Here is a 121,896-nt window from a genome sequence, read left to right on the forward strand (position 1 = left end):
ACATCTATTAAATATTTCCTAATCATTAAGTCTGAATGTATTCATGCTCAGGGTTTGTATCAGGAGTCAGCAAACTCTTCCTGGCTATACCATTGTGTGTTTCTATGAAAAGTAACCCCTCCACTCTCATGCTTCAGCCTTCCTCACCTACAAAATGAGGAGGAAAAACAAATCCTATCTATCTTGGATGGATGTAATGAAGAGGATTCCAGCTTAATAATTCATAAGACTTTCTGGGTGAATGATTCTATGTAAATGCAAGCATGAGTGGAGAAGACAGTAATAAACTACGGGTTATTTGACACTCTGTTTAGTATTCGATCCACGACAATACCATTGTTTAAAAACATACCTGACAGTAGTCTCTCAGAGTTCTCTTTTTTGCCTCTCGTCTTCTCAGTCACAACCTGCATGACTTTGTATTTCCCTATTTTGGATGAAGGATAGTCTTTTCCACTACAAAATAGATACAAGTGTTGTCAACAAAATAGATAAGAGTGTTTTCTTTTTTCTTTTTATAACTTTTAAGAGATTTGTTCACCGGATGATTAAACATTTGCTCAGCATTTAGGAGTAGCAGTTAGGTTTCTAAGTAAATGCAGCATCTTTAGCTTTCTGATTCTACATGACCATGAATGGAATCCAGCTTAGGAGTTTATATTAAGTAAATAACCTAGTGGGTGATAGTTTGCAGCTGTTAGCTGAATTATAAACTCTTGTTTGCTTATTAAACTAGTGTCCTTCATAATTTAAAAGTGGAGCAAAAAAATTATAAACCATGAAAAGTCAAAACATATTACACACTGCCTTTATACTTATATGTGCTAGGAATAGTTTTTACTTAAAGGAAATTAGTATCATGCATTTTCCATTTTTTGAGAGTTGAGTTGCTGATAAAAAAACATTTTCTAAATACCATAATCGCTAGTAATAATATACAATGAAGCCACTTTGCTAGCATAAAGGAAATAATTCTGCTCACTATTTAGAGCATATTGGGCACACAGGTAACAAGAGAGTGGCTGAGTGACTCTTATCTGATGACAACATGAAAGAGTACAGCAGAAAGGGCAGGAAAGAGTGGCAAGAACACACCGAATCAAAACTTCAAAATAGGAGACTTAACTACTAAGAGAGGTTCCTAAAACACCTTCAGCAGGCAGACAAGCTTTCCACACAAAAATCAATGGAACTGGGTTCCATTTGAACAGAGAAAGATTTCTATCAACAAGGCATGGAATATGCAGCTGAGTACCTGGTTGAAAAGAGATTCTTAAAATAGTGACCATCTCCACAAATCAATAGTCTTCATGGGTACAATTAGAAAAATCCTAACACTTTCATTGGTCTACGCAAGCACGATCAAGCATGGATAACAACATAATATTGATTTTTTAAAACTGCATGCAAATAGAAACAAAGTCATTAGAAAGAAGGGAGCAACTGTCTGGTTCTTCAAGTCAAGCCATGCCCAATAACAGCAAGTCTCTAAGTTCTACAATAAAATCGAGAGAAATGTATTCAATAATTTTAACTGAAACAGCAGGTCTTTTAAATTCCAAAATGATGTGAGTGCATCCTGATAAACATAGAGAACAACTAAATGTCATTTAAAGATTTGAAAATAATAACAACTCTTTAATAGCAAAATAATTTGTGGAGTCTGTCATTTTGGAGAAGACAAAAGCTCATGCAAGTAACAATCATTGAGACATAAACAGCAGATTTAAATTGCAGCAATCATTAGTGCTATTGTCTGGTTATCTATGGCTATTCAACATATTACATCACCGTAAATTTAGTGGCTCAAAACAGCAATTTTTATTGTATCTAGTGGTTTCATAAGTTGTACATGCTTAGATAGGCAGTTCTTCCTGGATTTCTCCTGTGGTTGCAGTCACCTAGTGTCAGACTAAGAGCTCAGCTGCACTAGATGTTCCATATGACTCTTTCACTCAGATGTCTGCACACCAGGTAATTAATATGCCTGGAACATCTGGGGACTAACCAGACACAGACATTCCTCTTCCTCTCCCCTCTAACCCCATCCCTCTCTATTCCTCCCACATTTCCTCCTTCCCTCTCTTTCTCCTTCCTTCCCTTCCTCCCAGCCTCTCTCCATATAACTTCTTACATGGCAGCTGGAGAATTTTCATATATAATGGTCTCAAGTAGTGGATTTCTTATATGTTGGATGACTTTCCTCAAATGCGTGTTCCAAGAAAATGTGAAAGATGAACATACACTTATGTTCCAGTCTCAAACTTCATGTAGTGTAGTGTTACTTCCACTGCATTATATTGTCATGCATGGAAAACCCATATGCTACAGGAGACAGACTTAGTTCATTTGGAGGTCATCTGTAAAGACCAGTCACCTCGGTAACTAACAATAGACAATAATGTCAATGAAACTTTTTGTTGTTTTGTTATCAATAGCAGTATGACTATTAATCTGTCCATCAGAAAATGTTAATTATTATAGAAAAAAAAAGACTGATTTCCAGATTAAGGATTTTACATTCTCATAATCAGTAGCTAGGGGAAAAAAGGGGGCGGGGAATGAAAATGGTTAATTCTGAAAGCACAGATATGCCAATTTTGCTATTGATTTGCATTGTGATCTTAAATAACTGGAAGTTCCTAACCCTTGGTTCTGTGATTGGTATCATCACCAAATGCAATGTACAAAGAAATACTCTTGGAATGGTAAAATTAACTAATGTTGTATTTAAGCAAAATTTAATTTAAAAATATTTAGATTTTTTTTTAAAGGTAGCATGCAAAGGCTCTTGCAATTCAATGGGGAAGGATCATCTTTAAATAAATTGACATGACACCGGGTTGACTGTATATCTATAAGGGAAAACAAAGTTTATCTATCTCACATCATACAAAAATTAAATTACAATACTAAAATGAAAGTTAAATCAAATAGGACCTCCACCTCCAGTCATGATGGATTTACTTAGGCAAGAGTAGCACAGTCACTATAAGTAACACCAACAATGAATAATATGAGTTGATATGTCTTGATTATCAAACAAAGGATAGTATAGGACTGTGATCCTTGAGAGAAGGACAACATGTGAGGTAAGACACAAGGTCAACCCAACTTTCTATCTGAGAGTACTTTCTAGATCACAGCTTGGAGAAGTAGAGTTCAATCAGGAAAAATACACTCCTGAGGAAGAACATAAGTTTTGGGTTGCTATGGTGGCTAAACTTTGCAGAAGAAGATACTAGAGAAAAGAGAACTAGACAGTCACTCTAGAAATCTGCATGGGTTTCTTTCAGTCTTCAACTAATTATTAAGTTGTCAGGGTGATACTCTAAGATACATTGGGGCACTATTAGCTCAGTGGAGATCCTGTCTCCCAGGGTTAGGATACATAGGGTAGAGAATGAGTTGCCTTAGGAGCAGGGTTACTCTACTGCATGTTGAAACTGCTTTAAAGTTGTCAGAACTGAGCTTAAAAACAACCACAAGAGTTGAGCACAGTGATACTTGCCTATATGGTCCCAGCTACACGGGAAACTGAAATAGTAGGATCACTTGAGTCCAGGAGTTCTCAGCACTGTCTCTTTAAAAAAATAAATAAGTAACTAAAGTTTTTTTAAAACTCTCAAAAGGAGGAGTCTGCTCCACTAGTAAATGTAATACATGCCCAAATAAAAAGCAACAATGCTTAAATAAAGAACAAAACAACAAAAAACTCACGCTCTAAACAAATGTAGTAAACACCATGTCCATTACATAACAAAAAATTACTGAGATATGAAAAGGTCACAAATTTTGACACTTCACCTGAAAAAAAAAAAAAGAAGAATCAATATAAATCAAATCTGAGATGACCCAGATGTCATATTTCCAAATAAGAACTTTAAATTTCCTAGAGTAAATATGGCTGATGACTTCAACCAAAAGATGGTCATAATTAATGCTCAAATGGAGAATGTCTAAAAAGATATAGGAATTATTTTTTAAAAAACAATGAGAACCCTAGAATCAAAAATAACAATACATGAAATAAAATATGCACTAGATAAGACCAACATTAAATTAGAGCTAAGAGAAAAAAAACTCTTTAAATTTTAATATAGATCAATATAATTGTCCAAACAGGAAAGAGATAGAGAGAGAGAGAGAAACAATATACACAGGGTCTCAGAGGTCCGCAAGACAATAGAGAATGGTCTAACTGCATAATCAAAGTTCCAGGATGATAAAAGAGAGAAAAGAGGGAAGAAAAATCATTGAAAAATAATGCCCACAAATATCCCAAATTTGAAGACTTCACACATACACAGAACTCAGTTAATTCCCAGAAAGATAAGTACAAGGAAAACCAGGTGTAAATCAAACCTCTGAAACCAAAGATTTTTTCACTGGTTACAGAACTGTACTTTAATCTCTTTTTTTGTTTTTCAATATTTTAAAGATGTGGCTCCACTGTTTTCTCAGTCAAATTGTTTCTGATGATAAATCTGCTGCCCACTTATCTTTATTCTACTGTATGTAACATCTGGGTTTTTTGTTGTTGTTATTGTTTATTTGTTTTGTTTCTCCTCCTGAATCCTATTAAGATTTCCTCCTTATCACTGGTATTGAGTAATCATTATTGGAATTAGTAGAGTTTGTTTTCATGTCTCTTGAACTTGGTTTCTTGGTTGTTGGCTTCTTGAATCTCTGGGCACATATTTTTCATTAGCTTTTCCAAACTTACATGGTCATTAGTACTTCAAATATTTTGGTCATTGTTTCCACAAATACTTTTCTCTCCTTTGGAAATTCCAATTACACATACATTAGGCCACTTGAAATTGTTGCACAGCTTACTAATGTTTTCAAGTTTGGGGGAATGGGGGTTGTTTTGTTTTGTTTTGTCCCTTTCCTCTGCTCTTCACTTTGAATAGTTTTCATCTGGTATCATATTCACTGATTTTTTTTCTGAAATGTCTAATTTTCCATTAATCCTATCCAGTGTACATTATTTTACATTTCATACATTGTAGTCTCCACCTATAAAATTTCAACTTAGGTCACCTTATATCTTCCATTCCTCAATTTAACATTTTTAATAAATAAAATAGATTTATAACAGCCACTTTAAAGTTCTCTGTTAAGTGTAATATTTGTGTTAGTCCCAGGTTTGTTGTTTATTTCTTTACTTTTGATTGTGTTATCTCTTCATTACAGTTCATATTTTCTTGCTTCTTTACATAACTGGTAATTTTTTTATTGGATACTCAACATTATAAATTTTACCTTTTTTAGGTCCTGAATATTTGTGTATTCCTGTACATATTCTTGAATTTTGCTCTGGGACAAAGATGTAAATTGTTGTCAGAACTGTTGATCCCTTCATGTCTTGCTTTTGGATTTTGCTAGGCAAGACAGCTCAGTCTGGGTTGATTATCCCTAATTACAAAGTTCCCTCTTGGTTGTCTGCCCACTATCCCATAAATCACGAGGGTTTCCATTCTGCCTAATGGTAAAAAGGCACATGTGAGCCCTGGGCACTCTTTCCTCTAGCACTTTGAGGGAAGTTCTTTCCTGTGACTCAGCTAATCTCCTAACACACATGTACTATAACTCAGGGAGTCTGGCAAGCTCAGCCTTACACCACAGTTTGAAAACTGAAGGTAAAAATCTGGAGCAATCAGGACCCATCTCATTTATCTCTCATGGATCACTATGCTTCATTTTGTTGTGTCTAATATAATGAATTTTGTGATTCCTTATAATTTGCCCACTTTTTGGTTGTTTCAGGAAAGAGGAAAAATCTAGTCCTATTACTCTATTTTTAACTGGAGTCATAAGTTTTCTATTATATGTAAAGCTAATTAAAATTCTGTCTGCATAATACTTGGGTACAAACTTTGAAATGGAAAATTAATAAATGTTGTAGTTAACATTAATTTTAGAAGAATTGATCAATTAGCTTGAAAAGTTAAAGAAAATATTGTAATACAGACTGAGTCAGTGTGGAGACCTATAAACTTTGATGAAAAATTTTTTTAAAAACATAGCTCTCACTAGCCATAGTGGTACATGTCTGTATTCCCAGCAGCTTGGAAGGCTGAGGCAGGAGGATCGTGAGTTCAAAGCCAGCCTCAGCCTTAGTGAGGTCCTAAGCAATTCAGTGAGACCCTTTTTCTAAAAAAAATATTGAAAAGGGCTGGAGATGTGGCTCAGTGATTAAGCACCCCTGGGTTCAATCCCGGGGACAAAAAAAAAAAAAGGCTCTTATGGAGAGCCTAAAAAAACATTGTTAGAAAATACTTAAGAGAGCAAAACAAGATACTAAAGAAACAAAATATTCCTAAGAAAATACTTAGGAGAATCCATGTAAAGTTTCAGCTCATAAGAATAATGCTTATTGTTGCAAAGGTATAAATAGAGATAGGTTAAGACTGCTCAGAGTTTTGAACTCCAGGAAAAGGTGTTGAAATTTGATTGCCATTCAAAGGTGCTAGGAGGTGGGGCCTTTAAGAAGTGATTAGGTCATTAGGAAAGATAATGCTTTTCTCTTGGGAGTAATTTTCCTTCTTGTATTTTGTGTCTTTTGCATGGACTTGCTTCCCTTGGTACTTTCTGTCATGAGTTGAAGCAGCATGAGGTCTTCACCAGAAACCAAAAAGATGTCAGCACCATGTTCTTGTATTTATTAGCCTTTAGACAGCAGAGCCATAATAAATCTCTATTGTCTATAAGTCATCCAGCCTTAGGTATTCTGTTATGGCAATAGAAAACAAACTAAGATATATCCCAAACTGCCTGGCTTTCAAAATATTATTGTGTATGTTTGTTTATTTATTTATTTGCATATTGAGGATTGAACCCTTTGGTGCTCTACCACTGAACTACATCCCCAGCCCATTTTTATTTTTTATTTTAAGACAGGGTCTCACTAAGTTGTCCAGGCTGGCCTCAAACTTGCAATACTCTGTCCTCAGCCTCCTGATTCCATTGGATTATAGATGTGCACCACTGAGCCCAACTCTCACTTTATTATACAACTCATGTTTTCTTCTTTCTCTCCTTTCACAAAAGAAACAGCTTTCATTTTATTTTCATTTTTTTTCTTTTGCTTTCATCCTCATCCCCTTGTCCAAGGCATTGCCCATTAATTCCTCTCACCTTTTGTATTTCAACACACCCCTCCTCAGCCGCCAGGTGTTTCAGTTCTTTGCCAACCATACACAAATTCTCCATCAACCCTCTTTCTCTTCAAGTTTTAACCTCATTTCTCCCTTTCTTTTTCAGCACCAAATTTTTATTCCCATTCTCTCTTAAATTGAAATCTCTCTCCAGAAGGTTATACTTGATCTTCTAGTTTAAAACAAGTAAAAAAAAAAAAAAATTCTTCACAGTACACCTTTTCCTTGAACCCTGTACTATTACCTTGGTGAGTTCCCTCCTTCCTACATTTCTGAAATTTTATATTATTTGGTTTTTCGCTGCCACAGGGTAAATATGAATCATCAGACCCATGGTTTCAGAACGATACTCTCACAGGTTAAGCAGTCTTAACCTGCAAAGTTCTGCTCCCTTACAGACGCGAGCAAAACAGCTCAGGCTAACTCCACGCCTGCTGGAATTAACCCTCACAGAACAAACTACACTAAAATGTGGCAAAGTCTGATGCATGGCACCTATCTGTCTTCAAGAAATAGATGCCTTAAAAATAACAACTATATTATACTCATTGTGATCACAAATATCCAGGTCAGTACCATGTATTCATTAAATGAATTTTCCTTCCTTAAATATATTAAAGACTGAATTACCTAAAGGACCAAATAAGTGACATGTATTAACAAGTAGAAATACAAAGAAAAGTGTGTGCCCACCCAGAAATTTCATAAAAGTTGTGTTTAAAATTCAAAATTTGAATTTGTAGCATCATGCATATTAGATATTGAAAACCTACTTATAATACATACTTTCAAAAATATTAACAGAAAAAATTAAACATTCATAAAAGTAGAAAAAGTAGAAAAATGAGCCCTTCAAACTGTCATAATGAACAACTCATAGCTACTTTTGGAAAATTCACTTTTAAACTTACTGAATTAAATTGGAGAAAATTGAAAAGAAAATCATAAATTTACTGTGGCTAAAATCAAATTTAAAAAAAAAAAACAATTTCATACGCATCAGCTATGTTAAGAGTTGTGTGCTCTTTGCCAGTCTCTGAAAATATAGTGTCTGTCCATCACACTCAGTGACATGTTCCCCTTGATAAAAGAAAATACTTTAAGGAATAGATTGCTGTCTTGATTGTTTTACTGGCAATTGCATATACAGGAATACTCACCTCAGCTACACAACAAACTGACAATGCAAACGTATTGCCTAAGGGACTTGATTTCACTAACCTACCAAGCACTGCCCAAATTACAAAGAGTAGAGTTAAACGTTCCTGAGTTACCACAAACATTAGCTGAAGCTACAGTTACAGGAATCCTCCGTCTTGCTGATACAGTAGAAGGAGATTGGTGTGCAATATCTCAAGGGCAGTCTCTGCAGGAAGGATGGGGCAGAAACCTTGCCCTAGGTAAGGAACAGACTTCTGGCTACATCAGGATTATACATGGTGCTGCATAAGTGCTTTATTTGGGTGACGACATTTTTGTCCTCTGAGAGCTAACTCGCTGAACCTCCCAAGTTTGGTATAGCATTAACCTATTATGTGGGAATCAGAACTTTGTGAGCTGTCTTTCTGGAACAGTGACTAGAACAGGAGAAATAAATCTGTTGTGAGACACAACTGTATCACTTGACTTCCTAAACTTTATAAGATGGTGAGAAAAAAAAAAAAGACCGTAAATAGCAGTTAGCAACATATTAATGTAGAAGAATCTAAGACTACATAAGAATCTATCTCTGATGTTTTTATGTATGTATGTATGTATTTACTTATTCATTTATTGCTGTTGTTTATACAACAGTAGAGTTGGGAGTCATGGTAAAATAAAAGACTCCGAGCGTGGTCTGCAAGTTTTTCAATTTTTGTTTTAATCCCCTGTATCACGGTATTAGCTTATTATACTATAATTAGATACCTCACATTGGCTAATTATGAAGAAAAAGATTTATTTAGTTCACAGTTTGGGAGGCAAATCCAAATTGTGTAGTGCAAGCTTGGCAAGAGTCACCCCATGGCTGCATCACCTCATGGCACAGAGAGCAAGGGCAGGGAGACAGGAGGAGCAAGCAATGACCACATCTCAAACCAGGAGATGGAGAGGACCAAAGGGGCAAGGCTTGCTTCTTTTATAACAACCTTCTCAGGAGAACTCAAGGGGTTCCACATGAACTCACTTCCCAGAGACCCAAGGACTTCCCACCAGGGCTCACCTCTTAAAGATTCCACAGCACCTCCCTATACCACCATGATTGGGGTGGGGGCCTTCAATCATTTGAGCCTTTGAGGGGAAGCAATTAAAACATCCAAATCATAGCAGTTGCCCTATTTAACTTTTGCTTTGCAGATACAAGTATTTCTTACTGCCCCAATTATCACAAAACTTCAGGCTTTGAAATGTTGGTTTTATGTTATTTTTTTATTATACCATGAGCTGTAATTTGATATTTGTCTCTTCTTTAGAAGGAATACTCTAAAGAAATAACATATGGCTTCATTTCTCAACTCTTTGCTCTAGCAAGTGTGTTTCTCTTGAATTCATTTCCCCCAAATTTATTCCTGATAAAAGTCAAAATATCAAAAGGAAAAAAAAAGAAAGAAAGAAAGAAAGAAAAGAAAAAGAAAAAAAAAAATCGAAAGTTGCCCAGAGCAAATAGCATGATGAGTAGTGTTGTGGATAATGATTTACTTGAAGCTCTTTATCTATGGTCTCCTCAAGAAACAGATCTGAAGCCTCATTAAGAGCATTAAGACATTTTTAAATACCATTTATTGATTGAGTGATTGATTGATGTGGTGCTGAGGACTGAACCCAGTGCCTCACACGTGCTAGGCAAGCACTCTACCATTCAGTCACAACCCCAGCCTGCATTAAGACTTTTGATTGGAAGAAAAGAGCACCAGTTTAGTAGTTGTTGGACAACTGTTGGACAATGAATGATTGAAGTTCGTTTTGCAGGTTTGTAACACATCATGATGCCATCATTCTGATAGGAACTACCAACTTGACTCCCAGTTAAGTCAGGGGCTATTGTTATTCCGAATAATAATAATAATACTCAGTGATAGCATCACTAAAATGGAACTACTATTGTCTATTTTCTGGAAGAGTTTGCAGTTGTAGTCTGTGCCTTAAAACCCAACTTTTATTTGATTACATATCAAATTTGTCCTAGAAGATTATTTAAAGATTATTTAGCACAATTTATTGATGTAGGTTAATTTCTTTTTCATTTGAGTTACTGAGGAAGATTCATGCAGGTCATTTTTCACAAGGTTTATAGTGCAATGGTGACTTCTAGCATTCTGGTAAAAGTTGCTCTTATTGTTATGAACAATCAGTCTTTCCTTCAAGGTCAAGACAGAAATATGTGCAAAAATTTCAATCCCTAAGCAAGTATTGCTTATTTAGGGATCATAAGTTATTGAACATTGGGTAAGAGTATAAAAGGTATCAGGCGATGCATACATCACATATCCTCATATTTGGCATAGACTTGTCTTTCAATAAACATTTGCTATCTGAATTATTTTGTTCCTCACCCGTAATGAGCTACAAATCATTTTGTAGAATATGCACACAATTATGGAAAGAACAGCCTAGAAATAACTAATGGTATATTCAATCAACAGAATTTACTCAGAAATAATAGAAATGCAGAAGATTTTACATGTCCTCATGTAAACATGAACAGAGGTGACAATGTTATTGTCTTGGTGGCTGACACCCAATTTGTCTTTAAGAGAATTGATAAGTCAACACAAGAGGTCTTAGTTCCAGGAATATCTGACTACTTTTGAAACCCATGCTCTTTCCCATTAGCCTATGTCAGGGCCCATCTGCCCATCTGGTACTATGAAAGTTGTTCCAAAAGTACTTTATATCATCATGTTAAACTGAATTTCTGGAAGACCCAAGCATATAACATATCAACCTGCTTTATGGTCCTCCTAGGGGATGAAGTTCTTTTCACACCTGGAAATTTGTATCAAAGGATCTGAAAAATATACTCAAATGATAGTTTGTTTCATTTACCCCTGAAATAATATCTCAACACATATTTATTGAGTACCTACTACATGCCAGGCACTCTACTGAGTGTGTAGAATATATTAGTTAATATTTTCTTTTAAAAATATGCTGTCTTTGTGCAGTTTATAATCTAATAAAAAATATTATAAATGCTATCATTAAACATGACCCTTAAGTACAATAACCTTTGACGAATATAGGAGACAGCATCATGATAATATTAAGGACATAATTATTTGCATATGAATTTTTTTCTGAGACACAACTGTAATACATTTATGTTAGCTAGGAATATTATTTATATTATTTATAAATATGATTTATTTATATCTGATTCAAATCTTGATTCACATCAAAAAAAATCACAGCATTTTAAAAGGAACACCAACAATTTTAGCAATTCTAAGAAAAAGTGAATGAAGAAGTAAGCAGTCACTATCCAACCAAAGGTCTTTGTCATGGCAAATACAATAATCAGGCTGTACCCGTCCAGAGAAGTCAATCATCATCCACTTCCCATTCTTATTTTAAAGGCTTTTAAAGGGGAAAGCCAGATTTTTTTCTTGTCACTAAGACAAATACTGAGTCAAGGGTCTCAAATTCAAATGCCTGTGGTTCAGAAAGATAATAAAAGTATAAGTAAACCAGGTGTTAAAACAATAAACTGCTTAAAATATAATCATTTTTCATTTGTACTAAATTATGGCTCAAATACATTATAATGAAAACATGTATTATAGTGAAGACTACCCTTTAAATCACCCATTGATTTAAATTATTTTCTCAATTCTTTGCTTATTTGATTTAGAAGTGGAAAATTCACTCCTTTTCTTCCACACCAGGATGGCTGTGTGCAGCTATGTGTTTTACCTTGTTATATAGCACAGAATTCAGCCTTAAGTTCTTGAGGGGGAGTTTTATTTCATCTTATTCAGAAAAGAAAACAGATAATCACAAATATAAATATATCTGGACACATAAAATCTTTGCATGTTTTTACCGTTAAGAAAACTACCGCACAGAGATACTTGTAAAATTCGAGTATTCTATTTAATGTTCAGCAACATATTTCCACAATTCAGAAACTTCCATTTAAGTTCTTTGTTCACATGATTTAAATTAATTGATAGAACTTACTTTTCTTAAAAACCGAATTGTGGCTCACTTTTATAAACCTTAAAATCAGAGAACTCTGTCTCAACTTGAGTCTTGGGGGAGTGTAGTTCAAGCCATACCTGTCACTTCTGGAAACTATTTCCATCAGGGGAATGTAAACCAATATTTTTTTGTCAGATGACTTTTCCAAAGATATCATTTTGCTTAAAATAGTACATTTAATTGTTTGTAACCATTTGTGAATGTCCTTTCACAATAGGTAGATGAATTTTAACAGCAACAAAAAGGCCAAGATTTAATATCCCTCTGGTGAGCTGAAGCAAAGATTTTTTTTTTTTTCAAAATGGCATAAGTAAGTCTATTTCTTAGAACTCATAAAAAAATCAACAAGCTAAAGTGACACAACTAAGTCACCTTGTCTCTGCATAGTACAACACTAAATTATGCTTCTAGCACCTCAAGGAAAGCCCTGAGGTCTTTACATCTCAAGCCAGTGAGCATTTACAGCTAGCAGTGTTGCTTACTTCAATTCAGAATCATTTTTTTTTAATCATTTGATACAAAGTAATTCCAAACAAGTTGCAATGTGTTCATCCAAATTATAACACCTGAGATGTGAACATACATTTCGAAGGAGGACCCACTTATAATCATTTCCTATTGTTTTTAGGCAGGTCTTAATTAAGCATTTAAAGACTCCTCAACACAGATAGTTTATTTTCTAAAGCCTTTCATGGGCTTTAGGTCCAAAATTTCTTCAGTCTCACTTATATTCTCATTTATAATACATATAAATATAGTTAACCTACTGAGAATTCTTACTTATGGGATTTCATCAGCTGAAATTGAATTCAACTCAAATATTTTAACTTTCTCCAATTTATTCATTAGGTTCTCAGCTGTTTCTTCAATATTCTAGGTGAATATCTCTGGTTGGAATTAAATTTGCCAATTTAAATGATTGTCTTACATAATTTCTTGTGTCTATAGTGCATTTTATTTGTACACTTTAATCTATAAAAAAGTTTCTGATGCCAAGGCAAATTTTTGAGGTAATACTTACCTGGATTTTACTGTAATATTGGATTTTTTTTTTTAAATTCAAAACCAGGTCCAGTTTTTTAAAAAATTGTATTCTTTTCTCAGATCATGAAGTTTCTCATCAAATAAGTTTTCCATTTATCAATCATACTTCTTAATGTGATTTCTTACATAATGGTATTTTCAGTTGAATTTTTGGACAAAGGCATATTTTACATATTAAGCACAAGAATAGTCTTCACTTTTGGAAGGAAATATGCTCTCTCCCATATGCTACCCTTTCAGCTTATCATTTCTTTTCTCTCTTTTGATAAGATATAAAAGCACAAGAAATCATCTTTTTCTCTACAGAAGAAAATAATAGACATGCAGCGATCCATGGCAGCTGAAATTCAGGTTCCTTATTAGGGAGGCAAAAAGGAAACCATGTTTCACCTTTATGCTAAATTTGGACCAAGTGATCCCAGATCTTCTGATTTTTCAATGGAAGGCAAAAACGGATTTTCTGCAAAACTGCCCAATTTGTACTTGTTGAAAACTAATTCAAAACATAGTTAAAGCATTGTTCAGTTCAAACAAAACTAATCTGGAAGGCATTTATCCTGTGACTGGTTTGTAGTGTGTCAAGTTGTATATCATATGAACTGAGACCCTTGTCCAACTGCCCAACATCTTACTGACCTGAGATTTGGCTACAGAGCCTGATCTCATAAATTCTCAAGCAAATCAATTATGCATGACCACTGTCTAGCAAAAGCACTGTTTGGAATTCAAAGAAATCATGAAACAATGGATTATTCCAGTAACTTATCAACATTGCATCAGCAACCACTGAAATATTTCAATATATTAAAGAAATTTTAATAAGAAGCAGTATTTCAACATAGCCTATATAATCTACCTCACAAATGGATATAATAATGATCACGTATTATTATTATTATTCCGTTAAAACCAATAATTTTTTCATCACGCATTGCCAAAATAACCTGAAGAAAATTTTCATTATTAAGTCCAACCCAATAAATTTTAGATAGGCAAATATGTACATAAAGAACATCAGACTTTTCCATCCTATGAGAAATCAGTATACAAGGACTTGGGTCCCTGACATTCTCCAGGGATTCAAACTAACAAATAAAATATTGAGTCACAATGAACTGTGAAATCATCAAACTCAACTGTAATTTAACATGCAAACACACCTGAGACCAGTATGTACAGGGAGATAAACCTTAAGGCCAGGCAATTCAGCTTTGAAAACAGAATAAGGAGTGAAAACTACAGTTCACAAAATATATTAAGTATATACTAACTGTCTCAGAAAGAGCAAATTAGGTGGTACATTTTTTAAAAAGTCAGACTTGGAAAGGCATATTTCCTGTTAGCTACCAGGATCCAAGAATATCTTCTCTTACAACCAGAAAGAGCCTTATGCATCACTAAAAATTTTACTCTCAAGAAAAGCATGGCATCATACAAAAAGTATTGATCAAATGTGATAATCTTTAATGCAAGACTTTATCCTGGGGTCTGTTGACAGACATCTGAATGATTCATGAAGTCCCTGAAATTATATATAAAAATTTGTTTGTAGGTAACTTTTTCCAAGGACAGAGCTTATAATTCCATAAAAAATTGTTTAAATAATTGATACTACCCAATGAATTTAAAATTCTTATGCTGGAGATGGAATCAAAGAAAGAATTTTATTAGTATTTCTGATTAAGAATCTTAAAATAACCAAACCTTATTTTTAAAATGTTGAAGTAAGTCATTAATAATTATTTGGCCAGGTCTTCATTAAATATGCAGTAAAGAATTATGACTGTTCAATAAATTCATTAGAAAAGGTAGTGGAGTATTGAAAAAAAAAAAACTTATTCCTGAAGGAAACAGAAAGATCTACATTCTATCCAAGTTCTGTTACTAATTAGTTACATGACAAAGAACAAGGTATTTGAATATTCTGATCCCCCCTATTTCTTCCTCTGCCAATGGTAATCAATAATTCTTACCTTGCAATGAGTTTTAGAGGAATTCAAGTAACCTAGCCATTCTTGGCACTTCATAGGGACTCAGTAAGTTTCCTCCCTCCTTTCATTCCTATTGAACAAACGTTCCCTGTAATGGCCTAAAACATCCTTACCATTCATTCATGGAAACTGTGGTGAAGACCAAAGCTAGGTAATTTGTAAAAGAGGCCACAAGGATAGAAAAACATCTCAATAACATTTATCAACATAAAAACAACCTAACATTCTTTTAACCCTCCTAAAGTCAAGAAAGGCCCAATTCATATGACAATTGTAAAAAATGTTTACAAATAATGATAAAAATTTGACCAAGCCTAGAGAGTAAACTCCAGCTCACAAGCACAGGGCTCAGTCATGAGCAGTAAATGGAGAACATTTGGAAGGGTAGTACTAATCCGCTGGATGGTAAGTGAGGCTGGGAAACACTCACAAAGTCACAAGAGTGTCATTTTCAACTGAAATCAACCTGGAAATCAACTGCAGAGAGTAAACTGAAGGACTTCCTTGAACCCTCCATAGCCCCTCAGCTAGTACATGTGGTTACAGTATTTGCACCCAGGGCTCACAAAGTAGGGGCAACACAGGAAGTGAAGCTTTGTCCCCTGAAAACATCCACAACTACCACAACTACTTGTGAAGTGGGCAAGTATCAGGAGAAGCTTGAGGGTCAAAGTACAACCATATTGGCTTCCACCACCTACCAGAGGGGAAGCTTCCATTAATTTGTGGGAGGTGAAAAAATAAAGATCAATGTGCTAAGTATGTATAGTGCCAAATTTCTACTATATAAGAACACTACTTTATATGTGTCTCATATAGAAAGATTAATATGTTCTTTCTTCTATAAATCTATGATTAATTCTTCTTTGAAGGTCTTGTAGAACTCGACTGAGAATCCATCTGGTCCTGGGTTTTTCTTAGTTGGTAGGCTTTTTTAATGGTGTCTTCTATTTGATTGCTTGAGATTGATGGGTTCAAATTGTGTATGTCCTCCATATTCAGTTTGGACAGGTCATATATCTCTAGAAATTTGTCAATGTCTTCAAGAGTTTCTGTTTTATTGGTGTATAAATTTTCAAAATGGTTTCTAGTTATCCTCTGTATTTCAGTAGTGTCCAACGTGATAGTTCCATTTTCATTATGAATTTTATTAATTTGAATTCTCTCTCTTCTTTAGCGTGGCTAAGGGTTTATCAATTTTATTTATTTTTTCAAAGCACCAACTTTCTGTTTTGTCAATTTTTTAATTGTTTCTTTTGTTCCAATTGCACTAATTTCAGCTCTGATTTTAATTATTTCCTGTCTTCTACTGCTTTTGGTGTTTATTTGTTCTTTTTCTAGGGTTTTGAGATGTAAAGATAGTTCTTTGATTTGCTGACTTTCTATCCTCTTAATGAATGAGCTCAATGCAATGAACTTTCCTCTTACCACTGACTTTATGGTGTCCCAGAGATTTTGATATGTTCTAATACTATTCTCCTTTACCTCTAAGTATTTTTTTATTTCATTCATGATTTCTTCTGTCATCCAATCATCATTCAATAACATATTCTTGAGTCTCCAGGTGTTAGTTTCTGTTTTTTATTCTATCATTGATTTCTTTAAAAAAAATACTTATTTTTTAGTTGTTGATGGACCTTATTTTATCTATTTATTTCTATGTGGTGCTGAGAATCAAACCCAGTGCCTTACACCTGCCAGGTAAGTGCTCTACCACTGAACCACAACCCCAGCCCTATCATTGATTTCTAATTTCATTCCATTATGATCTGAAAGGATGCAGGATATTATCTCTATTTTTTTAACATTTGCTAAGAGTTGCTTTATGGCATAAGATATGGTCTATTTTAGAGAAGTAGCCGTGTTCTGCTGAGAAGAAAGTGCGTTTGCTCATTGATGGATGAAATACTCTATATATGTCTGTTAAATCTAAAGTATAGTTCTATAGTTTCTTTGTTTAGTTTTTGTTTGGAATATCTATCCAGTAGTGAGAGAGGTGTGTTAAAGTTACCCAGTATTATAGTGTTATGGTCTCTTTTATTCTTGAAATTGGGAAGGGTTTTTTTGATGTACATAGATGCTCCATTTTTAGGGGCATAAATATTAATGATTGTTATGTCTTATTGATGTAAAATTCTCTTAAGCAGTTTCTCAAATTATACCATGAAATAGAAAAGGAGAGAAACTTTCCATTCTATGAAGCTAGTATCACTCTGAAACAAAACCAAATGAAGACATATCAAGGAAAGAAAACTTCAGACCAATATCCCTGAGGAACCTAGATGCAAAAATTCTGGCAATCACATACAAAAACATTAAAAAGATAGTGCACCATGATCAAGTGGGGTTTATCCCAGGGATGCAAGGTTGGTTCAACATTCAGAAATCAATAAATGTAATTCATCACATCAATAGACCTAAAGACAAGAATCATATGAGCATCTTGATAGATGTAGAAAAAGCATTTGATAAAATACAGTACCCCCTTCACATTCAAAACGCTAGAAAAACTGGGAATAGTAGGAACACACCTCAACATTGTAAAAGCTATCTAATCTAAACCCAAGGCCAACATCATTCCAAATACAGAAAAATTGAAAGCATCCCCTCTTCTAAGAACTGGAACAAAACAAGGATGCCCTCTTTCACCACTTTTATTCAACACTGTCCTTGAAACTCTAGCCAGAGCAATTAGACTGAAGAAAGAAATTAAAGGGATACAAATAGGAAAAAAAGAACTCCAACTATCACTATTTGCAAATGACATGATTCTATATTTAGAAGATCCAAAAAATTCCACCAGAAATGTTGTAAAACTAATAAATGAATTCAGCAAAGAAGCAGGATATAAAATTAACACCAATAAATCAAATGTGTTCCTATACGTCAGTGATGAATCCACTGAAAGAGAAATTAGGGAAACTACCTCATTCACGATAGCCTCAAAAAAAAAATAAAATACTTGGGAATCAATCTAACAAAAGAGGTGAAAGACCTCTACAATGAAAACTACAGAACACTAAAGAAAGAAATTGAAGAAGTCCTTAGAAGATGGAAAGATCTCCCATGCTATTGGATAGGCAGAACTAATATTGTCAAAATGGCCAGCTACCAAAAGTGTTATATAGATTTAATGCAATTCCTATTAAAATTCCAATGACATTCTTCATAGAACTAGAAAAAGCAATCATGAAACTCATTTGGAAAAATAAGAGACCCAGAATACCAAAGCAATCATTAGCAAGAAGAGTGAAGCAGGAAGCATCACAATACCAGAACTTAAACTATACTACAGAGCTATAGTTACAAAAACAGCATGGTATTGGCATCAAAACAGATACACAGACCAATGGTACAGAATAGGAGACACAGACACAAACCCACATAAACAGTTATCTCATACTAGACAAAGGCACCAAAAATATACATTGGAGAAAAGATAGCCTCTTCAACAAATGGGTGCTTGGAAAACTGGAAATTCATATGTAACAAAGTGAATTTAAACCCCTATCTCTCACCCTCAAAGCAACTCAAAGTGGATCAAGGAGTTTGGCACTAGAACAGAGACCCTGAGCCTAATAGAAAAAAAAGTAGGCCCAAATTTCCACCATGTTGGTTTAGGAACTGATTTCCATAACAAGACTCCTAAAATGCAGAAGTAAAAACAAGAATCAATAAATGGGATGGAATCAAACTAAAAAGCTTCTTCACAGCAAAGGAAGCAATAATGTAAAGGAATAGCCTACAGAATGGGAGAAAACCTTTACCACATGCACCTCAAATAGAGCTTTAATCTCTAGGACATAAAGAACTCAAAAACTTAAAACAGGGGCTGGGGAGATAGCTCAGTCGGTAGAGTGCTTGCCTTGTAAGCACAAGGCCCTGGGTTTGATCCCCAGCACCCAAAAAAAAAAAAAAAAAAAAAAACTTAAAACAAAACAAAACAAAAAAAACAGAAAACAAGTAACCCAATAAATAAATGGGCTAAGGAACTGAACAGACACTTCAAAGAAGAAGAACTACAATCACTCAACAAATATACGAAAAAATGTTCAACATCTCTAGCAATTAGAGAAATGCAAATCAAAACTGCACCAAGATTCCACATCATTCCAGTCAGAATGGCAATTATCAAGAATACATCCAAGAATGAATGTGGGGGAGGATGTGGGGCAAAATGTGCATTCAAACATTGCCGGTGGTACTGCAAATTGGTGCAACCACTTTGGAAAGCAGTATGGAGATTCCTCAGAAAACTTGAAATGGAACCACCATTTGACCCATTATTCCACTCTTTGGTTTATACCCAAATGATTTAAAATCAGCATACTGCAGTGACACAGTCACATCAATGTTTATAGCAGCTCAATTCACAATAGCTGAAGTATGGAACCAACCTAGGTGCCCTTCAACAGATGAATGGGTAAAGAAATTGGGGTATATATACACAATGGAATATTACCCAGCCTTAAAGAAGAATGAAATTATGGCATTTGCTGTTAAATAAATGGAACTGGAGAACATCATGCTTAGTGGAATTAGTCAAACCAAAGAACCAAAGTCTAATGTTTTCTCTGATATTAGTGGATGCTAATTCACAATGGGGGGGTGGTGGCAGGAAGAATATAGGTATTTTGGACTAGATAGGGGAGTGAAAGAAGGGGAGGGGTATGGGGTAGGAATGATAGTAGAATAAATAGGACATTATTACTCTATGTGCATATATGACAACATGATCTGTATAACTCTACATCACATACAACCAGAAAAATGAGAAGTTATACTTCATTTATGTATGCTGCATCAAAATGCATTCTGCTATTAAGTGTAACTAATTAGAAAAAATAAGTAAATGAATTAATTAATAAAAATATTTTTAAAAAGATCTATGATTAAGTATAGGTAGTAACTTCCCAATTAACTTATTATAAGTTTTTAAGTTGAATTATCATGTCTTTTCTCAATTTTTTTTGTACTGAGGATTGAACCCAAGAGTGCTTTACCACTGAGCTACAATCTCAGTCCTTTTTATTTTTTATTTTACTATAGAGTCTCACTGAGTTGGTGAGACTGGTCTCAAAATTGCGATGTTCCTGCCTCAGCCTCCTAAGTCACTGTGATTATAGGTGTGTGCCATTACGCTTGGCTCTTTTCTCAATTTTTAAAATGTTCATTCCTGTGAAAATAGACAGTCTACAACTACTAGTCTACATAGTTGCCACAGGAAATCATACATGCTAAATTTATCGATTAATCTAAATTAATCATTTTTATCATTATTAATATTATAGGCAATAGAGGATCCCCAGGAATGAAAAAACAACAGAATGCAATAAAGATGACCCAGATGGGTAATCTGAACAATGACTACCAGTGAATATATTAATTTGAAAATAGGAGAGGACGTTTTAAAAATTCTAATTAGAATTCTCAAGTGAATTTGAAAAATAATTATTGCATTTTAAAGTAAACTGCTTATTTGGAAAGCACAATAGATGAACAAATACTTTTTAGTAATTAGAAAAATGATCAACCAAATTGATAAATCAATAGAAACAAAGATTAGCAGAAAGAGTATTGCCCTGACAACCAAGTCTATGAATCAGAACGTGACAAATTCTTCCAGAAAATGATCATGACCCCGTATCTCTGAATGATAGGTCAAACTCTCATTCCTGTGTGAAAGCAAATATTTGTTCAATAAATGCATTTTTTAATTATAAGTACAAAACATCACAAGTCTGTAAGAGTTGTGAACAGTAATGGAATATGTGGGGGGTTTTCAAGATGGTGGACTAGAGGGTGGCTGCATTTCATGTTGCTCCAGGACTCAGGATTCAAAAGAGGAGATAGTGAGAGACTTGGGACCAACTCAAAGCCAGCGGGTGAGTCTCTCCTGTTGGGGAGGCGTCCCGGATGGGGCGGTAGTCCCGGAACGCAGGGAACTTTGTGAAGTAGAGTCACCCAGCAAGACACCCCTTCCTCCGCTGGAGCAGTGAACTCAGACAACTGGGAACATCGTAGAGGTGGCTGCTCAGCACAACGCTTGGACTCAGAGCAACCACTGGGGCTCCGGGCAGCTGCCTAGAGGAGGAACTGTGTGGCGAGCTGTTTGGATTTAGAGCGATCGCTTCTGAACACCAGGGGGCTGCCCGTAGGAAGAGGAGGAAGAGGAGCGCGGCAGGTCGCTTGGACTCTTGACCGCTTCTGAACACCGGGGGGCTTCCCAGAGGAAGAGGAGGAGCGCGGTGGGTTGCTTGGTCTAGGAGTAACTGCATCAGAGCTCTGGGTGGCTGCTCAAGGGAGGAGGAGAGTGGTGAGTTGTTTGGACTTAAAGCGACTGCTCCTGAACACCGGTGGCCGGCCCGGAGGAGGAGCACAGTGGGTCACTTGGTCTCAGAGCGACCGCTCCTGAACACCCGGGGAGCTACCCCAAGGAGGAGGAGGACTGGGGCAGGTCATTTGGACTCGGAGTGACTGCCTAGGGCTACAGGTGGTTGGCGGGAGGAGGAGACGCGAAGTGAGTTCTTGGACTCCTAGTGACCGCATCGGAACACTGGGCAGCTGTCCGGAGGAAGAGGCGTGTGGCGGGTCGCTGGGTCTTGGAGCGACTGTACGGGGTTCCAGGTGGCTGCTCAGAGGAGGGACCACATAGCCAGGTGATTAGGTGCAGAGCAGGATCCCAGGACCTAGGCGGCTTCTTGGTAGAAGAGCCGCACAGAGACACGCTTAGGGCGGAGTGAAGTTTCCAGGACTGCGGGCAGATTCTCTGAGGAGAGACAGCCTATGGAGACTTGTCTGCGAAGGGAGAGGCTCCCAGGCAAAGGAGGTAGGTCCGGGCCCCTGGGAACGTTGCAGAGGAAGTCAGCTAAGCCCAGGCGGTAGTTGTAGATTGAGGGGAACCTCTAGGAGGGGAACTGACCAGTGAGACCTCTCCACCAGGTGAGTCTTCCCTGCTGGGTGAGGTTTTCCCACAAGGACGGTAAAACCAGAAACACAGGCCCAAACAGGCCTTGCCTCAGACCGCAGCCTAGTTCCCCTTTGGATGACCATTGGTCAACAAGTGGAGGCACCTCTGCCCACAATCAGGAAATATACCCCACCTGAAGGTCACGACCTTTAGAGAGGCAGCTTCCTTGTGGAGCACTGCATTATCAACTTCCTCCAAGATTTCAGGCTACTGAAGGATAAGAGGGGATATACTAGCAATCTTCAGGGACATTATAAGACAATAGAGGAAATCTGCAATATCTTAATGGTCCACTTATTCCTGGACAATATGAGAAAAAAAGGGAAGAAAATGCCCCAAACAAATCTAGATGTTACATCAATAAAATCCAACGACAGCATGGCAGAAGAAATGACAGAAAGGGAGTTAAGAATGTACATAATTAAAATGATCAGGGAAGCAAATGATGAGATGAAAGAGCAAATGCAGGCATTGAATGATGAAATGAAAGAGCAAATGTAGGCATTGAATGATCACACCAATTGACAGTTAAAAGAGCAAATACAGGAAGCAAAAGACCATTTCAATAAAGAGTTAGAGATATAGAAAAAAAACCAAACAGAAATCCTTGAAATGAAGGAAACAATAAACCAAATTAAGAACTCCATAGAAAGCACAACCAATAGGATAGAACACCTGGAAGACAGAACCTCAGACATTGAAGACAAAATATTTAACCTTGAAAACAAAGTTGAACAAACAGAGAAGATGGTAAGAAATCATGAACAGAATCTCCAAGAACTATGGGATATCATGAAAAGGCCAAATTTGAGAATTATTGGGATTGAGGAAGGCTTAGAGATACAAAACAAAGGAATGAACAATCTATTTGAAGAAATAATATCAGAAAATTTCCCAAATCAGAAGAATGAAATGTAAAATCAAGTTCAAGAGGCTTATAGGACTCCAAATACACAAAATTACAACAGACCCACACCAAGGCACATTATAATGAAAATACCTAACATACAAAATAAAGACAGAATTTTAAAGGCTGTGAGAGAAAAGAACCAAATTACATTCAGGAAGAAACCAATACCGGTATCAGCAGATTTTTCAATCCAGACCCTAAAAGCTAGAAGGGCCTGGAACAACATTTTTCAAGCTCTGAAAGAAAATGGATGCCAACCAAGAATCTTATACCCAGCAAAACTTACCTTCAAATTTGACGATGAAATAAAATTATTCCATGATAAACAAAAGCTAAAAGAATTTACAAAAAGAAAGCCAGCATTACAGAATATTCTCAGCAAAATATTCCATGAGGAAGAGATAAAAAACAAAGAAGCAAATCAGCAAAGGGAGGAACTATCCTAAAGGAACTGTCAAATAAAGGAGGAACCAAGTTGTGTCAAATAAATAAATAAATAAATAAATAAAATTTAAAAAATGAACCAAATGACCGGGAATACAAATCATATCTCAATAATAACCCTGAATGTTAACGGCCTAAATTCATCAATCAAAAGACATAGACTGGAAGATTGGATTAAAAAGAAAGATCCAACAATATGTTGCCTGCAAGAGACTCACCTCAGAGAAAGAGATATCCATAGACTAAAGGTGAAAGGAGGGGGGAAAAACATACCATGCACAGGGACTCAGCAAAAAAGCTGGAGTATCCATCCTCATTTCATATAATGTGGACTTCAAGCCAAAGTTAGTCAGAAGGGATAAAGAAGGACATTTCATACTGCTTAAGGGAAGCATAAATCAACAAGATATAACAATCATAAACATCTATGCCCCAAACAGTGGCTCATCCATGTATGTCAAACAAATCCTTCTCAATTTTAGAAACCAAATAGACCATAACACAATAATACTAGGTGATTTTAACACGCCTCTCTCACCACTGGACAGATCTTCCAAACAAAAATTGAACAAAGAAACCATAGATCTCAATAACACAATCAATAATTTAGACTTAACAGACATTTATAGAATATACCATCCAACCAAGATCGAATATACTTTCTTCTCAGCAACACATGGATCCTTCTCTAAAATAGACCATATATTATGCCACAAAGCTAATGTTAGCAAATACAAGAAGATAGAGACACTACCTTGTATTCTATCAGATCATAATGGATTGAAGTTAGAAATAAATGAAAGAGTAAAAAACAGAAACTACTCCAACACCTGGAGATTAAACAATATGTTATTCTACGATGAATGGATAACAGAAGATATTAGGAAGGAAATTAAAAAATTCTTAGAGGTAAATGAGAACAAAGAAAAATCATATCAAAATCTCTGGGACACTATGAAAGCAGTACTTAGAGGAAAATTTATTTCATGGAGCGCATTTAATAAAAGAAGTAAAACAAAACAAATAAACAACCTAACACTACAGCTCAAAGCCCTAGAAAAAGAAGAACAGACCAACACCAAAAGTACTAGAAGACAGGAAACAGTTACTCGGAGCTGAAATCAACAAAACTGAAACAAAAGAAACAATACAAAAAATTGATAAAATAAATAGTTGGTTCTTCGAAAAAATAAACAAAATTGATATACCTTTAGCCACACTAACAAAGAGAAGACGAGAGAAAACCCAAATCACTAAAATTCGAAATGAACAAGGAAATATCACAACAGACACGACTGAAATACAAAACACAATTAGAAGCTATTTTGAAAATCTATACTCCAACAAAATAGAAAATTTCAAAGACATCAACAGGTTTCTAGAGACATATGAATTGCCTAAACTGAACGAGGAGGACATACACAATTTAAATAGACCAATTTCAAGTAATGAAATAGAAGAAGTCATCAAAAGCCTACCACCAAAGAAAAGTCCAGGACCAGATGGGTTCTCAGCCAAGTTCTACAAAACCTTTAAAGAAGAGCTCATTCCAATACTTCTCAAAGTATTCCATAAAATAGAAGAGGAGGGAACCCTCCCAAACTCATTCTATGAAGCCTATATTACCCTGATTCCTAAACCAGACAGAGACACATCGAGGAAAGAAAATTTCAGACCAATATCCTTAATGAACATAGACTCAAAAATTCTCGACAAAATTTTAGCAAATCGCATACAAAAACATATTAAAAAGATAGTGCACCATGATCAAGTGGGTTTCATCCCAGGGATGCAAGGTTGGTTCAACATCTGGAAATCAATAAATGTCATTCACCATATCAATAGACTTAAAGTCAAGAATCACATGATTATTTCAATAGATGCAGAGAAAGCATTTGATAAAATACAGCATCCCTTCATGCTCAAAACACTAGAAAAAATAGGGATAGTGGGAACATTCCTTAACATTGTAAAGGCCATCTATGCTAAGCCCATGGCTAATATCAATCTAAATGGTGAAAAACTGAAAGCATTCCCCCTAAAAACTGGAACAAGGCAGGGATGCCCTCTTTCACCACTTCTTTTCAATATCGTCCTTGAAACTCTAGCCAGAGCAATTAGACAGACCAAAGAAATTAAAGGGATACGAATAAGAAAAGAAGAACTCAAACTATCCCTATTTGCTGATGAGATGATTGTATACTTAGAGGAACCAGGAAATTCCACCAGAAAACTTTTAGATCTCATAAGTGAATTCAGTAAAGTAGCGGGATATAAGATCAATGCACATAAATCTAAGACATTTTTATACATAAGCGATGAATCTTCAGAAAGAGAAATTAGAAAAACTACCCCATTCACAATAGCTTCGAAAAAAATAAAATACTTGGGAATCAATCTCACAAAAGAGGTGAAAGACCTATACAATGAGAACTACAGAACACTAAAGAAAGAAATTAAAGAAAACCTTAGAAGATGGAAAGATCTCCCATGTTCTTGGATAGGAAGAATTAATATTGTCAAAATGACCATACTACCAAAAGTGCTATACAGATTCAATGCAATTTCAATCAAAATCCCAATGATGTACCTTACAGAAATAGAGCAAGAAATTATGAAATTCATCTAGAAGAATAAGAAACCCAGAAAAGCTAAAGCAATCCTTGGCAGAAAGAGTGAAGCAAGGGGTATCGCAATACCAGATCTTCAACTCTACTACAAAGCAATAGTAACAAAAATGGCATGGTATTGGTACCAAAATAGAAAGGTGGATCAATGGTACAGAATAGAGGACACGGATACAAACCCAAATAAATACAATTTTCTCATACTAGACAAAGGGGCCAAAAATATGCAATGGAGAAAAGATAGCCTCTTCAACAAATGGTGCTGGGAGAATTGGAAATCCATATGCAACAGAATGAAACTAAACCCATATCTCTCACCATGCACAAAACTAAACTCAAAATGGATTAAGGACCTCGGAATCAGACCAGAGATCTTGCATGTTATAGAAGAAAAAGTAGGTCCAGAGCTTCAACATGTCGGCTTAGGACCAGACTTCCTCAACAGGACTCCCATAGCACAAGAAATAAAAGCAAGAATTAATAACTGGGTTAGATTCAAACTAAAAAGCTTTCTCTCAGCAAAGGAAACTATCAGCAATGCGAAGAAAGAGCCTACAGAGTGGGAGAAAATCTTTGCCAATCATACTTCAGATAGAGCACTAATCTCCAGAATCTATAAAGAACTCAAAAAACTCTACACCAAGAATGCAAATAATCCAATCAACAAATGGTCTAAGGAAATGAATAGACACTTCACAGAAGATCTACAAGCAATCAACAAACATATGGAAAAATGTTCAACATCTCTAGTAATAAGAGAAATGCAAATCAAAACCACCCTAAGATTCCATCTCACCCCAACTAAAATGGCGATTATCAAGAATACAAGCAACAATAGGTGTTGGCGAGGATGTGGGGAGAAAGGTACACTCATACATTGCTGGTGGGGCTGCAAATTAGTGCAGCCACTCTGGAAAGCAGTGTGGAGATTCCTTAGAAAACTTGGAATGGAACCACCATTTGACCCAGCTATCCCACTCTTTGGCCTATACCCAAAAGACTTAAAATCAGCATATTACAGAGATACAGCCACATTAATGTTCATAGCTGCTCAATTCACCATAGCCATATTGTGGAACCAACCTAGATGCCCTTCAGTTGATGAATGGATAAAGAAACTGTGGCATATATATACAATGGAATATTACTCAGCCATAAATAATGATAAAATTATGGCATTTGCAGGCAAATGGACGAAATTGGAGAATATCATGCTAAGTGAGATAAGCCAATCTCAAAAAACCAAAGGAAGAATGATCTCGCTAATAAGTGGATGATGACACATAATGGGGGGTGGAGGGGTTAGTGTTAGAGTTAGATTTAGGATTAGGGAGTGGGGCAAGAATGGGGGAAGGAAGGACTGTATAGAGGGAAAAGAGGGATGGGAGGGGTGGGGGGAAGGGAAAAAATAACAGAATGAATCAAACAACATTACCCTATGTAAATTTATGATTACACAAATGGTATGCCTTTACACCATGTACAAACAGAGAAACAACATGTATCCCATTTGTTTACAATAGAAAAAATTTAAAAAAAAAAGTAATGGAATATGTGACTTCCCCTCTTATTCAGGCCTGACTTCTAGCTGCCAGCATTTGAATTGGGGGGAAAAAAAAAAAAAACATTGTCATCTTCTGCTAAAGCCCATGTTGATTGCAGATGAAGCTATTCAGAAATACAGAATTAATGCCTCTTACTTCTGGAGCAGTCGTGAAACAATAACTAATGAGGGGGAAGGGCAATCAATCCACTAACTCCCTAAGTCCTTTATCAGGATAATTCTGCAGCATGCTTTCTTTATTTTTTTAGCAGTGCTGGGGACTGAACCCAGGGCCTTGTGCATGCAAGGCAAATACTCTACCAACTGAGCCATACTCCCAGCACTGTAGCAAGCTTTCTACACCAACTCCCAAGAGTTTCCCAGAGGGACTAAGCTCCAGTACCTCACAATGGTAAGTTGCTCGCTAACACATCCTCTCACTGTGCCAATTCTCTACTCTGCACCTATATTTCCCTTTTTTATTTGTTTTTTTGTTTTAGTTATACACGACAGTATATTTTCACATATTTATACAAACATGGAGTACATCTTATTCTAATTAGGATCCCAGTCTTGTGGTTGTACATGATGTGAAGATTCTGTGGTGTATTTATATATGTACAAAGGGAACTTAGGTCAGATTCATTCCACTGTCTTTCCTATTCCTGTTCCCCTCCCTTCCCTTAATTCCCCTTTGAACCTACACTTCTTACGCAGTATTTGCCCTCCAATCCTGGAACACAAGCCAAGATAACCCTCCTGCTCCAAAGAGTCAAAATTTATAAAGAGAAACTATTGCATAATAAGACATAGTAGCACACTTACCTCAGAATTTGATACAAGTGGACATTACATAACAAAAGAGGGGACTTGAGTGGCAAATAGCAAGCTTGATATAATAACATGTAGAAGAGAAAACTTTCAGAAATCTACCTTTCCTATATGGCACCAGAACAAGATGACTTCAAGATAGATTCGAAGAAAAGAAAATTTCCATATTATTTAAACCATTACAGAGGATGAGAAGGAGGTGTTCACTGTTGATTTTATGCACCTAGTATTACCTTAATTTTCAAAATGAATTGCATTTGTATGCTGTAAGCATGAACCTACCCACATGCTCACTAACTATAAAACATCTCATTTGGGAGTACAATGAAAAAAATCTTAATTAAAACACTAGAAAATCAAGTCCAGCATTATATCAAAAGCATATAACAACATAATCAAGTTGAATTTATTCCAGGAAAATAAGAATAACTCATGAAATTTGATACTGAACTCTATTTCATTATATACATAGATCAATGGGTTAGACCTATATGTTTATATCTATAAATAATAAAAAGGCATTAGGTGTAACTTATCTAGCCCATATTGTGAATAGAACTTTCTTAATGTAATTCAGTGTTACAGAAAAACTTAGCATCACCATTACTAGTGGTGAAAAAGTTGGAAGCATTTCTATTAGTCAAAGATTAAAAACAAGATATTTGCTGTCACTTCCCTTGGTTGACATTGCTCTGAAGTTTCTAGTCAATACAATAAGTCAAGAAAAAGAAAGAACAGGGGTAAACACAGGAAAGAAAGAAAGCAAATTAAGCTGATTTGCAAATTATATAATTATCTACACAAAAAGACAATAGATTCTCAAATAAAGAACTTTGAGAAAAATAAAGTGTAGTAGGTGACTAAATTATAACACTAACAAAAAAAATCAGTAAATATGAAACATTGGCAAAAATCACTTAGATGTTTGAATGGAACAGTCCAATTAGCAATCCTATTGAACTACATTATTCCTAGAGATAAATCTAAAAAGAGCTTGCCTGGTAGGTACAAGGCCCTGGGTTCAATCCCCAGCACTGAAAATAAATAAATAAATAAGGAGAAAAAAAGAAAATAGCAAACACTTACTGAAGAGCATAAAAAGACTCTAAATAAAGTCCATGATATGGCAGATTCTTTGCAGCTGTAATGATGTCCATTTTCTCCAACATGATTTGTAAATTTAATACACTTCTAATTAAATTTCTTGTAGAACTAATGTGATGCATGGAATTTGCCAAACTGATTGTTAATTTCATGAGGAGACATAAATTTATGAGAATGACCCAGGAATTTTAGAAAAAGAAAAATAAGGGGGATAGTTGTTCTACTGAACAGCAAGATTTAAAAAAAAAAAATAAAGCTACAGTGATTTTAACAATATGTCACTGGAACAGGAAAAGATTGATAATAAAAGGCAAAAAAGACACAAATTCATAAAAATATGTGTGTGTGTGTGTGTATGTGTTTATACAAACTTTTGTGTTACAAATGTGGCATTCCAAATCAGTGGGTAAAAAAGAATATATTAAATGTGACAAATAATTTTGACACAGTTGGCTGACCATTTGGAAAGAAATGTCTTTCTGTAACTCAAACAAAATCAAGATATATTAACATTCAAATGTTTTGGCATAGAATTATTATAATAAAACAAAGGAGACTATTATAATACTGAAGAAGAAAGGCAAAGAAATATATCTTAGGTGACAAGAAATCTAAAAACTATAAAGTGGTATGACTATATATTAAAGTAAAATTTTATAAGACTTGAACATGACAAAATGAAACAAAACATCAAAATATGTACAACAAACAATATTCATAGTATTTAATATCCTGTTATGTTCCTTAGTACTATGTTATATTTACCTATATTATAGTTATAATATATAATACCCTAATAGAAAAATAGGCATATATGAAGAATAAACAATTTACAGAAAAAAATAAGAAAAATTGCTTATTAACTTCTAATTCTAAAAATTCAAATAGAAGTATTAAAGATTCTATTGTCTTTCTACCTAGCAGAATAGTTTTCAAAAAAATTTAAGATGCAAGGTTCTAGCAAGAACGTAAGAAAATAGATTTTTTACAAAATATAGTTAGAAAGCTTTAAGAAGAACCACCCCAATATCTTTCAAATGTACATACTACTTGATTCAGTGATTTATTTCTGAAAATATACTTGAAATAATAAGACAAAGATATACATACAAAGATATTAATTGAAACATAAACAGCAAAGAACATTAAATGGATGGTCTTTGTGGAAAAACATTAACTTTAGATAAATTCTCAAAAAGATGAAACTCTTTTATTAGCATGGTAAATGGTCCACAAAATACCTTTAAAACAAATACATATTCCTATGTATTATTTTGATTATATGCACACTTACACATATATGTATAATTTTGGAGGCAAATATGCTAAAACATTAACAGTAAATTTATAGCTTTACAAAGTGGGATGACAGAGAAGTTTAAGTTTTTCTGTTTTCTAATTTTTACCATGATTTGTATTGCCAGAAAGATAGTTTCCATTTTGAAACAAAAGACAGTAGGAAATACCAAACCTTACCATTTTTTCAAGAATCAGTTTGATTCACACTTTTTTCCAACTCTTCTTCCAATGAAATCACTAGTCTGAATAAATGTTTACAGCATTCATGAGCAGCTGTAAAATAAGGGATTACTTTCCAGTGCTGATGAACACACTTGTGACTTGAAGCAAATAACATTTTTTAAATATTGAATCCACAATACAGCTGAGTTATGGTTTTGAGCAAGAGTATCTACCAACAGAACTATAGTTCCAATATATTTGAGATTCTTAGCAAAAAGACTGTATACACAATAGGGAAAAAAAACAAGTGTTTTTTCTTTCATTTTTGAAAGTTAATGCTGTACAAAAATCAGAACATAAAATGGGTGACAATATTTTGTAGATAAGAGAATAACTGATTTCAGTGTTAGGCATTTCAACTCGTTTGAGCACAGCAACTCATTTGCTCATTTATATTTCCTAGCTACCCAAGGAGGTCACTTACAAGATCAAAGGAATATGAGTTTTTGTTAGATTGATCAAAAGATGCCATGTGTGTTCTTTCTTTTAAAGATACCCATTAGCTTGAATAAAAAGGAAAAGCTTATGACAACTGAATATATTTTCCTGGTTGGTTTGCTCAGACTATCATGAAAGCACTGAAATGTTTTCCTTGACATGAATGTTACTAGTATCACAAAAAAGGACATAAAGAAAAATTTTCACACAAAAAATATCTCTAACGTAGTGTATGTTACCCTAGAAGCACTTTAATTCTATGAAATCAAATCAACCATCCAATCAAATAAATCTGTTAAATGTTTTATGCCTAGCAGTGGAAAAAAATTTTGTTTTGAACATGTATTTGCTCCCTAAAATGCAATAATAGTTCATGAAACAGTACTTTCAGTTGTGTAATATGTACATACAGTCTTTGAAAATTCGTAGTTATGTAATTATCCTTTAAATCAACTTCAAGTTTCATTATGACAGGTTGACAAAAAGGATTTTGTGTGAAAATATAAGAAATGTTTGTTTAAAACAGTTTTTCTGTGACTGGTTTCTAAGAACAGAAATGTAGAGTGGAATATTTTTATTTGGAAGATATGGAATTCTGTGCTTGAAGTCATTTTGCATGATAAACAATTTAGTTACATAAACAAATTCTTTGTTGATGGTTTCCCTCTATTTAGTAAATGAATTTGTGTATGCAAACCAAAGTTACAATATAACTTTTATAGGCAATATTCTTTTTTTTTTGGCAATATTCTTAACACCTAAGCCTACTGGAAAACCAAAGTGCCCATTTACCATTCTGATTAAATAGTAGAAACGGCAGCCAATTTGATGAAAATATAAGCTAAGTAGTCACTTTTTTTAAAAAGCAAAAGCAGTAGAGGGCTTGAGTGAATTTTCACTGTCAAACTTTCTCTAGCACTGTCTGATCATTTCTGGGTACAGTCATTCATTAGTCTGGGTGCTGTGGAGGGGCACAGGTACCCAATAAGCATTAAATTAGTTAATTTTGATGAAGACGATTAGAAGAGAAGCAAAAGAACACCAAAAAAAACTCATGCACCTTCCATTTAAATCTTCCAAAAGCTTTCATAGTCTTGCTATCTCCATACTACTTTGAGAAAACAGGTATAAGGCAAATGAAATAACTTTTCCAAATCACAAAGATAATAAATATCAGAGTCAAGCATTAAGTCCAATTTCTGACCCCAAACAGGGGCTTTCCCTCTTCAGCCTCCTCAGAGCCCAAACTGGTGAACAGAGTTTGAATTTATTTCATCTTTAGACCCATTTGGGTATTAGGTATGAATAATTCTAAGCAAAAAAGTAGAAACTGTAACTAAATAGTAGAAAGTAGAAAGTGTAACTAGTTGGAGCCCCAGACTCCTTGGTTAGCAAGCAATAAAACTCAAACAGAATCTAAATTATAAAAACACGAATCTGTTTTCTTTCATGCATTTGGCTAATAATCTTAATTGTCTACAGTGACAAAATAAAATAAAATATTAAGAGAATGAAACCCTATTTCCAGTGTTAGGCAGTTGATTCAAATTCAGAATAGCCTTGGGAGAATTCTTTGTCTGTCTTAGACTCAGTTTCCTCAGCAGGAAAGTTTGGTAGATAATGAGCATTCAACTGCTATCTCCATTTTTGCTAAGGAGATAAGAAGAAAATTGAACTAATTTAGACACTTGAAAGAAATTATGGTACTCTTATAAAATCTCTCCCTCCCAAGAATTTTAAAAAAATAGATAACTGTTATCTTGCTTCAGTCGCCATAGCTTGAAGGGGAAAGGGGAGAATTTACAATGTTTAATCACCTGATTCTCTTCTGGGATTCCAACCAGTCAGTTCTTTCAGGGCACCGTTAATACCCCACTGGCAGAAAGGAATGCTGTGTCTTGTTATAGGAAAAATTTTTCCATCACTCTGAACACTCCCAGCACACGGGGTGGTCTTGAACTCTGTGACTAAAAGCATGCTATCCTATAGTATTCTAGCTTCTCATTGACTGCAATACTCTGCCTAATTTTTTAAATGCATTTTTTAGCTGTACGTGGACACAATACATTTATTTTATTTTTACGTGGTGCTGAAGATAGAACCCAGTGCCTCACGAGTTCTAGGAGGGCACTCTACCACCGAGCAACAACCCCAGCCCCAATACTCTGCCTAATTTTCACTAAGCAAAATAATCTTGACTTCCTCCACCTATATGAAATCACAGAATGAAAAAATTCACTAGCTAACTTCCACTAATAATGATGAGGAACATTAAAAATTACCACAATTTGTAGATTAGAAGGCATATAAACAAAGGTGATTAAAAATCAAAGATATGGTGCTCAACAATTGTTTATTCTGAACTCTTTTCATAAACATGCTTTGCTCTAAACTATTATGATCCTGAAATATCATCAAATATTAATAACACATTCAACCATTTAATCTTTTCTAAGCAATGAGGTAAGACACTCCAATTTTTCTGAGAAAAAAGTAAAACAAAATCTGTGTGTTTCTTTTCTCCAGGAGAGCAAGAACAGGAGAGAAGAGGCTTAAGTTCTATTTACAAGGAAAAATTCATTTAAATGAAGGTCATTAAATGCTGGAATAAGACTAAAGGTCAAAAGAGAACAAAGATGGACTTTAAGTAGAGACTAGATTTTCTATCTCCTGGAAGATTCAGTCACTGCTAAAGGACAAATCTAAAAAGATCTTAGTCTACATTAACACTTTAAAAGATAGACCATTCCTTGTCTCTTCAATTTATAAGTAAGAAAAACAAGACATAGTAGAGTAAAATGCTTGAAACCATTCCACAGACTTGAGTATCACCAAAATTAGAATTCATGGGCCATACCTAAACTTTTCTGCATTAGAAACACATTCTTCCAATTGTAATTGGCAAAAATACAAAACAGATATGCAAACAAAACAACATGGCACTTGTAGTTTTGGGAACATGGGTAGAAGAATTGATGAAAACTCAAATCACAATACTGTATTATTCTAGAAAATACTGACGCTATCTTATTTTTCACTCTTATCTCTTCACATATATATTACTCCTTTTGTATCACTCTAAGAGTCATTCTTTTTCAGAGGCCTGGTTTTCTAGCTATTGACACAGTGTGCTTGGATTTGGGAGTTTATACTAAAGAAAAAGGAATTTGAGCTTCGAATTTAAAGATATGTGGAAGAAGAAGTTTCAAATTTGTACACCAAAAAGTTTGAAATGAACTTTTAAAGTTAAGCCAAAGAAGTTAATTTTGTCTCTAATTTGATGGAGATTAAATAGGTAGATAAATTCTTTTCATTCTAATTCTTATCACATGTCAATCAATCTTCTACTATGTTTTTTTGGACTGTTTTATTATCAACAAAGTTCCTAACCAGGATATGACTTTTGGTCACTTAATTTTTGACTGCATAAATGTTACTAATAAGAATTATGTAAGATTCACAGTTTGAATATAAAAGAAAAATTTTTAAGTCTAGTCTTCTGACCATGAAGTAGCAAACAAAAACAAAATCCTCTAAGAATATTTTTTTCTGGAAATCTTTAAAAGAAAGAAACATATTGTAATTTTACAATTGCTTTCATTTTTTCACTTTATGGAAACTGCTAAGGAAAATGATTTCTCCTTTATGTTCACACTTCACACCCAGTAATGTCAATGAAAATGACACTTGGGAACAAATCACAAACTGATCATCAGTGCTGCTGGAGTCTCCGGTGTGACTAGCTGAAAACATGCCTGGATGATGGCAGGGTGAATAAATTTCTTTGAGGTAATTCCAGGACTGAGTAAGGAGTTTGAAATAACAAATTCTAATTACACTAGTTTCCTTATCATCCCCTATGGCAGTATAGACCCGTTTGAAGTTCATAGGGGTTAAGTGATGAACTAGTTAACCTTTTCTGGCTGTGTACTTTAGTGTTTTTTTCCACATAAAACTTTATTGAGATGCCCATCCTATGATATATTGGCTTTGAATCACATGCAATTGACTTATCTCCACAATAAAAGCAATTGGAATTACACAGTTCATAATTTCCAGTATTCATTTAGGGCTGCTACCCCTTATGAAGGATCCCCCTACATCCAAACAGCTTGCTAGAATGAATATTTTTTCAAGGAAAATTATGACCTCTCATATACTTACAAGGGCATAATAAAATTACATTAAACACATGGCGAATTTTACATTTCATTAGTTGAATTCCAAATGATCTTAAAGAACTCTAAAAACTTTTCTTTCAAATTAACAAATACATTTATTTTACACAGAAGCAATGCCTTATTTTTTCCTAAGGATTTCCCAGGATGTAAAAATTATTTGGGCTAAATATTAGAAAAAAATTATTTATAACTAATCATGGAATATACCAGGTGAACATAGTATAAACATGTTGAAATCACAGCCCAATCTCTCAAGCTCTTATAAACTACTTAAATATATATGTTCTGTGTATATGGTGAATGATCTTCTCACATTCCTTTCCAGCCCACATTCTCTCCCTGTTATTTTTTATATTATTTTATTTTACTTTTTGTCCTTTTTTATTTAATTTTTTTATTTTTACAGACTGCATTTTGATTCATTGTACACAAATGGGGTACCACTTTCATTTCTATGGTTGTACACAATGTAGAATCACACCATTCATGTAATCATACATATACATAGGGTAATACTGTCTGTCTCATTCTACTATCTTTTCTTGCCCCAGTCTCTCCTGCCTCATTTTCCTCTACACCATCCAAAGTTCCTTCATTCTTCTCTCCCCCACCTGCCACCCATCCCCCTTGTTATGTGTCGTCATCCACTTATCAGAGAAAACATTCAGCATTTGGTTTTTTAGATTTGGCCTATTTCACTTAGCATGATATTTTCCAGCTTCATCCATTCACCAGCAAATGCCATAATTTTATTCTTCTTTATGGCTGAATAATATTCCATTGTGTATATATACCACAGTCTCTTTATACATTCATCTCTTGAAGGGTATCTAGGTTGGTTCCACAATCTAGCTATTGTGAATTAAGCGGCTATAAGCATTGATGTGACTGCATTACTCTAGTATGCTAATTTTAAGTCTTTTGGGTATCAACCAAGCAGTGGGATAGCTGGGTCAAAACTGGGTCTGTTACAAGTTTTCTGAGGAATCTCCATACTGCTTTCCAGAGTGGCTGCACCAATTTGCAACTCCACCAGCCATGTATGCATGTGCCTTTTTTCCCCACATCCATGCCAACACTTATTATTGCTTGTGTTCTTGATAATAGCCATTCCAATTGAAGTTAGATGAAATCTTAGGGTGGTTTTAATTTGCATTTCTCTAATTACTAGAGATGATGAGTACTTTTTCATATATTTGTTCATCACCTGTATATCATCTTCGTGAAGTGTCTGCCCAGTCCCTTGGCCCATTTCTTGATTGGGTTCTTTGGATTTCTTACAGGGACTAGTAGACCAAAAAAAAAAAAAAAAAAAAAATCACACTATGTGATGGAAGAATCATGGAACATTTCAGACAATCTGTCTTTTTCTACAATTTTGTATAAAAATCTCTAAGTTTTTTAACCATTGGCCAAATTTGAGCCCAAATTACAGTGTCAGAAAAGGCCTACCACATCATAAGATTTTAAAAAGATCAGTAGTCTCATTACATTATACTCAAGAGCCAATTGTTCAATATTCATGGATTTTTTTCAAGATTATTGTTAAATTATTAGTAGCATGAAATCAGCCATGGCAGGAGTGTTTACACCACAGAAATGGGCAAGCAATACAAAACAGAGCATTTTATTCAGAGAGTTCTTTGCCAGCACACCAAAAACAGCAATTTTCCTTCCACAGGCTATAGACTAATTCATATTTTGGTCCCTAATTCTCCAGTCTCAAGTTGCCATCAACATCTCTCCAGGCCCACATTATCCTCAGCAGTACCTACAATGTGCAGGTAGATCCATGAGCTCACTATATTCCCTCTTGCTTCTTTTGTACATGTTGTTCCCTTTACTACCACCATCATCAATATATGCACCACCATTACTAGCCTCTCAAATTCACCTTCAACTCACTTTTGCCCAGATAATTCCTACTGTGCTTAGACATTATTTCATCCAGGAACCTTGCTCTGTTCCAGTTGACTTGGTTAGATGCCAATATTCTCTGTGGTTTTTTACACATATCACATTGTGTTGAAATTCCTTGTATATTCAGTGTCTCAAACTAAAGGATAAAACCCATGAAAACAGAGAGCAATTGAATTAGCATTGTTTACCCAGTTTATATACAATGGAGAACATGTGGAAATTGTTGAGAAGTTGTTAAATAGAAACTTCATTTTCAAATTCCAGACTGATCCTAGCTTCTTGGTTTCATTATCTTCCATGGGAAAAATACTTCCAATTATATTAATAGGATGGGCTGGAAAATGTGATTTGCTTTATTAAAAAATCAATTTAAATTAAACTTTATTAACATAAACATATTTCATAAAGTAAAAATTACTCTATATATGCTTGGAAATATACATATGTAGTTAGTATACATTATCTACTTATTTAAAAAATCTCTGCCTACTTATGTTAAAACAATTTTTAAATAATGCTCATCATTATTAACACAATGATTAACTGATATTTTAGTTAATTTGCATTTCCATGGCATCAAATGCTACCATGTAATACCTCTAAGCACATTCTGATTGCTTCCCATCTATATAACAAGAGATTTATTTAGTCCTCATCACTGTTCTCCCTGGGCACATACAAGATGTTTCAAATGGAGAAAAAGAAAGATAATTTAAAAACAGGATTTTCCTAGAGGAATTAAAGATATAATGTAAAATATTTCAACCAGTTGCAGCCGTAAGTATATAAAAGTATCATTATTCTGAGAAACAAACTAGAGAAGAATCCAACTTTCACATTTCCCCTGATGACCAGAGAACATTCTTAATGTTTTGTTTCCGGAAGACACACTCACAAAGGTTCTACGATAAAATTTGATATTTGGAAGGTAGATTTTCTTTGTTTTTGTTTTGTTTTATTTGTTACTGATTATCTTCTTTGACCCTCATTTTTGTGGGTAACAAAAAATTCCTTTCTACGTCTCATTTTTCCCAGGGAATTTCTTGACTCTTGTCATGGCTAATTAGAAGGCAGCTGTGTTCACCACTATACCACCAGTGCCTCTTCGTGTCCTGGTCAATTGGAAAAGAATACCCTCTGTTCACTGAGATTGCACGAGTGTTCTTATCCACTAAGCATAGTCATGTGTCACAGCAATAGTTCAGTCAAGAATGGACCACATGTGATTTGTTGCAGTGATCATGTTGCATGGTGCCATCTTAGTTTGTGTAAGTGTACTCTAAGATGTTGACACAAAGACAAAATTCACTAAGGTACGTTTCTCAGAACTTGTGCCTATGAGTAAGCAATGCATGATTGTACCTCAAAAATGCAAATGATTCTTATGGTGATCAATATTCTTGACTTTACTTCATGCTGGCATTGTTTGCAAAGTAGAAATCAAAAGGTGATTCAAAACAGCACCTCTAGCTAGTGAATTGTGACCTATGAATGAAAATTAACCATCCAATAACCATGCACCAATAAAATCATCCTGGAATTCTGCTATCATGGGAAAGGTTTCCCAGTAAGTTATAATGGAATAGGATTAAATACATCTGAAAATACTGAATCTAAAACCTAAATTGAGCTTTAATATGCTAACATTAATACATGCTTATTATAACTACCTTAATCACTAACTACTTGAACTGGCTATTACAAAATGTTTTGCATATGGGTGTTTCCTTTGTTGATCCTTACAAAATCATGAGGTAGGTATCACCATTTTACAGATTTTAAGACTCCTCTTGACCTAGAGCAGTCCATAAAACTAGCAAGTAGCAAAATGGAGATGTTTAATAGATCTCCATATCTACAAAGCCTGTATTTTTCCTACTTTCCTGTGATTCCAATTCAGGGATATCTGTTATCATTTAATGCATGATAGGAAGCATTAAAACATGTTGATTTTTTTTATACTCACCAGACCCAAAAGAAGATGTCTATTTTTTAAGTTTTCATGAATCCTACCCATGGATTCCTTCTTTGCTACTAGATAGACAGAAATAAACACATTTATAATCTACTCTTTTCTTTCCCTCTATAGAGCATCAGACAAAAGGAAATCAAAACTAGAAAAAAATACAAAATATTTTTTGGATTTTGATGTCTTTTTCATGTATAGGAAATGTCAGTTGGCATAGCAGCCTGCTTCATGCCAGTATTTCCAGACTGATATCCTTAGTTGAGAATTTAAAAATATGAAGTCAGGTAAATTTTTTGTTAGCATAACAAATGACAATAACATGTCACCACTTTCTTTTCCTCTTTCTCTTCTGTTAACATACATATAAACTCCTTTTCCTTACAGGGAATCCAGGGTTGGATACACATTAACATGTAAACAAAAGCATCCTTATATATAGAAAAGTATGCATTGACAGCATCAAATTTCTATATAGGAAAATCTGACTGAAAGGGTCATTAGGGGACTTACTTGCCCTAAAACTTTACTTGAAAAGCAAATACATTGTTTGAGAATTATACAGCGAGGGTGGTTGAAGCCCCAGGAACTTTGTTAGAACTTATAAAGAAAATCTAGGAGAAAGAGAAAGAGGAGAAGGAAGAAGAAAAACAAGGCAGTGGCAAAAAATTTTCCCCCAAATTCTAATCTCAAAATCCTTATAGTGGGTGTTCTGGTTCTGCATGTAAGGAGGTTAGAAGTTGCCACTCTATCCTAACAAGAAGTAAATCGCTGATTTGCCTAAAAAAGTCAAGAGCTCTTTTTGAGTGATAAAAGAAGTAAGGTCAAAAGGCAAACCATGGCCTTTAGATTGGAGTGACAGGCAGCTGAATAGAGTCACAAGTTTATCTGAGCAGAGAATCACAAGCAGAAACTTCTATGGGAACCTGCACCAGAGTAGAAAATCCTGAATTATAATTAGCAAACTGCTGGAGGCTCAGTGCAGACAAGTGTAAGTTAAGAACTCCAGAAATCAAAAAACAAAACAAAGCAAATGTTGGCAAAGATGAGGGGAAAGGGAACACTTACACACTGTTGATCAGAATGTAAAATTAACAGCAAGGGCAATAATTAATAAAATAAAAAAATAAAAGCACACAAATGCCAAAAAAATCTAAATCAGAAAAAAGTAAAATTATCCCCGTTGGCTGACAACACCCTATGTATAAAACCCAGAAGGCTCTTCTTCAAAAAGCAAAATCAAAACTCTGTAGAACTAATAAACAAATGCGGTAAACTGCAGGATATAAAATCAATTGTTTCTTTACAAAATGACCTACCAAAAAGGAAATGAAGAAGACAGTTCTATTTACACAGATAGCATCAAAATAAATAAAATACTTAGGAAAAAACAAATCAAGGAGGTGAAAGATCTGTACTTTGAAAACAAACAAACAAAAAAAAAAAAATTGAGAGAGCCACAAATAAATGGAAGATATTCCAGGCTCATCAACTAGAAAAATGAACATTGCTAAAATGTCCTTACAGTCAAAAATATTATACTGATTCAACACAATCCTTATCAAGTCCAATGGAATTTTTCACAGGAATAGAAAAAAACAATACTTAGCATCATATGGGACCACAAAAGATCCAGATTAGCCAGAGTTTGATAAAGAACAGCAAAACTGGAAGCATCACATTTCTTACTTTTCAGTAAGGAAGAAAATATTGATACATGGTACAACATGAATGAAGTTTAACATTAGAAGTCAGATGCAAAAGACTACATACTACTTGATTTCATTTATATAAAACATCCAGAAAAGTGAAATTTATAGATACAAAAGCAAGTCAGTATATGCCCAGATGGGAGGAGTATAAGTAAAAATTTACAAGTGAGGCTAAATTCAGGAAGTGAAGAAAAAGTTCTTAGCTGGTGAATTCACACTCTATAAAGTTATTAAAAATCAACAAATTAGCCAAACCAGTGGCACACAACCATAATCTAAGCTACTCTGGAGGCTAGGACAGGAGGATTGCAAGTTCTAGGCCAGCCCAGGGAAGTTTAGCAAGATCCTGTCTCAAAATAAAATATAAAAAAGACTGAAACTGTAGCTCAGTGGTAAAGTGCCTATGTGTTCAACTCCAGCACCAAATAAATAAATAAAACGAATTATGTATTTAAAATGGTTGGACTCTATTTTATTTTATACTTCAATAAAGTAACATTAAGCTATAGTCAACCTTATTACACATGTAAGGACATTTTAGCAATGTTCATTTTTCTAGTTGATGAGTCTGGAATATCTTCCATTTATTTGTGGCTTTCTCAATTTTTTTTTGTTTGTGTAAACAAGCAGATGAACTGCTTTTCAATTCCTGCTATATTTTTACACATTTGGATCTCCTGGGTAAGTTCCAAAATATATTCATGACTGAGGCCCATTGTCAAGATTCTGAGTTAATATTAGAATTTGGGCATCAAGATTTTTTTTAAGCTTTCTGTATATTTCTAACATGCAGTCATGATTAGGAACCACTGCAATAAGGCTCCTTCTTTAAAGCCCTAAATGGTATGCTAAACTCACCATTCCAACTCTGCTAATTTGTTCAGCAATTTATTGAACTTTCATCATGTACCAGGCATGATGTCTAAAACTGAGAAACCAAAAATTAGGAAGACCTCATCTCTGTCTCCATAGACTAACAAACAAGGAGAAATACATTCTAAGAAATAGAACAGTGTAATAAATTTTATAATAGAAGTAAGTATAAGGTTAGTGTAAGAACAAATAAAGGAATGATCAGTTCTGAGCAACAAAAGAAAAGGTCAAGAAAAGCTTAAGACATAGTGATCCTTAATCCTGGTAGATTAGGGGGAGAGGAAATGGCAGACAAAAATAGTCAAAGCATAAAATATTTGGGGAAAAGCAAATAACTCAGTACAGCCAAAAAATTGGGGAAAGGAAAAAGAAAAAAACATTGGAAGAACTGAAGGAAGTCAGAGTGAAATCACAGAGAATTTCATATGTCATGGATGGTGAGCCATTGAATGTGAAGGATATAGTCATATTTGTTCTTTAAAAAGAGTACTGGTAGCATTTTAAATAATGAATTAGGAGATTTCCTCCTCTGATTAAGAAGAAAGCATAAGAGAAGATCTTTATGACCTTGCATTAGGTAAAGATTTCTTAGATACAACATCAAAAACATAATTCCTTAAATTTAACTACATCTTTACCTATATTTAGTAATGTCTTTTAAAATACTAATTTGCCACATTGCTATGTGCCAATCTCTTTGAAAAGAGAAAGGAAAAGAGATTTGATTTCTGTCCTCACTGAACATAGAATCTGGTGGGGAAAAGACAGAAAAAACTAGAGTGATGGACGTTATGATAGGAGAATTGCAGGGTGCTGTGGGCATATGGCAGGTAGAAAATTTTTTAAAGGATTTCTTTAAAAAGTAATGTTTAACTCTAGTCCCAATTCCTGATGGTGATCAGTAATGAACCCAACTAACAAAGTGCACAAAGATGCTCCAGTAAGAGGAAAGACCATATGCAACTGCCTTATAGACAAGAGAGTCTTGCAGAACTGAAAAGGATTGAGTACAGATGGGCTAAAGATTACAAGAGGATGAGTGGCTGGAAAGATTTGGGTAATCTAAAAGGAAGGCACATCAGACCTTATGAAAGACTTTGAAGATCTAGAATAACACATATTTATCCCTTTGATGAACTGCTTTTCAATTCCTGCTATATTTTTTAAAAGGATAATTTTTAATTCACTACCAAGTATTGAGGGCCTTCCACCAGGCATGTCTCTTTTCATACTTTTAAAAAAAAAATGTTACAAAAATCTGTTGGGGAAAAAGTACAATAAAGAAAATTCAAAGATATTAACATGTAATGGCTTTCTTCTACTCAGGTATTCATTTAGATTGAAATCAAGATGTGATAAATTTCTCATCATTGTTATTAGCTGGATATAGTTCCTGAACATAGTTCCTTTTAGTTTGGACTTTAAAACCCCTTTATAAATAACTGCCCAGTCCAGTTGAGACACCAGGCAGGGAAGATAGAGAACAACAAACTACTAAAATTTATCCAAAGGGCAGAAGCATTATCTCTTGATGAGAGATCAAGAGAGAACAACCTGCTGAAAGCTGCAACTGTCCAAGGTTGCTGATGGGGTATTATTCCAACAAGGAAAAGTTGAAGGAAGGAGAAAAACAAATTTTCCCAAACGAGAAAATATGAACATAGACATGTCCAAAATATGTAGATTTGTGTGTGTGTGTGTGACTGGAGAGTAGGATATTATAAGAACAGTGTTGGAAATAGGGTGAAAAACATATGTTTTTGAATTCTGAGTTGAAGGACTTAAATTTTATTCTTCATGCAAATGGGTACCCACTGAAATTTTTTGAAGGAAATTAACAAATTTTCTCAAGTTTAAAACATGATTGATTTGAGAAACATGATTATCACATATCGACCTGCTAATTATAGAACAGTAACTGTAAGATGCATCACATTTCAGAATAGTAAAATGTTAAAAAAAATGCAGAGTTTAGAATTGATGAAAATTCTTATCCCAATTTTCAGCCCAATGACTTTAGATATCACTATTAAAATACTTGATAAAGTCTGCCTCCCATTTTTATGTCCTTTTCTCTTTATAGATCAAGGGATTCTATGTCTTTAAAAAATGAACATATGATTAAGGGAAACTAAAATGTTTTTAACAGTATTTACTATTTTTTGTAATTTTCAAGGTTAGTCACCAAATTTAATGAGGTCAAAGGTTTGAGAAGTATACCAAGTGATCAAGTTTGTCATCAAGAAAATCCTGTTTATTCAAATGCATGCTACTGTTCACAAAACTACCCAGAGCACTGTCACAAAACTATAAAATTAAAGAGATCAGAGGGATCACAGAAGTTATAAAACAACGCCCCCCAAGATATATATCCTTTCTACAATCTTCCTCCTGCCAGCCATTCAACCTCCACTTCTATAGTCTTTCCTGCTAGACTGTAAGCCCATGAGTACAGAGATTCTCTGCCTTTCTCATCATTATAGCCCCCTGAATAATATACTATGACCAATAACCATGCTTGATGAATGAATGGATCTTCAGGAGTGTCAATCTTAGCAGGGCTGGATTCTAGAAGTTAAACAGTAAGAACCAACTCTTTCGCCTTCTGATGAAGTCTGCTTCTTCTTCTTGAGTCCACCCTGTAAATGCTTGCAGGCAGCTTCTCCAAACCAAACTTTCCAATTTCCTTCCACAATCTGTCATACCTTATTGTTTCCAAGACTTTCTACTATTCCCTATATAAGCCATATTTGGTCAGTTCTTCTTTTAAAATGTGTGACTCCAAGAATGAAATATAATTCCCATGTTAGTTGGCCAGCCCAGAGGACAGAGTTCTCCTACTAAATATATGTAAATTCTTCAATCCTCAGGAAAAATTACATAGACAAGATGATGTTGATCAGGGATCCTTTAGAGAACACTAATAGGTAAAACCATGAACTACCCATCTATTAAGAATTCGTCTGTGAGAGAGAAGATGCTACAGGAGAGTGGACCCCTATATTCCCCAAGCAACTGAATCCAGAGTAAAATATTTTTGAGAGTTTTCATTTCTGAATGGAAGTTAAATAAGCATTCATCAAATCTGGAAAGTTCTGAGTCTTTCAATTTGCATAGTGAACTGGAATGGCCTGTGGTAGCCTGAATATGAATGGAGATATAGTAATTCAGTAACATAAAATGGGAAATGCAATTTAATTACCCTGAATTTTTTTTCACATAGATTGCTTCTACTTTTATGACAATATGGGATCATGAACCCATTCACCTTAATGTTGGGTAATGAAGCCTATAAAACAAGTCATAAAAATGCTGTGTTTGCAATGCTGTTTTTAGAAACTCCAATCTTATGGAAAAATCTTCTCATTATTAAAAGTATTTGTAGTTCTCCCAGAATTGTAGACATAAAAGGATTTCTAAGCACTTAAGAAGGAAGGTCCTTCCTACCTTGGTTAATGAACTAAAGAATTAAAGAACCAGGTGAGAGAAGAATTTCTCAAGTTACTTCAGACCAATGATATGGAACATATACTTCCTTACTGGCACCCTAAAGTAGAATTTAATCTAGAAATGACCCAAATACAAGTTTGAAAAGGGATATTGATTAGCGATGACAGTATGGAATCAGTAGCAATTTCAAGGAAAAAAATGTTTCTTATAAATTACATTTCTGCTGTTAAAATTTAAGCAATAAAATTCCCACCTTACAAAAAGACAAATTTTAAGAATTACTAATGAATGCAAATTAAAGCAAGAATAACAAACTATTTTTGCCCATTACATTAATACAAAAAATTTCAAGGCAACAACAGCGATAGCCGTGAAGGTAAGCTATCCTCACACTTTGTTCATTTGAGTTGAGTTGCTACAAGTTGGAAAAAAAATCTAGAAATGTGCATTAAAATTTAAAGTGTGTAATTTTGAACTAACAATACAACTCTTGGGAGTTTTTCCTGTTGTAATCAGAAACGTGTCTGTGATAAATATATAAAGATGTTTGCTGAAGCATTTTTTGCCACAGCAAAACACTAGAAAAAGCTGATATCTATAATTATGGTTAGTCAATAATATAGCATTCAACTCTAAAAAAAAGTACAAATTAGATGTTAATGTTAATACTGGAGGTATGTTCTTTAATTAATAAATAACAGATGGTAATATGCATCACATAGTCCCTTTTCTGTAAAACCAAATAAAAATAACACACAAAAAAAAGTATATGCCTATTTGCATGTTGGTATTAGCCTGGTGCTTTCAATACTGATTACCTCAGGGTAGCAATAGCAGTAAGAAGTGATTTTAAGGTGACTTTGTTTTTTATTGTTTGTTTTTTGGTGTTGGGGCTTTGAACCCAGGGCCTAGGGTTTGTGAGGCAAGCACTTTACCAACTGAGCTATCTCTCCAGCCCTGAAGGTGACTTTAGATCTCCACAATTCACATTAGTTTCCTCAAAAATCACTCCACATAAACATAAAAAGAAGCAGAAAGAATGTGCTTGGTATTTGTACACAGCTCCAAGAAAAAGCTCGTTTCCTTTCCACCACCCTCCCCACCAAGTCCGAACACCTCAACTTTCCTATACGGAAAGTCTGAAATGTCATAGTTTCAGGAAAGTGAAATCGAAGTGCTTTTCATATAAGAAAAGTTTGGGAAAGTGCTTTTGTTTTCTTTTTCCAGAAGGAAATTCATTATAATTAGAAAAAGGAGTAGAAAAGCTAGTTCTCTTGGCATCAGTTTGTTCAGTCCTTATCCCTTTATTAATTTTTCCCTGGCATTTTTGTCTCAAAATTGTTCCCAAAGTCCAGACATTGTCAAATCTGTCAGGACTAGAAGGGTCAGGGTGTGTCTTCCAATCATTCCATAGTCCCTGGATTTTTTTTGCCCTCGCTTCCAAGTTTATGTTCTAGCATTGGCCTCCACATTACCTACCACAAGTTTCATACAAAGATCCTGGACACAGAATGACAAACAGGACTTTCTCAGGATTAGTCTTCCAGGAATTAGGATAAATTTGCACAAGCTGTTGGTCTTTCATTACTATGAGCACTTCTCTTTTTACCAAAAGCACCTACCATAAAATAAAAGTTTTCTTTGTGAGAAAACTTATGATGTGACTTAAGCTTCACCTCTCACACATGCAGAAAACTGAGGTTAATGCACATAAAGTTGCCTGCGCAACATACTGTCATTTATGCCTATGTGGCTACTCCTCGTACGTCTAAGCTTCAAAATGGCAGGAGCCCTGTCTCTTATCTCATTACTTCCAGAGTCTAGTAGAATACTTGACATAATAATTGTTCATTGAAGGAATAAAAGTGCAAATAAATGACATTAAATGAATCATTTTAAGTTAAAAAATATTAGGTTATTAACATCTCAAATTCTTGTTTATCTCTTGTGTAGCATCAACCTCAGAGACTATATGTGAGAATCAGATAAGGTAACTGAAGTGAAAATAATTATGAACTGCAAAGTATGATGGCATTGAGGACTCCATTGAGAAGATGATTGAACTAGGCCAGCTTTGATAGGATGGGTCTCTACAAATGAGACTCATAAAAAATCTTGCAAATCTACCACTGGATAGATCTGCAGTCTCAGAAACATAAATTACACAAGGTTAAAAATATAAAACTTAGCCAGTTCACTTTAGTTTTAAGTTGGCTATGTTTGAATTTTCTTTTGTCTCTTTATTTTGTTTTGTATTGTTATAATAAAACACTTGGAACACACTTTTAGCAGACCCAAAAGATTGAAAAACATATACTTTAGAAGTATTTCTATAAATAAATAATTTAAATTAGCATTTGTTATATTATATTTGTTACATCATAACAAATATACAAATATACATAATGTAACACATGTTTAGTTAGGTAGTTTTTCTCAACTCTAGTGACTTCTGGTTTCTGAAAAACTCTCCACCTGGGATAGAAATAAGGAGGAGTAGATGTATAAAGGTCACTGAATGCGGCTGTGTCTGGGTCACAGCTTACCTAATGACCAGATACTTCCCTTACTTTACTTTAGTTTACTCTTTATAAACTTCACAGCATTAAGTTATAGTATCTCTAAGAACACTTCCTTTTCTAACATCTTAAAATTCTATAATTCAATTCATTTGCTTTTCAATTATAATTCTACTTCAAGCTGAAAAAACAAACTAGCCATAATCCTGCTTTCTCATTTTGGTAAGGTTAGTTCATATAAACCATTTGAAGAAACATTCACATGAAAATCTTCACAAGCACAAAAGGGAATAATTATTGGTATCAGTCAATTCATTGTACACATTAATCAAATTAATTTAGGACTTGTCAAGTTTTCACCTGACTTTGTTCAAACAAATACCAAAAAACCTTGGAGAAACCGCATGCAAATAAAATAATTTCTGTGGTTTTACCCTTCAACGTTTTCCCCTTCCATCTGAAAATCAGACCCTTTCCAAGTGTGTTGTTTTGCTATAATATTCAGAGATAAGTTTCTCCCTAGGCTAGGAAAATGTGAGGGAAAACGAGCCTGTTTTCAACATCCACTATTTAAGCAAAAGATCTCCCACCACCTGCTGCTCTCTGGACTCCAAAACTCCTGCTCTAGCTAGCCTTCCTGGGAAGAGAGGAGAAAACTGGGAGGGAGGGGAAGACGTTGGTGAGAGCAAGAGGCGGGGAGTGTGAGGCAAGGGAGGCAGGAGGAGGCGTGGCCCAGCTTGGGGCGGTCGGGATAAATACTGAGAACTGGGTGCGGGGTGCAGAGAGAACTCGGGAGGAACGCCTGCGCTGAGCAGCACCGAGGACAGCGCCCGGCAGCGCCCACTCCCAGGTCCTGCTCCGCCGCAGCCCTAACTGGCACATTGAGGTTCTTGCTCGCCCCACTCTCACTCTCTCACCGACCCTCACACGCACAGACACATACCCCGCTGTACAATGGCAGAATCCCACCTGCAATCATCCCTGATCACAGCCTCACAGTTTTTCGAGATCTGGCTTCATTTCGACACTGACGGTAATTATCATCTTTTTAACCGTTTCAGGGTCCCTTTCCTTACCCCTACCCACCCACCCTTTCTCTGCACTTCCCTGAGCCTCCTGATCCCGTCACCCTTCTATTCTTTACTTCTTCCCCCACTCTCTTTAATTTTATCTCCCTTCCGGCTGCTGATCCTTCAACGTGAAAGTTTATATTGCTTGTGTGTAATGCTCAAACCATAAACTTTTCCTCTTTCTAAGAACGAAAACGGTAGGAGAAAGAGAGAGCAGGGATTGGGGAACCCTGCCCCCCGCACCAAAGTTTTCTGTGGCTGCGTTCAGCAGCACCCCACTACCCACCTTTGTCCTCAGTGTAGCTAAAGTTTGACACCCCAGAAGCGGGGAGCTGCCGCGGCTGTACCCCTTAGCTGGTTAATCAATGTGGAGGCCAGAGAGCCTCTTAGTTTGCCAGAAGGATAGCTGTCGTGGAACGAGGACTCAGGAGAAAACTTGGAGTGAGGTATCTGACACCTGGGCGCCTCTTTCTCTTCGCAGGAAGTGGTTACCTGGAAGGAACGGAGCTGCAGAACTTGATCCAGGAGCTCCAGCAGGCGCGGAAGAAGGCTGGATTGGTAGGTTTAAGTTTGTGAAAGAGGAAAACGACGTTCAACCCTAAAACATGAAAATTCTTGTGTTTTCTTAAATCGTCAGGGGGGTCAAGGGTTTTCCTAGGGAATGTAAACATTTATTGACTGAGAAAGGAGAGAACAGCTTTCGAATTGCATAGAGAGAAAAAGAGGGTATTAGGGAGAGACGGAAGGGGGGAATCCTAAGAGAGGGGGAGAGGGAGGAAAAACCTTACAGTCTTAAATCATAGCTTTCAATATATATTCTGTACTTGTAACTGCTTCAACAGGTCTGAAAAAGAAAGCTGGTTATGTGAGACCCTTTAGCAGACCACCACCTCTATCATTGAATTCTATTAGATAATTTTTAACTTCTCTCTTACTTGCTGTGAGAAGGGGGTAGAAATACATTTCTGCCCCTTGGTGGTCAGGAAACAGATCTGCAGATTACGAATCTCTTCTAATGCCAGTTATTGTTGTGATGGTAAAGTAGTTGGGGAGATGAGAAAGCATCCTGTCCTGACCCCTTTAGTGGGGAAAGTTGGTCAATTTGTAATATAATAGCGCACAATAGTTTAGCAAGAAAATGTCTTCATTTTTGTGGGAGGGGAGAATCCCAAAAGTTAGAGAAGTAAAAAGTAAAACAATTTTAATAATTCGATGTATCGTTAAAAAAAAACAGAGATATTCTAATGGGAAGCAATTAATGATGTTTTGAAAATAGCTGTTTGTAGTTTAAGCCATTAGTTAATTAAACAAATGACAAATCTTATCAATTATAAATTTCATTTGGACATAAATCAACCTGTTAAGAAAAGATATTGTCAATGTAAAAATAAAATGTACCCAACTTTTAACCATGAGATGGTCATACAGAGAAAAATGTGTTAAGAATTTTACCAATATATTTGGGTTTATGTAAAACTGTCATTCAGAAAGAAGTGTTGGGTATCTAATTTGTTATTAATGGTCTTTGGCCTTTGGACTATGATTAGAAATAAATTTTTATATTACAAATGATATACATGTCATATATATATATATAAAAAACATGTAAGATCACCACCTCCAGTATTGTGTGGTATGTATATATGCACATATATATAATTTACTAATAGAATTATCTTTTGTTCTATCTAAAATCTATAGTACACTTGTCTGTAAAACAGATTTAAAAGAATCCCAGAAGGTTCTAAAATGTATTATAGAGTATCTCGGAACTTTAGGTTACTAAAATCATTGACCAAATTGATTTTAAACCAGATCTTGTTCTAGGGATTGTTTTATACAGATTTAATATAATACAAATCTAAAATAAATAGAATGAGATCAAATTAAAAATGTCTTACACACCCTCTCCCTCCTCCCATCTTATTCATTACTATGTAAATAAATTAATAGAATCCGATCATTTTAGCTCTATGAATCTTTGGCCAATAAAAGCCCAATCTTCCTAATTTAATAGTATATATTTAAAATACCCAGTTGAAAAAATTTACTTTCCATAAAATTTTGAATTAAAACTTTGAAAATGCTTCCAACAGCTAAATGACTATATTTTTTCTGGAAGTAATTTTAATATTGAAATTTATTTTCACCTTAGAAATTCAAATATTCATGAGCTCTATACAGTTTTCCAATGTTTACTTTCCTTCTCCCATTTTAAAATTTGAACCTTTTTGTAAACAATTTGTTCATATTGGAGTTTTAGAGTTTACAGCTTCCTTATTTTTTTCTACTGCCTAGACTCTAATTCTGGAATGTATGAAGCTCCAATTATTAAATTTTATTTCAATAATACCAAACTTGAGCACAGATTATATCAATTTATTTAATACCTTGGTTCTTAAGTATTTTTCTAGGAATTTCAAAAATGTTACCAAGTGAATATAACATAAATGAATGATGACAGTCCAACGTATTTCTGAAACTACTACCCTTTTACACCAAATATAATGTTTTGTCTTTAAATTTGTACTCCTCTTTATCAATCTTTAATGATAATTATATGTTTTACACTGTTTACAAAATAGATTTTGACACAATTGTCACCAGAGACTTCACAACTAAATATTAAGTCTGCTAGTTAAACTAATAGTTTTCTGTAGTTGTAAGATTTAAGAATGAATGCTTTGGTTTTATTTTACTTTTAAGATTTGTGTGAAAATATAAGGACTGATACTCCTCTGTTGCCATAGGAATATCATTTCATTTTCTTGTAATTGTTCTTCTAACAAAATTTAATAAATGCAAATGGTAATTTACCCCAGTAGAAGAGTTCTTGTAAGACTACAATATAATTAAATTGCTTTGTTACTATTTATTACTTTAGTTCAACTAAAGATATTTGCACTGATATCAAAAGGATTTTGTAAATATAACCAGTAATATTTAGTCTCAATATAGCTTTTAAATTACATTAACCTATCTCTAGAACAAACCTGTGTGGTAGGTAACCTTTGTGTTGTCAGTTATGATGAAAACTGAATCCTTAATTTGCTTTCAGAAGGATGTAGAATATTAGTAAGGGCTGACCTATTTCAAATAGGCTCCAGTTAATGCAACAGGGCTATTTTAAATGGGCTTTGTAGAAACCCAAGGGTAAAAAATTAAACTTCCTGAATAATAGCTCTAGGTTCAGATCACAGCTTTTAGTTCATAACTCTCTAATCTCTCAGTATTTAAAGAGATTATAAAAGCAACAGAATATATTGAAAAAAGCTACAAGATAGCATTGACTTCTGTCACTCTTAAGCATGTTTTATTGTACTAAATTATATGGGGAAGAAAATATCTTGGACGAAGTGGAAACTCTTAAAACTTCTACCTAAATTACTGTTGGAGGCAAAAAAGTATACAATCTATAGTCTAAAATAAGGTCACCAAAATAAGCTCATCAATATTGTCTGTCTCTTAGTGAAAGTACAAATTGATAAAAGCATTTTTTTCATCTCATATTTTTATCCCAATACCAATTTTTAAATTTATTTAATCAATGAATGCCTGTTTCATGCTAGGAACATTCCTTGCTTATCAAGTAAATTACTCTTCAACATTCACTTTTTTTTTTTTTTTTTGCTTATCCAAATCAAAAACACATACTACTACCTTCTATGGATCATACATTATGCTACTAGCATAAGGAAAATGGTATAGGACAAGATAGTGCAGAATATAAAATAATCTTTAATGAAGCTAATAATATTTAAAGTGTATTAACAGCTATCATTCTATTTAAATTCACTAAAGTAAATAATGATGAGTAATTCTAACTATATTTTCAAAGGATAACATCTTCTCAAAACTAATAATAAAAGATAAATTATAGTGATACAAAAATGATCATAATTATAAATATTTCATTTGAAACTAATAAATACTATATTAATTACATCTAATTTTCATGACAATCATGTATCAACATGCATAACTCTAAATGGTTCCCACTTTGGTTTTTTTCATAACAGATTAACACCATCAAAAGCATAATTATCTTGTTTTGTTTTGTTTTACAAACTTCATACCTGCTTTTATATAATTTTAGGAGTTATCGCCTGAGATGAAAACCTTTGTGGATCAGTATGGGCAGAGAGATGATGGAAAAATAGGCATTGTAGAGGTAAGGAACATATGCATTTTTTTTCTGATTTAATAAATGAGCTTCATTTTTTTAAAGTTGTATTCAAGTCAAATATGATACGGCAAGACTTATTCAGAGAGTCCTATTTTACCTAAGTAATACATAATCTTCTGTTCAGAAATATGAAATTTAAAAAATACTTAGAAATGAAAAGAAACCTAAGAGTTACCTAATCCAGAACCTAAGTATAATATATTGCAAAGTTTAGACCCTTTGAGAAATGAAATGGTTTCAGTGTGGTCATGTAGCTGTTTGCTGGCACCAGCATAGTTAGAGGAAGGAGTCCCCAACTTCTGGGTGAGTGCCCATCACATAACACCACTCACCCTCACTTCAGTCATGTATTCAAATACCTGCTTCATTGGTACGTATGATCATTTAACCATGTAGACTCTTCTGTTGAAATTTAAAATTAAATGTTTGTGGTTGCCATAAAGATATGGCAAAAAGCTGTATCCTGGTTTCTGAAATTCTATTTTTGATTGGATTATGGCCTTAGTAAAACCACAAGAACCCAGTGAAATGAGTGAATATTGGTTATGTTACAGGTAAATATTTCTTTTGAGTCTCTAAAAGTTTAAACCATAGGTGTCAAATTCTGTCATTTCCCATTGAGGACAACTTACTTTGTCAGTGAATCAAGGAAGCAAAAACTGATGATGCATTCATTTTGCATTCTCAGATTTATTTAAAAAAAATAAAAGCCTATTGCTTCCTTTATTTCTACTTTTCCAAACTGGTGGTGTAATGGCTTCTATCTCTGTAACTTACAGCAATTGAATGGAAATTTTTGTCCAGAAAAAGTAATAAGGTCATATTTTAAACTACACCAATTCACAAGTATAATAATACTTTCATAGAATGTTCTCAGTGCATTAGATTGACAGGTGTTCTGGCTCTCAACAACTTTTAGTCATAACTTACCTTTGATTCAGAGAACTAACCTGGTTTTCAAATAATTGATCTTATTAGGACACTTGTGGTACTGGCGTGAAATACACTTAATTTTAAACAGCTGCTACAAATAGAGTTAAGGGAGGGCATACTATTATTATCTTTGCAATTAAAATTTTTCCCTGGAGTATGCCCTTTTCCCTTTGCCTAGGTATAACTCATTAATATATAAATAGATATTAGTAATGGGAGTTACAGATTGAGATAGAGGCCAATTAATCAAGATATAAAATCATCAAGAATAATAAAATAACTTTAAAATGAACACAGGTAAATGAGATGCGGTAAATCTAATTATTCAAAACTAGTTTGAGAAAGTCTAGATGGGTTATTTCAGAGTTTGGTGTACTCTATAATTGTAGTAGAGGAAAGACTGTCATCTTATATTCTACATATTATACCTTGAAGGACTCCAGTGGATCTACCTATTTATTCTCTCACTTCTTCAGTGATGCTAGGCTGTACAGTTAAAAACCATGATTCTTATTCATATGAATTTTATACTTTCAAAAGAAAAAAATGGATGGATATGTTTTGAATCCAGCTTTTACTATACATGATGTAATCTATCATTTATGACATAATTATTATCTCATTCTAATGTGAATGAGAAGCAAGAGGTCACTCAGCAGATGCAGATTGTCCTGGACATTTGATGATACAGTTCCCCAAAAACTTAAGAAACTGTTCAGGTTCAGGTTCCCCAACTAAAAAGTAGATCCTCCTTTTATATTTAGACTTTATTTTATTGTTATGAGGATCAAATAAGATAACTTATTTGAAAACTTTACAAATTGCATAATGTTACACAAATTAAAATTCCTTTTCTTCACAATGGGGTTACATCTTGATTGAACCCATTGGAAGCTTAAAGCAGCATAAGTGAAAATGTATTATTAATACACTATGCCTACGGGACATCACAGCTTAGCAACACAGAACATCGTAGAGTTGCAGACTCTCGTGATTGCATAGCTGACAGGGAGCTTCAGCTTGCTGCTACTGCCCAGTTTTACAAGAGAATATCCTACTGTATATTACTATCCCAGGAAAATATCAAAGTTCACATTTGATGTGTAATTTTTACCAAATGTATACTGCTTTCATACCATTGTAAAGTTGAAAAATCTAAGTTGAACCATCCTAAATTGGGGATTATACAGAGAGGCTATTTGGCCCAAGAACTTGAAACTTGATTTGGGTAGAACTTTTCAGATCAGTTCAAGCAGAAAGAGTTTGAAGGGAGAGAAGTGAGACATGTAAGAATTGGTTACAAGATTTTAGTGTTCTGGGACATGGCATTTTTTGCTAGATGGGACCCTCGAGAAGCACTAGCCAACATTCCTCATTTTCAGAATGAAGGAACAGAAGCCCAGAAAGGTTAAATGATATGCTCAAGAGCCCACTAACAGGTAGTGTAAAAACCTGCATCTAGACCTAGATCTGACTTTGATCCCTGAACTCTTTGCATTAACCTGAGTTATCAAAAATATAGGAAGAATATGGACGTGGGAACAGGAGGGGTGGGATTCATCGGAGAGAAGAGAATGAAAGAATGGGAGAACAGGGAGATGGCCACAGTAGTTCATATGCATGTTACTTAGGGTGATTAACTAGGAGTAAAGAGCTGTTCTGAAAAATAGCTGGAAAAAAGAAATTTAAAGTTACAGATAACATGTAGGAAATGGGGAAAAGAGAGCAGAGAATGCCTGAACTTACAGTGTGATCTCTGGTATTAACCAGAAAGTTGTATTAAATGAAGCTCATCCTTTCTTTATTCAACTCCAAATATGATATTACTTGCTTAGAAATCCTCCATGAAATATGGAACGCAAAGAAATAAATCCTAACCAATTTTAAAGGAACATGAATCCCCATCTTTCCAAATGTAATGTGTAATGTGCACAAATGACTTTTTTCTGAATATGAATACATGAATAATTTCATGCATTTACATGGATTTTAAAATTCATGCAAATTCAGTTCAGTAATAACAGATTTTTAATATAAACTTAAAACAGAAGTATTAAAATTCTAAAATAATTTAACAAATAGTATGACAATCAAAAAATGGTAAAAGTGTATGCAAACTAATAGCTCTTTGCAAAGAAGTCCAATTAAAACAATTAAATAAGGGACTCAGTGATTTCACAGGGAATGGAATTTTCTTCTCTGGGACTCACAGAAAGTATACATATTTCCTTTAGCTGGATGTCATATCTGTAAGCTTTTCCCGATCCCTTGGGCAATGTGTGGGACCCTACCATCCTCTCCAGTCTTAGTATTTTTATCTGTTCAGGTCAGTGCATCCACTGAAAAAAAAAATAGATCTAAGAGCTATTTTAATCCTGAAAGTGTAACAACCCTCCCAGGAAAACAGGCACTTCTCTAACCAATTTTTTTTCTTTCCTTCTACAGTGTGATTTGTACATGTAAGTTTAGCCAGGGTGAACATAGTATTTCATGGCAGACTATTTATCCATTCACCTTATAATTTTGGGAAATGACTGACAATAAAATCTGACTCAAATTTTTTTATTTTTTAAAATAATTTTTTAGGAAAACATTTTTTAATTGAAGATTTAAATGGAGGGTGAGGAAGGTAAGGGACAAGGATCTCAAAAATCAAAGAAGTCAGACTGACTGACTTCAAATCTGGCTCAAACTACAAGCTAAGTAAGAATAGGCTATTTACCCTCTCTGAGCCTCTATTTACTCAGCTCTAAACAGAAAGACCTATGTATTAACTTCATAAAGTTGTTATAAGTATTAACATAAAATGTGATAATACACATCAAACAAATAGATGCTGGCCCACTGTAAAAACTCAATAAATGTGTTTGCTATTATTATTAAATAGAAGAGTAACATTAAAAAATCTACACTATTCTGAATACTAATTCTTTTCCCCCCACTTCTTATGTAACTTATCAAATTCAAATCATTAAACTCAAGTAGCTTGAAATGTATGAGATCATTTGCCTTGCAAGTTTCCTAAACTCCCTTCTTATTGGCTAGGATAAAATGTTACTCTGAATCTCAAATGAAAAAGTGAATGTTTGGCTAATACGCTCAAGAAGGTGAACATACACCAGGATTGTCTTTGAAAGTTAGGAATTGTGCCTCATACACTTTATGTATCTCAGTCATGTATACCTCTAATGAAATCACCCTTCATGTGTACTCTGCTCACACCTAGTATTTAACTTTATCACTGGGTCTATCACCTGCTTGAAACTGTCAAGAAAAATATTTGGTTGAAATCATCTGTCTCCCTGTAAGATTCTTACTAGTGGTGACTATGAATTACCAGTTACTAACAGAGTGACCTTGTATTTAGTAGCCAAATGAACCCTAGAATGGGAATTACATCAACTCCAAAACCTAAGACAAGGGCTCTATACTGTGCCAGAAAAAGAACAAAGATGAAAAGTTGTTGAATTCCCTGGGAAGCAAATCTGAGTGGGAGACTAGTAATGAGAGGGTGATTAGAAAGTGCTTTAAGGTCACTTCCTGCAAAAAGATGTAAAGAGAACGGGACTGGACAAAAGGAGATGCTGGGATATGACAGTCTTAACAGAGGCTTTGGTTGACCCTACAGTCGAGCTCTGAAGCAGGGGTGACCCTGCAGAGATTTCCCAAGTTTTGAATGAGAGGTTCAGGCATTTATATTCCCACACGGTTTGTCACGGGAAGCCACCTCTTGGAGTCACAGCTCTCTTCAGCCCAGGCAGTTCCTCAAAGGGGCCTGACAGTTGAGGCCACAGCATACTCCAAAACCTGGAGCTCTTGGCAGCATATCATAACTCCCACTCCAACCCTTACCCATAGCTCAGTAATATGTTATTTGAATTATCTCCAGTGGAATTTTATTTCATTTATTTACAGCCTATGCTGACCCTACACAAAGTCAATTGCCTTCATTCATTGCATCAATAAATATTTACTGAAATTTGTGCAGTTGCTGTGTAAAAAAACACAGTAAGTAAACAGACGAATAGAAAGTTTTGCTTCCCTGTTCTCAGGGGCAGAAAATCAACCCTCATAAGTGAAGATCTGAGGGATTCCGTTTGTGGCTACAGGGATCCTCTTTCCATTCATCCCCTTGATATTCTCCACTATCTTCTGTGACCAATAAAAAAAAGTTTTGGGATGGCTGGTAGGTAGCCCAAGGATTAATAAATTACCAGCATCTTGGTATAGGCAACACTGGGTACTTCTATGGACAGCAGTGACTTAGCAAATCTAAGAATAATGCAGCTCTATTTAACACATTCTATGAAGATCCATTAGCACATTATAGATGTGGTCTTAGATGCTACAGCTGGAAAATTACCGTGCCCCACTCTGAAGGATCAATTGACAACACAGGACCACCACAATGCCAAACACACCTTAAAAAGGACTTATGTTCACTACAGTCACATCCTTCCTCTCTATATATAGTCATTGATTTTTAATGGCTGGTTTATCTTATAATGATAATTTACATGTTCAAGATTCATTTCCAATGTTTATAAAATAGGGCAGTACTGTGTTGAGAATATCATTAATAGTTCAGTAAAATGAAAAAGAATGAATATGTTGCATATAGATAAACACAGCAATAATTTTTAATCATTAAAGAACAAAACATCATGGATCAGGAAATACACATTGACCTCAGACATGAAGAACAATTTGACCCTCTTTATTTTTGACATTTTAGAAAACCCTGAACTTTTTATGAGTTACGTGAGCTTCAAATTTTGAAACAGACATGGTTCAATTTCCACTAGCAACCCACTCACAGATGAAGAGGAAAGGGGATGTTATAAGGAAAATAGTGTCCTAATTTTCAATGAATAGAAACATAATCTATCATATCCAGACTATCTTGTCACATGTAAAAATCAGTCATCAAGTATATTATTTGTATCCTAAGATTGAAGAAGCAACCTATCCTTTCTATTTCTGTCTTTAAGAAGCATTCTGCTAACAACTTTCTAATAAGCAGTGAATTAAACTGATTTTCAAAGGTTGTCAGTCATCAAATTATTCAATCTCTTTGGATTTTTAGCATCCTCAACTCAAAAATCGGGACTTTAAATTAAACTCAACAGCATTATTTCTGAGGTATATAATTCCATGATTTAAGAATTCAAAGAAATCAAAGTCCATAGAAGAGACCTGAATTTATTAAGATCTAGATCTCTCTCATATCTCTTTCTCAATCTCTCTCTCGCTCTCTCGCTCTCTCTCTCTCACACACACGCACACACTGTTGTGATATGTGTGTTTGGGGACTAAAAGCTGACTCGTTTTTTTTAAAATTACTGGTAAATCTGAAACCCCTATTTCCACCTTTTAGATTTATTAGCATCTGCCCACACTCGTGATCTTTGCTTTAAAATAAGATGTTTTCTGGCAGGGTCCTGCTAAACATCAAGTTATTTGGCCCTTTCCCTTAGTCTCATCCCCATGTGTATGGCCTAAAACTAAACAGTTTTTACTTGAGCTATTATTTCAAAGATCTAGAACAAAATAATTTATAGGACATATTATGCAGGCCTAAGGAAGATGAGATTGCTGGCATTTAAGTTAAAATGTTATTTTGTATTAAAATTTAAATTTCTAATGAAACTAAAATGATCAAATTTTTAAAAATAGGTGTGATAATCTAATTTGATAGCACTTTTAGGATTTATATTAATTCTTTCTTTAAACTGCAGGAATGAGGGTTCATATCTGCACCCCAGGGAATCCATCAAGTTCTAGAAATGAGATGAAGTATAGTGCATGTAGGTTCATTCTTCAATGTTGAAGGCACAATGGGTCCAACAGAAGGTGTTTTGAACCTAGCACATTTAAGAGACATTGATTTCTCCTTCAACTTATTTTAGCGATGAGGGAGGGTACTGAGGTCCAGAAATGGCTGAGGGAGTTGCTGGGACCACAGCTCATTAGCAGCTGATCCAGAAATAGAATTCACATCTGCAGTGGGGCCATCAATCCAGCTCCCTCCTCCTCTGCATGCAATAGATGGATTATATTAGTCTTAAAATGGGATCCGGAGTCCTCTCCCCCAACCAAAAGAAAGAGGAAGTATTGAAGCTATGAATAGAAATCTAGGGGAAATGTCATAGAGTCAGACAGTAAAGATCAAAAATTAACCTATGCCTTGGGTTTAAGCAGTCCTTTTAGCAGAACCCAACAATTCGACTTTTCTGAGGACAGTTCAGTTTCCCACTATTCATTGTGAATTGTCTCCCAGCCTATCTTCCCACAGCTTTATAACTTCCCTTGCATCTCATAAGTAGACTTTTTCCTCTGACTTGGAAACGCGCTTTTTTAATTCCCTCCTTTCCCCTACATTCTTGTTTCCTCCATTTCACATGAAATTCATGGCCAAGTGTGCCATCTGTGAACCCTGAGAGAGACCTGGTTCGTAGCACTGAATACTGAAGGGTTCAAGCCGCCAGGGTGAAGCTGCTTCTTTGTGGTCCTGTAACGACCATTTCACTGACGGGAGAACCAAGTACTCAAGAGCACATGAGCAATGGAAAACCTGATAGAGTTTGTAGGAGCCGAATACCAGAAAGAGAATACCAGCTCATGTTTTTCCTCTCCTGCTTTTCTAAGCAATAAAATTGCTTCTTAGGAACATGTTGAAACAAAACTAAGCAGCAGGTGATAGCAGAGATTTGTTTTCAAGTTCTTTATCACAGTGTTTTTGTTCTTTTAAATCTTTTCCAGTTGGCTCATGTATTACCCACAGAAGAGAATTTCCTGCTACTCTTCCGATGCCAGCAGCTGAAGTCCTGCGAGGAATTCATGAAGGTAGAAGAAAGATATCACTTTAAGAAAGCTGCTAAATGTGCAAAAATTGTCAACTTTCTTTTTAAATTTTGTTTTCCTTATCCCAAATTACTTACAGACATGGAGAAAATATGATACTGATCACAGTGGCTTCATAGAAACTGAGGAGCTTAAGGTAAGCAAATACAAACTTAGGCTAAGCTTTTTCCGTTCAAATGCAATTATGAACTGCTAAGGACTTCATAGCTTTTTAAAAAACCTCCCACAAAAGAAACCGATGTTGAGCAATGGCACATTTTCACCCACTCTTCCATATATTAATGAAATACCAGATCAAAAACGAGACTACAAGTGCTTCTTGAAATTCTGTTCAGCAATGTGAGAAATTAGCATTTTCTGTGGTGTACATAAATTATTATATAAGGCAGGCAAACATATACATAGACAGACAGAACTATATACAAGCCCAATAAGACACCCCATTTCCATTGAAATTGGAAATTTTATCTTATAAAATAAACACATACAAATAGACTTTCATTTCAAAAGAAAGACAAAGACAAATTATGGGATAACTATCTATTTCATGTCAACTGGTTTACACACACTTACTTAAGTTTTGCATAGTTTCAAGATTAGTATTACCCCAGTAACAAAAGGTTTCTGAAAAGTTAAGTGATCTACTGAAGACCAAACAGAAAAAAAGACATAAGTCTGCAGTGTTTATACCCAGACTTGTCCGCCTCCAGGGCCCCTAGATATTCCATACAACCTACTGCCTCTCAACAACATCAACAAAATCCTAATAGAATTGAACTTGTGAAATTGCAACTTTGAAAGTGAATTTATCAATTCATATCCCACGGAGGGATTGAGGAGGTGGTGTGGGAGGAAGATATAATGGAAAAGAGATCTGAAATCAAGTCTTACCTTGGGGCAAATCACTCCCTGGTTCTATCTAATGTTTTTCATCTTTAAAATTGGGGTAATAATACCTTCCTCTCAGATATATTGCAAAGCTCAAATAAGATGTCATACGTGAAAGATTTTGTGAAATGCAAGGCATAATAAATCGTATTATACGTTAATTCAATTTACTAGCCTTTCAGAAATGTGGACAAATCTTTCATCACATTTCCTCAAATCAACCTTAAAGTGTCACAATCTGAAAGATTCTGTTTCCTTAACTGCAGAGTGACTGAAAGGGAAGCAAGTTAATATTTACTGAGCACTTGAATACGTACCTACTATGTGGTAGTCATGGTACTATGTGCTTGAAATGTATTTTAACATTCCTGATGTATAGAGATTGAAGTTCAGAGCAGCTGAATAATTTTTCAAGATTGCACAGCTACCTAGGAAGGGAACCCAGGTTTGGACCTAGAATATCTGCTGATGTTAATAGTGCTTTTTTCCTATAACACCACATGCCTTAAAGCTTCATTCATTGAACTATTTCTGATGCTGCTACGTGGGGAAATACAAGCATCAAACAGTTTCCTAGTCATAGTTCAACATGGATTTAAAGAACATATAATTTTAGAGATGTAACTGGAACTTTTGTACCATAGCAAAATTGCTAAAACACATTCAACAGTAACCTCTAGAAATATGAAGTTGCTGAAAAACCATGTCATTTACATACTTAGGGCTCTGCATCTAGAGCCCACAAGGTGACAGTGAAGCTATTGTGTCTTTTTTCCATTAGATTAAAAAAAATTCTTTGAAAAATCATCTCGGTTCATAATGAAAAGCTTAGCACATTTCCAATACTGACCTCAAAATATTCTGAAAGTCTCCTTCTTTGTTCTGAATTTTATTCTCAGAAAGAGATTCTAAATAGAAGTCCTGCTCCCTGGGGAATTTTGAAGATAAGTTGGCATTCTTTTTTAATGGATCTTTCAAGAAAGCTAATTTTAAGATCCATAATAGAGTAAAACATCACTTGCTCTCAGACATGACTTTGAATCTTAGCGTTCCAAGGTTTCTCCCAGGCTATTTTTGTGACCACCATTTTAGACTCTGATGAGGCTTTTTAACCCAATTAATCTCTGACAAAAGGCTCAGAAGTCTCAAAAATAAAATTCACCCCCACCAGATAACTGCGAATTTTCCATGCCTCACTTTGGATGTGAAACAGAATGTTTGAAGTGAAAATAAATTTATCAAGCCAAGAAAAAGTCTCCTTCCAGAAGAGATTGAAGTCAAATCAGCCCAGTAGAACTGGTTCATTTTGGAGGAAGATAAACCACTGCTAAATCAAAGAAACCCAGTTCTCCAATAGTATCTCTGCACAGGATCCACTCAGTTTCCATAATTGCATTAATTTATTTTCTGAGCAAATAAAAAGTTGCTAATGATTAACACAGGATAAGATGAAAGGTTATTATATGTTTAAGGACTTACATTGTGATTTATATGGCAAGGTTTTATAAAGCTTTTATTTGATTTGTATCTCTGTTAAAAAAAATAATAAATTTACTCCTAAGATTCAACTTGATTATTAATCATCTTTATTCATCCTTCCCACATTAATCTCTATCTTAATATGATTCATGTATCCTTCAAGGATTAGATGTCATCATCTGTGACCAACTGTTTTAGTTTGTACATTCAGTTGAAGCATCTTGACTAAAAGTTCTTTGCATTACATAAAGACTGAAAGCTAACCAGTAAGCTCTCTGGAGAAACAGACTTCATAATGGCTATAAACTGCTCTGAAATATAGCCTGTGAGGGCAGAACATGAATTTGAAATTAGAGGTAGAACTCCATCTGGTTTGCTGGTAATTTTTCACATGTTACAGAAGTATAAAGGCCCTCAGGTTTCTTACAGAAAAGTCTCATGAATACTTGTGAAGATATCATTAAGTAGAAAGGTATCCATTGGGTTGACTGGTTTTTATTTTAATTCAGATTCCTAACAGTGCACAATCCAGTTCCTCCTTTAATTGGAATCCTGAACACATGATATAGCTAAGAACTGCAACAGATCTTGTCTCAACAAAAAGCAGATACTGTATCTGTCAAAGGCAGGCTCATCAATGGAATGCTATGAGGACCATGTGGTTCAGTTTGGTTTCTAAGGTCCTCTCTTCACCTGCCTCTCCCCTCACAGAGAGGCTTTGTTTGCATTCCTAATACATTCCATTTCAAGGCATGCTGAAAAAGAGACAGTATATTATTGATGAAATTTACCTGGGTATGCTTTGTCTTAACAGAACTTTCTAAAGGACCTGCTAGAAAAAGCAAACAAGACAGTTGATGACACAAAATTAGCTGAGTATACGGACCTAATGGTAAGACTGATCTGGAAAAGACGGTAGCCAAGAGCTCATGAAATGCAACTGTGTTCTTGCTAATTCTCCAGGCTACACAGAATGAAATAAACAAACCACCACATGCACATCATTTCCTTTGAAAACTGAAATACTTAAGGATTTAAGTATTTAAATTTAACCATCTTAGGTTAAGTACTGCAGGCATTGACTTTAAGTATCAACATATGAACATTTCTTTTCTTGTAAGGCTATGTCATTTTTCTCTCTCAAAAGATGATTTGTTTTTCTTACAAAGTTCACATGACTTTATCACCAAATTATATAACATGTGTATATGTTATATTATATATATAAATTATAAATCATATCACCCCAAACTCACTTATTATAGAGGTTCTGAATCCATTTTTATTACAGCTTATGAAATCATAGACTTTTTAGAGTTTTAATAGAACTTCTGGTTACTTAATTCATTAAGCTACTTAAAATGGATCTCTTTTCTTTTGATTATGATTTTTGGGGTATTGTATCAATGCTATGGATAAATAAATCCAAATCCACCCTGAGTTCATTGCTTTGGTAAGCGGTTTAAGTGAGATCTATTACAGAATATGAATAATGGAACCAAGAAAACCTCTTATACATAGACTCCAAATGTTTGAGGAAAAAAATAATTAATGAGATTCTATACCAAAAAACAAAAACAACAACAAAAAACACCAGTGTCCATGAAGTTACTTTGTCTCATATAGGTGAAATTTGGTCCTTTTAACTTGTGACAGAATTGGGACTTCCAGGAGATACATATATTTACAGATATTCTAAGTACTGTGAAGGTACCTTGAATTCTTATTCCATGATTTAAATAAATAACCCATAAAATATACTGTATACTATTAAAGTTGCCATGCTAAATTAGATTGATGAGCAACTTAAGACTCTTGGTTACTCTGAGAAACAACCTTATAAAACAGGTTTGATATATTCGATGAGCAGCTGAGGTTTACTTTCAGCCTACTTTATCTAGAAAAAAAAAGTACTAAAACATTACTATTGCCTTATTCACTAAACTGATATTTACTATAAAGTGGGACTAATCTTTAGTTTTAAAATAACCAAAAAACTTTGTGTGTGGTTCTCTTTAATTCCTCCTTACATTTCCATTTACAATAGCAAATTAGCAAACAAATGGGATTTCTTGCCATATGCCACAGTGGGCAGATCTAAGGCCTCACTCAATTCTTGTGAAATGGACAATAACCTACATTTATTAATTTTCTGTGCTGTTCCAATATTAAAGGATGTCTATTTAAAGTAAAATCTTTCCAGGTGGAAATTTGAAACAGCCTTTCAAAAAACACTCTGATGGGAGTTTCCCCCTGTTGGATTGGCCTGGCATATCTGATTAAATGTCATAAACCAGTTCAAATCCAGGAAGCAAATTAATCAAGAACTAATTAAAATTTGAATATATAGGTGGGGAAATATTTCCCTATGGGTTCTAAACTGTGTGATCTAGTTGTCCAGTATCTTGGTAGACAGTGTGACAATATTAGAATTTATGGTCAATATTATAGGTCAGGATAGGACAATGAAAATCCTGCTTCCTACAAAGAATTTTTAGAATGTCTCAAACCATAGAATGCCCTTCCTTTCTCCTTAAAAAGATCTCACTAGACCTAGATCCATTATAACTCGATCATGTCTCTTTTTTGAAAGCAAAAATAAGGCTACTTGTTTACATATTTAGCATTCACTTAGTACACATGTTCCATGTATTTTATTTCACATGTACTATTTCAATATAACATTATAATAGTTTCTACTTTCTAAAAATGCAAATGCTTCCCAAATATAGGAATAAGTGTATTTATGTCAGGACATGTCTCAGTGTGTGGCATGGGCATAAGTACTGTAGAGAGCTAGGGAGATTATTGAACATCTAGTACCCAGTGGAAAGTAAAATGATTCAAAATTGTTCAAGATTTCTGTTCTCTAAGAATTCCCTCATGTTATCTGCCTATTGCTTGTGTTTGTACTATATTGTGCTCTAAAAGGGTGAAGCGTATTAAACATTTATTTTCCTACCATCGTCTGGAAGATTTAGGAAGTGCCACTTATTTCCAGGCACCACCCCTCTGCCTTCTTGATATACATACAAACATATATGCAAGCAAAATGAATTTACAGTATTTTAGAAACCCAGCTAAGACCACGGTTACTCTGACTATTCTACATAGTTCCAATGAACTTTGGCAATTGATACAATTGAAAGTCTTAGGAGGCTGAGGCAGGAGGATCAAGAGTTTGAAGCCAATCTCAGCAACAACGAGGTGCTAAGCAACTCAGTGAGACCCTGTCTCTAAATAAAATACAAAAAGGGCTCAGTGGTTGAGTGCCCCTGAGTTCAATCCTCAGTACCCACCCCAAAAAAATAAAAGACAAAATACAAGAGTTTAAAAAATGCTAGTTTCTGAAATTTTGCTTTATGGATAACGCAAGTTGCTTGACTTTGAATGTTCATCTTCATTCGGTAAATCATTCCTCAATATTTTGTTTTGTCTTTGGAAACAAAAAAAAATTTTGTCTTTCAGCTGAAATTATTTGACTCCAATAATGATGGGAAGCTGGAATTGACTGAGATGGCCAGGTGAGTTTAGGGACTATGGAAATGTTCTTAGAATAAACTGGTCCTTATCCAAAAGTCTAATCTATTAATATAATGTTTTTCTTTCAAAAGGTTACTACCAGTGCAGGAGAATTTTCTTCTAAAATTTCAGGTATTGAGCTTTTCCTCTATGGTGCATAATACTTTCCTTGACTAGTTAGAATATGGGAGATTCATCAAGAGAAATGTACTGAAATATAATGACTGCATCTTAACCTTTGCTCTCTGTCTTCTAGGGAGTCAAAATGTGTGGGAAAGAGTTCAATAAGGCTTTTGAGTTATATGATCAGGTAAAAGCTTGTTCTTTTTTTTATTGTGATAAAAAAACACTTAGGATAAGATCTAACCTCTTAAAATTTAAAGTAGGAAATACAGTATTACTATGGAAACAATGTTGTACAGTAGATCTTTAAAATTTATTTGTTGCATAATTGAGAATTTATGCCCAATGTTGACTCTCCATTTCCCTTTTTCCCACCACTGAAAACAACCATTTTACTCTGTTTTCATGAGTTTGACTATTTTAGATATATCATGCAGTGTTTACCTTCCTGGGACTGGCTTGTTTCGCTTAGCATAATGTTCTCAAGTTTCATCTATGTTGCAATTTATCGCAGGATATCCTCTTTAAAGGCTGAATAATATTCCATTATATATCTATACCTATCTACACACACACACACACACACACAAATTTTTCCTTTCGTGTATCAATGGACTTTCTGGTTGTCTCCATATCTTAATTATTGTGAACATTATTCCAAGAATATTGAGTACTAACTAGTATCCTGATCTTTTGGATAAATACCCAGAACTGGCATTGCTCATCACGTGGTTGTTCTACTTTTAATTTTTGAGACATCTGTGTACTCTTTTCCATAGTAGCTACACTATTTTGCATTCCAACCAACAATGTACAAGAGTTCCAAATTATTCACATCCTTAGCAATAATTTTTTTCCTTTTGCTTGTTTGATCATAGCTGAATTCTAATAGGTATAAGGTGGTTTTAATTTGTATTTATTAATGATCAGTGATATTGACTGTCTTTCCATAAACTGGTTGGCCATTTATGTCTTCTTCAGACAAATGTCTATAGAAATCTTTAGTCAATGTCTTAATCAGATTATTAGGTTTTGGGCTATTGAGTTATAGGAGCTCCTTATATATTTAAATATTTTATTCTTTACATGTAAGAAAATTAACACTGTATCTGACAGTTTGCAGATATTTTCTCCCATTCTGTAGGTTTCTTTTTCACTCTGCTGACGTTTCCTTTGCTGTGCAGTCTTTGATTTGATATAGTTCCATTATTTTTGCCCTTGCTGTCTGTGCTGATGGTCTCAGATCCATGAAATTCCAGTGAAGGACAATGTCATAAAGATTTTACCTGTTTTCTTCTTGGAGTTTTGCAGCTTCAAGTCTTAAGTCTTTATTAATTTTGGGTTGATTTTTGTATTTAGTGTGAGCTAAGAGCCCATTTTATTCCTTTCATATGGAAATAGTTTCCCCAACATTTGTTGAAGAAACTATCCTTGCCCCATTGTGTACTCTCAGCATCCTTATCAAAGATCACTTGACTACATATGGACAGATTTTTGAATTCTCTATTCTATTCCCTTGTGGTCTGTTTGTCTTTATTACTGTTATTCCTGTCTTTATTACTATTATTACTGATTATGATGGTCTTTTATATCATTTTAATTACTATAGCTTGGTCACATACTTTGATATTAGGAAGTGTGATGCCTCTTGTTTCATTCTTTTAAAAAACTGCTTTGGCTTTGGAGTTTTTGTAATTCCATGTAAATTTTAGTATCATTTCACAGTTTGGTAAAAAAAATGCCATTGGAGTTTGGAAGGCGATTGCATTCAATCTATGGACTTCTTCGAATAGCATGAACATTTTAACAGTAAGCCTTCCAGCTCACAGCACAGGGTCTTTCCATTTGCCTGCATTTCTTCATTCTTTCATTAATGTTTTATAGTTTTCAGTATGTAAGTCTTTCACTCCTTAGTTTATTCCTAAGTAATTTCTTCTTTTTTTGGTACTATTGTTAAGTATGATTTTTCTAATCCTTTTCAGATTTTTTTGGTTAGTATGTGGAAATAGAACTGATTTTTGAATGTGGATTTTTATATTCTATAACTTTACTAAATTTTTAAATACCTATAGCTTTTATTGGAGTCTTTAGAGTTTTCTAAATGTAAAATTCATATTATCTGAAAACAGGGAATTTTACTTCTTCCTTTTTTGATTTGGATGCCATAAGAGTTTGCTTTTATCTGTAATTTGATTCTTGAGAATTTGGAAAATGTTCACTAAGAGAAAGTAAAAACTTCAACTCAAGGTTCATATTAAAAGAAAAACAGACTGTGAAAATTCTACAAGCAAAGCATTCTTCTCATAGAAACGTATGATGGCATGTCCCATATTGCACAAACCTTGATTCTGATCCCACCTTAGGACCATGGGGCTTTAAACAAGGGATCCAAATCCTGAGCTTCCACTTCCTCATTCATAAACAAGTGAATGAGGATGAAGCTAGGGACCACATCCTTCAGAAGCCTCCCATATAGTCCATGGTAACACCCTGTGTGTGCAGAAAGGCTCTTTGTGATGTCATCAGTTCTTGTCTTTAGCTTATTACTCTAGTTTCTCTGTTCCTGGGCCTGGGTTCTAGAACAAACGCCTTCTCCTGGTGTAAAAGACCAGTGACATAGCTTCCCCAGGCCTCAGTATCCTCACTTGTCACATGGATATATTTATGACTACTTATATTTACGATGGTATTGTTGACATCAAGTGAAATAGTAAATGGGAAAGCACTCTGAATAGTTCAAGGTATCTTACAAAGTATTGAATGAAAGGCAACTCACCCATTTTGCAATGTCAGAGTGGTTAAAAATATTGAAGGTCTGATGTAACAGGTTAGAATATCTGCCAAGTATGCAACTGACAGACTTTCTGAGAATTCCAATTATTTCCATTGTACTTCACTTCATTCCCTACTACCAGAGATGGAGTTAGTTGTATACTGTTTTTATTTCTCCTCCCCCAGGATGGCAATGGATATATAGATGAAAATGAACTGGATGCTTTACTGAAAGATCTCTGTGAGAAAAATAAACAGGTAATTTAGTTACTATCATACCACTTATTTCTTTAATCATCTCTCATGGATCCATCCAAAAGCAACCACACTTCCATTTTGGAAATGTGCTTTAAAAATTTAATAGATAAGCAGCAGTAGATTTCACTTCTTAACTCAATTTGATTCTGGCCTAAATCAGTGTAACTGTGATAAATACATTTTTTAAACAATCTTGTGATTGTTCACATTTGTATGGGAATTTAATATAGCTCTTTTCTTAATGGATTGATGTAACAAGCAGTTTTCATCTCACATTTTCTCACTCAACAGTGGTTAATTAACTCTCATATTTTCTGGATTATAATGCCATCTATGTTCTATACAGGATCTGGACATTAATAATATTCCAACCTACAAGAAAAGCATAATGGCTTTGTCGGATGGAGGGAAGCTGTACCGAACAGATCTTGCCCTTATTCTCTCTGCTGGGGACAACTAGAGTTGGTGGCCACAACCACTTGCTAGCGATACATTGTATCTAAAAAATAACTGTGCACTATAAAGGAGTAGGCTGTATTTTCTTTTATATCTGTAAATTTCATTGCATATAGATAACTATCCAGGATGTGTGGCACATTCTTTTCTGCTTGTTTCTATACTGTTTGTAATGTACAGTTTTTGTAACTCTATGATTGAAAAGAAGAAAGCCTATGCTTCAATCAGTAACCCAATTAAAAAAAATAGTCTAACATATCCTTGCTTTCATAAATACAGCTGGATGTTAAGATTTCTCTAAATATTCCACCAAGATTAAGCTTTAAAATTCTAGTCTCTGATGTGTAAATGAACATTTGGCTCTGAATATGAAAATTATACATGCAAGTCAAGCATTTTTATTTTAGACAATCACAGGACTGTCCCACAAAATATTTCTAAGCTGTATTTCCAACTATTAAGAGGAATGTTCTTTGACATAGTAAAATTCTCACCAAATTACCAATAAACAGATAATTATGTCTTTATGAAGTTAACAGTCTCACTAGAGATTTAGTTTATTAATCAACAAAATGTTTACTGCTTGAATCCATTCAAACTATCGGCTCAAGTTGATTTGGTGACAAGGGAAGGTAGTACCAGATAACATAAATCTGATTCTGCACCTGTTTCCAACAAGTCTACTGTTTGAGAATATGACCTTAATCCATTTTCTAAACTATTTTCATGTGTTTCAGATATAATTATTCTAGTAAACTGCTCTTTATGTCATATTGTGTGTAAACTGATTAAATTTAATATACTGAGTATCCTGGTGTCAGTTTGCATACTTCCTGGATTTCTTTCTATGTAGAACTGTTCATTTCCACCAAGGGTATCTGCTGCCTCTGAAAATATTTTTTTCTAGCTATAACAACTCTATTTTTTACTACATAATTGAATTTTAATGTAAAATTCATAGCATCCTGATTATTGAATGTTATATCATCAATACTTTTGTGTATTCTGTGGATTCTATATTTCATATTGAGATTAAGCATTCAAAATAGTTCTATTTCTATCTGCAAATAGTTTCAAATGAGTTGAAAGTAGTATCAAAGAGAAATGCTAATGTAATCATTTATCTTATCTAGCAAGGGGGATTCAGAAACCTTCTTTGACCCACATCTCAGTCACAGTTTCACATTATTTGTAGCTAGAATATTCTATACTGTTTATAGTTGACATGTAACGGTTGGTGATTTCAGATTCTATGATTGTGAAGCCAGGAGCGATGAGAGAAGTATCTGAGTGGAGTTTATAAAGTTACTGCCAAAGAATTAAAGATGGTTCTGGGTCAACTTCAATGTTCCCTTTCAACACTTCCTTTTTCAATTCATAAAAAATAACAACAAAAAAATGTGAGTTATCTCTTTCCCTCAAGACTGAACAGAAGAGATCTGCCAAAAAATAAAATTTATCCAATGATGTAAGTGAGTGATAGATTGGCTTTGCGTGTAGTGAGTAAATGGAAACACTGACATTAGACTGAATTTAACTACTAAGAATAAATAAAGATAAAAATGACTTTAATCTCTTGTATTTGCTTCTTCTCCAAAATGTTAGTTGACATATAATCCATAAACAATCCAGGTGGGAAATACAGGATGCTCAAATTATTACAGCCTATGGAATCCAAATAAAGGCAAACTTCACTTAATGAATTATGAGATGACCTGTTAAATTAAGAGGTTTCTCTGACACTATACCTGACAAATTTCAACAAATCCAAATATTTGGAGTTTTTTGGTCAAATGATATAACCAGATAGTTCTTCATGCAGTATCTTCCAAGGAACAGGAGGAACATAAAGAATTTTCCTATATTTCATCTATAGAAAAATAGCTACTCACTATAATATACACACCAAAATTATATCAGGTTTAGCACTCTACCCATAATGGCACAGAAAAAGAAAAAGAAAAACTAAAGACAAAATAGTACAATGGTAGTATTTCTGAAAAGATTTCTTGGAAAGCTGATGGTAATAATGACTGTCATGTTGGCCTTGGCTCCTAAAAACTATCAGACAAAGAAATTCACATACCTCATCTAATCAGTCGCATTTACTTATATGTGACAGGTCTGCTTTCTAGAACAGAAAGTAGGATGAAAAATGCAAAAAAAAAAAAAGAACCTGAAAGGATAAATAAATGTAAGACTGTGAGCACAATGTCTATCTCACACCACAAAAAAAAAAAAAAAAAAAAAAAAAAAAAATGCATTCCTAGTTCCAATCTAAGTGTAAAAGGTATGCAGACAATAACACTGAAGAGCATTTTCAAAATCCCAGGTATGAAAATGTATCTTAACCAATTAGGAAGAAACAGACTGAATGGTACTACATTAAAATTAAGAAATTACATTCACAAAAGTTTTTCTCATATTTAAGTCACTTTTCAACATACTAGAGTACCTAAAGGCAATGGGGACACTGGAAAAAATATTTTTATTTAATATCAATTTAAAATAATTGTAGGGACTTGCTTGTCTCCCAAACAATGAGCATCTCTATTAAAACAAACCATGAAGTGGAGAGGGGTAGACTGCTTGTCTAGGGCCATCCAACCAGATGTCTACATGAGCCCTCAGGACTTCAGACTCTACACCAGTACTCTGGATCTCAGGGGTGCACCAGGATAAAGGTTAAAGAACTCTCAGGGTAGCACAGAGCAGCAGTCATCCATACTGTCATCCCCAGTTCCAAACACTGAGTCCCTGCAAGTAGAAGGTTCAAAGTCCTCAGTTCTCTTAGGTTACTGAGAACAGTCTAGAAGTAATGTGTGTCCCAACTGCTCCATCAGAGGTAGGATGGAATTCATATACATTCCTAAGTTCAGGCAACCCTAGGCTTAGGACAGTTGAAAGGCCATAGAGCTGGATAGCCTCCCCTACCTCACCCCAGACCTGACACCTAATGTCTTAAGTGTCTGCTACAACTCCCAGAAAGGAGATTTTGATGAGACCCATCTGCTCAAGAGACTGAACTAGCCATCAGTAATACTGTGGTCCTCCCTGATCCCCAGCTTAGGCCTCTGATATTCATTGGAGCTCGGATTCATCTTGAATGCTACTATTTAGGATGTTATGGTTTGGACCAGCAGTCTCTTCCTCTGGGAACACTCCCACAACAAGTGGGTCCATCAGACCCTTTCCACCATGTCGTGGCTTCCCCCTGGTCTCCACTCCCACAGGCTCCCAACAGTGTGTGACCATGATAGGTCCTTTCCTATGAAGTCAGAAGGTTTCACAGCCTTTCCCTGAAGTAATTTACTATACAGTAAAAATGGCCACTATTTTTAAATGGAGCTTGTTCACTAAAGACACTGTTAAGAGAGAAAAAAAAAATTCAGACTGGGAAAAGATGTTTGCAACAATAAAACTGACAAAAGCACATGTCAAAAATACATAAATAATACTCATAAAAATAAATTTTTAAAAATATAGCACAACAGAAATGTGTAAGAAAGTTTAATAGGCATTTCACAAATAAGAGAATATGTAAATTTCCAATAAACATATAAAAAGTAATCAATCAGCTGTATCACTACCCAGGAGAAATGCAAATTTTAAAAAACAGGATCCCACCATATGCTTATCAAGAAGGCCAAACGTAAAGAGACTTTGCTAAGTATTGATGAGGATGTGGTACAGTGGAAATTCTCACATACTGCTTGGTGAGAGGTTAAACTGTAAATACTTGAAAAAACCATTTACCAATATCTACTAAATTTGGAATATGCACACGTTATCGCATTATAACCCAGAAATTTCACTTCTAGGTATTATCAAAATAATGGTGAAAGGTATGTACATATGTATGTGTGTATAAACATATATACATATATACTTTTCCTCCATCCAAAGGACAAGCATGTTCATAGCAGCACTGTATCTGGCAAGCCTTCAAACAAGAGACAACCCAAATATCCACTAACAACAGAACTAATAAATTATGTATATTCATATGTAGTATACAAAGGAATGATCTAGGACAATAAGAATGTGTGAGCAATTTCTACACAGAAAAAGGCCAGAAAAAGAATATATGTTGCATAATTTTATTTATACAATTTCTGAAGCAGATTAACTATGGTAGTGTTAGATGTCAAGACAGTAGTCTTAAAAGGAGGTGGGGAGTCTTGATGGAGGACAGATAAAAGATTTCTAGATTTCTGGTAATATTCTGTTTCTTGACCTGGGTAAAGGTTACAAGTGTGTGTTAATTTTGTGATAATTCATGATTGGTACACTTTTTAAATTAAAATGTTAAAAAACTAATGGACTTTTTCAATATTATTGTCTCTCATAAAACCTTGTTATTATCTTGATTTAAGTTATGAACTCAAGAAACAAGCAGTTGGGCCTACCTGAGCTTGACTTACTATGTGTTCTAGAACAAGTCACACAACTTGCTTGGACTTTGGGTAGTTTCAATTGTAAAAAGGAAAGGATTGAGAATGAGTGTCTTCTAAGGCTTCTCCAGTTGTAAGATTCTACTATTCAGCCGGGCGCAATGGAGCATACCAGTAATCCCAGTGGCTCAGGAGCCTGAGGCAAGAGGATCTCAAGTTCAAAGTCAGCCTCAGCAAAAGCAAGGTGCTAAGCAACTCAGTGAGACCCTGTCTCTAAATAAAATACAAAACAGGGCTGGGGATGTGGCTCAGTGGTTGAGTGCCTCTGAGTTCAATCCCAGGTACTCACTACTCCCCACAAAAAAGATTCTACTATTCAGTCACATTCCTCCTGCTTTAGTTTCCACAAGAACAATAAGGAAGAAATGACTGTCCTTCTATAATGGAAATATTTCCTGGTGGTTTCCACAAGTCAGTTTTAAGATGAACTACATTGTTAACAATAGTCTTCACTTTAAATGGCTGCATATTAATTCTTCCATTAGTACAAAAGGAGCAGGACTCTAAGTGTCTAAGTGGAGTGACAGTAATAACTCTTCAGGTGACACACTGATGTGACTATGGCCCAAAGGCAGTCTGTCATCAGGATAGTGACTATCCACAAGTAATATCTGTTTCTTTTTCAGACTCAGGAAGAATGTATGGTAGGGGAATCTCCATGACCTCTATCTTTTATGGTCCTCTCTGCCATGCTCACAAGCTTAGCTCCCTCATAAACCTCTTGTGATATAATGAGAAAAACTTCCAAGAGATAACTAATAGAAGGAAAAAAATTACATACAAACTCATAACAAATCAAAAATTTAAATACATTATTAAGGTTCCAACAGGTAAATGACAAACTCAAAATTCTCAAGTATAGAAAGTGTTCAAACTCACTAGTAATTAGACACATAAGTAAAAAAGCTATCCTTTGTTTCTTATAAAACTGGTAAATAGTTTTTTGTTGGCAGGTATTTGTTGAAATTGGAATCATCACACATTGCTCAGTGGGGTTTAAACCCATACATATTTTTGGAATAAAAATTTGGATATGTATATCAAGGGCATTTAAAAGCTTCAGAACCTTTGATTAATAATACTATTTCTAAGAATCTGTCATGAGGAAGCTTGGCATGGTACTTCATGCCTGTAATCCCAGCAGCTTTAGAGGCTGAGGCAGGAGGATCACAAGTTCAAAGTCAGCCTCAACAAAAGCAAGGCACTAAGCAACTCAGTGAGACCCTGTCTCTAAATAAACTATAACATAGGGCCAAAGATGTGGCTCAGTGGTCAAGTACCCCTGAGTTCAATCTCTGGTACCCCCCAAAAAAAGAATCTGTTATGAAAAAAATCTGAATTATAAAAATGTTTTATGCACACAAAGATGTTCATATAGTTTTATTTACAAGCCTGAAAAAATAACCTTATATCATTTGCATGTAGAATCTAGGATTATTAAACTCAGAAGTAGGAAGTAGAATAGTGGTTTCCAAAAGTTGGGGGTGGGTGGGGAGTGTTGATCAAAGGAATTTTAGACAGAAGGAACAGGTTTTTGAGATCTATTGCACAGCATGGGAACTACAGTTAATAGTAACTATTAACTAAAGTTAATAGTTAATAGTTAATAGTAATAGTATTTTAAATTCCAAAATGTTAAAAAGAGTAAATTTCAGATATGTCACCATTAAAATGATATAGATCAGCCAAGTGATGGATATGCTAATTATCTTAATCATTTCACATTGTATACATATATCAAAACATCAGACTGTCCTCTGTAAATGTACCCGCTTATAATATATGAATCAAATAATTTTAAAATGCATTGCCAAAGGACAAACCAGTAAGTATACTTGAATGAAAAAAATTTAACTAAAAATATGAATTTTAAGAACAAAGAATTAAACTATGATACATATAAACCACAGAACACTAAAAATCATACTTTTATAAAAGTAAGATCTGATTGGTCATATAATCTGAACTGTGAAAAGAAACGGAAGTGGCTGAGAAAACACTAGAGAAAAAAATTTTTTGCAGGGGGAGGGATTGAATTCAGGGGCACTCAACCACTGAGCCACATCCCCAGCCCTATTTTGTAGTTTATTTAGAGACAGGGTCTCACTGAGTTGCTTAGCGCCTTGTTTTTTACTGAGGCTGGCTTTGAACTTGCAATCTTCCTGCCTTAGCCTCCTGAGCCACTGGGATTACAGGCATGTACCATGGTGCACAGTGAGAAAATATTTTTTAAAGTTATAAAAATAAATATAATATTAATTTAACCAAAAGTAGTTATATGGATATATTGGTAGAAGTAGTGAAGGGAGTGTGTCTGAGTCCATGTAGTTTTGCTGACAGGTGGTGGGTTGAAGATGGGTATGGAAATGGAGTAAGAGTGCTAAACCATCATTCATGGAAGAAACAAACTTCTAAAACTGGAAATTCAAGAAATTTTAAATCAGTATGTTTCTTTAAAAAACCAGAAGTGTATTCTAGAAAGAAAAAAAAGAAAAAAGAAAGAAACAGTCAAAAGAGCTGAACATAGTTACTATGGGAAATGAGGGGTGGAGTGGGGAATATGGTAGACTATAAATTATATAGAGATCACTTTCATAAAAATAATTAAGTAAAAGAGCAAAAGACTGAAAAAATTATTCCAAAATATAAAAATAAGTTTTCCTTAGGAAATTGATGAGCATGTCCTTTTCTATTCTCTTGCATTCTCACTTTTTCTATGATGATAACCAGGTCTTAAAAATGAAAGAGTACAAAAACTAGAAAGGCCATCTTTCATTTGTTTGTTTGATATTTTATAGTGTTTTTACTTATTTATTCTCACTTAATTCTCATAACAACCCATGAAGCAGATATTCTAATCTTGTATTAGATGAAGAAATAAAAAATAAGACACAACTGCTAACACTTTTCTTTTTAAGAAATTGTCAGTACAATTGTCAGTACAAGATGAGTGAGAAGAAAACAAGGATTAATGTTTAAGGTAAAATAGAGATGGGGTATTTGTACTGAAGAGCATGCAGAAGTACTAACATCCTAAAAAGCCAGTGAAAACCAAGGTCATTTATTCCAAATCTATAACATTATCCTGAATATATCCAATAAAACAAAATAAATGTAATTGATACATAACTGTCATAGTAAAAAGGTTGTCATGAGGGCATATAGCATATAATTCAAATAGGAAAACTGAATTCTTCCATGGACCTAGTCAGATAAGGTAAGATAGAAGCTAGTCACCTATCTTGGCAATTTGGGCAACAGGAATACTCAGTCTAGTGAACATGTTATCAGTGATTTCCATGAAAGCAAATGGCCTTTTTAAAAATATAGGCTCAAAATTGTAACTGTAGACTTGAGTCTTTGGTTTTCTTATTATTTGATTCTCAGAATTATAAATTAGTCAACACAACTATGAAATTATGCACAAACAATATTTTTTAAGCTTTATTTATCCTCTCTATCCCCAAAAATCTAGATTCTTTAAGGCTGAGATGGAATGCTGTCTCATGGGAGCCACTTTCTTTGAACTTCAGAAACATAAAGAATAACTTTTTCCTCCACACTTTAATACTACTGGAATAATGTATCATGCCTAATTGTTTATATGTCTGTCTATCCTGCTAGATAATAAAGTTTCAAGAGGGCAAGGGCTGGGGATAGGAAAGACAGTAGAATGAATTGGACATAACTTCTACGTTTATATGTGAATACAGGACCAGTGTAACTCCACATCATGTACAACCACATGAATGGAAAGTTACACTCCATGGATGGATAATATGTCAAAATATATTCTATTGTCATGTATAACCAAAAAGAACAAATTTTTAAAAAGATATTCACAAGTCTAATGAAAAAGAAATTATCGGAAAGGCAGAATCCATTGAATTTTGTGTAGATTTCTTTCTTTTAGGCCCCAGCACAATAAGCATAGTGTAATATGCACTTACATACTACTCTCACCATCAGGTTTCCCCTGACTTCCCAGATCACAACTATTGATGCCTCACTCTTCACTTTTAAGCACTTTTTACCTGTAAGCCTTTCTCTACTCTCATTCCTATTAAAAAAAAAGAAAAGAAAAGAAAGAAAATTGAACAGGTGATATCCTATCTTATTCATCTTCAAATATATAATAGTGTCCAATCGCCAGGTACTATCATGATATACTCTCAGCAAATGCTTATTAATTAACAATTTATTAGACTTGAAAATATTTGAAAGATGACAGTCAATTTATATCATTTGTAGTCTAAATTTTACTGCACCCAAGATGAAGGCCAGAGTGGTTTTAGGAGCCCTTAGTCTTCCGGATGAGTCCCTCTATCATGTCCCACTCCTCCTTGGTGACCTGACAGAAGAAAAAAAAAATATCAGCTTACAGGGGTTCTTGCATGTTTACAAAGTTTAGCATCCTAGCTGATAATATTGATATATACAAAATGGCATTACCTTCCTTAGGTTGTTGAATTCACCCGACATAAATACTTCTTCTCCACCATCAAATCTAATAGTCTGAAAAAAAATATTAAAAACTCTGAAATTACCTTCTTTTTAAAAGCTTCTAAACCATTACCCATTCTCATATCCTAATTGGATGGAATATCTCCTTGGCATTTTCAAAGCCCAAATTTTAGAGAATAAAACTGATGATTAAACCTAAACTGATTTATTACTTTTAGAATCCTCTTTCCAACATCTCTACAATTTCAAAATTCTACCCAATCTAAAAGATTATCTTAAAGCTGTGTCTACCAGGGTAACCTGCAATTAATAAAATAATTTACTGAATAAATTTTATGGGCTAAAAAGTATATAGCAGTTTTATATTATTTACAGTAAGTATATAATTTAAATCAGATGATATGCAGCACTGTCAGAATTGCTTCCAAATTAAGGTTCCCCAACTCCCCAAAAGTCAAAAGATACAATGCTTACTGCTCCATTAATCCAAGAAGCATAATCACTACAAAGAAAAACAGCAAGGTTTGCAAGTTCTTCCATGGTCCCTAGCCGTCCACAGGGAATTCTGTCAATCATATGTTTCTCAAATGTCCCAGTTGGGTCCAAACGGCTAAAGGCACCCTTAAAAATTAACAAAATAGTTAGGTTTTGTGTGTGTGTGTTTAATGCAACCATTCTCCTATGTAAACAAATTTGCATAAAATGGAATGTTACTATGGCATCCTATTCATATCTTAGGCCTTGTAATAGAATTTCACTCAATTCTTTAACATTCACTTTAAGCCAAAAAAGGTTATTTTACCTAAATTTGAAATTAAAAAAAAAAAAAAATCAATGGAGAACTCTTGCTCACACCCCGCATAGGTGAGAGAAAGGGTTCCCGTTGGAGGGATGAGCTGGGTGCAAAATAAAAGCTATGAAATTTATATATCAGAAATAAAGACAAAAGACAAGAATATCTTAAGAGCAAGGGCATGACTGCTTGAGTGTCCAGAGAGGTCTGGCTTTAACAAAGGAAGGAGCCTGTACTTGCTTTATTTATATAGGTAGAGATCAAAAGGGACTGGTAGAAACTTCTTCAAGAAAAAGATAGGGGTGGGGGTAAGCAGGCTATTTGGCTCTAGCAGGTCACTCCCATCTCTGCTGCTTGTACTTGAACCTAAGCAGTGAGCTAGTGCATGATACCATGTGACTCAGGCTTTCTCGAACAGATTTCCAACTGTGAGACCAGGTACTCCTGTCTCTTGGCTCAAACTTCACATGGATCTTACAACATTCATGGACGGTTTCCCACAGAGAACATAACTATTTTTACCTTAGTTTCTTTTTGGTAAAATGAGACTATGTACTTTAGCCACCTCACCAAGTTTTAAGCACCAAATTAGCAAATATATACAAAAGTCCTCTGACATCCATAATTGATGGAAAGTGAAAAGGCACAGTGTGGGAAGGGGCACTACTGGTCATTTCATTTAATGAACGGAGAAAGGTGATTCAAGTAGGAGATACATAAGAGGAAGTTCCTTATATTCTCTTTTTTTCCCAAAATAATAGGAAAGGATTAAAAGAAGCATGTTGGGATATTAAATTCATGTAGATCTTAAAGAAAAGCCATAACTAACTTAGCCAATTTGTTTTTGTGTTAATGATGTGTAGGAATAGACCAAGATGAGGTACAGATGTGCACTAATTAATAAAAATGACTGGAGTTTTCTGTTTTAGAGCCTTGAGTTCTAGCTGATGGTTTTTCTCAACACAGTTCTGAGATAGAACACACATTTAAGGCTCCTCATAAGCACTCTAGTTCTCCTAGGCAGACAGAGCACAGGGACTGGTCCAAACTCTTGGTTCTAGCTGCACCTGCTAGAGAGCTTCTACCTTTCAGCTTTCTTTAATCTCTTTAAAACTATATACCTAATATTGGATACATGTCATATTTCTACTGCTAGACTGTAAGTTCCTTGATAGCAAGAATTTTGTCACAAATGTTGTTGTATCATTCTCAGAACCTTTGTGCACAGTGGCCACTCAATAAATGTATGTTAAATAAATAGTAAAATGCAAGTGATCTTTCCTAAATATTAGGGTCCAAGGAGTAAGTTTCTGTGACTGCAGAATCCTTTTCAGATAATTCTGAGCACAGGCCACCCTAAGCAATGTGTTTTAATAAATGTTTTTGAGTTATTTTTTTCCCTGATTTTATTAGATTTGTAGAAGATATTAAAATAAGCTTTACTCTGGTAATTTTTCATTCCATTTCCACACATTACACTGCTAAATAAATTGTTATTGCCATTTCCATGTTAAAATTTAATACTCCGGAGCTACCTTGACACCAAATGTTGTTTAGTATTATTTATTATATTCTTATGCATTTTGACTGGGGTTTCAAGCTATAACCTAGCTGAGATTATAAATTCTTGCTTTACATGCCAACAAAAAATTGTGAAAGTGAAATTATCTGGGGGTAATGGTAGTGAACAGAGAACCCATGGATATTCTGAGCAACATCTGTAGCAGCATTAGTGATAATTATGAGTTGCATTGAGTATCTGTAAGGATTATTAATTATAGGTGAAATGCATGCCTTCAGGAGGATTTTTAATCAGAGAATCGTAGGAGTTGGATGACATCCATAATTGATGGAAAATGAAAAGGCACAGGAATGAGTCAAAGAAAATGCTACCTATAGCAAGACCGAGTCTTCCTGATAAAATTTTAGGGCAACTCTTATACTAAAAATATAGTTACATTTCCATGATAAAAAAAAAAAAAAAAAGATGTCAAAGTAACAAGTCTTTAAAATTTGGCAAAAATAAAAAAATACCAGACGATAACAAATTACAATAACAGAAGCAAATTGGAAAAACATGCCAATGCTGATGTTGTAAAAGATCCTAGAAGACAATGAAATAGATCTCATCATGATGTTGCACAGCTGCTATATTCCTTCCCACCCCTTTATTTCTCATACTGAACAATGACAAAAGTTCTCTTCCGTATGACCAAGGCTTCAAAACCAGGCCTCCCTGGACAGTCCTTCCCGTGACACTCAGAATGCATCCATCACTGCTTCATTCTTTAATCATTCACAATATTAAAATACGGCAATTAAAACTTACTTTGGTTTTTATAGGCCCAGGCTGAATTACATTGAATCGCATTCCATAATTACCCCATTCAGCTGCAAGGGATCTAAAAATTTTAAAACACACATTAGAAAATATTACATCATATGTTGAAAACACAAATAACCAAGATTCACTGCATTCTTACTCCACACAAAGATTCTACCCCAGCAGGTACATACTAGTATTATCCTATGTTATAGATAAGGTAATAAAGGTGAAGACAGGTGAAATAATTTTCCCTAGGTCATATGGCTAATCTGTCAACCTCAAATGACTAGCACCAGAGTTTGTGCCCTTAATCACTCTGCAGTATCACTACCATTTGTTTTAATGTCCTTACTCACTATGCCATTAATCATTTACATTGTAGAACAAGAAATTTAGTATCAATACAGATTTTTAGAGTAGGTATTCACTAAACATATAAAAATATGAGAGCTTCATGCCCTTCCTTCACATTTTCTGGAGTTCAATACTACATTTACAAAGTTCATTATAAATTTACTTACAGCCCTGGGCATTGGATTCCAATGTCTGTGGCATCACAAGTACTTTAATTGAATAAGTGAATTACACAGATTTAAAATAACCACATCCATGTTTAACTAGGCTTTAATATAATTGTTGAACTGAGTTTTAAAGGATATAAAAATCTAATGGAATCGTACTAAATGTCCTGAAGCAAAATATAACATTAATAGCAAACATGGAAACTTAAAGCAAACTGAAAAACAGACTTGCCAGTTCTTTTTTTAAAATCTAAACTCATTTTATGAATTTATACTGATAATGTATGTTTGTGTGTATATAGAAACTTAGTCTAGTTTCAGTTAATGAGTTAGGGTATATATAGATAATACAAATGAGAAGATAAGACAGGAAAGGCAAAGAAAAAAAAGAATAAAGAAATACAAAGGGACTAAGAATAAAGTTAACATCTAAATATATTCTATGTTGTATATGACTGTAACAGGCAGGTCACAAATTTCTACCCACTCTTTCTATAACCCTATTTAAAAAAAGGCAAGCCTAATCAGTTACCCAGCTCACATTGCCCAAAAGGAAGAAGCAAGCTAATACACAGGAAAAGCACAATTGTTTCTGATACAAAAATCAGAATATTTCTTCCTTGAAGATTTATAAAAGGAAAATTGTATAACAATAATGTCTTTAAGACATGTGTCTGCAATGGATAAAAAAGGGGTAAGTTTTATGAGACTATAAGATATATCTTACTACAGTCAGACTTCAAAGGTCAATTCAGTAAAACCAGTTCAGTGGGATAGGGGACGTGTGATCCAGTACAAACTGTTAATCTAACTTAGTCCATAGATGCATTTTGTTTGTTTATTTTTTTAAATTTTAATGAATAATAACCAAGCGTAATAGTAGTTTTCACCGTGATACACTTTTACCCTAGATGCATTTTAGAAAAATGGGTGGGCAGCATTTCTTCCAGGCAAATCATACATAAAATAAATATTGCTTTTCTGAGTAGTGCTCTTGATAATATTTATGACCATGCCTATCGTAGGCCTGTACTTACAGGACACCTACTCCAAATTGCTGGAGAAGTAGTAACTTTGTGTTTTAACAGAATTAGTCAAGCAGAATCTGTCATCCTGTGAAACACTGAGCAACTTTTTAAGGAAATCTGCCTAGAGGAAAAGTCATCCTATCTCTGCTAAGAGGTATGCCAGATAAATCTGTTTCATGCTAGCACAATCTATCTGCTCTCATTAAGCTAGGTTACATACTGAATCTACAGGTTACATACTGAATCTACCTCTTTGGTCAACTCTGCATGTTAAGTTGAGGTACAATATATTCAACATATGTTAGCCATCATTGTTCATGCAACAAATGTTTATCATGAACACCATGGGCCCACATTCCATAAGTACTGTATAGTTCCCGGTAAGGAAGTCAGTGTCTGCTCTCAAGAGCATCTGAAGAGATGCCAATTTGGTTGTATACTAGTTACTATACTTGGAATAGTGTAGTGTGTCACGGCTGTTTGAAGGACAAGGCACCTGTGTAAACTGAGAGGGCAGGGACGGCAGCCCTAAGGAGGTGGTATGGAAGTTGGCATTTGAAAAAAGATTAGGAGTTCACTGCAGGAGATGATGGCAGGGAGGCAGGGATTGGTGTCTCTCCAGGAGAGGCTGGAGAAAGGCAGTCCAGGCATATGGGTATGAGAAAAGGGCAAAGATGCAGACAACATGTAGTATATGGGAATCTACAGGCCTTTATCCAGTTGACTGTGTACTATAAAGAAGGAAAGAGGGTTAGTTCAGGCTGCAAAGGAAAGCACATATTTATTGAGCATCTAGTAAGTTCAATTCACTACGTAGGAACACAACAAGAAGCAGCATGGAATCCAAGTCCTGAAAGGATATGAAATTGAAACCTCTAAGTCAGAGGTCCCAATGAAAAAACACTAACATTACACAAATACTATTATGTTCTTGTCCTTTATTTCCAATTCTTTCTGACATTAAAAAAGGGTAATTATTCGGACTAAGATTCAACTTCTGAATAAAGTTTCTATGGTTTGACTGTGACCCTAAAGGTCATGTGTTAGAAATTTCATACTCAAACAATAGTTTTGGGCGGTGAGACCTAATAAGAGGTGATTAAGCCATGAGGGCAGAGTGAATTAATGTTAAATTAGGAACAGGTTAGTTGTAGTGAGAGCGGTTTCTCACAGATCAAAGTTGGGCCCCTTTGCTCTCTCTTCATTTTGTGCCATGGAAGGATGTTGGAAAAAGGCCTTTGCCAGATGCCGGCAACTTGATATTGAATTTCCCAGTCTCCAGAATTATGAATAAATAAATCTCTTCTTTATAAATTACCTGATATAAATTACCCAGTTTCAGGGTTTTTTTGTTCCTATTTTTGTTTTTTGGGGTGCTGGGGATTGAACCCGTGTTCTATCCCTGAGCTACCTTCCCAGAGCTTCTTTTATTTTTTTTTTTTAATTTTTAATTTTTTTGGTAGTTGTAGATGGGACAGCATGCCTTTATTTTGTTTATTGTTATGCAATGCTATGAATCAAACACAGTGCCTCACACACGCTAGGCAAGTGCTCTGCCACTGAGCTATAGTCCCAGCCCCCCTTCTTTTATTTTTGAGACAGGGTCTCACTAAACCTCCAAGGTTGACCAAGCTTGTGATCCCCCTGACTCAGTTTCCCTAGTTGCTGGGATTACAGGTGTGCACCACCACACCCAATTTAGGTATTCTTTTATAGCAGCACAAAATGGACTAAGATACAAAATAATATTCCTTTCTATCTCAAACAAATGTGTACTGCAGATCTAAATGTTGAGTATTTTGGAACTTGGGAAGAAGAGAACAGCAATGCAGTTCAACAAGCACTGAACACCAGCGATGTACCAGATCCTGCTGGGTAATGAGGACACAAGGACACAGTCCCTCCTCACAAAGATCTCACACCTCAGTGGGGAAGTCAGCTTTAATGTTATGTTTAAAAGTCTACTGTTCCCTTTTCTGTGTCCCTGCTACATCAACATATTAAGTTCATCTTAGAATCTATTTTTCAGTGTTGTCTTCTCACTAGACTGAATTAAACAAAGATTTAAGGCATAGAGAATAAGTAATGATAAATTCTGTGTAATGAGAGGAAACACTGCTACAGAGGTGATATGACAAGAACCATAAAAGTAGACAATATATCACAGCAAATTACAACAACAGCATAACCCGGTTACAGACATATAACAATATCTAGCACAAGCCAGGCCTCGTGGTACACATCTATAATCCCAGCAACAAGGGAAGCTGAGGCAGAAAGACCACAAGTTTGAGGACAGGCTCAGCAACTTAGTGAAACCCTGTCTCAAAATAAAAAATAAAAGGGCTAGGGATGTGATTCAGGGGTAAAGCACCCCTGGGTTCAATCCCCAGTAACAAAGAAAAGAAAAATAAAGTGTCTAGCATGTTTTAAAAAATGTGAAACAATTCAATGGAAATTAAAACACAGGAATAATGGATGAAATGGTGTAAGAATATAAACAGGTGAGGACCAGGACTGTTCTATTTCCATAACAACCACATCCTTGGTATCTGCACAAAGGCATGCACACGAAAACACTTAATTAAAAACACAAAGGCCAGGGACAAGTCTGTTTAGAATGCTATACTGAGCTACAGCTTTTATTCCAAATACTAACGGAAAATGAGTTAGGGTTTTTATCTAGGGAATATCATAAAAATATATTTTTTTCATAAGAATGATACTTCTGGTGAGAATGTGAACAAAAATAAAAGAGGAAGAGGAAGAAGCTGAAAGCAGTATATTGCAGGATTATTACAGGAAGCCAGACAAGCAATGACAAGAGACCCCATAACAACAAAGACAATGAGAAAGGCCAATTGAAAACAAATTCAAAAAGCCATCACAATCTTCCAAAGAAAGGTCACTAGACTTGGCAAGTGCTCATAGTATGTATTAGCCCCATTAATCTTACACAGTAAGTACAATAAAAGGATGAAGATGTATTCACAAATTTAGGGATGGCATTAGTAAAGACACATGAGAGAGTGAAAAAGACTGTAGTCCTGTGAAATCTAAATAGTAGACACTGTGTCCCAAGTGACTATTAAATTTTTTTCCAAAATTTAGTTTCTCAGTCACAGTAGCTGCATTTCAAGGTTCAGTGGCTACATATGGCTATTGTATATTGGAGATTATAGGATGTTTCCATCACTGTAAAAAGTTCTATTGGATAATGCTGCTACAGAAAAATAGGACTCAACCAGGAGAATGTGTCTTTTAGTGAATCCAATTTGTCTTTGTTATACTTTTCTCTGGATGGAGACCAGAAAGTATGAATTTTAGTTCCATGAGCTATCTTCAGCAACAGGATTAACATATAGTGCTCACTTGTTCATGGCTTCCACACCTGCTTTGGAAGAAGCACTTGGTACTACAAAACCTGATCCAGACTCAGCATAAATGGTTGTAATGGCAAGAAATGCTGCTCCTGAAATATTAAAGGATACAGTCAATTAATAATACAGCTACATCAATTTCCATCAGGAAGGCAGTATTTACATGAACAGGATCTGATTCAAGGGAATATCATAAAAACTCAAGTATTTTTAATTTTTTCTAAGAAAATTGCTGTCTTGCTACCAATCTTACAGATGGCCCAGTCTGTACATACTTAGAATTATATACCTAGTAAGTCAACACAAAGCCCTATCCTCAGAGAAATGTTCCTATAACAGCCTATGTAATCAGCTGCTTGGCATTCCCATTAACTAAGCATCACTTAAATAAAAATAAATAATAATTAAAATAAAATTATGAACTTCTGCCTTCAGTTACAAAAGACTTATCCTCCTTTTGTAAACATAGAAAAACTACACAAGAAACATGATACAGCTATTTTCAGACACTACAGGGGCAGAGAAGGACAGTGATCCCTGAGAGTAGGAAAAAGAATGAAATGAACCCTAAAATCATCTTGGGTTTTAGCCTAAAGGTACAACATAGACTGTGGCATAAAGAAAAAGAATCCAAGCAGAAAATGGCATTCAGCTAAGGAGATAGTGATCAGAGTTCGGGGAAGCTGAGGAAACTAAGCAGGGTGGCGTTCTATCATCCTTCATAGTCTCCTTCATAGTCTCTGGCCAAATACTGAGCTGTGGATGTGAGAGTGATATTCCACAAGGACAGGCAAAGAACAATTTCCAGGAAGCTGTAAGTTGAACAATTTCACTTCTATGAACAACTATGTAAGTTTCTGAGCTCACATAGGGTAGGAGACACAGGAGTTCTAAGCAGCTTCATTGAACATTCAGGGTTTTATGGAGAGAAATCAAAAAAGAGAGCTTAATGGAAGGGCTCAATTAGCCTGAGAGTAAAGGCTTCTCTATGCCTTAAAATTGAGCCAATCCACAAGTAATTTATCTGCTTGCCAAAATAAAATTCAACATATCTCAAAAGGAAACTCAAAATGATAAACACATATACAACAACAACATCTTTCACAGCATGCAATCAAGAATTGCTACACATAGAAAGACTTAGAAATATAACCAGGGCAAAAATCAATTAACAGAATCTCAGAAATGACAGAGAATACAGCATGAGCAAAGACCTTTAAAATGCTATTATAGGCCAAACACAGTGGTGCACATCTATAATCCCAGTGACTTGGGAGGCTAAGGCAAGAGGATTGCAAGTTTGAGGCCAGCCAGAAATTTAGGAAGACACTAACTCAACATAAAATAAAAAGGATTAGAGATGTGCCCCTGAGTTGAATTCTCAGTACTGAAAAAAAAAAAAGTTATCATTAACATGCTAAAAGATATTAAAGAAAAGAATATAATGAAAAAATAGAAAATGAAAAAAATAGAAATAAACCAAATTTCTATAGCAGAAAAAATATCTGGAATAAAAAAAATTAAATGAATGAGTTTAGCTACAGAAGAAAATATCTTCAAAATTGAGCAAAAAAACTATTCAAAACAAAGAATAAAAGGGGAAAAAGGTGAACAAACTTTTTTTTAAAGGACAGAGCATCAGTGACCTATGGAACAATCTCTAAGCTTCTAACATATATAGAATTGGAGTCTAAGAAGGAAGAAAAAAATATTTGAGAAACAAAAACTGAAAAAAGCTCCAAATTTGATAAAAAACTGCAACTTATCCAGAACTGAACAAATCCCAAGCAGAATAAATAGGGGAGGTAAAACACCCCTCTAACACATATTACAATCAACCACTTAAACCAGGAATAAAGAGAAAGGCTCAATAGCAGCTGTGGGTGGGGTGGGATGGTTTGGTAATCAAGGAACACCTAACATTTTTCATGACTTCTCATCAAAATATAAACTAGAAGACCACAGAATGACATCTTTGAGGTGTGTGTGGGTAGGGAGTCAACCTTGAATTCTATATCTAGAAAAAATATACTTCAAAAACAAAGGTGATATTTTCTGATACACAAATGCTGGGAGAATTCATTGCCACAAGACCTACACTACAACACATTTTGAAAAAAGCTTTTAGGTTAAGTGAAAATGAAAGAATAGATCATCAGAAAAAATGATCAATATTAGAAATAGTAAATACATAGATGTTATAGTCCAGATAGGGAATGTCCACCTATGTCTCAGGTATTAAAGGTTTGGTCCACAGTTGGTAGCACTATTGGAAGGTGGCAGAAATGTTAAAAGGCAGGAGCTAGTTAGAAGTTGGTCACTGGGGTTGTGCATCTGAATGGTATATCTCGTCCCTGGCTTTTCCCTCCCTCTCTCTCTCTCTCTCTCTCTCTCTCTTGCTCTCGCTCTCTCGCTCTCTTTCTTCTCTGCTTCCCAGCCACCATGAGGTAAGCAGATGTACAACAACATGTCTTTCCACCATGATTATGGTTTCACCACAGGCTCAGACAATGAAAGAGGACAACCATGGATTGAAATCTCTAAAATCATGAGTCAAAAGAGATCTTTCACTGGGCATGGTGGCACACACTTATAATTCCACAGGTTTGGGAGGCCAAGGCAGGAGGATCGGAAGTTTAAAGTCAGCCTCATCAACAGGGAGGCACTAATCAACTGACTGAGACCCTGTCTCTAAATAAAATGCAAAACAAAGGGCTGGGAATGTGGCTCAGTGGTTAAGTGTCTCTGAGTTCAATCCCCAGTACACAACCCCCCAAGAAAAGAGATCTGTCATCATTTAAGTTGATTTTCTCAGGTATTTTGTCACAGTGATGAAAAGCTAAGAAACCCAGTATGTAAATGTATGACATTTTCTCTTTTTTTAAATTTCTTTTAAAAGTAATTGACTGTATAAAGAAAAAAAGTAAAACACACACAAAAAAAGGAAAGTAAGTACAAAGGGAAAAAACAGATGGTGTAAAGGTATGCTACAAATAATACTACATATCGACTTCAATAGTACCTGCAGTATTGCAGGTTCTCCATAAATAAAAGAGATTAATGAAAGATGAAAAGACTTATCTTTATTTCCAAAGAAATCAGTAATTTTCTATATCTTTAGTTACAGCACTAGAAAAGAAAGTATTCTAGTATTCACAAAGAATCAAAATACATTTACATATTTTATAAAACATGCTTTAAGAAATTTAAATTTGAAAGACTATAAGAAGTATTTTGAAAAACATTTAGGTAAGTTTTTGTTTTTTTATTTTCTGTTTTTTGTTTTTTTTTAATCTTCCACATATTTGGTTTCTTTTTCCTTTAACATTTCTTTGGAATAGAAACAAAACTCAGCACATGCTAGAGAACATGGAGGTGGAGGAGGGGGCAGGAGTACCATTTTGAGGATATGAGAAATAAGATCAGTGATGTGAGTCATTCTGGTGACTCCTTTTATATATCAAACTCAGCTTTTCAGATCTCTGAAAACTCCTTTGCTTCCAAAATCTTACTCTGAGAAAGGAGAGATGCGGAACACCAGTGTGCTTCATTACAGTGTCCTGACAACAGATGCTAACTGCATCATTCGTACACTGAAATTTAAAAACTACCTCAAGAGTGACAGTTACTCACGCAAAACAAATGCTCCAACAGAAAGTGCACTATCTCCCAACTAAGATTAAAAGGATGTTTCTCCAAATGTAATTTAGAGGCCAAAATGAAAGTTACTGCATCTTCTCCTTCTCCCTGTAGGTTTTATTTCTCGGTCTAGAAAATCTAGATAGTCCACTACCTAGAATTAAGTACTGCTCTTTTTAAAATTTTCCCTGAGCATAAACAGGAAGAAAACTTGGGAACTGCACTGTTCCAGGACTGGGTTTGTGGCTCAGTGGTAGAGCACTTGCCTGGCATGTGTGAGGCACTGGGTTCGATTCTCAACACCACATATAAATGAAAAATAAAGATCCATTGATCACCAAAAAAAATAATAATAATAATAATAATGTGTGTATATATATATACTTTTTTTTTTTTAATAAAAAGAAACTGCACTGTTCCAACAGGAATGAATGCTGCATGGTGAGACAATTAGCAGTTGGACTTCAAAAAACAAACAGTGGTACCAGAAGTTCAAAGTAAATAATTGCCAAATTCCCAGGGATAGTCACCAATACACTTTATTTTTGTATGAAAGCCAGCCATTTCAATGAAAGTAACTACTATGGAAGAGATTTGTAAGTAGCAAGTTTCTAACAGCCCAATATAGATGACAAAAATGAATTTATGTTATTTACTGAGGTCAAGAAAATGGAAAAAGGGAGCAGTGAATGAAACAAAAATTAGGCTATACAAACCAACACAGAGCAGGGCACAGTGGCACATGCCTATAATCCCAATGACTCAGGAGACTGAGGCAGGAAGATTGCAAGTTCAAAGCTAGCCTCAGCAAATAATCAAGGCCATAAGCAACTTAGTGAGACCCTCTGTCCAAATAAATACAAAAAGGGCTGGGATGTGGCTCAGTGGTTAAATGCCCCTGGGTTCAGTTCCTGGTACTAAAAGAAAAACAAACAAAAAAAAACAAACAAACACAGAGACCAATGGAACAGAATAGAGAACCCAGAAATAAATCCATGTACTACATTACAGTCAACTAATTTTTGACAAAAGAGCCAAGAATATACAATGGAGAAAGGATACTTTTGTCAATAAATGGTGCTGGGGAAACTGAATATTCATATGCAGAAGAAAGAAATGAAATCCCTATCTTTCATCAGTTATAAAACTTAAATGCAAAATGGATAAAGACCTAAATTTTAAGACCTGAAACTATAAAACACAGGGGCAACAATTCAGGATATTGGAATGGGCAAGGATTTTTTGGATAAGTCCCCAAAAGCACAGGCAACAAAAACAAAAATAGATGAAGGAAATTACATCAAACCATAAAGTTTCTAAATAACAAAAGAAATAACAGAGTGAAGATAAAACCAGCAGAATGAGAGAAAATGTTTATAAACTATTTATCCAAAAAGAGATTAACGTCCAGAATATGCAAAGAACTTGAAAAGCTCAAGAGCAAAAACACAATCCAATTTAAAATGGGCAAATTATCTGAATAGACATTTCCCAAAAGAAAACATACAAATGAGTATATGAAAAAAAGAATGCTGACTATCACTAATCATCAGCGAAATGTAAATTAAAACTAAAAGGAGATACCATTTCGCCCCAGTTAAAATGGCTATTATCAAAAGACAAAAAACATTATAAATGCTGGCAAGGAAACAGAGAAAGGAGAACTAAGCATGAACTGTGCAACTCCAGTGGAAGAGGATTCCAAAAGCTGGTCTCCCGGACTTGGTCTGGTGTGCCTTTTCCTTTCATTGCTTCTGCTTTGTATTCTTTGACTGTATAGAACCAAGCCATGAATAATAACTAAAAAAATATATAAAATTAAAAATTACTACAGTGAATCAAAATGCAGTCTATAAAAATAAATTTAGAAAAAATAAAAATTAAAAAAAATTTTGCTAGCCTGTCCTCATTATTTCGAAATGGAAAAATTTATAATACAGAAGTATTAAAAATCACACTGCATATTAAAATAATAAAATGTATATACGACTAGGTCCAAATTTCAGAAGAAGACCCAAAAGTTCTAAAAATCTTGTTTCAGTATAAAGAATGAAAATCAAAAAAGTCAATGAACAATTTTGGTGCCAACAGAGATAGCCCAGTATAGTATAAAGATACCTGGACTCAGATTTGAGCCACTATTCCTCTACCTCAAGGAAAATGCCCCGTTTTGAAACTAATAATATCCTACTTTTTAATCATCCGTAACTTTAATAGATCCTACATTTGACTTCCTGGCTACTCTGCTGCTTTCATTAAAATTTGACTCCTGGCCTCAAGGTTACAAATACATCTGTACCCACATCTCAAACCCAATTTCTGCCATCACCCTGGTACCAACATTTGGGTGGATAAAATCATAAATCCTATAGTTTCTATGACATCCCCACCCCCACGGACCTTTAGTACTTCCCCAATTTAGCCATTACCTAATCATTGTTATCATTACAAAATAGTGAATATAATGCTTCATTCTCAAGATTCAGTCATCCCAGTTCTCTCACACCTTCATACAACATGTATTCTTTTAAGACTCTGTTATAAATTCTGGGTGTTTCTTCTCCTTCTTTAGCCTTATAATTTCCTCCTACTCTAATTTTCGGATGTTCAGTCTGGACTATGATGTGAATTAATCACTCAGTTCCCTGCCATCTCTTAATCCATTCACCCACAACCTCAACACAACTGCCTCTTCACTCTTACCTAGAGGGAGTTTGATACTGTTACAAATGTGGGTGAATGTCATTGGAAAGATTTGTCAACACATTTCATCTGGGTTCTCGACATAACTCATTAACTTTCAACATACATAGTAAGCGCCTCCACCTGTGTTTCAGATTCACAGCTCTGAAAACTAGAACATACTTTCATTGACTGTCTCTTCTTTCTGCATCATCTTTAATACCTCTTTTCTTTGGGCCCTCCCCTGAGCCATCAGCCATGGTCCTATCTCCACTCTGAATGTAACTCTTCCTAAGACCCTCCAGTTTAACTTTACCCATCTCCAGAGGATAAAATCCACGTCCCCTAGCCTCATCCCCTGCCTCTCCAGGGGTATGGGTACCCCTTGTACCTTCTGAACACACAGGTAAGTGTTGTTTGCAGCTTTACCTCTTCTATTACTATTGCTGGCAATTAATCTTACCACAATCCTAAGAAGAGAAATTTCATCTTTTGATGAGGGTTATAGGGAAATTTGTTTCTCAGCCATTTTTCAATAAAGCCCAGACTAAGCTAAAAAGCATCAATGCTCTTAAAAGTTAGCCAAATGCCCACATATCTTTTTAAGAAACTTGAGTAACACTATATAATAGAATATTATCTATCAAGTAACAACTCTACTCATTTAAATCTTTATCACATTCTCATGTAGATTGCAACTTGCAAGTTAAATTACAATAAGTGATAACTAGGGTTCTGGCTTTTCTAATTCATTTTAATTATGGGTCATAGGCTAAAGTTCAGGTACTTGACAGTCCCATTATAAAAGAAGCATTAAAAATACACTTGTGGAGGAAATCAACATTTTCTTTAATAGCTAACCTGCATTAGCTTGGGCTAGGCATTATTATTAACAGAAGAGGCAGAGACAGAGAAGTAACTTGCCCCAGTACATAGGACTAATAAGTGATGTACTCAGGCTAGATCATTTGGTTTTAGAACCAATAATCTTTATTACTATGGGTTTTGGTTTGGCTATGAAGTGTCCTCCAAAAGTTCACTTGGGAGACAAAGCAAGAAGGTTCACAGGAGAAATGACTGGGTTATAAGAGCCTTAACCCAATCAGTGATTTAATCCCCTGATAGGAATTAAATGAGTGGTAACTGAAGTAGTAGGGTGTGGCTGGAGGAGGTGGGAATTGGGGCATGGCTATGGGGTATATATTTTGTATCTGGAAAGTGGAGTCTCTTTCTCTCTCTCTCTCTCTCTCTCTCTCTCTCTCTCTCTTTCTCTCTCTTTCTCTCTCTCTCTGTCTGCTTCCTGATGATGTGAGCTGCTTCCCTCTGTCACATTCTTTTGCCATGATGTTAGCCTCACCTCAAGCCCTGAGGAATGGAGCAGGTCTTCTATGGACTAAGACCTCTGAAACCATGAGCCCTCAAATAAATTTTTCCTCCTCTATATTTGTACTGATCAGATCATTTAGTCACAGCAACAAAACAGCTGACTTGTAAATCAGTCTCTTTATGACTATGTAGTCATAAAGACTACATAGTTTAAACTTTTTAACTACAAAGTTACTACATAGTTAAAAAGAAAAAAGATTTCTTTTCAAAATTCCAAAGTCACCTTATCTTCACATTCTCCACAAAACAGCAAAGGCACATAGTTACTCCACGCTGGTTTAACAAATGTGAGTGAGATCTTCTACTCATCTAGCAAGGAGACTCTAGCAAAAAGGGATTTTAAAAGGATACTAACGCTGCCATAAAAATTTCAATTGGTTACTAAAAGTACTCTTTCAAATAGTCTTTAAATGCAGTTAAAAAAGGCTTGGACATGAGCCAAACAAATGTACCCACATGGTTCTTATATACTTAAAATCTCAACAGCACACACCGCACACTCATGCTGCTGACAAATACTCAAAGCCTATTCTGCTCTCCTCCTATTCTGAAATAGGACACAATTGCCTCTATTCTATTGTGAGTTATGTGGTCATCTTTGCCCTCTAAAGGTAAAGCTGAAGGACATAATTGAAAGAAGGGTTAAATATGTCCTCAACTGGGGCTGGGGAGATAGCTCAGTCAGTAGAGTGCTTGCCTTATAAGCACAAGGCTCTGGGTTCGATCCCCAGCACCCCCCCCCAAAAAAAAAAATATATATATATATGACCTCAACTACCTTTGTGTAGGTCTCTACAAGGTTTCACTGAATGAACAAAGCACCATCTTTGTGTTTCAAAATAAGAATAGTGAATAGCCGAGCCAGGAGGCTAGGGCAGGAAGATCCCAAGTTCAAAGCCAGCCTCAGCAACTTAGCAAGGAACTAATAAGCAACTTAGTGAGATCCTATTTCAAAAAAAAAACGGTGAGGAGAAAGAATAGAAAGTGTTTAAAGGTAAGGAAGAAGGAATGGGTCTTGTAGATCTTGATGGGTAGGAAAAGGAGACTTCTACCGTGAAACAAGAACTATATGCAGCCTGGTTTTAAATGCTGAAGTCTACATTATAGCCTCTAATGAGAGAGTCCTTCATTGAATGGTGGGACTCAAGCTGGGCTAAAAGATTCTGACTAGCCTAGAGAAAGAATGACTGTAGTCAGAGCAAGCATAAGGGGGCAAACAAGAACATTCTGAAAGAACACAGACTGGATAGGTTAAGGGTGCTAGATTACAGAAGATGAGGGAAGAGTAACTGGGCAACCCATAATAACTTGTTAAAGTAGCCTTAACTGATTAAAATGTTTATCAATACTACTTCAACAAAACAATTCTTACTACATATCAAAAACATCACTTCTTGTGAATTTCAAAAGGTACCTGTTGTTTACAGTAATCTAGTATTTAACAGAAAAATTCAGTATTTATGCTATCCACATCCCTTGTGACTAGACCCTCAAACCCCCACATTAGTGTGTCTTTCTGGTGCTCTAATCTTTACTGACTGACTGTCCCAATATCCTTCCTTGACTGATTTCTTAAATTCTGGGCCACTTAACATACTTCTCATCACAGACTACCACACTGTGCGGATTCTGAACCGACTTCCAGGGTCACCCACATTGACACAATTGAGAGGTCTCAACACTTGAACTCTTTCACTGTTGATTCGTTGCTAGAATAGACCCTTTTGCACTGTACTCTCGTTGGCCCAGGGGTCCAAGTTCTACAAATTCTGTCAGGTTACATCAATAACTGACAGGAATCTGGGAAGAATAAAAACTGGCTTCCATCTTTAAAAAGTCTTACCTAATGTATTTTTAATGAAGCCCATAGAATTTTAATCTGATGTGATGAATAAAAATAGATCAAAGTCTATGTTAAAATGAAAGACAATAATGAGAAAAAAGTCAGACAGAAATCTAAGGGTCATAAAAATGGGCAAGAGAAGAAATAAAAGAGATAATGAAGCAGAAAAAGACAAAATGATGAAAGAGATGGAGATAAAGAGAGAAACAGATACCCAAAAATGAAAAATTCACAAAGGCAGAGAGATAGAAAAATAAAGACATGAGCAAGAGGTAGGAAGAGAGAAAAATCAGATGGACACAGAGAGGCAAAGAAGAGATACAAAGGTCCAGAACAGAGGAGGGGAGAGGGAAGTAAGCCCTTTCTTCCTGTCTCCCTCCCCAATTTTATCTATCTCTTCTGAAAGTAAATTAAAAACTATATATAAACTGCAAACATAAATCATATCCATTATGCTGCAGAGGAGTGACCAAGTACTTCAATTTCAACGGGTATATGGGGAAAGGATGGAAGTTATTAGTATCCAAAAACAAGGAAAAAAACCTGTGCCTCTGCATCATCATCCTTCTATTTCTACATCCTTCCTCAAGCTTGACTGCGGGTTAGCCATGTTGTACAGAAGACACTGAACCTCATAAGACAAAGGCTTCTGACCCAGTAGGGGGAACCTGGCCAGCTCCAGGCCTGCCTTTCTCCCCTTACTCCTCAAGGGCCATTCAAAGAGGATCAGGATTCTTCCTCCTTGTCCTTGTCCAGAGTACTCTCCACCCTCTCTGAGAAGCGCCCCCTCATTCAAGGTACAAGTCCAACTTATTCAGGGACAGAGTCTTGTCCACCTCTGCCTCAGGCATGCAGCACATGCAAGTCAGCAGTGTTTGTAGATGAATATATTAAGTTGGTCCTACACATGCAGGTATACATACACATACATACATTATACATGTTTACTATTTATGTCTACAAAACTTCAATAAAGTTGCTCTTAGTACTAAAAAAAAGTATTATAGTAATTTCCACGTAAATCTGCTCTCCCTCTAGTGTTCTCCATCTCATTGATGTCATCACTGTCCAAACTGTTCACCCCAGCTACAAATTACTTTATCTAATTAGTAAGGCCTCTTGTTCTTATTTTCTATGTCTTCTACTTTATCTCCCATGCCATGTATACACATGCCAAATAGTAAAAAAAAAAAAAATATATATATATATATATCTCCTGAATGGGGCTTTTCAAACTTTTCCATTCCCCACATTGTTGCCAGTAAACTTTTGAATTAAGTAACATTCTTTTTTTTAGAGAGAGAGAAAAAGAGAGAAAAAAGAGAAAGAAAAAAGAGGGAAAAAGAGAAAAAGAGAGAGAATGATAGAGAGAGAGAGAGAGAGAGATGAATTAAGTAACATTCTTAAAGAGATACTGTCAATGGAAAGAATTAACATCAAAGTCCCTATTTGAGTATTGGGAACCTTTCCAGCTACGCCTTACCTACTTCCCCCCAGTCATTCCCTAGGCCTCTCTCTCCCCTTCTCTATCCACATCATTCCCTAAATGCTTCTGCTTTTTCCCTCTACCAGGCCTCTTTATCCAGGGACAACACATTTCCTAGCTCTCCTCTTTTTCACATCTAGATTTTTTAAAAATTCAGTTCAAATTACATTGTATTCCTCAATAAGCTGACTGACCCTAGGGAGAAGTCATCATTTCTGGCTCTGGGTTTCCAAGCCCTTGAAACATGCAAACATTATGACTTACATCATAACATATGATACTTATTTAAGCATCTCTTCCATTACAAAGTGAGTTGTATAAGTAAAGACTGTCTCATTTTTCTTTTTAAGTGTCCCAGGGTTTAGCACAGAACCCGTGCACAGGAGAGACCAAATAAATATGGGAAGAACAAACAAACATACCTTTCTGTGCTTTAATAAGCTGTTTTCCAATTTCAAGTGTCACATAGGCTGTGCCATTTAGAACTATGTCTGTTATGGTCTTCCAAGCATTGGGAGAGAGTCTTTCAGTAGGGGAAATAAAATTTCCTGCTGCATTGTTTATCACGACCTAATTAAGTGGATAAGGCAAGTTACATAAACTTTCAGAAAAGGAAGAACATTTTCCCACTAGGGCTTTTAGTTTTTAAGCTTATTAATCCAAATAATACAACATGGCTGAAGTTCATAGTCAGCTATTAAAACAATACTATGAGCCTGGGTTCAGTTTCATGTTCTTTGAGTCTGAAAATCTCTTATGTTATTTCCCAAGTTCAGAATCCTAACCCGTCTTTAAATTAGGGTAGACTCTATTATTAAGGGAGAAAAACAGGGTCAGCATGTTTATCATGTAACTACACTATTTCAGGGAATCTCAAGAGATGCCTTTGAATTTCTGGTACCATTTTACTTTAACTTGATGAAATTCTTGGTCATTGATCTGTTTCTTCACTATCAACTGCTTAGTTGTATGACAGATTCAATATTATTAGATGGTTTGAAAATATCATTAATATAGAAAAGTACTCTCATTGAGACTATTGGAACAAATAGCTTAATTCTATTAAATGCACCAAATAAAAGTAAAATGTCCATTTATATCTCAGATCTTAGAAGAAATTTGGAATTTCCTGTAGTTTTTCTTATTTGTACTGTTCTCATCCACTGAGAAATAATCAAAAGTTATTAAGAAGAGCAAAGACCATGAATTATGTAAACTTGGACAAACTGCTCTTGTTATTTCATAATCTTATTACATAAAGTGAAATCAAGTTTGTTCCATGATTATAAATGCATTTTTAAAGTATTCCTGCAAGAAAGGAGGGTAGCAGTCCACTTAATCTTCTCCCTGCTTTAAGCAGAGTTGGCATTTTCCTAGGGACAGAAAATAAGTGCTTCTCAATACAGCCCTTGCTCACATCAGAGTTTATTTCCTTTTTACATCCTGATAGAAGTTACGAACTTCAAAAGACTCGCATTTCGGCTTCATCACCATTATGCTTACATCAGGAAGTCCTACGATTTTGATCAGTTCCAACACAGTGTTCTGAACCATATCAGGATCCCTCACATCACACTGAATTGCATAAACCTGCATAAAACAAAAGAAAAAAGAATTCTATACTCCCCAGATGACCTACACCAAAAACATGAGTAAATTACTTAAACATGTTATAATTCACAAATTTAATTTAAATGACTCTTTAAATGTACCTTATTTCCAGTTTGAGAAGAAATTTGTTCTGCAGTAGCTTTCAAAACATCAATCTTCCTAGAAATAAACACATGGTACATGGCATGAGTTCTGAAATAACTTCGTATCTTTCTTTTTAATTCCATAAGTCAAATGACACAGAGAATCTAGCTTAAAGTAATGCACTTTGAGAAGATATGAGTTATATATACACACAAATCAATTTGAATGAATTCATTTTTAAAAGTTAAATTCAAACCATTTTTATATATCTGATAGTAATTCACTGAATTGGGCACTTTTATACCAGTTACTTTGACAACTAAGATTTACATTACTACCTTAATTACAATCATTGTACCTGTTTTTCCACCTAAGCCAGCTTTACAAAAATTAAAAATAAAAACATTCATGCTATAATGTTAGTAAGTTGTTCAGATAACCTATATGCTTTCAGTCTTATGTCCCTGAAAGAAATGCACAAAATAAACCACAAATATAAATTATGTAATATTAAAATGAAAATAACATTTTAAAACACTTAAAAACATTGCAACATTAAAAACAAAAATGTTCTGGTCAATGAGCATTTGTGAGCGACACAGTAACTGTCATTCAGATGGTCTACCTAAAATTTTACACCACTTAAAACTGGAGGAAGGGGTGGATCTTGTGCTAGTCACCAATGCTCCAGAATTACATAGTCACAGGGTATCAGGATATGCCTAAGAAAGAAGAAATTCCTTCCACTTGGTTTTACCCTTCCCATATTCATCACAACAGATGTTTTGAAATATCTGTGCCTCTAAAAGAAAATGGAAGGCTTATTTCCGTTGTCCTGCTACAAGGTTAATTGTCAATTGAAGCAGTAATCACAATCACTCCCACTGAAAACAAAGCAGTCTCTACATAGTAATATTTAACTTCATACATAGAAAAAAAAAAAATTCTGGGGCTGGGGAGATAGCTCAGTCGGTAGAGTGCTTGCCTTGCAAGCACAAGGCCCTGGGTTCGATCCCCAGCACCCAAAAAAAAAAAATTCTATAGTCTGGATTTGGGAAAAGTAAACATCATCAGTTCCATTGTCACTGTTTCTATCATCTCAAATCACAATGACTTTTTCCAAGGAGATTTATTTAGTAATCTGCAGAATATTTCATATAACTTTAAGATGCAAATCAAACACCCCAGCAAGCAGTGTTTTCAATACTGTGGCACATCCATGTTCTTCAATAGACTCTGAAGCAAACTGCTGAGACAGACTTACCGGCTGGCTATCACACACTGAGCACCCAGGCTAGACAGAAAAGTTGTCATGGCTTTGCCAAGGCCAGTACCTCCTCCAGTAATAAATGCAACTTTTCCTTGAAAGCTATTAGGTGGCAGCATCACTTTTTGAAGGGGTGGAAAGAATTTTGAACGTGAAGCTTCCATGTTTTGATACAATATTTTTGTTCCATAACTGAAAAACTGAAAGGGAAAAAAAACCAAAATGAAACAAGTTGAACTGCAGACATATATTTGTACAAGAGATATTTTTAAATTTGTTCTTGAACTTAATATTAATTAAATTACTGGATTAATACAAATGCACTGCAAACATAATTATTATATTTAATCAATTATTATTCCTTTTAGTAATGTAATGAAGAGCTTAAAAAGTATGGGTACTAGAGCTAGACTAAATAGTGTGGAATTTTCTCCCTAGTCATATAGAAAACAGAAAGTTATTTAACCTTTCTGTGCTTCATTTTCTTCATCTATAAAATGGCAATAAAAGAACTTTATCCTCATAGGATTACCTGAAATAATTATAACTATAGTATATAGCATACATATGTATGTATGTATACAACATATATGTATAGCACATTAACATGTACTATATGTTCTACACATACTAACATTACTTGCAAGGGTTTTACTTAAATTTTACTTTTAAAAAACTGATATAAAACATTATTTTTTAAAAGAATAATTTGGATAAATATCACATTCCATTTTTTAATTACTGAAGAAAAAATTACTTAAAAATTCTTTAATGCTAATTATATCAAATGCCTCTATGTTTTCTTCTAACCAATAAATTTAGAACAGATAAAATATTTCTTTTATATTTAATATGGGGAAAACCAACCCATTTTAAACCAAGAAATATTAACATTGCTCTATTTTATATTTTAAAAATTTATAATCACATTATATTTGAAAATCACTGCTTTCTCTCACATTTAATTTATAAAAACAAACTTTTAGAGTTAACAATAATGAACAACAGGAGCTACCATTCATTAAGAAGGGGTTACCATATGCCAGGGTCAAATATTAAACTACCTAATCACAGCTACCACATGAAATAGGTATTATTTTTATCCCATTTAGAGGAAGGGTTCAGACATATTAAAACAATTGAGCAAGTTGCAGGAACAAGATTCAAACATGAGCTGACAGGCTCTGGAGCCCTCCTCTGATAACCACCTTGTATACTGCCTCTATTTAGTCTCCAAGCTCCTGCTTAATGATCACATAAGTGAGGTATTTGATATTCCCCCACCAGGAAAATAATCACAAGGTTAAAACTCCAGAGTCTTATTTTTTCCTGCTAGAGTATTCCTATAAGCTAAAGAAGCTGCCATCAGTTGATCGAGGATATCCAGAAATTTCCCCTAAAGAAATAATCAGAAATACGGTCAATAATTTAGAGGAAGGCTATTTAGCAACTGGAAATTACACAAAACATTTACGATGTGAAGTTAAGTAAAAAAAAAAAAAAAGAAAGAAAGAAAGAAAAATATACAGTATGTTCTTAAATAAAAACAAATGCTCAGCAAAAAAGACTAGAAGGAAACAATAGCAGTAAGCAATAGACGAACTATTTACCATCTACCAAGGTCTCTTAGACTTTCCTCCTAAAGGCTTCATATGGTAAATTCTGTTGCCATTCTCATTTTATAGATGAGGAAACTGAAGCACAGAAAGATCATATAATGCATTTTTAGAGACAAATACTAAGTATTTCACTACTTATTTGTATAGTTTTACTTAGTAATAAAGTACTTACATAATAAGTACTTCAATCCATCAATAACGTGAATAGAGAGCCTACAGAATGGGAGAAAATCTTTACCACATGCACCTCAGATAAAGCATCAATCTCCAGGATATAAAAAGAACTCAAAAAAACCCAAAAAACGCAATCAACCAATTGGCTAAGGAACTGAAGAAATACAATCAACAAATACATGAAAAAATGTTCAACATCTTTAGCAATTAGAGAAATGCAAATCAAAACCATACTGACATTCCATCTCACTCCAGTCAGAATGGCAATTATAAAGAATACAAGCAACAATAAATGTTAGTGAGCATGTGGGGGAAAGGTATACTCATACATTGCTGGTGGAACTACAAATTGATGCAACCACTATGGAAAGCAGTATGGAGATTCCTCAGAAAACTTGGAATGGAACCACCATTTGAACCAGTTATCCCACTCCTCGGTTTATACCCAAAGGACTTAAAATCAGCATACTACAGTGACACAGCCACATCAATGTTTACAGCAGCTCACTTCACAATAGCTATACTATGGAACCAACCTAGGTATCCTTCAACAGATGAATGGATATAGAAATTGTGGTATCTATACACAAGGGAATATTACTCAGCTTTAAAGAAGAATGAAATTATGGCATTTGCATGGAACTGGATAATATCATGCTAAGCAAAGTTAGTCAGTCCCCAAAAACCAAAGGCTAAAGGTTTTCTCTGATATGCGGATGCTAATTCAAAATGCTAATTCACAATGAGGGTGGGGAGCTAGGGAAGAAGAGAGGTACTTTGGATTAGACAGAGGGGAGTGACGGGAGGGGAGGAGGCATGGGGTAGGAATGATAGTAGAACGGATGGAACATTATTACCCTATGTGCATATATGATTACACGACCCATGTAATTCTACATCATATACAACCAGAAAAATGAGAAGTTATACTCCATTTATGTATGATGTGTCAAAATGCATTCTGTCCCGAATAACTAATTAGAACAAATTTTTTTAAAAGTACATAAGTGATCCAAATCTAAGATCTGTCTGACTTCAGAGTCTATTCTTTACAGTTATTACCTCTAAGTGATGGGATTATGGATAATTATTTGTTTATTATTCAGTTTGGTTGGTTTTAGTATTTACAAAATCCACCCAGTGATGTTATAATCAGGAAAAATGTTATTGAAAGATAAATTTTGAAAACGTATGTAAAATAATTGAAGATAAATTGCAAATCGGGTTATGTTCAACGCCAGTCATCATATTTCTCTTAACTTCATGTTGACACAACTTTTTTTTTTTTGGTATCCTTTTGCCAAAGCTTGATAATCCCAAGCAACCTATAATAATCTTTTTCTACATAAATGGCAGTTTTACCTAAGGCTGCCACCACCTCCAGAATTACTGCATTAAGATGACGAATCAGGAAGTTTGCATGAGTAGGCTGGTAAATTTGTCACTACCTAATAATAATGAAAAAAATGTATTCTAATTTTCCAAAGGTGCTACCATGGATATTTTTTACTTAGTTTGTGGAGAAAATTAGATGTGTGGCTTTATGAAAAATAACTAAAGAAGGTATTTATATACAACTTAAAAACATTTTCTCAACCTCCTAACTGGTAGGGGAAAACTTCTAAAAGTAAAACATCACATTTGATAATAGTGATAATACTAGTAAGTATCTATAACAGATTATTGCATAACAAGATCTTACCTATCTTTTCTGATCTGATCAATAATGATCTTATGATTTCATCACTTTATCAATCCAAAAGTAAAAAAAAAAAAATACCCTGATAGACTATTTTAATTCACATTACCCTCTGACCATCCACAGCATTTACGTAAATATAAATTCAGCCATCCTTTGGTCTGTTCAAGGTTAGTTGTTCATCTCAACACTGAGATACAGAGATGATCAGGTCTCACAGGATCACATTGTATTCACTCACATATTTCTACAAAGAAGAATCCTGAATAACCATAATTGTACTTGGTCATTTCCTTTGAATTATAAAAACTGGATACAAAATAGGCCTCGAAAGATTTTTCAAATCTTGCTTTGTAGTTTTTCAAAACACAAGTTGTATAGAAATAAATTGTTTTTGAAAATGGAAATACAAACCAAAAGGCTTCTTCTCAGGAAAGGAAACAATAATGTGAAGAGAGATCCTACAGAATGGGAGAAAATCTTTACACAGATAAAGCATTAATTTCTAAGGTATATAAAGAACTCAAAAAACTTAACACCAAAAAGCCAAATAGCCCAATCAATAAATGGACTAAGGAACTGAACAAACACTTCGCCAAAGAAGAAATAACAATCAATCAACAAATATTAGAAAAAATGTTCAACATCTTTAGCAATAGGAGAAACACAAATCAAAACTACTCTAAGATTTCATTTTAACCCAGTCAGACTGGCAATTATCAAGAATACAAACAACAATAAATGTTGGCAAGGATGTGGGGAGAAAGGTGCACTCATACACTGCTGGTGGCAATGCAAATTCGTGCAACAACTATGGAAAGCAGTATGGAGATTCCTCAGAAAATTTGGAATGGAATCACCATTTCACCCAGTTATCCCACTCCTCAGTTTATACCCTAAGGATTTAAAATCAGCATACTACAGGGATGTACCAACATCAATGTGGCTCAATTCACAATAGCTAAACTATGGAACCAACCTAGGTGCCCTTTGACAGACGAATGGATTAAAAAAAATGAGACACACACACATACAATAGACTATTACTCAGCCTTAAAGAAGAATGAAATGAAGGACTTTGCCAGTAAATGGATGGAGATGGAGAATACCATGCTAAGTGAAATAAGCCAACCCCAAAAAACAAAAGCTGAATGTTTTCTCTGATATGCAGATGCTAATTCACAATGGGGGTGTGGGGGCTAGGGAAGAATAGAGTTACTTTAGATTAGGTAGAGGGGAGTGAAGGGAGGGGAGGGAGTATGGGGATAGGAAGGATAGTAGAATGAACCAGACATTATCACCTTGTGTACATATACAACTATATGACAGGTGGGATTCTACATCATGTATAACTAGAAGAATGAGAAATTATACTCCATTATATTTGATGTATCAAAGTGCATTCTACTGTCATGTGTAACGAATTAAAACAAGTTTTTAATTTTTTTTTAAAAGAAAATGAAAATAACACCTTTCCTATCAAGATTCATTTCCCTGGAGATCTTTGGTGACCTAAAATTCTTAAGACTCTCTAAAGTTCTCCAATTTTGACAATACACATTTATTTTTTAGTGTTAGAAGCTATAATCTGCCTCAAGAAGATTGGCTACGACTGGTGTACCTCCACCTCCAAACTCGTCACTTTCCCACATCATATAAACAATATCTTCCTCCTTCCTGTATTGCTAAATCACACGTCAACTAATGAGTCACAACCATGCTTCTAATCTCAAACTGGCAATTCTAATGGTCATGACCTTATCTCTTCCCTGGAGGATAAATACTGTGGTCAACAAGAGTCACACCTAAATTACTTAAGGATTTGGGAGAGTCTAAAATGTCTAGAGTCAAAATCTAAAGAGGTAGATTGGTGATCCTAGGCCAAATGTGTCTTATAAAACCAAATTTGAAATTTCAAGTCAACATTTAAATACTAGGTGAATTCACAAAATTCAGAGACCCTACCAACACTTGGGTTCACCTTCCTACATGATTCAGCATAACCATGCCTGTCCCTTGGGACAGGTCCTGGCTCTGCTTGGCCCCCACTCACACAGGGAAAGTAAGCCCTTTTTACTGGGTGGCCTCTTTCATTTACGGAATCTTTATGAACCTGAGGTATTTGAGTATAGGACCCCTAGTCTAAATAAAACCAAAAGCAATACAGAAGAAGAAGGTGAGGGCTGGATCTTTATTTGTGTATGTGTGTGTGGGGGGGTTCTTTTGGCACCATAATATAAGTTTCTGAAATTTCATATAAAACAGCTTTCTATAAAAATATTCTTTTAATGTGGTAAGATATATTTTTCAGAAAATTGTTTCAAATCTGTAAAAATTTATATAGTAATAGCCTCTTACATGTAAGTTATGAAGATAAGTTTATATTTAAATAAGCATTAGCTTAGCTACTTTACTACCACTACTATCATCATTGTCTCTACTAGTAAGGCCTCCATATTAAAATCCCATTCCTGAAACACACTGATATCCTCCAGAATCAAAAGGAAAAAGTCAAATTCTTGAGTCTGGCATTCAAACCACAGCACAATATTGCCTTGGCCTAGCTTCCACCTCATGGACTTACTAACTCCTCAGCATTCCCAAAACTTGTCAAGCACTTTCATCTTCTAACCTTTGTTCCTGCTCTCTTTAACCTGAATATCCACTGTCTTTCTCAACCTAGCAGAATCAGCTTCCAAACCAAGCAAAAATGTCAACACCTTCCTCGAAACTTTTAGAAGTGCCTCCTCAATTAAATATGGTCAATGAACCTCTCCCTCCACTAGACTCTTGACTTCCACTGCACTCAGGAAGGCAGAACATACTTTATTCCTCACTGTCACAGGGTGTCTGGCTCCAATTAGGCATTCAACAAATGCTTGTTTTATTGGATGTAACACTGGTTGGCCAGGCTCCAATTCCATTCAAAAATGCACAGAAGCAGACATGTAGTCTTAACACAAATATACAAGTCCAGCTCTTTGCCACTTATTTTAAAAAATCAGAAGTCATTTCCAATGACCACAAATTACAGCATCTTAACTGTAAGTTTATACCAAGAAAATCAGAATCTATTTGAGTATTAATAAGTCAACTACAAATAGGAAAAAGGACTTTAAAAAAGTAGCCCACACAAAGAACATACATATGATCATATTTATAAGTGAATAAGCTTGTGTAAACAAAGGGAGATATCAGTTTTCTCTTACCAGACTGATTTAAATTCAAAATTTCATAATACAGAACAAGACGAACAGAAAAGTCACTCACTTTATTGACATGAACTGTAGTAAGTTTGGAGATCAACTTGAATACATTTGTCAAAATATTAAATATATAAAATTATATTAAATATAAATATACTTTTATTCAATAGCTCCACATTTAGGAATTTACTCAATAGATAGACTCATATGGGAGAGGTAGGAAAAGAAGCTCGGTTCAAAAATATATACTAAGTGCCTGGGTGGGGGTAAAGGGAAGTAGAGCACTTGCCTAACACACAAGACTCAATTTAATCCCAGCAAAGCAAAAAAAAAAAAGATAAAAATAAAATTTAAAAAATTTTATTTATAAGAAAAGAATAAAATACTAACAAATTTAATAAAAGAAATGCAAAAATTCAATATTTGTTAACTGAAACCTATAAAACATCATTTTAAAAAAATTAAAGAAGACCTAAATAAATGAAAAGATATCCTATGTTTATGTACTAGAAAACTTCATTTTGTGTAGAGGTTAATACTACCCGAGATGATCCACCGATTCAATGATATCCCTATCAAAATCCCAAATGGGCTTCTGCAAAGGTTGACTAAATTACCTAAAATTGATATGTAATGCAACAGAATCAAAATAGCCAATGAGGTTCATTAAAGTATGGCTCTATTATCTACTAAAAAGAGAACTTATATGCTGAATATAAACATTGTTATATTATTGATTCAGTCATTCCATAAACATTTGGTGAATACCAATAATGTGAGACATTATGTGTTAAGTGAAAAACTCAAGACAGAGAAATATATATCATATGCTCCCATTTGGGTGTTTTTTAAAAAAATGAGAGTATCTTTGTACATATGTTGATATATACACAAAATTTGTTGGAAAAACCCATAAGATACTATTCATTGTAGTAACTTCTTGGGAGAAGTTCTTACTGTATGGACAACTATATATTCTTTGGTATAGCTTGAATGTTCCATATGTTCATTAATTAATGTCATTAAAAACAGTTAACACAAAACTGAATCACATATATGAGCACACAATACAGGAAGGGTATAAAGAAAAACAAAGTTATAGGAAGAAGAAAAGTGGCATAGGATCAGTTTCAATAAGGACATATGCCTTACTTGAAGTGTAAGTACTCTATATTCAATACTTGAATGTGAGCTTTATAATAGACAATGAACTAATTCCATTTCTTTTGGGGGAGGGGGTTTGAAGTATCTGTCAGTTTGGAACAAATATTTTTAAGTCAAATTTATTGACTCAAATTCCCATCCTAAGAACTTTACAAACTTGGCCTTAGCTGTAATATAAAAATGTCAGGTTGGTAAACACTGGCCAACCATAATTTTCAAAGGATGCATCTGAAAAATGCTCACTTTTGTACTACCAAAGCACCTCATGTATTCCCTGCACATACTAAGCCTTCTATAGCTACATCCCACTTTATCTTGTCCAGTTGCTAGAAGCTACTGTCAGTGCCACAAAAGTATTTTTTCAATGCCCAGACCACTGCTTCCTCAGCATGGTGCACGAAGTTCTTGGCTGGAGTATCCGGAAATACAAAAGGCAGCTAGGTAGGATGCCCTCTACTGGATGTTCCAGGGCAGAAAAGGATAGTCCCACAGAATTAAGAATGGTCTGACCCTAAATGCCAGTAGCAAAGGTTAAAGAACTAAAGTACCCAAACTCTACCACATCCACAGCTCACCACAGGCCATGTTAAGCTGGTGCTCTGTGTCTGTGTAGATTGCTTGAGCATGTCTACCCAATCTTTAACCTAAAGCGGCACACTGCATAGAGGCCACTGGTGTCTGAGCTACTGCAGAGCACAGACGTCATTCCCACAGCAACTTGAAGGTAAGGCTGAGCAAATATAAAATGCATCACTGGACTCCATGGCTAGGCTGAACCATGCAACTGCCAGTAGCAAGACAGAAATTACATTTTTGAATAATGATACATCTTATAGCAGGGAACATGAGTCCTTGAAAAAGCAGAAGCTCTGTGCTACAGAGTGTACTCCCCATTTTTATCACAATTCTTATCTATCTGCAGTTAGATAGAGACCAAACAGATGTTTCCCAATACTATACAATGGAAAGAGATGAAATCAGAGAGTAAATTAGGGGGCAACTTGAAACATTCACCTGGGATCTTCACTCCTGTCTGCCTTTCATTTGAGTCATCTCTTACTGATCCCCTATTCCATAGCCAAAACTAATGTGACTCATTTTTTTTTTTTTTTTTTTTTAACCAAAAATCAGAATCCCTGCTCTCCCAAAGGGTTCCTTTTGATTTGGGAGCTTGCTATTGTGAAAAAGCACTAGAGATAAACATGACATTATGGTTAGGTATACAAGCAAGCTTTATGGCATATGCTATGCCTCAGGCCCTGTTTTAGGCAATGGCAATATAGCAGTGAATGAAACAGAGACAATGGTCGCTCCTTAGCGATATTATATTTGGGAGGACACGGGATGAACAAATTAAGTGAAACATATAGTATATTAAATGTTGATCTGTACTGCAGGGAAAAATTAGGCATGGAAAAGAGGCAGAGCATTGCTACTTTAAATAGGGTGGTCAGCAAAGGCCTCACTGATGTGACATTTGAGCAAAGGCCTGAAGGAGGTAGGGGATGAGTCACTCAATTTCAGGCAAAGGGAAGAATATATAGCAAAGGCCCTTAGGAAGAAGCCTAGTGTTTGGAAGAAGGGCAGGAGGTCATCAAGACTGGAGTAGGAGAGAGGGAGTCAGGGGGAGGAGAAGACAACAATGAGGCAAATGGATCACACAGGTTGAGTCAGTCACTAAGCAGACTTTCACTTTTGTTCTGAGCTGACCTTAAAGTCTGAAAAATTTTGAGCAGAGGATTAACATGATCTGCCTTAAGTTTTCAGAGACATTTTCTGGCTGCTATGTTGAGAATGGAAGGTAGGGAACAAGGTTAGAGGCAGGGAGACTAAGCCATTTGTACAGCAGATCAGGCAAGACATGACGATGGCCTACGCCAGGATGTTAATCATTAGAAATGGCAAATAAAATTACTTGCAAATATGAAGGTCCAAGAAAATGAGGATGTGATCATTATCACTACACCTAACATTGCCTGGTTCAAATCTTTCTTCTTACTTTAAGTTCAACCTCTTTATACTTTGACCTAGTTTGTCTAAAAATGGATAAATAAGTGGTCTATTTGTTCACTGAAAAGGTCAAGGCCATTCAATTGACATAACTTTTTCCACCTGTCTCAACTTTACCTCAATACCTCTGCTACTTCTGCATTGTCTTCATGTTCTAGAAAGATTAAGATTTAACTGAGCTAGGAAGAAGAATGGAGACCCATCAGACAGGAGGCATTAATTAGGTGAGAGATATTGGAGCATTAAAAATAGAGACAACACACTACCTTGTATTCTATCAGATCATAATGGATTGAAGTTAGAAATAAATGAAAGAGTAAAAAAAAGAAACTACTCCAACACCTGGAGATTAAACAATATGCTACTATATGATGAATGGATAACAGAAGATATTAGGAAGGAAATTAAAAAATTCTTAGAGGTAAACGAGAACAAAGAAAAATCATATCAAAATCTCTGGAACACTATGAAAGCAGTACTTAGAGGAAGATTTATTTCATGGAGCGCATTTAATAAAAGAAGTAAAACAAAACAAATAAACGACCTAACACTACAGCTCAAAGCCCTAGAAAAAGAAGCACAGACCAATACCAAAAGTAGTAGAAGACAGGAAATAGTTAAACTCAGAGCTGAAATCAACAAAATTGAAACAAAAGAAACAATACAAAAAATTGACAAAATAAATAGTTGGTTCTTCGAAAAAATAAACAAAATTGATAAACCTTTAGCTACACTAACAAAGAGAAGAAGAGAGAAAACCCAAATCACTAAAATTCGAAATGAACAAAGAAATATTACAACAGACACGATTGAAATACAAAACATAATTAGAAGCTATTTTGAAAATCTATACTCCAACAAAATAGAAAATTTTGAAGACATCAACAGGTTTCTAGAGACATATGAATTGCCTAAACTGAACGAGGAGGACATACACAATTTAAATAGAACAATTTCAAGTAATGAAATAGAAGAAGTCATCAAAAGCCTACCAACAAAGAAAAGTCCAGGACCAGATGGGTTCTCAGCCGAGTTCTACAAAACCTTTAAAGAAGAGCTCATTCCAATACTTCTCAAAGTATTCCATAAAATAGAAGAGGAGGGAACCCTCCCAAACTCATTCTATGAAGCCAATATTACCCTGATACCTAAACCAGACAGAGACACATCGAGGAAAGAAAATTTCAGACCAATATCCTTAATGAACATCGACGCAAAAATTCTCAACAAAATTTTAGCAAATTGCATACAAAAACACATTTAAAAGATAGTGCACCATGATCAAGTGGGTTTCATCCCAGGGATGCAAGGTTGGTTCAACATCAGGAAATCAATAAATGTAATTCACCATATCAATAGACTTAAAGTCAAGAATCACATGATTATTTCAATAGATGCAGAAAAAGCATTTGATAAAATACAGCACCCCTTCATGCTCAAAACACTAGAAAAAATAGGGATAGTGGGAACATTCCTTAACATTGTAAAGGCCATCTATGCTAAGCCCATGGCTAATATCATTCTAATTGGTGAAAAACTGAAAGCATTCCCCCTAAAAACTGGAACAAGGCAGGGATGCCCTCTTTCACCACTTCTTTTCAATATCGTCCTTGAAATTCTAGCCAGAGCAATTAGACAGACCAAGGAAATTAAAGGGATACGAATAGGAAAAGAAGAACTCAAAGTATCCCTATTTGCTGATGATATGATTACATACTTAGAGGAACCAGGAAATTCCACCAGAAAACTTTTAGAACTCATAAGTGAATTCAGTAAAGTAGCGGGATATAAGATCAATGCACATAAATCTAATGCATTTTTATACGTAAGTGATGAATCTTCAGAAAGAGAAATTAGAAAAACTACCCCATTCACAATAGCTTCGAAAAAAATAAAATACTTGGGAATCAATCTCACAAAAGAGGTGAAAGACCTCTACAATGAGAACTACAGAACACTAAAGAAAGAAATTCAAGAAAACCTTAGAAGATGAAAGATCTCCCATGTTCTTGGATAGGAAGAATTAATATTGTCAAAATGGCCATACTACCAAAAGTGCTATACAGATTCAATGCAATTCCAATTAAAATCCCAATGATGTACCTTACAGAAATAGAGCAAGAAATTATGAAATTCATCTGGAAGAATAAAAAACCCAGAATAGCTAAAGCAATCCTTGGCAGAAAGAGTGAAGCAGGGGGTATCGCAATACCAGATCTTCAACTCTACTACAAAGCAATAGTAACAAAAACGGCATGGTATTGGTAACAAAATAGAAAGGTGGATCAATGGTACAGAATAGAGGACACGGACACAAACCCAAATAAATACAATTTTCTCATACTAGACAAAGGGGCCAAAAATATGCAATGGAGAAAAGATAGCCTCTTCAACAAATGGTGCTGGGAAAACTGGAAATCCATATGCAACAGAATAAAACTAAACCCATATCTCTCACCATGCACAAAACTAAACTCAAAATGGATTAAGGACCTCGGAATCAGACCAGAGACCTTGCATCTTATAGAAGAAAAAGTAAGTCCAGAGCTTCAACATGTCGGCTTAGGACCAGACTTCCTCAACAGGACTCCCATAGCACAAGAAATAAAAGCAAGAATCAATAACTGGGATAGATTCAAACTAAAAAGCTTTCTCTCAGCAAAGGAAACTATCAGCAATGCGAAGAAAGAGCCTACAGAGTGGGAGAAAATCTTTGCCAATCATACTTCAGATAGAGCACTAATCTCCACAATCTATAAAGAACTAAAAAACTCTACACCAAGAATGCAAATAACCCAATCGACAAATGGGCTAAGGAAATGAATAGACACTTCACAGAAGATCTACAAGCAATCAACACACATATGGAAAAATGTTCAACATCTCTAGTAATAAGAGAAATGCAAATCAAAACCACCTTAAGATTCCATCTCACCCCTATTATAATGGCGGTTATCAAGAACACAAACAACAACAGATGTTGGCGACGATGTGGGGAGAAAGGTACACTCATACATTGCTGGTGGGGCTGCAAATTAGTGCAGCCACTGGAAAGCAGTGTGGAGATTCCTTAGAAAACTTGGAATGGAACCACCATTTGACCCAGCTATCCCACTCCTTGGCCTATACCCAAAAGACTTAAAATCAGCATATTACAGAGATACAGCCACATCAATGTTCATAGCTGCTCAGTTGACAATAGCCAGATTGTGGAACCAACCTAGATGTCCTTCAATTGATGAATGGATAAAGAAACTGTGGTATATATACACAATGGAATATTACTCAGCCATAAAGAATGATAAAATTATGGCATTTGCAAGCAAATGGATGAAATTGGAGAACATCATGCTAAGTGAGATAAGCCAATCTCAAAAAACCAAAGGACGAATGATATCACTAATAAGTGGATGATGACACATAATGGGGGGTGAGAGGGGTTAGTGTTAGGGTTAGAGTTAGGGTTAGGGAGGGGCGCAAGAATGGAGGAAGGAAGGGCTGTATAGAGGGAAAAGAGGGGTGGGAGGGGTGAGGGGGAAGGGAAAAAATAACAGAATGAATCAAACAACATTACCCTATGTAAATTTATGATTATACAAATGGTATGCCTTTACTCCATGTACAAACAGAGAAACAACATGTACCCCATTTGTTTACAATAAAAGAAAAAACAATAGAGACAACACATTCCACACATTGAACCTATAAATTAGCTTGCACCCAAATACTAACTGGCTAGAAGTAATAAGAGAAGAGCCCAGGATGGCAATGTAACTAAAATGACTGTATTGACATGAGAGGACCCACATTGGAGGACTGAGGATAGAGTTCTAGACTAGAAACGCTGAAACTGGGCTCTTTGCCACACCTACTATAAGAATGAAGAGCACTCTCAGCAATCCGCCTGCAGAATCACTCCGAAGAGACACATATTAACTGTCAAGAGTCCTAGAAGAACCCTCCAGAGGGACATCAATACAGAACTCAATCTCCTTGGAAAGAAAAGAGGCACCATGTTGACAAATGATGGAGAAACAAAAAGGAACTGGCTACTGTTCACACTGTCTGTAGCCACATACAGAACATGATCCAGGGGGAGATTCTGGGCACGACAAGATGAGGCCTGTGTATGCTTATTTCTCCATCAGCACTGTTATTCAGTGCTTGGGTAAAAAAATAGTCAGAGGGTTCGGATAAGGACAGGTAGTACCTATTCAGTTAACAAGCCCAGAAAGAAGAGTTAATCCTTGAAGGAAATGACACTGGACTTGTTTCACATTCAGCTGCTTTGATTCAGCAAACAGTTAAAAACAAGGATATCGATATCAAGAAGTTCTGATCTGTATCTATGTTCCCAAAAAGTTCAGCAGACTGATGAATAAGATCTAAGAGTCATCCTGTTTCTGTATGAGGTTCTGGGTTAAGAGACCAACTAGTGATATTTTAACGATTCAGTAAAAGACCACTACTCTAAGGAAGGACAGAAGGCAGGCAGGCAGGCAGGCAGGCAGGCAGGCCCTAAGCCAGTTTTGAAACACAGAAAAAAACAGAGTTCCTCATTCTAGCACTTGTGAAAGCTTACAGATCTGTCACTGCTTTTAGGACTCAGTATCTTTCCTCTCTATCCACTGCCTGATTGCAAAGGCCCATATCTCACACCATTCACAAACACTGAGGGCCTACTCAATGTCATTTTTTTTTTTTTTTTTTTTTTTTTTTTTTGGTACTGGGGATTGAACTTGACCACTGAGCCACAATCCCAGCCCTATTTTGTATTTTATTTAGAGACAGGGTCTCACTGAGTTGTTTAGCACCTCACTTTTGTTGAGGCTGGCTTTGAACTCTTGACCCTCCTGCCTCAGCCTCCCAATCCCCTGGGATTAGAGGCATGTGCCACTGCGCCCAGCTTGGTGTCATCTTTTAACCAGTCTCCTGCCTCCAGTCTCTGCTCACCCCAACCCACCCACAATGCTGATCTCCAGGGAACTCAAAATGTGACCACATTAGTTCTCTTCTTAGTATTCTCCAATGGCTCTCAAGAGTTGCATAAAGTGCAGATTCCTCAGCTTCACAGAGCATGCTAAATTGTCAGGACCTAGCTCTTGCCCTTCTCCCATGCCTCATCTTATTTGAAATTTATACTCAGGGGGGAAAGTGCTCAGGGTTCCACCAGTTTCCTACCTCCCTATCTGTCATGAATCACTCCCCACCATCACTCCCACTTCATCATTCAAACCCAGAGTTCTGTCGCCCTCTCTGACACTACCAGACAGAATATATAAGCCGGCAGGAGTCCCAGCGCCTGCTGACATTTCAAGATTCACATCACTCCTCTCCTCCGCACAACTCCCCCTTGAATGCCCCCTTGAATAGTGGCATGGTTCTTAGCTCAGGAACCAAAGACAGAAATCTGGACTTCATCATATACCACACATTTGAACCATCATTCCAGATCATTTTAGTCCTTAGTAGCTTTAACACTGCCCCTAGTTCAGGCCCTCTCATCACTTTTGTTTTGACTTCTGGTCTCCCTCTCTCAAGTTCCACCCAATGAAATCATCTTCCTGCTTACAACTGTGATGGCATCATATCACCTTCTCAGCCCCTTCCAATCTTCCATCTTTATCCCCAGCTCCTGCCTTCAACCATTCAACATATCTCCTAAACATCCCTCCACTTCAAGTCTCCCCATAGCCAGTGCCATTCCTCAGCTGAGGACAGACAATCACTCAGGTTTGACTATCTGCCTCCACTCTAATCCCCAATTCCATGGCTTCGGAACAAAACTCTGATACATTCATGTGGCTAGCAGGCTGCTGTCTCTCACAGCCTGTTTCTGTATAAGGTTCTGGGTTATGAGAACAACTAGTGATATTTTAACGACCACTCTTCTGATAACCTCTAATTTGGGGCCTTCACACAGCCCACTGTCTGACATAGAACTTTCTCACACCTCTCCCACTGGCTGACTCCTCCTCATTCTTCATGACTCAGCTTAAATATGCACCCAAAACAATGCTCCCATAAAACTAGACACTCTCCAATGCTGGGTGACAGAGGGATAGGAAATGCTTCCTCCAAGGTCTGGTATTTCCCTTACCCCCACCTTTTTTTTTTTTTTTTCAGCACTGGGGACTGAACCAAGGGCCTCACACATGCTAGACAAATGCTGTATCATTGAGCTACATCCCCAACCCTTTTTAAAATCTGATTTTGAGACAGGGTCTCACTAAATTATTGCAGCTTGCCTGGAACTAGTGATACTCCCGACAGCCTCCCAGGTCACTGGGATTACAGATGTAGGTAAACCACCACATCTGGTTTTCATGTCTCTCTTTCACAGGTAGTTCAGATATGTGGCTCCAGTCTCCTTTCTGCCTCCTTAGATATCCTATCCCTGTAGAGATGGTTTATCTGACTGGCAAATTCTGAGAGAATCACTGGGCATGAGAGCTATCCGCCCTCTTGGGAGCCAGCTGCCCTCAGAGAGCTAGTTTTGCCCTCCTCCTGAGTGGGAAGTCCAGTCAACAGTTAAGGTCCAGAAGGAACTCAAAACAAGCCCTAAAAAAAGCAATACTAAGGATTTAATCTTTACTCTTGTCTTTCAGATGGTTTAAAAAAAAACAAAAAAGAGATTACTTATTTTGTATCACCTCCAAAATCAACATCTACCCCAACATGCACCATATTATATCATGATGTCATTACACTGTAAGTTTTTTGCATGCAACAATCAGTGATTCTTCTCACTCCTATCTCTCTGGTACAGTGCCTAGCACACAGTAAATGCTCAATTTGCCACATAAATAAGGGAAGCCACAATACCCTGGCCCCCAGAAGCCTGACCAGTCTCACTTTTGCCCTCATATGTCACAAATTCCACAATACCCATACACTTGAATTTTAAAAAATAGGTCACACTCCAAAAAAGAATGCATGCTGTTCTTCTGTGTGTGTATGTTGTGTGATACTAAGGATTGAACCCAGAGCCTCACACATGCTGGACAAGTGCTCTATCACTGAGCTACATCCTGAGCTTGATTACCTCTGAGGCCCTGTATTCTATTCCTGATTCAGTTCTAGGCTTCCCTCTAGGAAGCCTTCACTGCCTCTTCTAAAGAGACAGTTTCATGCCTGTATACATCAGAGTACAGGCTTTCAGTTTATAGATGTCTAGTGGTGACTCACTAGACTTTCATTTTTCAGACATTTTAAAAATATGTACCATGTAAAGAGTTTACTCCAAACAGATGTAATAGAGCTTATGTTCTAGAATGTTAGGTTGGAATGGTAGTGTGTGTCCGTTATTAATGAACCTACAAAGAATGGTAAAGCTTTAAAAAGTTTCATAAAGTAAACTTAACCTTACCACGAGGCAAATTCTGATATTGCCTACTTTATTCCAATTTACATTTTAATATATTTTGTGCTACTACATTGATTTCAAGGCCCAACAAGAGCTACTATTTGTAGCTTCAAAATATGAATGTGGCCTATAATCCCAGAGGCTCAGGAGGGGGAGGCAGGAGGATCACAAATTCAAAGCCAGCCTCAGCAACTTAGTGAGGTCCTAAACAACTTACTGAGACCCTCTCTCAAAATAAAACATAAAAAGGGCTGGGGATGTGGCTCAGTGGATAAGTGCCCTGAGTTTACCCCTGGTACCAAAAAGAAAAAGGATTAAAAAAAAAAAAATGAATGAAAGTATTTCCCCATTGAAGGTAAAATTGTCTTTTCAATCAAAGACCACCAAAGAATACACAAAACTTAGTAGAAATGTAAATTTAGCATTTCCTGATAAATTGAATGATCAAATGTCTTCTTCAGGGGAACCAAGAGCAACTGAAAACAGGATTCATATTTTTTTAATTACTTCATCCCCAGGACATAGCACAGGGTCATTTACTGTTCTCAAAAAATGTTTATGGTACTGAATTTCAGCCCACTAGCTAAAGGCACAATTTAATATACCATTTCACAAATAGGTCTTATGACACAGGAAACATTTCTCTTGGTTATAGTAACAAAATATTCAAATTAGGGGTTTTAATTTTAACTACTTGTATTTGCCCTCTAAAACATGATGTTCCTGGAACAATCTCCCACTTCACAGATGTGAAGACTTTTCTTCTACTAGGAATTAAAACTCCAACCTCCATGTGCCAATGAGGGAAAACCACATTAACAGGGGGCTCTCTGGCCTCAAAACCTCAAACCTCGAAACTTCCAGTTCTCTTAAGCAATTTAGCAAATAAATCACAATTAATTTTTAAATGAGTTCATTTTTTTATTCTCAAACTGGGTTGTCTACTTGTTTCAGAGGAACTGGGATATGTTCTAACTGACATTACAATACTAATGATCTGTGTTCAAAAAAATAAAACAAAAACTGAACCTTTTCTACCTCAGACTGTTGTAGATTTCAAATGAGGCAGTTCTTGGTGGGGTAAGAAAATAGTTTTGGTTTTGGGGTTTTTTTTCCCCCCACAATAGTCTATAACTTTATTTTTACAGGAAGAGGAAACAGTATCAACAAAATCTTCCCTAGTCCTGAACAAATCTCATTTTAAAAGTTCTCTGACTTGAGAGAATCACCATACCCATTCCTGTGTTCGTAACTGGCACCAATGTTGCCCATATTCTTCTAAAGAGAACACTATGGCTATCCACTCTTTCAAACTGATGTTTTAAGAAAGGTTTTTTAACAGTTGACAGATAAACTTTTCTACATCATGAGATGCACCTCTCCCATATTTAACGCTGGAAAGGGGTCTATATACAGTTTAGCTTTTGATTTTTTTTGTTTTTTTCATTTTTATGTGAATTTGCTTTGTGAAAATTCACTGTACAATGTGGGTCCATTTCTGTCACATTCACTAAAACGGACTGAGAGGCGGAAAAGAAAAGGGACACCCTCTGTTCAGAGATGCCTGCTCCAGGAACTGTATCACAGAACCAATCCAAGAAAACAAACTGCCGATTCTATAAGTTTTCTTTTTTCTTAGCAACTATCTACAGAACTGCCAGCTATGATCTTAAGACCACCTTTAGCCTGCCAGCTGCTAAAAGTAGGCAAGGTGCCAATGAACTTTCTTCCAAAATAGCTATTTCTCTGTCCTAATAAAACCTCTTGGTTCTCTGCACATACCAGCTACCCAGTCTGCGCATGTGGATTGCAATCCAAATAAAAGTCCCTTGACTGGAGATTCGTCTCTGTATTTTTAACTTTTGAAGGGCTGTATGAATGACTCACTGAGTTAATTAACACATTAAGGTATCTTAGCAGAGTTCTTGCCTAGCATGAGCCGGGGTCTGGGTTCATTTCAGAACGAGGGGAGCGGGTAATGAAGACTTCTGACGTGAAAACACGAGCGCTCCCTCGGGGGACCATTCCCGACACGGCCGTCTCACCAGAGGAGGAGCTGTGACGTATCCTTTCCTACCTCTTTCTGCCTATTTACACACGACTTCGAAACTTGCAGGAATCGCGGAAACCGAAGACCGCGGGCCTCCCTATCCACCTACGCTCACCGGCCTTCTTATGTGAAAGGGGACTGTGACCCGCGCCCGGCTCCTCGCTGTGCTCGCGGCTGGGCCCGGGCAGCTGCGCGTCCACGCTCCTCGCGCAGCCCTGCGCCTGGGGCTCCGGGTCCCCGCTCCGCGCGTCCCGCCGCCTCCCCCAGGAAGGCTCCAGCAGGGCGCTCGCGGGGAGCAGCCGGCCCCTCAGCCCCTCCGGCGCCGCCTTACCCGCCGAGGGCCGAGGCCACAAGGCAGCTGAGACACCCGAGCAAAAAACACGCGGCCCAGTAACGCCATGTCACCGCTGGCACTGCGGCCGGAAGGCCCCAGTGCTTTCGGGCGGGCCCGGCAGTACCGAGTTCCGGGGGCCGGGCCGGGGCGCTGGCGGCTTCGTGAGTGCGGGCAGCCAGCCCGGGTCCGCCGCGGACGCGATCTCGCGGCCTCTCGGACACTTTTACCCCTTGCCTAGACCCAGAACGTTTTTTAGAGCGGGCATAGAGGTTCTGGTGCTCCAAGTGTGGGTGGACGGACACCGGCGCCAAACGAGGGTTTGCAAAATTGCAGAAACGCGCTACATACACCCGTTGCCCACCCAGTGCCAA

The 121,896-nt window shown here is 35.4% G+C and overlaps 2 protein-coding genes across 2 annotated transcripts; one reads left to right on the top strand and one right to left on the bottom strand.

Moving 5' to 3' along the window:
• Window positions 1-49,179: 49,179 nt before the first annotated feature.
• On the top strand, window positions 49,180-71,748 carry Calb1 (calbindin 1). The gene is made up of 11 exons (XM_047528163.1): window positions 49,180-49,421; window positions 49,940-50,016; window positions 53,555-53,629; window positions 61,340-61,423; window positions 61,521-61,577; window positions 64,623-64,700; window positions 67,277-67,332; window positions 67,423-67,462; window positions 67,587-67,640; window positions 70,412-70,483; window positions 70,830-71,748. The coding sequence occupies exons 1-11, from the start codon at window positions 49,343-49,345 to the stop codon at window positions 70,941-70,943; spliced, it is 786 nt and encodes a 261-aa protein (XP_047384119.1). The 5' UTR covers window positions 49,180-49,342; the 3' UTR covers window positions 70,944-71,748.
• Window positions 71,749-78,433: 6,685 nt separating this feature from the next.
• Decr1 (2,4-dienoyl-CoA reductase 1) lies at window positions 78,434-121,678 on the bottom strand. Its single transcript, XM_047555692.1, has 10 exons — window positions 121,523-121,678; window positions 101,901-102,103; window positions 100,654-100,711; window positions 100,445-100,531; window positions 99,364-99,511; window positions 87,898-87,997; window positions 82,980-83,052; window positions 80,332-80,478; window positions 79,846-79,908; window positions 78,434-79,744 (listed from the first exon to the last, which is right to left on the bottom strand). The coding sequence occupies exons 1-10, from the start codon at window positions 121,589-121,591 to the stop codon at window positions 79,685-79,687; spliced, it is 1,008 nt and encodes a 335-aa protein (XP_047411648.1). The 5' UTR covers window positions 121,592-121,678; the 3' UTR covers window positions 78,434-79,684.
• Between the last annotated feature and the right edge of the window lie 218 nt (window positions 121,679-121,896).

This window comes from Sciurus carolinensis, chromosome 1 (assembly GCF_902686445.1).
Source record: "Sciurus carolinensis chromosome 1, mSciCar1.2, whole genome shotgun sequence".
Classification (NCBI taxonomy): domain Eukaryota; kingdom Metazoa; phylum Chordata; class Mammalia; order Rodentia; family Sciuridae; genus Sciurus; species Sciurus carolinensis.

What these genes read in the sequence shown, in the direction of transcription:
- Calb1 (XM_047528163.1), top strand. Translation starts at nt 49,343, where the DNA reads ATGGCAGAATCCCACCTGCAATCATCCCTGATCACAGCCTCACAGTTT. An exon ending in CCTGCGAGGAATTCATGAAG is followed by an intron (nt 61,424 to 61,520) that starts GTAGAAGAAAGA and finishes AATTACTTACAG; the next exon opens with ACATGGAGAAAATATGATAC. An exon ending in GAATTGACTGAGATGGCCAG is followed by an intron (nt 67,333 to 67,422) that starts GTGAGTTTAGGG and finishes TTCTTTCAAAAG; the next exon opens with GTTACTACCAGTGCAGGAGA.
- Decr1 (XM_047555692.1), bottom strand. Translation starts at nt 121,591, where the DNA reads ATGGCGTTACTGGGCCGCGTGTTTTTTGCTCGGGTGTCTCAGCTGCCT. An exon ending in CTTCTCAAACTGGAAATAAG is followed by an intron (nt 100,532 to 100,653) that starts GTACATTTAAAG and finishes TGTTTTATGCAG; the next exon opens with GTTTATGCAATTCAGTGTGA. An exon ending in CTTCTTGGATTAATGGAGCA is followed by an intron (nt 79,909 to 80,331) that starts GTAAGCATTGTA and finishes ATTTTTTTTCAG; the next exon opens with ACTATTAGATTTGATGGTGG.